Source organism: Antechinus flavipes, chromosome 1 (genome assembly GCF_016432865.1).
Source record: "Antechinus flavipes isolate AdamAnt ecotype Samford, QLD, Australia chromosome 1, AdamAnt_v2, whole genome shotgun sequence".
Taxonomy (NCBI): Eukaryota; Metazoa; Chordata; class Mammalia; order Dasyuromorphia; family Dasyuridae; genus Antechinus; species Antechinus flavipes.
Genome location: NC_067398.1, coordinates 664,317,904 through 664,462,082, shown reverse-complemented (window position 1 = coordinate 664,462,082; position 144,179 = coordinate 664,317,904). Strand labels below are relative to the sequence as shown.

The 144,179-nt window shown below is 37.0% G+C and overlaps 3 protein-coding genes, 1 long non-coding RNA gene and 1 pseudogene across 5 annotated transcripts; 1 reads left to right on the top strand and 4 right to left on the bottom strand.

Annotated features, from left to right (window-relative positions):
• Positions 1-12,373: 12,373 nt before the first annotated feature.
• On the bottom strand, positions 12,374-22,292 carry LOC127548192 (putative gustatory receptor clone PTE03; annotated as a pseudogene).
• Positions 22,293-45,341: 23,049 nt separating this feature from the next.
• Positions 45,342-48,939, bottom strand: LOC127541907 (olfactory receptor 7C1-like). Of its 2 annotated transcripts, XM_051967274.1 has the most exons (2): positions 48,028-48,939; positions 45,342-45,371 (listed from the first exon to the last, which is right to left on the bottom strand). In XM_051967274.1, the coding sequence occupies exons 1-2, from the start codon at positions 48,937-48,939 to the stop codon at positions 45,342-45,344; spliced, it is 942 nt and encodes a 313-aa protein (XP_051823234.1). The 2 variants fall into 2 exon arrangements, with proteins under 2 accessions (XP_051823234.1, XP_051823323.1); XM_051967363.1 differs by lacking the exon at positions 45,342-45,371 and having other exon boundaries at positions 48,001-48,939.
• A 24,147-nt stretch (positions 48,940-73,086) lies between these two features.
• LOC127541842 (olfactory receptor 7C1-like) lies at positions 73,087-74,585 on the bottom strand. Its single transcript, XM_051967158.1, has 2 exons — positions 73,678-74,585; positions 73,087-73,114 (listed from the first exon to the last, which is right to left on the bottom strand). The coding sequence occupies exons 1-2, from the start codon at positions 74,583-74,585 to the stop codon at positions 73,087-73,089; spliced, it is 936 nt and encodes a 311-aa protein (XP_051823118.1).
• A 23,888-nt stretch (positions 74,586-98,473) lies between these two features.
• On the bottom strand, positions 98,474-99,574 carry LOC127541794 (uncharacterized). The gene is made up of 2 exons (XR_007948478.1): positions 99,526-99,574; positions 98,474-98,534 (listed from the first exon to the last, which is right to left on the bottom strand). It is a non-coding gene; the product is annotated as an uncharacterized LOC127541794 (long non-coding RNA).
• Positions 99,575-114,617: 15,043 nt separating this feature from the next.
• Positions 114,618-123,818, top strand: BST2 (bone marrow stromal cell antigen 2). Its single transcript, XM_051972004.1, has 5 exons — positions 114,618-115,212; positions 116,281-116,356; positions 117,298-117,358; positions 119,487-119,597; positions 120,432-123,818. The coding sequence occupies exons 1-4, from the start codon at positions 114,994-114,996 to the stop codon at positions 119,581-119,583; spliced, it is 453 nt and encodes a 150-aa protein (XP_051827964.1). The 5' UTR covers positions 114,618-114,993; the 3' UTR covers positions 119,584-119,597; positions 120,432-123,818.
• Positions 123,819-144,179: the final 20,361 nt, after the last annotated feature.

Here is a 144,179-nt window from a genome sequence, read left to right as displayed (position 1 = left end):
GACTCTGGTACTTGTGCTTTTTCTTTGCTACTTGTAGTATTTTCTTTCTTTTACCTCAGAGCCCTGAATTTTGACTCCAGTGTTACAAGAAGTTTTCACTTTGAGGTATCTTTCTAAAAGTGACTAGTGTATTCTTTCTGTGTTTTATATTGCCCTATGTTTCTAAGAGGTTTAGGAAGTTTTCAGGTATAATTTCTTGAAATAGAGTATCTAGATCTGTTTTAATCATGATTTTCAGATAGCCTGATAATTCTTATTTCTCCTTGACCTTTTTTGTAGATTAGTTTTTGTTGATATAATATCTATTTTTAACAACTTCATCTTCTTGGTTTTCTTCTAATATCTCTAGTCTTCTTACTGAGTAACTCTTTTCTTTTTGACCCATTTTCATTTTGGGGGAAAAGCAGCCTTGTAAAGGGAAGAAAAGGCAATATAAGAATTGAGACTCTCAAGGTCTCTCTTAAGAACTTTAGAATTGATACGGTCTGGTAGACACTGGCACAACATCACCCAGCAGGGTGTAGTTTCATCAGAGAAATTGTGATGTTTTATGAGCACAGCAGAATTGAACTAGCTTGAAAGAAATGTAAGATGCCCAATTGTTCATAGGGGCTATTTGTGTCTGACCTGTGACCAGCCATAATCAGAAATACTCACTTGACTCTAACCAAGTATTGTCAATTTGGTCCGCTTAGAGAATGAAGGACAAAAATCAATTTTCAGTGCATTCAGTTCTTGCCTTAAGTTTTCCACTCTCAATTCTAATGTTTCCATGATCTTTTGTCATCCTATCTTTCTTGCTTTGTTTCTTCCTGATACACATGTAATTACTATATCCAATACATTTTTTTTTCCTACATGGACTTGTCATGTCACTATCTTAGCGTTTCACTCCTGGGTTTCTCCTAAATCAAGCTATCTCTTCTCAGTACTCAGAGTTTTCCTTCATTTCATCATCTCACCTGCCTCAAAATCTTGTGCTTCAGCCAATCTCTGCAAACAAATGATATGAGCAAGGCCAACCTGGTCCTGAGAAGAGTGACTTAAATTAGTTTTCTTCTTCAAGGGACTCCAGAGCTGCTCCAGTATTAGAATCTACCTGACACAGGCGACCTCTCCCTTTCTATGAATTCTTTCTGGTATCCTTCACACCTGCTGCTGAACTCAGAAGGCATTCCCATGCTGGGCTCCTAGCACAAGATTTGGGGACTATTCAGGCTAGAATTTGCCCAAGGTATTTGTCCCACATCTGGGATCAGGTAGGTTCCTAGGAACCTATTGTATACCACCTGGAATTCTCCATGAGCTGAATTCCGGAAGTAATGGATTTCAGCCTTCAGGGGAGATTCAGCTGATATAGATAGTAACTGATGAGGACCTGTGAAAGCAGAGAAGTAGGTGAAGGTGATATGGTGGAGGTCAACTTGACAAGAAAATCTCTGGGTATAGAAAATGGGGAACAGCCAAAAATCAAGCAGATCTCTGAGGTTCTGGATGTGTGTAAATGACAGATTGGTGCCTTCAACAGAAAGTGGGTGTCTGTAGGAAAAGCAGGTTTAAGAGGAAATATTTCTGATGGGCTGTTCTGTTTATGACCTAAGTTTGCATTGGAAATATTAGGCAGGAAGCTGGTGATGTGAAAGTGGAGCTCAGGAAAAAGAACATGACTGTATATAAACATTTTGGAGTCACACACGGGCTCCCAAGACTAAAAAGTTCTTCAAAGGACAAATAATTCCCACCTCAGGAAAAATGTAATGTAATATGTAAAATGTAATTTGCCTGAGATTTACGCTACATAACCACTAGGTGGCAGTGGCACAAAAAGTAGTCTGAGCTGTCCTGAACTTGAGCAGGAACAATTTAGTCTCTCCTCCCTTCAAAGAGGAGCTTTCTTTCCATCTATTTACTCCTCTGTCCCTTTCATGGGGTGAAGATTCAACGCAACTAATTCCCCTTCACATATGTGGCTTTCCTTAAAGCTTAAGGAATGCTTAAAAAATGCTTTTAAATGCTTTAAAAAATTAATGCTTAAATTAATTATACTTAAAAAATGCTTTAAAAAATTAAAATAAAAAAAAAAACCTGCCCTGCTGCCCTCTCATGTTTAACCATTTCAAAGTCCCAGACATGCTTCTGACTATGAAAAAAACACCACCATTTTCCAGTTGCCATATAATCTTGGAAAATCCCTCCACACCTGCTTTGTGCCTCTCGTTTGTGAGTTCTTCCTAGAACCTCCATTCTGAGGAAAGTCATAGATTAACCATTCTTCATTTCTGATTCTCTGGACTTGGCCAAAACACACCTGTGGGGCTACCTTTTCCCACTCTTTTCAGATTCCTTTTACATATTATTTTCCTTCATTAAAATGTAAACTCAGACAGGACCAAGCAATTTTTGCTTCTATTTGTATTCTCAGAACTTAGTATATAGTAAGTACTTAAGAAATATTTGTTGACATTTTATTGACTCAAATCTCAAGAGACTGTTCCCAAAAAAATCTGAAGTCTAATTATGACTCAAACCCCAGCCAGCCAGTTTGAACTAGCAACTCCATATGCAAATGGATTTGGTGACTTTATTTTTAAATCTTCTATATTTTATATTTGTTTCCAATTTAGGTCCATTTTCCCTCCTTCCCTACACTCACTGCTTGAATTCAAGTAAGCAGAATGGGCACAGTTTGTATAGCTATTGGTTTTTATTGAGGAAACTCCCTTCACCAACTAGGTCAATACCTTCTCTGCCACTAGAGTACTGGGAGGTTGTGATTCCTTGCTCATAGCCACACAGTCAGGATGCTTTAAAGGCTAGCCTTAAACCAAGCTCTTGCAGACTTTGAGATAAGCTCCCTATTCTCACACACACACACACACACACACACACACACACACACACACACACACACCCCTTTGTTATAAAGGATGAATTTCTGGGAAGGGGAGGTAGAATATAAGGAGAAAAGTTGTTGATGTGAAGATAAAGTTTATTAATAAAATCAGCTTTTAAAAAGAATTTGAGATTTCCTTTCTTCGGCAAACTGCCAAATGCAAAAGATGTTGAAAATATTTATCAGATTTTTGACTCAATGTGTGAAAAGGTAGTAGTGATTACTAATCCCAGTAAAAGAAAAGCTTTCAGAGTACAGACAACTGGAATTATGACCGACGAGTTCTTTCAATTTGGTACTTAAAGTTCTCCAATTTAGAATTTCAAGTAATTACATTTATCCTTCTATTGTGTAATGTGGAAGGTGACATTATATATAAAATAATTTGTCAGAGGTTAAGGAGATTTCTGTAAATTTGTCTGAGTCAAAAGTCAGAATCCTCTTTTCCAGGAAAAGGGTAGCTTTGCTAATGTCATTATAGATACAACTCTATAGTTCTGAATTTGGTACAAGTTAAAATGATAGGGAAATTAGGCATTGATGAAATTGTAAATGGAATGATTCATTATGGCTTACACTTAAATATGGCTCTGTGGCATTTTGCATATACTCTGAATTTCATGTGTGACATAGTATGGGAGCAGGGTGCTAGATACACACATGGTACTGTTGCCAGAAGTCTCTCCATCCATGCACATAGCTCCTTACCTTACTTTCTGTCTTTATAGAGAACAGCAAGCTGCCAATCAAATCTAAGACTTATTAGTTTACCAGATATGGAAATACATTATAAAATTTGGCCACCAGATGGTGTTCTGACTTCATGTGAGTCAACTGATCCCTCCTACCATTCCATTTTCTACTATCAGTGATGGCTGCATATAAATTTAAGGGTATAGCTAAATCCCCATTTCCATATTTGGAAATTTTCCTTCTTATTCACATTCCCTTATTTAAAGAATTTCATAATTTAATATTACACACCCCAAAAGAATGTAAGATCCTTCAGGGGGGTAATTATGCTTTTCTGTCCCCAAGATTTAGCATAATCTCTTGTATATACTTAAGTTTAATAAATGCTTCTGGATGGATTTCCTAAATCTATGTAGTTTTGTTCTGTTTATACTTGCTCATTTATAGTATCATTTCATGCATAGAAAAAGAAAAAGAAAAAAAAGCACCAGGGAAAGGATTTCAATCCCCATTGAGCAAATAAAGAAATTGAGGCTCAGGAACTTTAACTTTTTCAAGAACAAATAATTAATGTGACTAGGGGACTGATGATTGGAACCCAGATCTTCTAATCATGTACAGAGCTTAAAAAAAAAAAAAAAAAAAAAGCAGATGTTCTGATGAAGAAAGGAATGTAAGACCTGGATGTGACATTATAGAAACTCCAGGAATCAAGACAAAAGAATTTTATTCCCTATGTTTGAAATCCAAAATTTCTGCCTGCTGGGTATTTTGGTCAGTTAGTAAAATCATATTCCTAGATCTAAGAGTTACATTCCTTCATTGAGAGGAAGCTATTCTGCTCATTTCTCTCCTCAGGACATCCTTTATGTCCTAATTCCCAAGTTATATAGATGCAAGGGTTTAGCATGGAGTGACTACAGTATGTATTACTGAGGCAACTAAATGTTTCTAGGAATAAGTAGATGAGGGCCTTAGATGTGCTTCAAGCCTTGACCATAGAATAATGAACACAGAGGTGTGACTCACAAGTGGAAAATGCTTTTTATTTTCTCCCAGGTGATGGTACTAATAATAGAACTCATCAGAATATAAGAGTAAATGATAGCTGAGAGAAAGAAAATACCAATCTGGATGATCCCAGAATACATCAAGGTAGTGTTGAGGAGTTTTTCAAAATAGGAGAGTTTAATAATTCAAGGGAGATCTCAGAAGAAGTAAGGGATTTTTCTAGTAAATTTGCTTATTTTAATACATATTGCTTTATGAATCATGTTGGGAAAGAAAAATCAGAGCAAAAGGGAATAACTATGAGAGAGATTTAAAAAAAAAAAAGTGAACATAGCATGTGTTGATTTACATTCAATCTCAGAAGTAAGGGATTTTATGGTCTATGCAGGACAATTGCATCACCACTGGACTATGAAAGAGAGAATGCAGAATACTGATGGTCAAAGAAAACAGAAAACAGCAGGCTACAGAACTGAAGGTGCATGATGGTCACATAGAGTAGGAGGGGACAAATGGCCACAAAGTGGTCATAAGCCATCACAGTGAGGAACAAATTGTCCATGCAAGCAAAAACAGAAAAGAAATGCATATGAAACAGATAGCCACAGCAGGGGATGGCCTTGTAATGTTTTAGGATGTTTTCCAGCATTTTAGAACTGTTGTAGATACCAGAGAGAAATCCACCAAGGAATGAATGAAAAGTGAATTAATTAAGACACTATTCCAGGCTTACCACTATCTAGTGCATCCCTACTTTGTCCCTTTTAAAAAATTAAGAACGTAAGCCTTGGAAAAATTAAGTGACTTGGTGGTGAGTGCCACAGATATACTAAATATATTTTTCTGAGCACATGAAAGAAAAAATACATCTAAGCCACAGTCCTGAGTAGGAATGGGACACCCATAAATCTGGACACTAGGGATCAAAGTTCAATGATAGGAATATGTATGTATTGGTAGAGATCTGAAATAACTCAACCCCATGAAGCTATATTTTTACTCAGATTTCCTAGAGCTATGTCTTTGGAGAAAACTCAACATACTGAATAATTAAGTCTAGCAAGAAGTAAGACTCCCTTGCTGAGTTTTAAAGACAACACTGATCTGCAATGGGTATGACTGAAATAATAATACTATAAAGATCATTTCATCTACTTGGTGTGAGGGATGTAGAAGCCCCTTATCCAGAATGATTACTCAGAGATCACTCAGTAGAAGGCAGAAAAGTTGTTTATCAAAACCTCTGGAGCATGAGCCATCCCATTGCGAGATAAGAAAGAGAAAGCTCGTGGTAGGAGGGCTAAAGAAGTAGTAAAGATACATAGCTTTTATATAAGAGATTACATCACAAGTAAGAGAGCACTGAGAAGGGGAGGGAGAGACAGCTAATTGGTTGCTATTTGGAGAGATTGAATAGAAGATTTCTGTTTCCCCAAAACCTCATGATTTCTAGGAAATAGAAAATCAGGCCTTCAGGCTTAATCAAGAAGATGGTGGTCCAGCTAATAGACTAAATATCGATGAATGTCAAATACTGATAAATGTCATAAGCTCAGGTTAAATAAATATGTTTATAGCTGGTCAAGGCTCAAGTAAATATGAGCCTGCACATATACAGGTCATAGGGGAAACACAGAAATAATAAAAATAAAATACAGAAAAAGAATTCATACATTCCTGTAAGTTCTTCACCTTATCTCTCTCTATTCCACACATTGGGTTTGTTTTGTTTTGTTTTGTTTTGTTTGGCTAATTTAGCACTATGGTCAACAATATGCCCTCCTTTTCTTGTAGAATCCTAGAATCTTCAGTTGACAGATAGGGATTGTCTAATTCAATCTCTACCTTAATCCTTTCTACGATATCTTAGAGGACAGACATACAACCCCTGCTCTAAAACATCTACTGAAAAGAAATCTACTGCTACATTCCCTTATATCAAGCTGAAATCTGCCATTGCAACTTGGTACCCATCACTCATATTTCTATCCTTTAAAAAACCAATAGGTTTTATCTGTTCTTCATAAAAGTCCTCTTTGGATTCAATTCAATTCAACAAATGTAACCTACAGGTATTGTTTGAGATGCTGAGATATGAAAACAAAAAATGAAAAAGTCTCTACTTCAAGCAGCTTAAATTCTACTAAAAAGAAACAACATTTATAACATTTAAGTAAAACACAAAATAGTTTCCAGGGGTACTAAGGAATTGTAAGAACTAAGAAAGGCTTCCCATGAGAGGCAGTGCTTGAGTTGAACCTTGAAGAATCTAGAAGTTCCAGGAAGCTGAGATGAAACAGAAAATATTCCAGGTACAAGGAACAGTTATAAAAAGGCACAGGGTGGAGATCGAACATTAGATCCAGAATTCACAATTATGACAGTTTGGATGGATTGTAAAGATCTGAACAAGGAATAAAAGGAAATAAACTTGGAAATAGAAGCTAGAATTCATCATGTGGAAGAACATTGCTTGCCCTCAACAGGCTTGGCTGAATTATTGCAATATATGACTAGAATTCATTTACTGAAAGAGCGTGGCAGTTATGGCATTTGACTCATGGACATAGAAAATTGTTGGACTTCAAAACCCTCAGAAATCATTGGATTCTCTGAGACATGATAAGATTATTGTAGGACTTGAAAACCCTCAGGAATCTTTGGATTCTTTAAGAAATGATGACTGTTATAGGACCTCAAAATCTGCTGGAATCATTGGATTCCCTAACACATAAAAAGACTTTTGCAGGACTTCAAAAACTTGGAGGGATCATTAGATTCCCTGATATGTGAAGCGATGGACAATAGATTGGTTTTGGACTATCTCTTGGCTGCTGAAGAAGGCGTATGTGTGACTGCTGTTTACATACTCTCCTTTTAGGACTTCTGGTAATCTTTTACAACACCATGTTGATTTATATTGTTTGTTATATCATTACTTTCATGCACAATTCATGTTTGTTACACCACATTAAGCCTGCACTGACTGTGGGGAGAGTCATCACTAATAGCCTCTGCGTTGTTGCTGTGTGCTTGTGTAATACTTGCCATGCTGATGGGTTTGTGCATACCTGTTTCTAATAAGACCCTTCAGCCCAGAAACCCGCTAGCAACCCCCACTTCCCTTTGGTGCTTTTCATCTCCCTTCCTGAGATATCAGAGAGGGTGTCATCATCTCCTTTTTAGTGCTTTCATCTCCCTTCCTGAGAAGTCAGGGGGGTCGTGATCACCTCCTTTTCGGTGCTTTCACCTCCTTTCCTGAGAAGTCAGGGGGGTCATGATCACCTCCTTTTCAGTGCTTTCACCTCCTTTTCTGAGAAGTCAGGGAGGGCGTGATCACCTCCCCTTGGGGGCTCTGACCTCCCTGAGGAGTCAGGGATGGCATGACCACCTAAAACAAAAGAAAGCGGAAGCCAAATGTGATGACCATGTATTTAAAATCAGCCAGAATCAGGAATTCGGGTTAAGGGAAAAATCTTCAATCTTTATTCTTTTTGAGGTGAAGGGGGATTGCAATAGCAATATGGGCAGCTGCGACAGGAAGCCAGCCAGCAGAGGTGAAGGGGTATCGGAGATGAAGAGGGGTCACGATAGCCATGCGAGCAGCTGTGACAAGACACCAGCCAGCAGTCTCTCTTTCCACTTCCTTTTCCACTCCCCTGCCTCCACCCACCAAAATTGTCATTTCCTATACAACACATCAGGACTTACACAAAGAGTGGGTAGGGGCCATTCTTTCTCCAAGCATAAATATTAATAGGGTATGGTCCAATTACTATTTAGCCTCATGTGCTTGGGACCTCAGTGCATCAACTCAAGCCTCAGCCCATTACAATTTACCCATAGGTTTAACTTTTCTATCTACTGGATTTGAAAATTGCATTGAAATTTAGGAATTTCCATTTAATTTTATCTGACTAAATCAGATCAAAAACTTGTTAGGTCTATGGCTAAGAAGGCAGTTCTTGACAAAGAAGGAATTTTTGATCACAAAATTTAAAGGAAGTAATTGTGATTATAACACTGAAAAAATCATGAACAAAACCAACAAAATAGTGAAACTATTGAATGGGGAAAATAATTTCTAAATGACCCTGATGAGTGTCTGATGGTCAATATAGATAGGCAAAGAATACAGATATATGAGAAACGTAACTTCTGTAAATAGGATAATGGTAGTCCCACTTTATTCTGCCTTAGTCAGACTTCAAATGGAATGTCATGTTCAGTTGTGGGTGTCATGGTTTGAAAAGGACACTGATAAACTGGAGAGTGTCTGAGCCCTATGACCAGAATAATTAATGATCTTGAGTCCTTGGCATATAAAAATAAATCAAAAGAAATAGATACATTTGGACTACAGAAGATAAGACTGGGTACGTAGCCGGGAGGGCGGGGAGGGGCAAATATATTCCAGTATAAAATGTGTATATGTTTAAGAGGAACAAGATTTCCTAGGATGTCTTCTCTTTTTTTTCTAGATCAGCTCTCTTAGTGAAATCATCAGTTCTCATAGGCTCACTTACCATTTCTGCCAATGATTCCCAGATCTATAGACCCAGCCCTGATCTCTCTCCTGACTTACAGTCTTACATCACTGTCTTTTGGACATCTCAAATTAAATGCAACATAGGCATCCCAAACTCAATATATCCAAGTCAGAACTTATGGTTTTTCTCTCAAAATTCTCTTATCTTCTGAACTTTCCTGTTACTGCCAATGTACCACTACTCTCCCAGCCATCCATGTTCTTAACATTATTTTCATACTTTGTTCCTCAATCTTATCTGTCCCTGATCTGTTGTCAATTTCTGTCATATTACTCTTCTAATTTTTTCCTTCTCTCCTCTGATACAGTCACCACTCTTGCACATACCTCATGTCCTCTTGTCTGGACTATTGCAATACTGCAACAATCTCCCTGCCTCCATTCACTCTCTTCCTATTCCAGTCTATCCTTCATTCAATTGCCAAAATGATTTTCCTAAAGAACTATATCTCACAGGACTATTGTGGAGGATCAGATCAATTAATATATATAAAGTGTTTCACAAATCTTAAAGTTATGCCTAAAATTCATTTTCTCCTCATTTCCAATTTTTAGAATCCTTAGATTATTTCAAGACAGATTTCATGTGATACCTCCCACAGGAAACTTTTCTTCATTCCCCCAGTTCTTTGTTCATTCTTCCTCCACAACTTACTATATATTTAGCCATTCACTTAAAGATAGAACGCATAAAGACAGGGATTCATTGATTCACCACCCCAATTTTTTTTGCTTTTGTTATATTTTACTTTTATTTATTTTATTCTGAATTTAAGAAATAAAACAAATATTTCCATAACATAATAGAATAGGAAAAAAAAATACTGTATATGAAACTGTAAACCTTTTATCTATAATCTGCAATTCCTTTTAAATATATAATAAAGTTATTGTGTAACTTTCTCTTTTTTTCCTTTTTTCTTCCTTCTCCTCTCCCTGCCATGGAGATGGCTACTATTAGACACAAATACATACAAACAGACATACACATACACACAAAGATATATACATGTACATGCATATACATATAGATGAAATCATTCTATACATACTTCTATTTATCATTTTTTTGCAGAGCAATCTGGAATTGTGCCTAACTTAACTTGTTAAGAAAGAACACTTCTTGATTTAATATATCAGTCAGAATTGTGAAGAAGATCCTGTATACCTCCTTAAATCAAGATGTTTGATCAAGAACTTTATCATGTTCTGAGAAAACTGGATAAAATTAGGAGCTATCTCAGAACAAGAAAGATTCTTAGGGTCTAATAGCTGAAAGGAAGGATATGGATATCTAGAGCTGAGCCAGAAAGAATTGGCAGCATAGAAAACAGTTTTTAAAAGGAGAAAAATAACTTAGTCCTGAACTGGGACAAAGGAGAGAAGAGAGAACAAGAAGAGCTATCTGTTCTACAGCAAACTTAGCTTTGCCCTTTTATTTGAGTGGAGCAAGTTCCAAGGAAAGGTTTGATTTTCCCCCTATTGCTCATCTATTAATAGACATTTCAATAAACTCTGCCCTTCCTTTGCATATAGGTTTCTGATAATCTGAATTTTAGATCAATCACAAGGAAGTCAAATGTCAGAGATAAATATAAATGTAAAGTAAAGTAAAATTCCAAGCTTCTGCCTCAATATTGGAAATTTTCCTAATTGGGGGCTTGGTGCAGTTATGATTTTACTCCTCAGTTGTTTTATCATTCAGTCATTTTTCAGGTGTTTCTGACTTGTTATGATCCCATTGGGAGTTTTCTTAGAAAAGATATTGGAGGGGTTTGCCATTTATTTCTCCAGTTCATTTTACAGATGAGAAAACTGAGGTAGGTAGCTTTAAGTGACTTGGCCAGGGTCACACAACTACTTAGTATCTGATGATGGATTTGAGCTTAGGAAGATGAGCCTTCCTGACTCCAGGTCCAGTAACCTATTTACTACACCACCCAGACTGATTAACATAAACTCCTTAAAGCAGCAGGAAATCATATGGATGTGAAGAGCTATCATATTACTCCAAGTTCTAAAATAAGCTAATTATTACTATAACTGGATGTAATAACTAAGCTCCTTAAGGGAAGGTTATGTCTTTGTATTCCCTGGATTTACCACAGTATCTTTCATATTGAGAGAAATTATTTTCTACCATATTACTAGCCAATTATTTGGGATCCAGGCATTTCTTTTTTATTAATTCATTCAAGTTCCAGCCCCCATAGGTCAGTCAGCCAGTCTCTGAAGAACAAGACTGATAGATTAACCTAATGATCTAGGTTTCTATTCCATGAAGAAACCTTACTTCTATTTAGAGTGTAAACAGAATCTCTAAATGAATTCCAGCCCTAAAACATTGAGTTGATGGCTTTGTACTACCCCTTCCTCTATTGGAGTTTATGTAGGAGAAAACTAACCAGAGTAATCTGGGTCCCCAAAGATGGATTCCTCTGTTCAGATTTTTGGACTTCACTGAGTCCTATGATAAAGCTATGTTCTCAGCAGGAAAAGCTGAAAACTTTTAGCCCACCTACTCATTTAAATGCCTACCCCTCATTATTGTTTGCCAATCAGGATTGATTTTCATATGTCAGGGGTATCCCCTTTTCCAAAAATATATTAAGGCTTCAAGTCTCTTCATGTTTTGTCTTTGGCTTTTGAGAGACACAATTGATCATCAATTTATTGATTACTAGCTAGATTAATACATCAATTATTAATTATCCAGAAACTCTATCTCTTGAAATTTTTTAGTCATCATTTTTGTAGAAACTTAATAAATGACTTTAGTTGGATTTCCTACATTTTTGCAACATTTACAGATTACAAAGCATTTGCACATATGCCATGTCAGTTGAGCCACAGAGGAAAACACATATCCCTATTTTGCAAATAAAGAAATCAAGAAATCAAAATTGCAAATAAATAAAGAATCAGATAATATAATGTCCAAAGGTCTAGAAATCTAGGGACTAAAACTCAAGGTCTTACGATTTCATATTCAAAGCTCCGCTGTAAACAGCAGATCTTTGCATGAACCCAAACCTAGTATGTAAAACTATCAATGTCATGGCTGCACCAGGATGGACTATGTCATCTCGGGTCAAAAAAAGAAGAGACAGCCAAGAGGATGTCACCTGGAGGAGTCCTGAGCTTCATGTTTAGAAACTGAAATTTATGATTGCTAGACTTTGGGACACGGTTACCAATGCCATATACTCAAGCTTAACCATGCGTAGTCACTGAGAGAAATCCATTCTGCTCACGAGTTTTCTCAGGGAATCTTTTATATCCTTGTTCCTCAGACTATAAATGAAGGGATTCAACATGAGGGTGACCACAGCATACATTGCTCTAGCAATTAGCTCTTCCAAGCAGATTGTGTAACTGAGGGACTCAAATATACTCCAATAACTAAATCCAATAACTCTAATAACAGATATATTCCAATAACAGAGGTGAGATCTACAGGTAGAAAATGCTTTATATCTTGCCCCACTAGATGGGATCCTCAATATGAAAGAATAGGTCTGGATATAAGAGAAAAGGATCCCTGTGAAGGGAAGACCACACCAAAATATTATTGATGAGCATGTCAGTACAAGAGAGAATGAAAATTCAAGTAAAATCACAGTAAAAGCAAAATTTCACTTTCTGTACAGAACAACAGCCTCCTCACTAATAGACTATGGAGAACTACATTTAGAAAATCGATAGTCTAGGAAAATAAAACCAATAGGCTACAGAACTGTGGGCTCATGATGGTCACATAATTCAGTGGGTGACAAATGGCCACAAAACAATCATAGCTCAACATGGTGAGGAGTGAGGTGTCTGAACAATCTAAAACCATGAGAACATTTGGGTGAGGCAGCCAGCATAGGAAATGGTTCTACTGTATGGCATGAGGCTCACCAGCATTTTTAGGACCAAAGTAGTACTAGAGATCCATCAAAGACAGGTGGGAAACATGGGAGTGTGTAGGGGAGAGCCAGAAGTAATGGTCACCATGATGAGAAAGCTCCCACCCACAGTGACCAAATACATGCCCAGGACCAGCTCAAAGTGGTGCAGCTGATGTTCTGGCTTCTCAGAAAATCCTAGAAGAATTTAGAAACATATGTTTGGTTTGCTGGTCATTTTTCTGCTAGGAAAAAGATGGAATAAAAGTATTAAATGAAAGCTTAATATCTTGACTTATATAGGGAGGAACATCCAGGACTCAGACTCAGAAGATCTGGATTTGAATTGTCCTTTTACCACATTCTCCTTGTATGATAATCATAATCACAATAATGATAACTAACATTTATGTAGAACTTACTATGTACCAGGAATTGTGCTAAACACTTCATAATTATTTCATTTGATCCTCACAATACCCCTGGAAAGTAGGAGCTATTAGAAATGAGGAAACAGGATCACACAGCTAGTAAAATGTCTGTGGCCAGATCTGAACTCATCTTCCTGACTTTTAAGCTTGGAACTCTATTTACCTCATCATTTAGTGGTCCCTACCAAGATTCAATTATCCAAACATTTGTTGCAACTAACTCTCCTCCTCCCTTTTCCTCCCTTTCTCTCTCTTCTCTCTCCCTTCTTCCTTCCTCTTTCTCCCACTTCACACACACACAAACACACACACACACTCAGAACACCTTAAGACTACTTTATTTTTCTTAATAATAATTACACTTCAAAAGAACTAAGAAAAGAAAATTCCAGTCTCACTAAAGGGATGAGGTAGTTGATGGGATAAAAAGAATGATGACACTTCCTCCTATAATTTATGATAAAGTCAATCAGCTAACAAGCATTGGTGAAGGACCTACTATGTGCTGGGCATTCAAGACTAAATTTTGAGAAAGTAAATTTCAAAGAGTTCAAAGAAAGGATAGATAGCACTTCATGGAATAAAATCCAATAGTGTGGGAGTTCTTAACCTTATTTCCTGTGGTCACAGATCACGTTAGTATCCAACATGATGACTTATATAGGGAGGAACATCTAGGACTTAGACTCAGAAGATCTGGATTTGAATTTCACTTTTACCACCTTCTCCTTGTATAATATTAATGATAACTAACATTTATATAGCACTTATCATGTACCAGGTACTATGCTAAACATTTCATAGTTTCATTTAATCCTCACAATACCCTGGAAAGTAGGAGCTGTTATTATTCCCATTTTACAAATGAGGAAAGAGGATCACACAGCTAATAAAGTGTCTGAGACCAGATCTGAACTCATCTTCCTGACTTTATACCTGGAACTCTATTCACCTCATCACTTAGTGGCCCCCACCAGGATTTAATCTAAGAATAAGAAGGTTTTTTTAATTCATGAAATTAAACATAGGATTACTAAGGAAACTAATTCTCTTGAAATAGTTATCAATTTTTTTAAAAAGACAAATTCAAAGGTCACCCCCCAGGTAAAGAATCTCTGCCATAGAGGAAGTCAGCATAGAAGAAATGAGAATATGGTCTGGAATGAAATTCAAGATAAAAAAAAATTAGAAATAATTCCAACGATGTGGAAATATATTTAGAAGAATTGCATGTTTAGCCTATATTGGATTACTGACTATCTAGGAGAGAGGGTTGGGGAGGAGGGAAGGAGAAAAATTTAGAACATAAGGTTTTACAAGGATGAATACTGAAAACTATGTTTGCATGTATTTTGAAAATAAAAAGTTATTTTAAAAATGGAAATAATTCAAATAAGGTCTCTGAAGAGACCAATGCACAGCATCAGTAGAGAAGACTAGATAAAGAAGTATCTAAAATTGGGCCCAATAACTTAGTGTTCCATCAATCTGAGAAAATATAAATTATTTGGGTTTGGAATGCACCCTGTTTGACACAAATTACTATAAAAAACTGAAAAATTGTTTGGAAGAATTTAACTTTAGAACTAGACCAATGTTATCGATAGAGCTGTCACCTACAATTTCAAAGGAAATAACACTGATTCAAATATCTCATATATACCATAACAAGCTCTGAATGAATATTAAAGGCCAAATCAAAAAAAAAAAGGAATCATCAGAAATTTTTCAGGACTGTGGCTAAGGAGATTGTTCTCAATCAAAGAAGGAATTTTTAATTGCAAAATTTAAAGGAGGTAATTGATAGTCTAGGAAAGGAATTGGATTCATCGGATAAACTGAAAAGGAAGTAACCGTTGACCAATGCTCATCTATGCTGTCTGCTTCCGGTGGGTCACTGAACTTCCTGAAGCTTAGCCCTAGGGTCTGACCTTTTCTGCCCTACAATCCTCTGAGAATAGGGATCATGTGACTTCCTGAAACATAGGCCTAGGGCCTGACCCAATCCATCTCATAGACTTTTTAACAAATCTTCCTGCTCCCATTCACTCCCTCCTCTTTATTTCATACTTTTGAAGATTTCTCACACCAATCTCGATATGTTTCTTCCACCAGGACATCCTTGTTACCTAGGCCTTCAGGTTCTTTCCTTTCTTCAATATTAACTATCATTCACTCTCTACCATTTAGAACCAACACCTGCTGGCCAATGGAAGCTTTCAGGAAAGAAACCAAGAATTAATCTTGGTTCTTGAACTATTCTAGTGATTTAGTTAAGAAATCTTGATTTTAATTTAAATTTAAATTTAAATCTTGCCCAGTCAAGGGCAAACAGAAAGCAGCACGGGCTGCTGAATCTGCAAGCTATTTCCTTTGACCTGAAATAAATTCCCCTTCCTCTACAAAACATAACAGAAACCTTTCTAAGTCTATGGACAGCTTGCAGTAATTGTTCCCCTACATACTCAGTGGGGAAATGTTTGGTTGTTAAAGATCCCCTTTCTTTCCATATATCCCCCATGAGCACACAAACTATGAAAGGTATATTTGAAGTCAGTATAGATATTCACTCTCATTTATTTCTCCAATTCTAAAGCTCTGATGAGGAAAAAAATGCTCCAAACCTGGAAGGGAGTTAGAATCTCCAATGACTGGCCTAGAGTAAGTTTAGGGACTTCCTCAATTAAAAGGGCTGTGGAAGCCACTTCTCTGAGGCCTTGGGAGGGTCATCCCAAGACACTAAGTTTTTTTGAGAAGTAATCAAGGAGCCTGAGATCAGGTCTCTGGGGCTTAGTCAAGACCTCTAGGACCTGGCTCCACCTTTCATCAACACACAGCGTAAAAGGCTTTAAATAAGGCTAAGATGGGGGAGAAGACCTGATCAGGGAGTAATAAGATTGCTGTTTCCTCTCCACAGTGAGCAAAAGGGAGGTGGGAGGTGATAGACAAAGTAGGCCTTCTGACAAAGAAACTGCTCCAGGAAGCAAGAGAGTTAAAGGTTTTATGGCAACAGCCAGAGAAGCCTCCAGGGCTGGACTGCAGATCAAGATATAATCTACATGCTTATATTATGCCTCATGTCTTCTGCTGACCACTTGCTCTGATTACAGAAATTTGCTATAAAAGGGAAAAGCAGGGACATGATCATAATATAATATAATCAGTCAAAACTGATTCTTTAGGGCCTTAATCCGAGAGCCCATACATGACAGGATAAAGCATCCTTAGTTCTGTTTGGTAACCAATCATGTAATAACAATTCCACTTCATAGCCAGACTCAGGAATAATCAGGTGGGAAACAAAGGAACAGAACTGGGAAACTGAGTCATAAGGATCCCAGCTTAAGCAGAGGCTATCTTCCCAGCTCTTACTCAGATAAGACATACACCTGTTCAAGAAGGCATTCCTCCAAGTAACTTATGGCATTATTCCCAAATGGTGGGTTACTAACTTAATGATTCATCAGCCAATCATATCCAAATATATCCAATATTAGTTACAATACCAAGAGATTTCATTTCAATACCAAGTTTCACTAATCAGAGGCTTCAGGTCTATATAAAAACAAAAATCTTACAAACCAGCATACATAGCCTATCAAATGCACCTGCAGGACAGTCAAAATGAGTACAGGGATATCAGATTAAAATTCTGTTCTGGGTACTTCAAGAAATCTATGGATCATATTTGTTATCATACTCATTAAGCAAGGAGATTATACACTTAAATAAATAATAAATAATTTGCTGAAGAGAGAAGGAGACCTTGGTAGAAATAATCATTTTCATAAAACTTGTAGTTCTAACAAATCTCTTAAAAGTGTTTTGCATTGTTAAGCAGTGGAATTTTTGATACAGCATCAAAAATGATTTTACCTTAAAGCAGCCATAAACTTGAAAAATAAAAAGATTCAGTTATTAATGATAGAAGCAATTAATTGGTGGGAGGGAGTGGTAAACTCCAGTGTGTGGGTTTGTTTTCTCACTCCTAAGGAGCAGCCATCCTCAATTAGGGAAAAGATGGATAAAGTTTTCACCTTCTCCTTTCCCTTCCCCCATGCCACGTAGTATCTCCCCTAACTCCACCATGCTTCTCAAGCCCATTTCTTAGAGCTAACTCTTTTAGTGTGTTAAGTCCCTTTCAGGATTTAGCCTGCCAGCTAAGGGCATATCCCAACATCATGGGGTTTTTCCTTTCTCCTGGAAAATGGCAAGTTCCTTCCACTAAAGAATTTGCCTTTCTTTCCACCCTGTTCCTCTATACGCCCTCACATCTCTTGTTTCTCTTACTCTCTCTGCTTTTTTCTAACTTTTTAACTCTCTAACAACCTATCAAATCAATAATCTTTAACAATTTTAGGTTTCAATAACCCCCATCTAATTATCAATTTCACTATTTTCACAAGTGATACCCAGATAAACATAACAACCCATCACAAAAATGGATAGGAATCTCATGTAATTTACAGTTGTTTCCAATTTTAACACACACACCAATTAAAATGTTATTTGAAAAATCAACACTTTAGCTTGTGATATAACTAGATGTTCCATTTAAACTTTCAGTTGTTTTTGCAAATCAGTCTTTCTTATTCCTTGTTTTTAGAATCATCTCATTTTTTAAACTTTAAGATTCACAATGTAGCTAATATTCAAATGTTTGGACCAAATTTCATAAAGCTTATACACATGTCCAGAAAAGCTGACAAAATTTTAAAGCACAGCTCATAATTTTTACAAATTACCCAATACACATTTTAGAAAGCAACATACTTCATCTAATTAGGGGATACAAATATGTGACATCTTAAGGTAAGTTACCAGAACTTTGTTTTAATAACTTTTTTAAAACTTAGAATTGAATCAAATACAGATTTAAATTTTCAGTACTAACATTTCAATATTTGAACACAAATTTCTAAGATCTTCTGCTTAAAGTAAACAAAGTCACAATTCTAGCACATATATTTAATAATGATCATCTCATATAATTGTAATAGTAAGAGATTCATCATATAAAACTTACAACTCATCTTAATATCTAAGAAGGTAGCCTTACGCTCAACATTCCTGATATAAAAACCAATCATTAGAAGTTGTTCCTACTTCACAAAGTTGTAGATTACTAGTAAACTCATTCCTTCATTGGGACCTACGTAATTCAAACAAGTTATTCCTCAGGGATGACAATCTTACAAAATTGTTTTAAGAAACTTAACAAATTTACAATTTAAGAGAAATTCCAGAAAAAGACTCCACTTCACTTCCTGTCTGTTTACTTTCTTTGATTAACATCAGCTTTTTTCTCTTTTATCATACTCCAATTCAGAGCTGTATATTCTCAGGTCTTCAGACTTTTAAAGTACAAACTTGATCCAAATAACATTTTTTATTTCCAGATACAAACTTTTAGTTACAATCCAAATCACAATTTTACAATCTTAGAAAGAAACCATTACCTTTTGATTGTTTTTGCCAATCCACACAAATCTTTTTCTCTTTCCTCTGTGAATCAGAAAAGGCCAACAGACTGGACTGTTTGCTGTCATGTTTTAAAAGCAATCAAATCTGTTTTTCCCAAAATTCCCAAACTCTTAAATCTTCTATTAATAGTCAGTGCAAAGAGATTAAAATTTTCATAAAACTGCTTTCACTATCATAGTTCAGATAACTGAACTGATTAAGCAAATTTTCTTTCTCTTCCTCCCATTCCTCCTTCCATATTTCCCTTTCCTCTGTGCATTCTCCTCATGGAGGCCTTAATTTAATTGACTTTGCTTCCAGACTACTTTACACACATACAGAATTCATCTCTCAACACTGACATTGTATGTTGATCACATCTAAAAACACATAAAGTTATCAAATATGAAGCAATTAAATCCAATAAAGTTAATACTCAAATAGCATTTGTTTTATGTTAAGCACTTTTGAAATCTTGAAATAACCAATTGCCAAACTCTCCAATCATTGCTCTCAAAAATTAGCTAACTTTATTTCTGTAGCCCTCAGGTTGGGATCCACAGGAAAAAGTCAGACTTTTTTCCTCTAAGATAGGAGGGTGTTAAGAAATCTTTCCCAGTGTTCTAACTGCAACATAGAAGTTTTTCTTTTTGCTGCTGCATTTTAAATCTTTCCAGGTAACAAAATCTAGCTTATGCAACAAACAAGACACAGACATTCTGCACAAAGACATAGATGAAAATTATATGAGAGAGAACCATCCTTTCCACACAGAAAACAGCAATAGCTCAACAAGTATACTATTTGGTGATATTTTAGATTTTTGTTGCAAAGATTTGGGTCTGGACTGTTCCTTCCCTTTACCCCCGGGGAGAGCAGCTCCAGCTTCACAGCTTGAGAACTTGTAATATATAGTGCTGACTTATAGACTTGGATCCCCAACCCTGGAGGAGTCTCCCCCATTCATCAGACATCCAGAGCTTCCCTGTTCTGTGCCATTTATCAGGACTTCTTTCTGGCCTACTGGGAGACATCCCTTACTTTGGATCACCAAGCCTTGATGATCCCAGGGTCCCCTTCAGCCTAAGGGCAGCCCAAGGGCCCAGACAATGCTCTTACCTGGGGATTATGCACTCACAAGTTACCTGGCTGTCCTCTCTGCCCTCAGGTTCCTTCCTAGACTTTACTTCTGCTTTCTTTTTTTATTGAGTGCCTCTCCTTAGGCACACACTTCACAGAGAGGGAGGCTGAGAATCTGATCTCAAGGATAGGTAGAGAAAACCCAACCTGGCATCTGCCTTGCATCAGAACTCCAGCCATATCTGTGAGAGTCATATCACAGAATGAGCCCTCATAAACTGTGTGGGACAGGTGCTAAACCCCCTTACCCAAATTGACTACCCAGAGCCTCTCAGCTCCAATCTCCCAGCATGATTTGTGGCCCTTGGACCCAGAAGCAGGGAATCAATTATACAGCAAAAGAATTGGGTTCATTGGATGGACTGAAAAGGAAGTCTTGCTTCCAGGTGATTTATAAAAAGCAGAAATTAACATTCCTGTGGGTCATAGTAGCTATTAGTTTTGCTTTCTGTCTTTTTATAAGGTAACTTTTATTAAGGAGAAAGGGAGTTTAAATTGTAGAGTAGAGTTCAATCAAAAAATACCTTTCAATCTATCCATTAGTTTCATCTGAATGCATCCATCAGTCTAAAATAAGAGAGTCCAAAAGATATTCTGAGGCCTCCTTGGTCCATGTTCTACTCCCATTGAGGTGTTTCCTATGTTGACCTATATTCACCTACTCTAACATTTGAGTTTTATATAAACCCTCTGACCATGTGTTCTGGAGTCTGGTCCCTGCCCAGAAATCCTATTTTTGATCCTAGTCTCACCAACTTCCTAAAAGGTCTGTCCCAGGCATCTTCCCTGTTTTTTTGTTTTTTGTTTTTGCTGCCCCTAGAAGAATCCTCAATTTCCTAAAAGTCCAAAACTATATCCCTTTTCCCAGTTTCTTCTTTTATTTGAATTTTTTATTTCAAGTTCTCTCCCTTCCTATACTCGCTTCCCTACCCATTGAGAAGGCAAGAAATTTGGTATCCCTTATCCATTTGAAGTCATGCAAAATACAGTTCCACTTTAACCATGTCCCAGCTTCTTTATTTCTCCCTTCTTTCTGGTCATTCAGGTTCACCACCTCTAAGCCATCATTGATTCTTCACTCTCCCTCACTCCTCTTCATCCAATAGCTGCCAACGTCTCTTTATTCTATTTCCATGATATTTCTAACATCATTCCCTTGTCTCCCTTCATAAGACCATCTCCTAGATGATAGTCCTTATCATTTCTCCTGGATCATTAAATAATCTCCTAATCAGTCTTCCTGCCTCTTGTCTCTCTAGCCTTTCAATCATATCAATATTCTTAAAATCCACATCTGACCATGTCTTCAAAAGCTTCCGTGATTCCCCATTCTCTTTAGGCTAAATTTGGCATTTAAATCCCTTCACAATCTGGTTCCAGACTCACTGGAGCCAGACTCACTTCATATTACTAGCCTTTATGCATTTTCCATTCTAGACAAACGGCCTAACTAGCTATTTCCATGTGTTATATATCATTTCCCAGCTCTCTGCATTTGCATAGGCTATCCCCCATTTCAGAATGCTTGAAATTCATGTATCTACTTAATGGAAAACTTAGCTTCCTTCCTTCAAAGCACAGTTTAGTTACCATAGTTTAAATACTGCCTCTTATATATTTTTCCTGAGTGCTCCCTCCCATTCTGTAATTATTTCTCCTACCCCTCAATAAAATCTAATACAAACACAGGGACTGGTTTAATTTTTCTATTTGTATCCTTGTCTCCACCTCCTTCATCTAAAATCTCACTTTCTACAGGAAGCCTTCCCTGATTCCCCTTTCATGCTGGCAATTTCCTTCTGCTGATTATATCCAATTTATCCTGTATATGGCTTGTTTGTACATAACTGATTTCCTCCATTAGATTGTGATCCCTTTATGAGTAGGAATTGACTTTTGCCTATGTATTCCCTGTTTCTAGTACACAGAAGGCACTTAATAAGTGTTGTTGATCTTGTCATATTTTATTTGTGCTTTTTTGTGATCTCATTGATTTGGGGAACTCTTAATAAAGAAACTCCCTCCAACTGCTCTGCAAATTACTCACTTAGAGAGTTTCCTAAAGCACTGAAATGTTATGAGTCTTTCCCAGCCAGGGTGAACTTAATGACACAGACACTAAAAAATGTATTCTCTGTTCCAAGTCAAACTGACCTGTAGCTGTTTCCCGTATGTAACATTACATCTGCTACGACTGTGTCTTTGCTCAGGTGGTCTACCATGTACCAAATGCACTCCTTACTCACCTCTCCTCCTTAGAATTCCCAGATCCTCAAAAAGTATAACTCAGTTACTCTCTCCCATATAAAGCTTTCTGGATTCAGCCAACAAACCTTCCTTTCCAAGGTATTTTTAGATCTTCTTTGCTTTTAAAAGTATATAATTATTTACATATCATCTCTACTCGTTTACATATAGTGTCCCCTCTCCCCCAGTAGACTATCAGCTTCTCGAGATCAGAGAGCATTTCATTTTTGTCTCTGTAGAGTACTTAGCACATAGTAAGTGCTTTATAAATATTTGTTGAATTGGAGTTCATTTAATCCTGATAGAAATATGTGAAAGGATTGTCTTAATTATACTGGAAAGGCTCAGTGTAGAAAAAATGACTTGTCTATGGTATCACAGTCAGTCAATAGTAGGGCTGTGGCTTTAAACTTTAGGGTTTTTTACTTTTAGGTTGATTTATCTTCATTACCCTGTCCTAGAATGGCTGCATTGAACTGATTCTGGGTTCTCAGATAGATTAAGATCTCAGTCAGATTGAGCTGGGCTTTGGGCTAGATTGGGCTGTGACATGAGTTATGAGATACACAGAATATAAACATGCTTCAACTACGGAATAGGTAGTTGTTTTCTTTCCTTACCCAGAAAAGGGGATTCTAAGCAAATTTTTTTAAAATCACAGAATGATTTAGAACAGAAAGCAGTAACCAATTTTAACTAGTACATTCAGTTTAGAAATTAATACTCAAATTTAAGTGGGATTTCTACAAAGTTTCTTTATGAATTTCATTTTTTTTTTTTACCCACACTGAGCATAGTCCAATTAATTGCAAGTGGACTTTTTCTTTCCATTGTGGTCTCTCTCTGCTATATTCTTTCATTATTGGTCTATTTCTGTGGATGTTGAAGCTGTAACTACTCCAGTAGTCACTATATTGCGTGTTGAATGACCAGGAAGGGGAAAATTGTCAGCTGCCTCTCAAGATCTCCCAAAGTCCAGTGCCAAAGGAAAAAAGACACAAACAGGAGATGGCCCTATCCCAGGCACAAACTTGCCTAGAAGGTCATGAGCTAAAGGCTTAGAGCTGGAGGGAAGGAAGTACATGCCCCACCCAACCCTCCAGACAGTTCAGAGTCAGGTCTTAGAGAAAACACATAAAGGAGCTCAAAACAGTCAGTCAACAAGCATTTATTAAGTGCTTACTATGTGCCAGGCACTGTACTAAGTGCTGGAAATACAAATGTAGAAAATACACCACTCCAGACCATTCTCCACTCAGTTGTTATATTGATTTTCCTAAAGAGAAGGTCTGATCATGTCATTTCCCTCCTCAATAAGTACCAGTGGTTCCCTAGCACCAATAGCATCAAACAAAAATCCTGTTTGGTATTTAGAGCCCTTGGATTCCTTCTACCTTTCCAATCCTTAGCATAATATCTAGCACATAGTAGGTGCTTAATAAATGCTTGTTGACTTAATTTGACACAATAGTTTGACCAATAATCAATGTTAGTCAACCAGCATCTGCTAATTGCTCATTATGTGCCAGGCACGGTGCTAAGTGATGAAGATATAAAGAAAGTAAGCAATCATTCTTCCCCTCAAGGAACATACATCTTGATGAGGAGAAAAATATAAAAATAACCAAATACATAGAAGACATTTACAGAGCCAATGAAGGTATTTGAAAGGGGACGGACGGCATTAGCAGCTGAGTGGACCAGAAAAGAAACCTTATAAATGGTGATATTTAAACTGAGTTTTGAAAAAGGCAGAGAAAAGTCAAACTGGCTTTTAAGTTTATTTAAGTTTAAGTCTAGAAGTAATAGGGACAATATTCCCATTAATGATCAAAAAAATCCTCTTGCTTCTTTAGAGATACCATTTAGAGAGAGAGAGAGAGAGAGAGAGAGAGAGAGAGAGAGAGGAACTACAAAGAAGGCAAGCCCAGATTTCAAAAAGAGGAACAAAAAACAAACCACTTTAGTAGCAGTGTCAAGTCCAAGTCTTGTGCTGTTCCTTATCATAGCTTTTGACTCTTTGCTGTTGTTTCCTACAGCACCAAGAGTCATGTGTGAAATCCTCCTTTCCTCAAGAAGAATATTGCTCCAAAAATTCCCTTTTTTTAGTCCCACTTCTTACACTTGAAGTTGCAGGGTAATCTCTGTGACTTGTGTTTCCCAGGAAATTGAGGTAAAAATGGGGCAGAAGAAAGGATATAGAGTCAGGGAATTCTGCCTTTGATGCTTACTTCCTCCCTAGACTTGGACAAGCCACCTGAGGCAAACTTCAGTTACTTCATAGTTAAAATCAGTGAGTTGAAGTGCCTCTCTAAGGTTTCTTTCATCTTTGTAACTGTGAACTTAAGCTCCCTCTTCTACATAGAATTTGAAAATGATTCTTCCAGAGAAATAACCAATAAATAGAAGCATGTATTAAAAAATTTTACATATATACATATATTTTACAAATGTTTGTATATATATATATACATATATATATATATATACCCATAAATACATGTGTGTGTGTATGTGTAATAATAGCTATCTCAAGAAGAGAAAAAAGGGAAAAAAGAAAAAAAAAAGAAATTTATATGATAATTTTATTATATATTTAAAAGGAATAGTAAGTTGTACATAATAGATTTACAGTTCCAAGTGCAATCATCTTTTTTTATTTTACTATGTGTTTGTTTTATACCACAAATTTAAAAATATTAAAAAAAAAAAGATGATTCTGAATAGGAAATTCCCTTTCTCTGGCCTCAAGAAGATTAAATTCTTACATTCTCAATCACTGCCCAAGAAATCCCCATTTCTTGGCCAGATTGTGAGATTATTGAATTATTCAAAGTAGGAAATAATCCCTCTCCTTTCTAAACAGGAGGCCAGAATCCAGGAACAACATTGTCCAGGAAATTCCCTTTTGATTTATATAAATAAATATAATATACTTTGTTGTGAATCTATTCAAAGCTACAACTAAGAGCTTCCTGTGCTCTCAGTATCTCTCCAGATAAAAAGTAGAAAGTGAAATTAAGAGGCCAATAAAAATTGTCATCTCCTTCTCAAAATCCCACATTCCCAACAGTCCTAGTCAACAACTTTTTTTGTGATAACCCCAGTGATAACTGAGACTTTTATCAGATGTTTTTCTTGTCCAATTATTCTATAGGAAGATGATCATCAAATCCCACCAAAAAAAAAAAAAAAAAAAAAAAAAGCTAGCTGATACAGTAGCTAAAGCATCAAGAAGATCTGAGTAACTATGTAATCCTAGGCAAGTTGTTTAAGACAAGATGCGTTTATTATGTGCCAGAAACTGTGCTAAAGGCTGGGAATAGAAATACAAACAGAAAGAAAGACAGTCTCTGATTTTAAGGGGGATTATACACTCATGGGGAAAGGCTACACATAAAAGAAGGCTAAAATGAAAGAAGGAAGAAAAGAGGAAAGGGATACCCATATTGGGATAGGGTAGAGAAAATCTGGAGAGCTACAAGTACAGGCTGAAGAGGAATGAAGGAGCTAGCCTGAGTATCCCCATTAAAATGGAGATTCTAGGAGGAACCAGCCAATTAAAGGAAGAGATGACAGCAGATGAGAGAAGTCCAATATGAGAAATTCAGGGGTAAAATGATCTGCCAGGGTGATTCTAAGGAAATCTAAGAAAGTCAGGCAGCAAGGTTAGAACCCCAGACCAGGAACCAGAAAGACCTGAATTCAATAGACCCCAGATACTTACTAGATATACATTTCATTTCAACCGTTGTTTACCTCAGTTTCCTCATCTGTAAAATGGAAATAATCATGCCATCTACCACACAAGGCTGTTGTGAGTTTTAAATGAGGTAGTAATTGTAAACTACTTATCAAGGTGCCCAGCCCGTAGTAAATGCTATATAGGAGTTAGCTATTAGTCAAGAGGGCAGCTGCCAACTGCTCCAATTTCCCTATCTGTAAAATGGGGATGATAATATATTTACCTCACAGGGTTGTTGTGAGGGATAAATGAGATAACACATATACAGTGCTTTGTAAATCTTGAAGAATGTGTAAATGTTAGCTATTATTTTTATTGGAAATGATTTTTACAAGTTCACCCCCTCCCTATAAGTTCATCAAGTTGATCAGAGAAATTTCTTGATTAACATTCCTTGGACTAGTAAAAGAGAGTTTATCAAATAATTCAATAAAATCTGCCTATGAAGATGTGAACTAAGGCTAGGCTGAGGGGTACTGGGATATTTGCCCTCTCCCTCTCCACTCAGGCCTCTTTTAGCTCTGGGTCCAGCACACAGGGACACAAGACCAGTCCAAAGAGAGTGTGGTTTTTAAACAAAGGAGGCAGACCTTTTTTCTTTAAACTTATTGGCTCTTCACATCCCATCTCAGAGTCATGAGGAAAAATTACTTAAAGCTTACGTTTGAATCAAGGATCTCCTAAAAAGGACTAGAGAATAAAGCAAGCTTTCTTATCTGCTAAGGATAGAGCTAGTAAGAGAGAGAAAAAAGTCCTGAAATGTTGAGGTCTGTGGGGTCACAAAGAGTCAAACATGACTTTAAAAAATAATGATAATATTTTATTTTTCTTCAATTGCAAGCTAAAACTTTTTAACATTTTTTAAAGTTTTTATTTATAAATTTTCTCTTTCCCTCTCTTCCCTCCTTCCCTAAAACAGTAAGCAATTAGATTACATATGCAATCACTTGAAGCATTTCCATATTGGTCTTTTTATATAAGAAAACTAAATTAAAAAAAAAAAAACATGAATGAATGAATGAAAGTAAAAAATAATATGCTTCAATATGTATTTTAAAAATCAGTTCTTTCTCTGGAGGCAGATAGGATGCCTCATAATTAGTCTTCTGGGATTGTCTTGAATTATTGTATTGCTGAGAATAACTAAATTATTCATAGTTTTTCATCATACAAGATTGCTGTTACTGATGACTTTGCTCAGAACTCACTCACTTAACTCCAATTCACTTGCAAGTCATTGATCTGCCAACAATAGGTACTAACCCAAGCCTTACCTGATCATTGTCTGAGGTTCAAAATACATAGCATTTGCTATATATTCATTTATAAATATTAGTAAATAGCAGTTGCTTCTATTTTGGCCAAAAACCCTGAGAATCTTTCCCTCCCAGACTCTTTTTTTGACTAAGTAAAAGAGCATTTTCTGCCTCATCTGTTACCTACTCTAAATCACTAAATGGAAATTGCCTCAGTCAAACTGAGGCCTGGGAAAGACCTTAGCTTTAAGTCTCCCACTGCATCCAGGGCCATCTGGCCCAAGATAAAAATCTTGATCTATATCTTACCACTGGATTAGATGGCTCCAGCACAAAAAGTGAAGCCATGACTTTGTACAATCCTCTCTCACTTAAATACAGTTTACTTTTATCTTCCCAATGTCACAGTTCTCTTTGAGAATAAAGGACAAACAACAATTAATGATACTACATACAACTTCTCCTGGTTCTGCTAACTTCTCTTAGAATGAGTACTGTAAGTTTTTCTAAATTATTCCTAAATCATCCTCCTATCATTTCTTATAGCATAATAATATTCTATCACAATTGATGTGTTTTGAGGACCAACATGATGTAGATACCAGATGATGGAAAGCACCAAAAGCTAAGGTTCAGTTGTGTGAGGAATGATCACAATGGCCATTCTCTTTAGCAAAAGATAGATTTATTTAGGAGACAGACTTTACAGACAGAACAAAGGGATACAATAGACATCAGGAATGGCAAATATGAAATAGAATGGGAGAGCATATGAAAGACTAGTTCCCCAATTCACAATTACCCAGTAGAAAGGGAGCATTACATGAGGTTGGAACATGCCCTTAGCTGGCAGGCTAAATCCTGAAAGGAACTTAGCACCCTAAAAGAGTTAGTGTTAGGAGGAGAAGTGGAGTTGGGAAGCAAAGCAGAGTTAGGAGAGATATCACATGCCATAGGGGAAAGGGAAAGACACCATAAGGCAGAGAGCCATGGCAGACTGATCCAAAGGAGGGTAGCAGCCATGGGATGGCCCAAATGTAGATTTTATAGGGGAAATTTAACCTCAAGGACATGACTGGGATTTATTACAGGGCATAACAGGGTGAAACTGCTCAAGACGTCTATAAAAGGTGGGTCTCAGAGGTTTGACATAAGTTGTATTTCAAACTGGAAGACCTTCCTAGAGAGTGGAATGATGGAGCTAAACTGATCTCTATCAGTGCTTTCTCTGTGCTTGCCTCAGGGACCAATTCTTTAGTTTCAGTTCAACAAATTATTCAGGACTTCTTAAAAAATCATATACCACAGCTTGTTTAGCCATTTCCAATTGTTGGGGATCCCTTTGATTTCCCATTCTTTGCCTCTACAAAAAAGAGTTCTTTTAAATATTTTTATACAAATAGCTCCTTTTCTCTTTTTTTTTTTTCCTTTTTGGTGTCTTTGGAATAACCTAGCAGTGGTATTGCTGGATCAAAGGGTATGCACAATTTCACAGTCCTTAAGGAGTACAGTTCCAAGTAGCTCTCCAGAACAGCTGGATCAGTTCACAGTTCTACCAACAATATATCAGTGAAGAGCAAAACATGACTGAACCGGCCAATTCTTTATTTCCTCCACAGTAAAATAATGTTTAGCTCAAGAGTTCCACACATTAACAAGAGAATTACTACAAGAACCCATTGACTGGGGAATGGTGTCACATCTGGAAATGACTATAATCTAAAAACAAAAGACAGCAAAAAAGTTTTAAATAACAAAAGGAAGAAAAAAAAAGTTCAGTGTTTCTTTATAGCTATATCTGATCTCTACTTCACAGAAAGCATTTACCATAAATCTGCAAGATAGATTCTTACATAAAATTGTATGACAACAGTATCATTAAGGACTATGCTATTACAGCATTACAAAAGCAAGATAGACTTATAAAGAGCACTTAAAAAAAGGTGGTAATAGCACCAACATAGTAATAAAGATAGCTCACACTTATATAAGCCTTTAAGGTCTGCAAAGTAATTTCCTCATAGACTTGTGAGGGATGTAGTATAATCACCATTTCCCCCAATTTTGTATTTGTAAGAGGAGGTAATCAGGGCTCACTTACATCTTCTAGAATGGAGTACTTCCATTCTAAGGGCTGGACCTCTGTTCTCTAACTCTCTGGGAAGAGAACTGTCTTCCAGTTTATCTCTAAAAGGATTTATACTTTCAAGTGATCCAATGATCTCTTACTGATTCAACCTAACTATGGGCTGTTGGAGATGACTGGCAATGAAGCCAGGGAGTTTAAATAATAGAGGGAAGAGAAAAACTTCTGCTTTGGATAAGCAATGCCAGTTCTCCCTGTAGATTTCAGTTTGATGATGGTCTGTTGGATAGAGAAAAAAGCAGCTAGAATGACTATATATAAATGACAGTAAATAAATGTGTTCTCCTAGGACCAAATTATAAGTCTCTGGCTGCCTCTTCTGCTTCCACGATTCATATCCTCAATGAACATACATGTCTCATTTTTCTCCCGGCTCTATTCCTGTGATTCATTAGTTTCTTCTGGAGTCTCCATTTTAGGGAAATTGCCTAGGTCAGTTATGTCTGCTCCTTCTTCATTATTTCATTCTTCTCTGAGCTCTCTGTTCCTGACTTTCCAAGGTTCTTCCTCCCCTCACCCTTATTAAGGACCTTTCTCTTTTCAAGTCTTTTGTTTTCAGCTTCCTTTTATAGAATCTTCTTCCATTAGACTACAAATTCTTTGAGTGCAAGGACTACTTTTAGTTTTGCTTGTATTTGTATACACAGCTCTAAGTATAGTTCCTAGCCTTTCAGAAGTATTTAATAAATGCTTTTTGACAAGCTGACTTGAATTTGAAATATCCTACAAATACATAGGAGACCAGCTAATTAAAATATTGAAATAAAAGGTTTTTCTGAAATGTATATGATATGTAAGTGGGTGCTAGATCTCCAGTGAATTCCAAACATTGATCAGACCTTTCACAGGTCCATATCATTACCGTTATTTTCCTTGTGTCATAGGCAATTAGGTGGTATAGTAATTAGCACTTGGATCTAAATCAGGAAAGTAGTTCAAATCCTACCTCATGCATTTAGTAGCTATTTTACCTTAGGCAAATCATTTGACCATTCTCTGTCTCCGTTGCTCCATCTGCAAAATGAGGATAATAATAGCTCCTACTTTCCAGAGTTGTTGTGAGGACAAAATGAGATAATTGTAAAGTACCTGCCAAACCTTAAAGTGTTATATAAATTCTATCATTATTGTTATTGTTGTTGTCGTGATCTCAAATGATATAGTCAGTCAATCATCAAAAAGCAATTAGGAAGTACTTATTCTATACCAGGCACTATGCTAAGCACTGGAGATACCAAAAGAAAAAGAAAAAGTCAAAAATGGTTTTTCCCTCCAAGGATCTCATTTTCTACAGAGACAGATTACATATAACCAGGTAGGAACATATAAGGTAAATACAGAGTAAATTTAAAAATTGTTATGTCATTTGAAAGTACAAGTGCTTTGGAGCTAAGCAAGAAGTTATGTCTCTCCCCAGACAATCAAAATACAACAGGCCCAGACACAGAGGAAATACTCCATTCTAGAAGATGAGAGAAGATTCTGATCACCCTCTCTTACAAACATAAAATGGAAATGATGCTGTTCTAGTGGCAGTATAGAGAGTTGTGGGAATCCTCTTTTGGTTGGAGGCACAAGTCCTTCGTGAAAGAATTCACGAACCCGAAATATTAATGACAAAAAGGAAGGTTTATTTTTCACTAAGAGACTCTCTCTTAGTGGACAAATCTCTTGAAGAGTTTTGCAAAGAATGAGTGAACAGAAACCTATTTTATGAGCAGATCTTAGAGGCAGTTTGAACTGATTATCAGATCAGGATCTCCCAATTGAATGAAAATCACTTTGAAGGCTTTTTCAGCCTAAATGGGGGATCCAGTTTCAATGGGGGATGATTTCCAATTGAATGATATTGATCTGGAAAATATGCCTCTTCCTAGACTCTCTGGAGATTGGGAGACCCCAGTCTCTCTTCTTTTGCAGATCAAAGGGGGCATAGTTTCAGCAATTATTTTATACAATTTTTACAGAGTTCACCCATGCCAGAAAGATGAGCCCAATGTATGTTCATATTGTATTTAATTTATTCTTTAACATACTTACCATGTATTGGTCAACCTGCCATTGGGGAGAGGGGATGGGGGGGGGGGGGGAAGGAGGGGAAAAATTGGAACAAAAGGTTTGACAATTGTTAATGCTGTAAAATTACCCATGCATATAACTTGCAAATAAAAAGCTATAATAAAAAAAGAAAGATGAGTCCAGACCTGACACTCTTTCCCCTGTGCCATTAGCTGCCCCTTCAGGATGGGCTATATGTATTTAAATAGCAGATATATATATAGAGAGAGATATCTATATCTATATAAATATAGATATAGATATCTATATATATATAATTAATCCTGAATTATAAGTGTAAGCTTTCAAACTCTTAATTTGCTTGAAGGCTGAGATTACATATTTTTTCCCAAATCCCAACAAATTTTTTGTTTTTCTCAGCACTCTCTCCTTTCCCCATCTTGAACCTTTTAGGAACAAAGGTGAGAATGAATAATTATTTTCCCTTATTTTTCTTTTCTGTCCTTTTCTTCATAAGACTTCTCTGATTTGAATTTTCCCTTTTTTTTATTCCCCCATCTTAGATTACTTTCCTACATTACAAAAGACTTTCTCAAAGAGGATTCATAGAGGCAAGTTTTTACTAAATACCCATGACTATGAACTATTGGAGAAGACTGGCAATAAAGCCAACAAGAACCAAGTAGGTTAAATAATAGAGAGAAGAGAAGAGCTTCTGCTTTGGAACTAATAATGTGGCATTGGAAGGTGATTTGTCCAGCACAAATTAAGCGCTTAATAAATGCTTATTGATTAATTAGTTCTAGAAGGGACCTTAGAATCATTTTGTCTAACCTCCTCATTTTACAGATAAGAAACCAAGGTTAAGAGAGAATTCCAAAGGTCATGCTGGTAATAAGTAGTAGAATAAGAGATGTGAACTGTCTTCATTATTCCTAATTCCTTACTGCAGAATGCTAAATATTAGGCTGACTGAAAAGTATATATTCTATGGGTAGTTACTTATTTTCCCATTTCCCAGTTGACTACTAAAGAGAATAATCACTTTCAAGTTAGGTAAATATAGTTTTCTTTTATCAAGGACATAACTGAGAATTTTTCATAATAAATATATATACATACATATATGATATACATGTGTATATATATGTGTGTGTATGCTCACATAAAAACAAAAGCCATTCCTCAATAGTGTTCACAGAATATAAGGAATTTTTCATAAGTAAAATTGCAAACTGTTTACAATTCTATGAAAGAATTCTAAAAATCACTAATAAGAAAAATACAAATTAACTCCCATAGGTTTCACCTCACAAAATGGCTAAGATGACTGAAAATAGAATAATCAATATTGGAAGGGTTTTAGAAAGACAGGACTGCCTTTGGTGAAGCTATGGACTGCACAATCATTCTGGAAAGCAATATGGAATCAAATATTTAGAGGAGCACTTTTTCTAATAGCAAAAAAACTGAAAATAGATACCTATAGACTGGAAAATGGATAAACAAATAGTAGTATATCAACACAAAAGATCATTAATGCTTTGTAAAAATGATAAAGATGATTAATACAGAGAACCAAGGAAAGTGTCACAAGAACTGATGCAAAGTGAAATAAATAGAAAAAAATATGTACAATATCAATATATTACATTATAAACAAAATTGTTTGTTTTAACGCTATGATTTTCTCTGTTACTTTGGTCAAGAATTCCCTAGTTATATTAATAAAAATATAGTTAACTTTTCTTGCTTCTCTAATTTATTTAGAATATGACTTTTAATATTTGAATTGTGTATCCATTTGGGGCTTATTATCGTATATGGTATGAAATATTAATCTAAACCTAATTTCTACAGCAGTTTTTGTTGAATGATAAATCTTTATATCAGAAATTAATATTCTTGGTCTTATTGAACATTGTTATTATGTTCAATTGCTTCTGGATCTTGTGTCCCCAATTTCTTTTATTGATCATTTTTTGTATTTTTTAAACTACACCAAATGCTTTTAGTAATAATTGTCTTATAATATAGTCTGAAATTTGGCACTTTAGGCCTCCCTCCTTTTCAATATTTTTCATTCTCTGCCTTGAGATCCTTGACATTTTGTTCTTCCAGAAGAATTTTGTTATTATTTTGTCTAGTTTCATAAATATGTCTTAAAAATTTGGCTTAACACTAAATCCACAAATTAATGTAGGTTGTATTGATTGGAAAATTAATTAGGTAGTATTTTATTATATTACTATGATCCATCCATTAGTAATTGATTCCTCTCTAATCATTTATTTCTTTCTTCATGTTATGTAATAAGTTTTAACTTTTTTTTCAATGTTCCTCTTCTTTATTCATCAGTTCTTTTTACTTCTTCTTAGGGGAGCTCTGACTTCGGTTCTTCTTTCCATTTTTCTCTTCTTTTGCCCTTGGATCACATATTCACCACATAAGTAAGAGTTCTTAATAGGTGCACTTTTCTCTTCATTCCACACTGTGCTCAAAAGGATAAAAATTCTTAACTAAACAAATGTGGGAGAAACAAACATTACTTTGTTTTGTCTAATTCTGTTGGACACATGTTTTTTATTATTATTATAAGCAACTTCAGAAAGAGTTGTTGAACTGACAGAATTTTTTTTTGTTTGACATTCAGACATCTCTAATGACAAACAATTTCCAAATGGGAGATAAAACATAAAATTAAGATAAAAAATCAAATGCAGTTGGATGATCATGAATAGCTAATAACTATGAAGAATCTGACAGGGAAAGAATACATAATTCTCAAATATGGCTTTATAAGATGTTACAGTTATGGGAACTAGACAGTTTAACTATTCTGGTTCCTAAAATTTTATGATTCTTCCCTATGATTTTTGGGTTGCTTCCCTGGCTTTCTTCAAGACTCATCTCAAATCTTACCTTTTCCAAAAGATTTTTCTTGGTTTTATCACATCTTCCCAACAAGTTTCAACCATACCTACAAATTTAATCTTACCTCTTTGCCCATCTAGAATTTCTAGTTCATCTTGCTTTATATATAAGAAACATGGGGCACAAGGAAAAATAAAAATGGGAGGGTAGAAGGAATTCACTATTTCAATCATAAGTCTAACATAGGTCAGTAGTGTTGGGAGGATGGAGTTAATTGTCTAGTGCTTAATCCTATAGCCCTGCTCTTTTCTCTCTTCTGGGAAAGGAAAGAGATATTTTCCTTCCCAAGTCTCATTTATATTCTCTCTAGGTGATGATTTAAGGTGTGATCATTTTTTTTTTTATCATCTCTGGTCTTTCCTTTCTGTTCCCTCCACCTCTTTTCTAGCCATACTACATTATTAACTCATTCTTAACCCTAAGGGCTTTATAATGGCCTTAGATTTACTTGATCCCTTTCTCTGATAATGGATTGGATTGATACTGATCTGATATCAAACAATGGACAGCTACATGGTAAATGGATGGAGTGTTGTGCTTGGAATTAGAAAGACCTAAATTCAAATTTGACCTTAGATATTTACTAGCTGTGTGATCTCGATAAATCATTTAACTCTGTTTACTTCAATTTCCTCATCTATAAAATAAGCTGGAGAGGAAATAGCAAACCATTCCACTATTTTTGCCAAGAAAACCCCTAATGGGATCACAAAGAATTAGGCAGGACTAAAAAAAATAATTGAGCAATTACAAATATCAGATAAAAAAAATTATTAATACAATCACATTAAGCCAAGGGCTCTCAATTAGGGAAATTCTTAACATTTAGACAGAGATTTAATTCTCTGCCAGACTTTAAATTTAAATTTTAAAAAAATTGCTTTGTAATTTTTCTCTGAAAAAGTTTTGTGCAGTAGAGGAAAGTGATCCAAAAAGGAGAATAGAATGGGGGAAACTGAAGTTTTAAAAAAAAAAAAAAAACTTATGAAGAAAAGAACAGAGTAGAAGGATAAGGAAAAATAAGGGAAAGTAATTTTTCTTTCCCTCTCCCTATTTTTTTAAGGAAGCCAAGATGGAGGAGGGGAAGAGAGAGAGGGGATATTGAGAAAAACAAAATTAAATTTAAATTTTTAACTCATTCTTGGCTTCTTTTTATTTGAAGTAAAATAAGAACACAGGAAATCTTTAGATTTTTAAAAATGTAAGCAGAATATATTACAATCCTTAAAACTATGTAGATATTCATGGGACAGGGAAACTGAGGGGAAAAAAGATTTTTTTAGGACCTTCCTTCAGTCCTGGAAGAGGTGAATACATCTGGCAGCTTCAGTCCAGGATCTCTGTTTCAAAATGACAACAGGGACATTGACAACCCATCTCAATCCAATCTTCTCAATTATAACTCGGCTCTCCTTTCAATTTCTTTTTTCCCCCTTTTGCTCCCATGCCATTATTTCTTGCTGTTTCTTTTCCTGAATTCCAAGTCAGGGGTGGGGTCTGGCTCCACCAAATGCTAGTTCCCACTCCATCTTCTCAGTTACTTTCTTAAAACACCCAGGTATGACTCAAGTCTGCCTTCCAGCTCAGAGATGGCTATAGTCCAAATCATCCTCAGGGCTGAAAGAAAATACTTGTCCTTGCAAACTACAAAACCCAAGATTCCAGTCTGTTTTCAAACCCCTATTACAAAAGGCTAAAAGCAAAAAATTTAGTTGTGTTTTGGACTGGCTTGTTTTGAGTATGATGTATAATGGATAGAAAAAAAAATTGCTCTGTAATTTTTCTCTGAAAAAGTCTTGTGTAGTAAAGGAAAATGATCCAAAAAGGAAAATAGAATGGGGGAAACAGAAATTAATAAAAAAAAAAAAAGCTTATGAAGAAAAGGATAGAGAAGATGAATATGAAAAAGAATGGAAAGTTATTTTTCTTTAAAACTCTATTTTTTTAAGGAAGCTAAGATAGAAGAGGAAAGGAGAGAGTATTGAGAAAAACAAAATTAAATTGACATAGATATGATACTTTCATGCATGACACATCTGTATATGGGTTTGCTATTTATATTGAGCCAGACTTGGAGAGACAACCAGAAGACACAGTGAGTAGAACACCAGTCCTGGAATCAGGAAGTCTTATCTCTAAGTATCTTATCTCAGACACTTAGAAGTTATGTGATCTAGTCAAATCATTTAATCCTGTTTGCTTCAGTTTCTTCACCTGTAAAGTGAGCTGGAAAAGGAAAAGGAAAAGTATTTTTACCAAGAAAACCCCAAATGGAATCACAAAGAGTCAGACATGACTGAAAAAAACAAGAAAAAACCTGTATAGGAAAGATTTGGGGAGGCAACTAAACAATGGATGAACATTAACTTGATTCTCAAGGTGTCCACACGCACATATTTGAAAAAGGGCTTTGTGCATGCAAGATATAGAACCCAACAAAGAGAAAAGTTAAAAAAGAGAGAGAGAGAGAGAGAGAGAGAGAGAGAGAGAGAGAGAGAGAGAGAGAGAGAGAGAGAGAGAGAGAGAGAACAAAGACCAGCAGGACTTATTTCAAACAAGAAGTGAGACTATAGAAACATGGAGAGAAGACAACTACTATGGCAATCACAATTGATTACAAGGAATCCAGAGCAAGGACAGGATATGCAGGAAGACAAGAGAACAGCTGCTTAAAATTAAAATTAAGTTAGGAAGGCTTGTCACAGGTTTTGGACTGATTCTGGGGTCCTTCCCATCTCCTAGCAAAGTCATTTATTGATATGTTGCTTTCAATTTGGATTTTATTTATCCATCTATGAGAAACTAATGCTGGTGTCCACAAGGTCTAGGGTCAGCTGTTCTTCCTTATTTTGTATCTAGATATTTGGTTTGCCCAATTCTAAATTCAAAAAACTATGTTCAGTTCAAATTCAAAGAAATTTGACCTTCATATTTCCAACTGTCTAAAGCTCATAAAATATTTCTTCAATGAAGTGACTAAACCAACATGCTTCTTTCCAATGCACACTTGGAGTCAAAAGCCTGATTTCTTTCTTAAATGTAAATGTCTTTCTTACTCCATTAAAGCCTGGGACTTTTGTCATCTTACAATATTATGTTTAGGGAATATGAATTCTGAACAGATTGCCAGATTTGTACAGTCCATGTCAGTCTATATACTTTGCCAAGTAAGTTATGATTTTAAATTGTCACCAAGTTCATACATTTCATCTTTTTAGGATAAAGAACATAAACTCTCTTTTATCTTCTCTTTATTTGTAAGTTTTAGATATAATACATATACATAGCTTAGTGTTTCTGTTTCCTAATGAGGTTTTATGGTAAACTAAAGTAATTTAAGAAATCTGTCTTTATTAAGAAGGGGGTTTGCAAATCTTAAAAGCACCATTCAAAATATAGTTAATATTTTATCAGAAAATAAGAGATTTTCAAAACCACTAATCAGTCATTTTATATTTTACCTGGCTCAGTATTATCTAACTTAATACTAATCTTAGATCAGCTTTCTTTTTAATAGCTGGCTTCTGATGCAGAAGCTTCATTTTCTACTAGTCCCTTCTTGTTACCATCATAAATAAAACTAAAAGCTCCAGTGGATGCTGCCTTTGCTGTGTTTGTAGACCACTGGACCTTTGGAATTCACAAAGTTCAAAGAAAGGAAACCCAAAAGAGAAGCAGTCCAGTTCTAGCGTTAGACTTGCCAAGATAATACAGATACAAAGCTCCAGGCTTCCCAAGGCCAAGTGCAGCCTGACTTGGGATGCAGCTCAAAACAGTCCACACTCTTAGACAGAGGGACAAGGCAGTCCCTTTCATACATCCACTGAGTCACCAGACCCTCTGGCTCAGCAGCCATTAAGAAACCCTTCCTTATATTTCTGAGTGATGATTCATATTCAGTCAGAAATAGTTACACACACATATATTTTCACAGGGTCCTAAAACCAGGAATGGTTCCAGAGCATTCTTCATGAGGAAAAAGATCCTCACTTACTTTAACTTAACATATAACTCTGTTGGCCAGCAGAAATGTTAAGCTCTATGTGTATTTTGTCTGCTGCTTATAAATAAAGAGCAGGAAAGGGAAACTGTGGAGACCAAGCCAAAATGGTAGAGTGAAGGTAAGGACTCACCTGAGCTCTCCTTCAAAGTTCTCCAAATGCCTTTAAATAATGACTCTAAACAAATTTAAGAGTATCAAAAACCACAAAAAAGATCGAGTGAAACAATTTTCCAGCTGAAGACAATTTCAGAAATCAACAGGAAAGATCTGTTCCACCAAGGTGGGACTAGCAAACCAGAAGTCACTGAATAGGTGGCAGCAGCAAGAACAAAACAGTCCAATTGGACCTTAAAGAACGATTTTGATATTCTGAACCATTCTTCCAAAGGTGTTGTCACTGAAAATAGCATCCTTTGCTTCTACATCCAATAGTCCACTGATATATGTGTCTTTTGTCTTTCATAAACATTATTCTTATTCATTGTGCTTGAATATTTTTTTATTGACTGGGGGGAGGTGAGGATTTACAATTAGAAGTTACTGAAGTTATTTCTCATAAAAAATCACTACTTGTTTAGACTAATGTTCATTTTTGAATCTGCCTTCACAACTGATTCTTCTCTCTGCTCACACAACCACCACTCTACTTCAGACACGTAATACCATTTTCCTGGATTATTGTAACAGCCTCCTAATTGGCCTTTTTGCCTTAGGTCTCCCCCTTCCCTACTCCTGCACTGCTGGACAAAGGAATTTTTATTTAAGTACAAATTTAACCAGGTAATTCTTCTGTTTAAACAACTCTAATGGTTTCCTATTGTCTCTAAAATAAAAATACAAATGCTTCTGTTTAGCTTTTAAAGATCAAAATAATCTGACTCCAAGGTATCTTTCCAGCCTTCTTAGACAATATTTACCCTCTAGCACTTTGTGATCCAGAAAAACTGGCCTTCAGTCTATTCCTTGCCAATAGCATTTCATTTCTCACCTCCATAGCTTTGCACTGGTCCTTCCACATGCTTAGAATTCTTCCTCCTCATTTCTAACAAAATCCTTTTTTTCCCTTTAAAACAAAACTTAAGCACCATCTTCTGCATGAAGACTATCTTGATTCCCTCCAATTAATGCTCTCACCTAAATTACTTTATGTTTAACAATTTTATACATTTGGATTTTTTAACTTTATATTTGTACTCTATATATTTTATGTATATTTATTTGTCTCCCACACTTGAATGTAAGCTCTTAGCAAGCAGAAATTATTTCATTCTTTTATTTTCTATTCCTAGCACCTAGAAAAATGCTTAGCACAAAATGTTTAATAAATAATTATTGATCAGGTTGTTTGATGAACAATTATTTTCATATGTCTTTCAATTAAATTTTTCCATATATTCTATATATCCATATATTCAATGAAGATGAAAATTCTCTATATGTTTACAGAAATCTACATTCCTATTTTTAAAGGAAAAAATGCTGGATAGCATTTACTTAGACTTACTATTATCAATACTAAAAGAGCTCAAATTTTCAAGGTTCCAAAGGTTTAGTGTAGTGTTCTCTATTTTGGTTTCCTTGGGGTTCTCTGGGAGCAGCCTTCATTTCAGTTCAGAGTAATCACCACAAGTGTAGGCAGGTGTTAAAGTCCAAATTCTTTATTGTCTCCTTCAAAGTCCTATCTCCTTCACTTGGGGCCCAGCTAGTTTTCTTATAGTCCAGATCCTTTATTATCTCCTTCCTGGAGTTGGGCAGCTTTCTGGAGAGCCTTTCAGTCTGGCCTTGGAATTAGTGGGAAAAGTGAAGGAGTCCAGGCCAGCCACCAGGAAGATCAAAAATCGATTGAATTTCTCCCCTTGGTTCTGAGAGCTTAAGCTCCTGTCACCAGTCCTTTGCCTTCTCTCCTAATCTCTGAATCTACCTAGCTGAAGCTCCTAGTTTATATGCTCTATACGGAGTATACACCAATCATTATGTCACTTGGAACCCATTATTTGTTATAGGATTAAATCAATCATACTGAACCATGCTAAATTAGATAACTATTGTCTCTATCAATTTCTCTTAGTACCTTATAAGCATCCTTTATTTCAAGTTCAGAGTTCTGGCCCATAACAGTTTAGCCTTGCAGTTTTTCTCATCTCAGAGGACACAAGTTTTATAAAATGTTGTCTCAATTCTTTCATTTGCCTCTTGTGGATGAACTAGTTGTCGCTATTGTTATTCTTCCTGCTTTGAAAGTGTCTCAGTGACATCCAAGGTACTGAATATAGCTTTTTCCTTCTTTCCTATTCAGCATAGTATTCTTTTGATTAAATACACTCTATTTGCTTCCTGAAATCTTTAAAAATCTTGCTAATTCTTATGTAATTCTTATGACTAGTTCCTCAAGAACATGTCAAATCGAGTACCTTTCAATGTATTGGGATAATGTATGAGTAACTTATCACTGGATAAAATCATAGGATAGTTATACCTGTGAGGTAACCAGGGCTCAAAGAAATTATACTTACTCAAGATCATACAGCTTCAAACCTAAATCTTCTTATTCCCAGTCCAACACCCTTGCCAATATGCTACCATTTCATGGATGCTATTTAAAGGATTTCAGCATCATGAAGGAAGCCACAGGAGGGAACCATGAATGCTTCTAACTCTAAAATACTAAAAGGGTGCAATTTTGAAAGAAGGAGAAAGAAACAAAAACAATAAAAATAATAATGGTAAAATTAATAATAATATAGGCATAGAGATAGAGTGAGAAGAGGGGGTGAGAGAAGACCCAAAATCCTATGTCCAAAATGCGACCGAGGCTTCCAGTGGGCCTCAGAATGTAGATTGACTCAGGGAAATGAGAGGCAGGGCCCAGCTCCAAGATATCATACAAAAGACAGGTGGGGCATGATGGCAGCTGAGGTTACACCCAGAGAGTCTTTAGAAGTTCAAGACTCTGATGTGATCAATCAGCAGAGAAGCAATCAGATGGGAGAAAGGGATTACAATTGGGGAGAATATAGGCTTTTTAACCCTACAGAAGGGCAGTGTCCAGTGTAAGCAGCTTCTATATAATCTCCAGGTGATGTGGAGGGAAAGTGGTAAATAGAAGGGACTAGATAGGTTAACTGCTTGGGAGAAAAGGTTTGCTTGTATTTCTACAAGCTGGAGATGGAGAAGGAATCAGATGGGTGCCAACGATCCATATTCGCCTTGTCCATTGGAGAGAGACAGAAAAAGAGAGAAACATAGAAACAAAGGAGAAGACCTAAGACACTAAAATAGCATGGCTGATAATGAGAGACTGTTACAGAACTTCAGAACTAGGAGAAATCATTGGATTTCCTAAGATGAAAAATTGATGATAAGACTGATGCAGAACTTCAAAACCAGCAGAAATCATTGGATTCCCTACACACAGAAAGTAATGGACAATAGATTTCTTTTGGACTATTTCTAGGACTTATGGACATTTATAATTCCTCATATTGATTCATGTTATTTGTTATATCACTACTAGCCTGTGTTACTATGTGCTTATGTAATTTATGTAATTATGTGTAATACCTCCCATGTTGATGACCTGTGAGACCCTTCAGAAACCTGCTTATCTGATTTGATTTCCCATTTCCCTTTGGTGTTTTCTCTCCCTTCCTGAGACATCAGGGAGGGCGTAATCACCTTCTTTTATGGTGTTTTAACCCCTTTTTTGAGGAGTCAGGCAAGGTGTGATCACCTCCTTTTTTGGGGTTCTCACCTCCTTGAGAAGTCAAGGAGAGTGACCATCTTATATTCTAAAACAAAAGAAAGCAGGAGATGTTATGGACCAGAATTCTAAACTTGAAGGATTCTTACAAGGTGCTAACTCAGTGGAATTGATAAAGACAATGGTTGTCTAGTTTAGCATGGTGATTAATAGTTCTCTAGTTCAGTATGATTGATTTAATTTTACAACAAATAATGGTTTACTAGAGATATAATGATTGGTTTATACTCAGTGTAGAGCATATAAGCTGGGACTCAGAAAGCCCTTAGAGGCAGAGCTAGAGAAGACAAGTGGACAAAAGGCTGGAGGCTAGAGATTCATCCCATCTCACAGTACCTTTGTAGCAAGCTCTCCTCCTTATTTTCTCCACAAAAACCAAGACTCTGAAAAGCCTTTAAGAAAACCAGCTGAGCCCCAAGTGAAGGAGATAGGACTTTAAAGAGATAATAAAGGATTTGGATTTTAACCCCTGGCTACTCATGTGATGATTACTGAAGTGAAACAAAGGCTGCTCCCAGAGACCCCAAGAAAACCAAATCAAAGAACATTACAACCTTACATTTGTAAGCACTACCACTATCTTTCTACAGTGGAAGTAGCAAAGTATTCCTGAAGGTTACAAGTTGTTTCGAGTCTCACAAAACTTGAAAGGCTTGAGAATGGATTTGGAGATGGTTTGTCGTTTTAAGGACCAGTTTAATTAAGAACAAAGAGATTCATCTAGGAATGAATAGTAGGACAGCTAACAGGTGACAACTATTTTTAATCTCCTATCCTTCATGAATTATCTACTAAATTATGAAAAGGTTCAGAGCAAAGATGATGGAGGAAACCTCCCAGATATCAAAATTTCAATCAAATTTTTCTCATTTCCTTCCTAACAGAATTCAATCAATCAACCAACACAAAAGCATTAAGCATTTACTTTGTGCCATGTACTATGTTGAGCAGTGACAATACAAAAGAAGGTAAAAAGAATCTCTGTCTTTAAGGAGCTCACAGCCTAATGGGGGAGATAATATATACATAACTGATGTATATAAAATATATACAGAGAAGAAGTAAATCTCAGAGGGAAGACATTATCAGCTAGAGGATTCAAGGACCATCTTTTAGAGAAAATGGGATTTTAGCTGAGTCTGTAAGCAATCTAGGGAAACTAAGAGAAAGAGGTAAGAAAGGGGAAATATTGCAGGCATAAGGACAGTGCAAAGCCGTAGAAAGAGTAAATGATGGTCAGACTAGCTGAATTGTAGAGTATTCTCAGATGAATAAAATTGAAGTAGACTGAAAAGGTTAGAAGGAACCATATTGTGAAAGACTTTACATGCCAAACAGAACTTTAAATTTGAGTTTGGGAGGTCATATGGGGTTACTAGAGTTACTGAGTAGGAATATTTCATGGACAAATGTACACTTAGGAAAACCACTTTGGCCAATTAGAGAAGGGTGAATTGGAATGTGGAGAGATTTGATGGTGGGAAACTTATTGCCATTGTCCACAGATAATGAAGTTCTGAACTGGGATTGTGGTTATGTGAGTAAAGGGAAATGACAGGAATTAGGATTATCTATATGAAGTGAATGCAAGTAAGGATAGATGTGCTTGTGATAATAACAGAGAAGTTCAGAAGAGAGGAGGATTTGAGGAAAAGATAATAGATTCTGTTTTAGATGTATTAGTTTTGAGATGAATATAAGATATCCAATTTGAGATGTCCAAAAGATAGTTGACAATATGGCACTGGGCTCAATTGAAAGATTAGAGCTAGATATATATTTGGGGAAAATCTTAATAGAGATGATAATTAATAATAATAATAATAACTTAATAGAGATTATAACATAGGAGCTGATGAGATCACCAAGTGTAAAATTTTCAAGAGAGAAACAAAAAGAACCCGGAACAGAGGCTTGGGGGACACCTACAGCGTCCCCCAAGTGAGCATGTCATGGATGAAAGAAATTGGAAAAAAAAAAAAAAGGAGATTGAGTAGGTATTCATAAATTGGAGGGGATCCAAGAGATGGCATCATGAAAACCTGAAAAGGAAAGAATATCCAGAAGGAGATAGTGAAGAACATGTCAAGTTCTACAGAAATATATCAAGAAGAATGAGGACTGAGAACAGACAAAAATATTTGTCAATTAAGAGATCATTGATAACTTTGAAGGGAGAAATTTTAATCCAATGATGAGATCAGAGTCATAATGCCTTCAATTGCTTTAGAAGCAAATGAAAGGAGAGGAAGTACCCAGTGTAGATGACTAGTTAAGAGGAAAGCTATGGAATGATAACTAGCAGAGATGGTAGCATAATCAAGTGAGGACTTTTTAAGGATTGAGGAGACATGAATGTGTTTATAAACAAGAAAGGAGCCAGTAAATAGGAAGGAAACAAACATTTATTAGTCACCTACTGTGTTCCATACACTATTCTCAGTGCTTTACAAATATTACCTCATCATTTGATACTCATAACAATCCAAGGAAATAAGTACTATTATTATCCCCATCTTACAGTTGAGGAAATTAAGGAAGACAGAGGTTATGTTTTTTGCCCACGGGTCATACAGCTAGTTAAGTGTCTTTAACTGGATTTGAACTCAAATCTTCCTGACTCCAGATTTAGTGCTTTAGCCAGCTGCCTTTTGAGGGATTGGAAGAGATTAAGGATTACAAGGGAAGATTGAGAACAATCTGTTGAAGAAAATGGAATAGAATGAGATCAAAGTGAATCTATTTGGTAAAGTTTGCCTTGGCACTTTGTTCAAAACAGGAGAGAAGGAAGAGATAGTAGAAGAATATGGCTGATTCATAAGAGATAAGAAGGGGGAAAGAGTTTCAATTTTTTGTTATACTATGAGACACAGTCTTCCACTGAGAGGATGGAGAAGGAGGAACTGCAGAAGTCTCATGGAGAAATTTTTAAAATTGGAATAGCCAGTATAGTGAGTGGGAAGGCGAGTGCAGTAGAATGCAAAGACTACGTAACATATGCAAGATACATTTGCAGTGGATAAGTGCAAAGATACCACCCACAGATTGGCCAGGGCCTCATTAAGTCCATCTCTTAAGGCACAGAAGAAATGGGATCAGATCTTGTGCAAGAAAGGACCAAGCTTTCCATCCTTTCCAAAATGGAACTCATTGTACTACACTCACACCCTGAATCTGACTCTTCTACAAACCTTTCTTTTACTATTGAGGTCACTACCATCCTGCCAGTCTCGCTGTTTTACAACTTTAATGTCATCTTCAATTCTTCTTAGTCTTTATCTCCATACCAAATTATTTGCCAGTCTGGTCTTTTCTACATCCACAATATACCTTATGCTAGTTCCCTTCTTTTACAGTCTCCCTTCTTATTCAGACTCTCATCGTCTCTCACCTTATACAATTTAATAATCTTTAATTCCTCTTCTACTTTCTCCCCCTTTTCTAATCCATCTTCATTGAAGAGGCAAAAAAGAGACTTCCTAAAGCACAAATCTTACCCTAAAGATTCTTTCTAAGTATAAATCTATGAATCTATGAGGATGTCACATCCATGCTCAAAAAGTTTCAGTGACTCCCTCCTGCTATTAGGATCAAATTCAAATTCCCCAGTTTAGTATATAATGCCCTTCAGAATATGATTCCTGTCTGCCTTTCCAGACTTATTTCACTGTATTCTCCTCAGAGAACTCAGAGAACTCCTCAGAGAATGTTGCAGACTAACATATCTGTTTACTGCCATCTGAATTCAGCATTCATCTCCTTGCCACTATGTCTTTGCTCAGGTTATTCCTTTACATCTGCCCCCAAAACTTACTTGTTATCTCCACGTCATAGAATGCTTAATTTTTTTCAAGGCTGAGTTTATGAGTTTTCTACCTCTAAGAGAAAGTATTTTCTCATTCTTCAAACTTTTAATGTTTCCTTGCTCCTCTACTCATCTACTAGTTATCTATATAAATATTACCTCCTCTCAGAGAATATAAGCTTCTTGAGAACATAAATTATTTTTGGTTTTGTATTTATAGCTGTAAGACTTAATATAATATTATGTTCATAATAGGAATATAATGAGTATATAAGTATAGCACTTACAAAGCACTATAATTTAATAATTATTTAAAAATGAGACTTATGACTTCATAGGTGTAGTAAACTCATAGAAAAGATTTTCTGTGAATTTGAATCAATATAATCTTATAGACTTATGTGAGATATTGAGGTTAAGAGACTTGCCCAAGATGATATCATTAGTAAGTATGCTCAGATTCTCCCTTTCTGGTCAATTATATTGATTATGTATCAGTTGCTAATCTAACCACTGCTGGCTAGTGATTGGATTAATGTTATGTGAGTCTTCTGATTGATTACAGAGTCAGGAGAGTTGATGACTCAAGAGGTGATAAGTAAGAACTGAGTTCCCATATAAATTGATCAATACACACCTCTCTTGATCCTTTTGGCTCATTTCCTTCTTTCTGACAAGTAAGGCAAGATTTGTTTGGACTGCCAGTTGAGAGGGGGCAGAGGCTGCTTTATCTCCCACCTAGCAACCATGTGTCCAAGAACACACATCATCTCCATTTGTTGGTTTGCCACTTATTTTAAATGAACAAATATCTAGACATAGACAGGGTTCCATTTTTGTGACTCTTGAAAGGTCAGAATATCCATCAGAAAAATAGCAGCTATTGGTAGTCAGATGAAACACTTGTAGACAGAGTTAGAAAGATACTCACCTAAGGTGCGGGGGAACTTCAGGGATTGCCCCACCTGATGGAGAGCAATGCTAATTAGGGACACTAGAAAGGCAATAATCTTTGGAACACGAGACCCACATCTACAGAGAATTTCATGAGGGTTCCACAAAAGGAGAAAAGGATTTCCTGGGCCAAGAATTTGAAGGTAAACCTAAGTCCCATATATCCTTTATATATGTGCTTAACTTTAACTTATTTTAAGTTTGAATCCCCTCTCCCCAGTGACCTTGTGCACAATGTCCCTCATCCTGATTGGGGGGGGGGGGGTGGATATTTTTGTAACTTTTGCCCTCATTATATGTTCTCAGCAAATATCTGAAAGCTAATAGAGTTCTAATAAATAATTAATATTAGAGAGCACACCCTGGGGGGCTCATGAATATAAGGCTTAAAAATCACAACCCCTAGAGCTAGCCCTAGAATTCTGAGAGGAACATGGAAATGTAACTAGCCAGTACCAGTGAGAGTTGGGGGAGACAGTCAATAAGCATATAGAAAAAGGTAGGACATAAACCCAATCTCCTAATTGCAAAGCCAGCTTCATATCAATTACACTTACTCCCTCTTATAACATTTGATATACAAGAGAAAGATATTGTGAGGGACTACAAACCTCATTTCAAAAAGAAAATAAAGCTCAGAAAGATTAACTGACTCCTGAAAGGACAGTTTACGAGTGGTATACTAAGCATTAGAAGTCTCATCTTATGGATTTGCACCCAAAGCTCTTCAATAAGATAGTATCATTCTAATAAGTTGCAGAACCAGAATTTAATGTCAAAAATTTCCAGAATTGAGGGCATGTATTAGGTCTCTCTCTGAGGAAGGGGTGGGAAAGAATAAGGAAAAAAGGTTGTAGAGGAGAGAGAAAAAAGGGAAGGAGGGAGGAAAGAAGGGGAAGAGACAGAGAGACAAAGACAGACAGAGACAGACAGAAACAGAGACAGAGCGAGCATAAACCTGGAGAGCTCTGGGCATCATATTTGGAATCCAAGATTTTTAATAACTGGGTACTTGATCACAACTAATCATAACACATTCCCAGCTCCACAGCTACTCCCCATTACTGAGAGGAGGTTGGTCTGCTAACGAGTCTCCTTAAGGCAACCTTTATGTCCTTATTTCTCAAACTATAGATGAAAGGATTCAACATGGGAGTGATCACAGCATACATCACTGAGGTGATTGAATTCTTCCAGGAAGAGTGGGCAGTTGAGGAGCTCAAATACACTCCAAAAACTGTGCCATAAAATAATGAAACAACACATAGGTGCGATCCACAAGTGGAAAAGGCTTTATACTTTCCTCCAGGTGATGGGACTCTCAGTATGGAAGAACAAATCTTAGTATAAGAGAAAAGGATCCCTGTGAGAGGGACAACACCCAGCAAGCTGGTTGCAAAATACATCAAAATGTTATTAATGAAGGTGTCAGAACAAGACAATTTCAGAACTTGAGAAAGATCACAGAAGAAATGTGGGATGTCATGGTCTTTGCAGAAGGAGAGTCGTGTTGCCATTATGCTGTGAAGGAGGGAAATTAGAAGACTTACAGTCCAAGACAACAGAACCAGCAGACTACAGAGTTGTGGGTTCATGATGGATACATAGTGCAGAGGGTGACATATGGCCACAAAGCGGTCATAGGCCATGATGGTAAGGAGCAAATTGTCCATACAAGTAAAAACCATGAAGAAGTACATCTGGGCAAGGCAGCCAGCATAGGGAATGGCCTTTCTGTGAATCAGGATGTTTCCCAGCAACTTAGGGACAGTAGTGGATACCAAACATAAATCCACAAAGGACAGGTTGGAAAGGAAGAAGTACATGGGAGTGTGAAGATGGGAGTCAGAGACAATGGCCAACATAATAAGAAGATTTCCAACTATAGTGACCATGTATATGCCCAAAAACAAGCCAAAGAGGGGCATTTCTTGCTCTAGCTTCTCAGAAAATCCAAGAAGAAGGAATTCTGAGTCATGAGTTTGGTTCACTGCTTCCATGTGAATGATAGGTCTGCAGGGGAAAAAAATGGAAGAATAGAAAATGGAAATTGTTCACAATATAAAGAGACTGTAAGACAGGGACTTTAAGACTTCAATTTTGATTACAAGTCTATCATTAACTACATTGTGATCTTGAGCAAGTTACCTAAAAATAAAGGCACTGGATAAGATGGTGCTCATCTTGTGTCCCTTCAAGTTCTCACAGTCTATGAATTCCACTAGCCACATTTATAATGTGGTATCATATAATGTAGGCAATATCTGTGAAATTACAAAAACTGCTAAGAAATGTACTCTGTGGCCAAAGCTTAGTGTATCCAATTTCCAGAGCCATCCATAGAGAGGACAGAAATATGGCAGAAAAATAGGACGGTCCTTTTTATAGTGGAAAAAAATTTTAGGATTAAGGCACAAGAAGCAAGTAAAGCAGGGATTCTTAACTTTACTTACTGAGTAATGTACCTACTTACTTGGCAATCTGGTGAAGCCTATGGACCTTTTCTCAGAATAATTTTTAAAAACAATTGAAAATGCTGAATTTCAGTTAGAAATTCAGAAAATAAAGATGTAGTTTTTCTCACCCAAGTTCACACAACTCATGAAATCTTTCTAAAATTACCCTCCAATCTTGTAAGGAAACAATGGATCTAGCTTAATAATTCCTGAAAGAAAGAGTCATTTAAAGCATGATCCATTATTATAATAGAAGCATGGTAACAATTCATTATCAAAATGGGTAAAATAAGACTAGAAGTTAGAAAAAGAACAAAATCATGAAATCAAAGTTAACTCTGCTTCGGTCTTAAATCTAGAGAGTAAAACAATGCTACTACAGTCTAAGGTTTATAAAAAAGCCCAATAATGCAGACATAAGACAGTTTGCCTTAAACAATGAATTCATTATTCAGGCATTTTCAGAAGGTTATCAAATCAAAAATACTATGCATTAGGCACAGCCCTAGATGGAATGATTATCAATGTATAGAAATTATAGAGGCAAATTTTGGCTCTGATTCAGACAGAAATTTCTAGCAAATATATCTGTTCATTAAATGAATAAAGTTCTTAAGCAAGTCATGAGTTCCTAGTCACTGAAGGCCTTCAAGCAGAGGCTAAATGGGCATTTGTCAAGGGTACTACTTGTCTGTTATCTTTTACTCTTCCTTTCCAATAATAATAATAACAATTTGCAAAGTCATTTTAAAATATTATCTCATTTGATCCTCACAGCTCTAAGAGGCAGATACTATTATTATCTCCATTTTACAGATGAGGAAACTGAGATAGAAGTTAAATGACTTTTCTAAGGTCACATAACTAATATGTATCTGAGATCACATTTGAACTAGCTATTGTAGGGAGTTCTAAATGAACTGATACATAATAAAATATGAAAAAGAGAGTAATATTTACACAATGACTAAAACAATGTAGAGAAACAGATTCTCTCAAGGGAATTTAAAAGCTGAGTAATGGAAAAAATCAGTGAGAAAGGTCCAGTAAAAGAGAGATGAAGTCTTCCTCCTCTCTCTATACAGAGAGATAGAGGATAGCTGTGTCTCGGTATTATATCCATGTCAGATAACAGCCTCTATATTTGAAGCTTTTATTTAATTTTTCTTCTTTGTCAGATAGGAGGTTCCTTCTTGATCTAGGATGGGAAATATCCTTGCCCAGTTCCCCTGAATCTTAATGATTTTTTTTCTCTGAGATTACTCCTAAATTACAAATGTATGTACAATTTTTGGTATGATGCCACTCTCCCTGCCCAACTCCAACCATTAGATAGTGAGCTTCTGGAGGGCAGGAACTACTTTTTCCCCCTTTCTTTATTTTTCTTTGGGCACTTAGTACAATGTCCAGCACTTTTGTTTGTTGTAGAATCTTCCTGACTCCAGGCCATGCACCCTATCCATCCAATGAACCACCTAGTTGCCCTGTCCAGCATATAAATAGGCATTGAATAAACTCTAGTTAACTGACTAAAATGACCTTGATGAGCCATTCTCCAATTGATAAATGGTCAAAGGATATGAACAGACAATTCTCAGATGAAGAAATTAAAACTATTTATAGCCATATGAAAATATGCTCCAAATCATTATTAATCAGAAAAATGCAAATTAAGACAACTCTGAGATACCACTACACACCTATCAGATTGGCTAGAATGACAGGGAAAGATAATGCAGAATGTTGGAGGGGATGTGGGAAAACAGGGACACTGATGCATTGTTGGTGGAATTATGAACACATCCAGCCATTCTGGAGAGCAATCTGGAACTATGCTCAAAAAGTTATCAAACTGTGCATACCCTTTGATCCAGCAGTGTTTCTACTGGGCTTATAACCCAAAGAGATACTAAAGAAGGGAAAGGGACCTGTATGTGCCAAAATGTTTGTGGCAGCCCTGTTTGTAGTAGCTAGAAGCTGGAAAATGAATGGATGCCCATTAACTGGAGAATGGCTGGGTAAATTGTGGTATATGAATGTTATGGAGTATTATTGTTCTGTAAGGAATGACCAGCAGGATGAATACAGAGAGGACTGGCGAGACTTACATGAACTGATGCTGAGTGAAATGAGCAGAACCAGGAGATCATTATATACCTCAACAACGATACTGTTTGAGGATGTATTCTGATGGAAGTGGATCTCTTCGATAAAGAGATCTAATTCAGTTTCAATTGATCAAGGATGGACAAAAGCAGCTACACCCAAAGAAAGAACACTGGGAAATGAATATAAACTGCTTGCATGTTTGTTTTTCTTCCCAGGTATTTATACCTTCTGAATCCAATTCTCCCTGTGCAACAAGAGAACTGTTCGGTTCTGCACACACATATTGTATCTAGGATATACTGTGACCTATTTAACATGTATAGGAGTGCTTGCCATCTGGGGGAGGGGTGGAGGGAGGAAGAGGAAAAATTGAAACAGAAGTGAATGCAAGGGATAATGCTGTCAAAAATTACCCTGGCATGGGAACTGTCAATAAAAAGTTATTTAAAAATAAAATAAATAAATAAAATTACCTTGATGTAAAGATAAAAGGCATCAATAAAATGTATTTTTAAATGTTTAGGAGTTGAAAAGACTTGAGTTTACAATCTCAGAACCAGAAGAGACCTTCCAGGAAAAAAAATAGTATCAGAGCTAGAAGAAATCTTAAGGATTGTTGTCTCTCCAAACCTCTCTTTTTACACCTATAGAAAATAGACCCCAAAGAAAGACTACAGTTTGCTCATCATCTCAAACAGTGAATCAGTGACAAAACCAAGAATAGAACCTTTGTTTTAGGATTATATATTTAGAGTATAAGCAGGAGTATGTTGGAGCCGGCTCAGATCAGTTTTCAAGAACCAATTGTTAAATTTTCATTGTGAGAAGTTAGAACTAGGAAATCATCAAAATTAAGAGCTTGACTTATCATTTTCTTGATTATCTATACTTAAGAAAGTGATGGAGAAAATGTTAATAATGCAAATGAAAACTTAAAGTGTGTTATTTGTGCACTTTTTCCCATAGAACCATTTTGTTAAATTAATCAGCATACCCCTGACTTTAAGACATTTAGCAGCTATTCATGTATTCCAATTCCCTGACTATATCTTTTGTACATGAAGAAATAGAGGTTGTGTGACTTTCCCAAGTTCATTAAACATAATATAAATTATATCTATTTTATTCTCAGTATTCTCCAGAGCACTAACTCTGAAGTTAGAAAATTTGGATCCAAATCCCGCCTCAAACATCAATTATTTGACCTTAAATAAATCACTTAATTTCTCTCAGCATTAGTTTTCTTATGTTTAATAATAATAATAACAATAATTAACAGTCACATAGCACTTTAAAGTTTGCAAAGTACTGAATGTATTATCATTTAATCCTCACAAGTTCAGAAGTAGTTGCTTTTATTATGCCCACTTTATAGATGAGAAAACTGAAACAGACAGAGTTTAGGTAACATGTCCAGAATCACATAGCTAGTTTCTGAGGCAAGATTGAACTCCAGCTTTGCCGCACTTACCTACTGTACTGCTTTCCAGATCTGGATCTGTAAGCCTATAATTTTAATACTGTTCATTTCCCATAGTCCCATTCTGTGCTTACCACTAAGATGAATAAACTAGGATAAACACACTAGAACACCAGTCACACTCTGTTGGCCCATCAAGGTCTTTTCTTGAACCTGTCCAACTAATATTTCTATTTTCTTCTATTAGAATTCCCAGTCTAATATACAGTACTAAAAGCTCCACATCCAAAAGGGACATTTTGGAAAATGAGATTCAGAGTGCTATTGAAAGCAGCAATCCTCTGACCCTTTAGAGAAGGTGGAATTCCTTCTCTAAACTACTTAAACATGCCCACCACCCAATTCTTGCCCTTCCTCTCATTCTAAGACCGCCTTATACCTTCTCCTTGCCATAATACCCAGAAAATCTCCCTCCCAATATATAGAACTCTGCCTTGTTTCACAGAAAATGACCTCTCTCTCTCTCTGTTTCCCTATCAACTTCTATTAGGGAGAGAAGTCTTCCTTCCACTTTCTACACTCATCTCCCCAGATTAAGCCCCATGAAAGTTTGTCCCTGTGGGCAATGTACCCGAAGGGTTTCTCACACCTCTGTCTTGTATAGCCCGATCCTCATGGGACACTCGTGGTTAGCTGAACTCTGCCTCTAGGTGTAGAGTCCATGGCATATTGTTCTGATTGGGCTCCAAGTTGGGGCAGTTGAGATTTGACTGGCCTGAGCTGTGATCTGGGCACCAGACAAAGCTTGACTGAAATGGGCTAAAGTCTACTGGACTGTGATCTCTGCTGTAAAAATAACAAGGATCATCTATATTTCTTTAGTGATTTACAGTCATAGAAAACTTCCACAAATCTTGTCTCAGCAGGAACTGACATAAAAATATAAGCAGAATAGGGCTTATGGTTGTCATTATTGGGTGGCTCATCTGATTCATCTGGGAAGGGCTAGCTATAATCCCAATCACCAGGCTGCTATGGGCGCACTTTCAGTCTAAGATCCAGAGAGAGAAAGTCATTTGACTGAGGTTCCAGAGCTACTCAGTGACAGTGTGAGATCTTTCTGTTGCCATTCACTAGCTCCCTAGGCTGGACTCTGGGCTCTGAGCTCTGGGCTGCAATCTAGGCTCAGGCTAAGTCATGATCTGACCTGTACCTTTCTTGGCAACATATTCTTGAATTTCTGAGGAAGAATAGACTGCTCTCATTCCCTCCCCTCATTTTTCTATCTCCTTTACCCAGTCACTTATGGGGCATCAAAGGGGAACCAGGTTTGTTCTGGCTTATTGACAAGGACAAGTAAGGCAGTAGCTCTAATAGCCTCAGGCATAGTGACTGGTGTCTTTGGAAGGCATAAGTGGACTCTCTCTTTACCTGAAACAGATGATTTGTGTACCTAAGCAGTGGAGGGAATAGGAGAAATATTTACAGTTTCTGGAGCCTACAGGCCAAATACCCTCAGCTCCTCATTAGAAAGAGGAAAAAAAGAAATATAAATTATCTTTCCTTTCCCTAAGCAACTTAGTTCCCTGTGGAACAAGAAACCCTGGCAGAAAACTTCCTAATGCTGAGAGCTGTCCAACAATGAAATGTTGTTTCATGGGGGATGACTTCTTTGGCTTGTTGAAGAGGGTATTCATAATTTGTTGAGGGGTTATTCTAGATGACCTTTGAATAGAGACAGGGCAAAGAAAAAGGACTGATAGAGGGAAAAAGTAAAAAATAAAAATAAAAAAAAAAAACAAAAGGTGTTGTCAAAGGAATGAAAAGGGGACAGATGAAGGAATTCCTTGATTGTAGGAAAAATGAGGGAGTATGTTCAGATTGGAGGAGCAAAAATAGAGGGCAAGAAAAGTGCAGAAGATTTGGAAGAAAAGTCTCTTCTGGAAGCCATAGGAAAAACTAAAGCTGGAAATATAGAGCTTTCTACAAAGATTTCTGTTAGCCTTTAAATTCAGTACTTGTCAAAGAAGCAGGAAAAAGCATATAAAACTAGAAATATCTTTGGACATTGAGAACTATAAGTATCTTTCCAAAAAGCAGTGAGGAACTCAGAGAAAATGTTTCTATCGATGCCCTGTGCAGTGTGGCCCATAATGAAATTTACTCATTGTCCTAAAGGCTAAGATGAGACATCCTGAATTTTTCACATTGTGCAATTAAACTGCATTTTACTAATAGAAGTAAATGAGAAAGGCAATAACCTGCCTCAGCTCTCCCCTAAAACCTTCTGAATACCTTTAAATAATGCCATAAAACAATTCCTGGACTGACAAACACACATAAGGACAGGAAGAAATAATTTTCCAGCTATAGACAATTTAGGAGGTCAGCAGAAAAGGTGTCACTGAGATGAGAGTGGAGCACAATACAGCACAGGTTGCCCCAGGACAGATCAGGACCCAGCAACCAGAAATAGGTCTGAATCTGCGATGGCAGCAGTTGCTCTCAGCCCACAGATGGTAAGAGGATTGAACAACTGATCAGAAGGAGATTACAGGGGTTTCTTTGCTGGCACTAGACTCTATTGTTTTTCACATATTCTTTTTAAAATTTGTTTTATTTTTAAAAACAGAAGAAAAAAAGGAAAACATAAAAGGAATACAAAACAAAATGAAACAAAACAAAAGAGACCAGTGACATGTGCCCAGCAGAACATCAGGGAGGATTCAAAATATATAATAACAAATTACCAAATTAAGAATTATAGAAAAAATATATATTCATGAGTGTCCCGCTTTTCTTTACTTCCTTGTAAATTATTCTTTTGTCCTAGGGTATGCATATTTTTTTACTTTATTTTTCCCCCTTTCATCCTTACCACTACCCCCAAGCAGGGTATAGTTAAGAAAGGAGATACTTATATGTACATACATAGATATATACATACACATACACAAACACACATACACATCCCCACACATACACAAACACATCTTTTCTATCCCTGCTGAATCTGTTTTAACTCTGTTTCTAACTTGCCTTTCTATTACTTAAAGTCCCCCCTAGCTACAGATACCTCCCTTGTCTTCTTCCCAAAGCCTTTGCTTCTCCCTCCATCCATCCCTCTCCCTTATTTCTATATAGAGTTTGGAGGGTGCTATACCCTTGATTATATTTATGTAGTGTTGCCTATTTAATCCATTCCCCAATATGAACAGATTTTCAGAACTATAAGTCCTCCTCCCCCCTTTAATGACTCTGTATCTATTCTTGCTCTGCACCTCATTCATATAACATAATTACTAGTTTTAAGTTAACTCTGCTCCAATTTTTTTTTAAATGCTCTGTTATTGATGTCAATCTTAAACATATGGCATTTATTTCCCTTGTCAAAAATCAAACAATTTGTCCATGTTGAGTTCCTTGAAATCGAACTTTGATATTGACTCTTATATGTTAATTTTTGTATTAAGATTGGGTTTAGTTGATAGAAAGTCCTAAAAATATCCAAGTTCATTTAATGTCCATTTTTTCTTATTCAATATTATAGATAATTTTGTAGGGTATGAGATTTTTGGCTACTAGCCTAGTTCTTTTGATTGCTGGTATGTGTGATTCCAGGACCTGCAGTCTTTTATTGTGGCTGCTAAGTCCTGTACAGTTCTAATTGTAGCTCCAGCATGTTTGAATTGTTTTTTCCTTGTTTCTTGCAAAAAGTTTTCTTTGATCTGAGGTTTTTGAAATTTGGCAATCATGTTCCTATGTGTTTTCCACAAAGGATTTCTTTGAGGGGTAATCAAGGGTTTTTTGCTATTTTTACTTTCCCCTCATGTTCTATCACTCCAAGACAATTTTCTTGGTGCATTATTTCGTACATTATTGTATGAAGACGAATTTTTGGTCACAACTTTCAGGCAGTCTAATTATTCTTACATTTTCTCTCCTTGACCCATTCTCCAGATCTGTTGTTTCTCTTATAAGATGTTTCACATTCCGTTCAATTTTTTTCATGCATTATAAATCTGTTTTGTTATTTCTTGGTCTTTCATAGCTTCACTGACTTTCTCTTGCCCAATTCTAATTTTCAAAGAGCTTTTTTTTTTTTACTTTGATATCTCTTTTTCGAGCTGGTTAACTTTTTTTCATAATCTTGTTTTTCTTGGATTTTTTTTAGTTTTTCCTCAATGTTTCTCATTTGATTTTTATATTATTTTTTTGAGTTCTTCTATAAATTCCCTCTGGGTAGGGAGCCATTTCATGTTGTTCTTGGGGTAGAAGCTTTTTTATTTCAGTTTTTTTTTTCCTGAAGATGAACCTCAGTCTTCCCTATTCCCATAGTATGTTTTAATGGTTGGATCCTTTTTTTTTTTTTTTGCTGGTTCATTTTTTTAATAAGAAGTATTAATGAATATGTATACATATATTGTATTTAACAAATACTTTATTTAACAAGTATTGGTCCACCTGCCATCTGGGGGAGGGGGTGGGGGGAAGGAGGGGAAAAATTGGAACAAAAGGTTTTGCAATTGTCAAAGCTGAAAAATTACCCATATATATCTTGTAAATAAAAAGCTATAATAAAAAAAAAAGTATTTGTGTGGGGCAGCTAGATGGCTCAGTGTATAGCGCACCAGCCCTGAGGTCAGGAGGACCTGAGTTTGTATATGGTCTCGGACACAACACTTCCTGGCTAATTCCTTGACCTAATTGCCTTGGGGGGAAAAAAGTAGTATTAGTGTAAGCATCTCTAATTCAGGGGTAGAGGGGTTCATGCCTCTGGTATCATCTAGCTTTCCTCTCTGACCTGGGACCCCAAACCAAGATCCCCATTCCCCAGCAAGTGCCAGTCAGCAGCATCCCTGCTCCCATGTCTCTGTACTCAAGGATGTGTGGGTTCCTTTTCACACAGGGCTATCTCTGCAGCACAGCTGAGCCCAGTGTTCCCAATCAGCCCAGATTCCTTCAGTGTTCCAGGACTCAGACCCTGACTTCACAAAAAGTCTGGGAGGTGAAAGTCTCTGTGGTTCCTGCTGAGACTCCAGCTCACCCCAGGGCTCCCCATTTGATTTTTCTATGGAGATAATCCAGAGGTGTTCGCACTTCATTTAGAATAATCCCCAGCCCAGGATCTCTTTGGATCTTCTTGGGTTATATCCAGAGAACCCCTGTTCTGCCCCAAGTCTTCTTGATTTGTCATCAGTCTGTGCACCTGAGGTGCAAATTTGGTCAATTTATGGGGGAAACATGGAAAGCTTGAAATTTAGCAACCTATTCCTCCATCTTCCTAGAATCCTCCCTGTAGCATATCTAATTTAGAAAATGATTTGGATATACTTTAATCACAAATCATGAAAAAAAAAACTTGGAGACATACATACATATATGCTCACATACATGCAAATATTAAAGGTAATATAATTTTTTTAAAAAACAGGCAAACTGGTAAAGGAAGTACAAAAAGCCAGTGAGGAGAAAAATGCCTTAAAAAACAGAACTAGGGTAGCTAGGTGGTACAGAGGATAGAGCACCAGCCCTGAAATCAGGAGGACCTGAGTTCAAATTTGATCTCAGACACTTAACACTTCCTAGCTGTGTGGACAAGTCACTTAACTGCAATTGCCTCAGCAAAATAAATAAATAAAAATAAAAAATAAAAACCAGGAGTGGCCAAATAGAAAAAGAGATTAAAAAGTTCACCACTGTGACTACTGACTTTATGAAAAATCAAGAAATAATGAAAAAAAAGAATGAAAAAATAGAAGACAATGTGAAATATCTCACTGAAAACATAACCAACCAACCTGGAAAATAGATTCAGGAGAGACAATTTAAAAATTATTGAACTACCTGATTGCCATGATCAAAAAAAAATGAGCCTATGCATCATCTTTCAAGGAATTGTCAAGAAAAATTGCCCTGGTATTCTAGAAATAGAGAATAAAGTAGAAATGGAAGAAATATACCAATGTACCTCCTCAAAAATTTCCCAAAATGAAAACTTCCAGAAATATTATAGTCAAATTTCAGAGCACCCAAATCAAGGAGAAAATATTGCAAGCAAAGAGAAGTTTTATGGAATCATAGGTTAGATAACACAAGATTTAGCAATTTCTACATTAAAGAATAAGAGGGCTTGGAAAATAATATTCCAGATGTCAAAGGAGCTAAAATTACAACCAAAAATCACCTACCCAGCAAATGTGAGTATACTCCTTCATGGGGAAGAAAATGGATAGTAAATGAAGTAAAGGACTTTCAAACATGTCTGATTAAAAGACCAGAGCTAAACAGAAAATCTGACTTCCAAATATAAGATTCTAGAGAAGCATAAAAAGGTGAACAGGAAAGAGAAGTCATAAGGGCTTAATAGGGTTAAACTATTTACATTTCTTTACAGAAAGATGATACTTGTAATTCGTAATAACTTTCTTATTGTTAGAGAAATTAGAAGGAGTATATAGAGACATCTATAGAGACATAATATATATAAACATAGAGTATATATAGACATATATATGTAGTATATATAGACAAAAATAGTGAATACAGGTATGAGTTGAATATGAAGGGATAATATCTAAAAAAAAATAAAATTAAGGACTGAGACAGGAATGTACTAGAAGAAAGGGAAAGATAGAATGGGATGAATTATCTCATATAAAAGAGGCAAGAAAAAACTTACTGGGGGAGAAATGAGGGAGGAAGAAAATTTAAAATTCAAAGTTTTAAATATTATTTTTACATGTAATTGAAGAAAAATAAAATACTCAAAAGAAGAAGAAGAAGAATTTGGTAGGAAAATTTGGCTGTTATGGTAAATGAGGGAGCAAAAAGAAGAGTCCTTCATACAATAGGAAGATATTAATGAGCCAGAAGGTGCTTTATAGAATAAACATCGAATTTCAGCACTAAGACAAAGAATATCCAAGCTTAAAGAAATCCTAGAATAGAGAATGTCAGAAGTGGAGTTAAACCAGGAAAGCCTTCAAAATGTCAAACTGATAAATTTGTATATTAGCCTCAAGGCAATAGGAACATTTTCAAGATTCTTGAGCAAGGGAATGATTCAATTAATCCTATGCTTTAAGAAGATTGTTGTGGCAATAGTGTGGATAGACTGGAGAAGAGAAAGGTGAAAGTAAGGCATCCAGTTAGATTGTTGAAATAGAAAATGAAATTTGATTAAGTTCTAAATTTTTATGGTAACCATTTAAGTGGAAAGAAGAAAATGGATTCTAGAATGCTATGAGGCTAGAACTGATAAGACTTTGTACTAATTACATTTGAGTGTTAAGAGTAGTCAAAAATTTAATAAATAAAGTTCTGAGGTTGTAAATATATGTGACCTGGTAGAACCCTCAAAACAACAAGAGAATCTAAAAGATAGGCGGGTTGAGGGGAAATATAAAGAATTCTGTGTTTGACATTTTGAGATTGAGATGCTTCTGGGATATCTGGGTGTAAGTGAAAGTGGTAATGTAAAAATAAAGCTCAGATTGTATACTGAGGTTAAATATGAAGATATAGGAGCCATCTGCATGAGCAAAACGAGTAAGTTATTCTTGGTGATCTTTTAAGATTCATCCAACTCAAAATCCTACAATCCTATCACAAACACATACACACATACATAAACACAGACATACACATATAAAGATATACAAACATACAGGTTTTAGATCTAGAAAGAAAATCATAAAACATTCACTTGCTACTATAGCAAGAAGCTTTTGAAAAATGGTTTAGTATGCCTACATGTATGCACATCCATGTGTGTAACATACACCATTGCCCCCTAAGAGAATAACTTTAGGAATTGCATTCTCCCTTTTATCCTCATATTCCCATTTCTTCCTAACTTCATCACTATATCTCTTTTGCAGAAGATGTGGAAAAAATTTCATTAACTTAAAAAGTTATAAAATATAGGAGTGGCTTTAACTTCCTTCCTTTGAAGGCAGCATGCTACATTGGAAAGAGTTCTGGAATTTGACTTAAAAGATCTAGCTTTAATTTATAGTCCTGCTCTACCAATGGGTTGTTTTGAATAAGTTGTGTTACTTAATTTATTTGGGTCTCAATTTTCTCATTTATAAAATGAGCCAGTTGGACTAGAAATCATTTCTAAGATCTTTGATCATCCTAGCCAAGAGATCAAAGCCAAAACCCTCAACAACAGAGGAAGTCTCACTAAGACTATTCCTTCAAGTTCCTGCAGCCAATGTCATGCAGTGGAAGGAAAGTTCTTGTCTTTCCCAAAGTCCCCAGCTTACCTCTTCATCTCCTGGCAGAAAGAAACTGATCTGTCCTCTGTCCTTAGATTCTCAGGGAAAAAAATAGGAAAATTAATACTAGAGAATCGTATTGCTCCTGAGGTAGCCACTAGAAAATATAGCTTGATACTAGCCTGATCCTACTTACAGTAAGCTCCAGGCTACAGGCTAGAATACAATCACAATGGTAATATGTTCTACTCAATATCAGAGAAAACTCTGAGAAGGAAGAAGCTGGCTATGATTCCCAAAGAACTGATAACCACTTTCCTCCAATTATGACCCTTTGTGATTGGCAGCTGCTTGCTTCTGTTCCAGAGGTGTGTTATACAAATGTACCTATCAGCATAACTCTTGAGCCCCCATTTCTACCCCCAGGAAAACTCCCTTAATCTGTGGTATTTCACTGAGTTCACATGAGTCACATGAACCAAGTGTAAATGAATTGGCCAAGAAAGCAACCAGAAAAGCACACTGAGCTTACTTACAAGTAGAGAAAAAATCAACAAAAAGGAAAAAAAATACAATATATTTAAACACTTCTCTGTGACTGCTTCCTAAAGCTTCTCCCAGTTCCAGACTACCTACAACTAGTTCCCTATTAATGCTCTAAACCCTAGTAATTTTAGGAAAGATACAATTTACTTGTTCTAGGCTCACTGAGCCAAATAGGAGTTCAAATAATAATAATTATTATTATTAACAATAATAACAAAATAAATAATATAATGAATAAATAACAAAATACATGGTGATAAGTAATTAAAAATGATAATAAAATTCCAATTCTCCTCACAATTGCTCAAAGGTTCACAATCAAGTTAGTGAAGGAGTTCAGAAAGACTATCCTCTTCCTCATAGTATAGGGACATGGACCAGGAAGGATGGAAACCCCTAGAATAAAAAGAAGCTTTTCCAGCAACTTGTCTTTGTGCCAGCATCTCTGCCCAGAACATGCCAACAACCAGGTCATTCCTCCCTGCTTACCTCTTATACTAGCTCCTGCCCTGAAACATTGCAGTCTCATTGGAGGAATTTAGTGCATGAGCTGAAATGGTCCCATTCTGACTCAATTACCATCTTTAATCTTTTTCTGTGTTTTTGAGGAAAAAAAAAAAAAAAAACAATGTATCTGCCTCCTTGGCAGCCATATCTGTGCCATCTCTATCCTAATTAACTTTCTGAGAATGTAGGATTATAGATTTAGTGCTAGAATAATGAAGATTCTATATACCATTTATTTTAACTCCCTCGTTTTTGCAGATGTGGAAACTGAGGTTTAAAGAGGTAAAGTGATATGTCCAAGATCATATTGGTACTAAATGCAAAGCTGGGGTTTGAACATGGCTCTGCTCTATTCCCATTGCTCTTTCTAGTAGGTTACATTGCCTCTTCAAGTCTTTTCACAGAGAATTGGTTTCATGGGCACAACCACATTTAGTGATGTGGTGCAGCCTTAAGAAGGATACAGCAATAATCCTAAAGCCACCTGGCTTTGGGACCAATATCATTGGAAATGATGCATTTCTTCCCTAAAGCTATCCTGTCCCCAGTTTACATATTACCAGGTTGCTGAGCCCACAAATATTGTTGGCTGTCAGATAATATAGCCTGTCGGTCAGGAATAATAGGGTGTCTGAGACTGATGTAATAGGGTTCTTAAAATTGGCACAAGTGAAGAACAAACACCTCCGAAAGGTTCCCTGTGAGCTCTGCTTAGGGAATTATGGGGACTGCACCTGTGCACAAAATCAGAATCAGACCACTCTTCAACTCCACCTCTAGGTCATAACACTAGCATATCAGTGACATGAAACACCTGTTTTCTCTAATTTTTCCCTATAAATTTATCTTCCTGCTCCTGGTTCTCTGCTAACTTCTTTTGGAATTTAGCCAGCTTTAATTATAATAAACTTTTTTCCTTGACTTAGAGATGGGTCTGAGCCTGCAAATCCTTTGAGATCTCTCATGATGCCAGTCTGGAACTCTAACCTTTTTGGGTCACCCTTGAGCCTCAACAAGAGAATTCATGAACGGACATTCGACTTGAATTTGACATCACTAATTGCCCCTATGTGCAATTTTTAGGATACAGTTCTGAATGGGAAACGTTTGATATTTCTTCAAAAATGGAAATTATAAATTAACCAAGCTATAGGGTAGAATCCCTGCATTCCCCTTTCTAAGAAGCAATTCCTGAGAAGGGAGGGACCAGGACAATTCTGGGAATGTATAGAACAAACTGACCTGGCTCTTATCTACCTAGTCAATATGTTGAAAACACATATCTCTGGGTCAGCTAAAGATATGTCTTTGTCCAAATCTTAAACTTATGTGTTGTTTCCTGTTTCCTACTGATCTAATATCTGTTTTTCCAATCAGCACTGATTGTTTTAATGATTGATGCTTTCTAATATTGTTTTCACACTTAGAATGTAAGGTCACATTCTTAGCTAATGAGGATGAGCCACCAAGAAGGGGGAGAGAAGTTAACTTTGCATCAGGGAATATATATATTGCCCCTGCTGCCTGTGCTCAGTACCTCACTTTCATCCCTTATGTGGTCGGGGTGATGCCCATTTCTCATGAGAAATGAGGAAACCTTTTCCTTTGCACCTTGAGAGATCTCTGAAATTTATTGGGTGAGTTATGTACCACACAGTTCCAACTCAAGGTTCTTTTGACATTGGGAAAACAGAAGCAATAGGTAGTTTTTATGTGCACCCTTTCCTTATAGATGAAGTTCTCAAAATAATTATCACAAATAAAAAGTATTATCTGGGTTCACATCTACCCAAAAACCCTAGTTCATGAACTTTTACCAACATATTTAATTTTTCTTCCCTCAACTAGAACAAAAGCATTTAAGAAAAAAAGCTTTGTAAACAAAGTAATGGAACAATCCCTCCATAAACCTTAGGCACACTGTCCTACAAATATATGTGTGTACTTCATCAGTAGAAAGAATGGGTACACATGCGGATCGTAAATGAGAGTCACATGTGTGGGGAATTCATGTGGCTATCATAAAAATGTAGGGTGAAGTCTGAGTGAATGGCATTCAAGTAATACCAGAAGGGGTTAGAATGATTCATTACTAAATGCAGCATAGGAGGGTGTAAACAGGTGCAGTCAGAGCCAAAAATCCTTTACATTTCTTTGACCCAATTGTCCTCCAAGGCAGCATGCTGTGAGGAGTGATCCTAACCAACAATGACCCTCAGGCTGAAGGCCAGAGCCAAGTAAGACAGGTTTACATATGGTTTTCAGACAAAGGGCCTGCTGTGACAGCTGACACATCATGAGTGCGGAAATGGGGTCAGGAAACATCCACCAATAGAAAAAGGAGGGATTCTAAAAATTAAGCAGAGAGTAGAATTATAACTATTCTTTGACAACAGGCTTGCTAGAAAGTTTCAGCAGCCTACTTTAACTACAACTTTAGCAACTTTAACTTTAAGCATACCATAGCTGTATAACTCCTAAAAGAGTAGGGTCAGAGACTCCTCTGGCTATTTGATGGCATTTTGGAGCAGCCCATAGCACCAGTGTGGCAAGAACACCAATTTTATTGTATGGCTCTTGGAGGGTTCCTGCTAAGTATGGTATCTTCTCTGAGAACACTTTCATTACTCCTAATTGTAAGTGTGGGTCATCTAGTCTCTAAGAGACATAACTATGGTAATTTTACATGGTTTTCTGGTAGCTGAACAATACTTCTTTCTACCAGGTTCTGGTCTTTATCTCTCCAAGAACACCTGACACCCATGTCATCTCCCCTCATCTAAGGCAAAGGGGTCAAATACTCAGCCTACAAATCACAATGCAGCCCAAACTAGATTAAAACAAAATTGGGAAATATTTTAGAAGTAAAAATACAATATATCATAGGTAATGATAATATTTGATTTTCTGAGTCAATATGCAGCCCACAGGAATCCTCACACACAGTTTAGTGACCTCGCTCCCCTTTCGACTTGAATTTGACATCACTAATCTATGGTCTAATGACTAGAAAATGTCACCTAATTGTGACTCTCCTAAGGACTATCTAAGCAATAAAATATGATTCCCTAATTTAATTCAGAATCTTGTTTTATTGCTTGGATCTTCTTTCTTATTCTATATGGGACGGCAGGAAAGAAAGTGGAACTAAGCAACTGAATTGTGTCTTTCCCAAGGTACCTTGGTCCAGAGAATGAATGTAAATTGGTTATCTATATTATCTCTCCAATATAGACTGGTATGAAGCTCTATGGCTTCAGCAATAGCCCCATCCTGCTAAGGAAAGTAGATACAATTCCCCTAAGCTAGGATTAAATCATTTTGTAACTCCTTTGTCTGAGCCAGAGTTCATAATCCTTTGTTTCAGACATCTATCTGATTAAGGACTAGAAATTTTCAAGATTCAGTCTGTTAGCACAGAAATGAAATATAATCAGAACCAATGAGCTAATGACTTCAAGTTGATTGTCCTCCATTTATTTACTCCAGATCTCTGCTTTTATTAATAACAAAAAGCAGTTATACTGCTACATTTTAGCCATTGGGGGAAAAAAATCTATATATTTACAACACTGGACTCTGTCTTTCTCAGGCAAGAAAAGAATAGGAAAAGAGCAACCCTGTCCCTGACTTTACTTAACTGAGTGATCCAGAGCAAGCCTAATTAGGCTTGGCCTGTCATGCCTGAATGAATAAATTGGAATGAGCCTAAGAAAGCCTTCCTAGCAATACTATATGGTCATGTCTAAATGAGCAAGAACAAGTAATCCAGGCAAGACTCAGAAAAGCTGTCTAAGTGAGCTTATATGTGAACCTTTCCAAGAAAATCAGCCTGAATATGTGAGATTATCTAGGTCTGGTCATCTCTGCCCAAGGGGACAGAGAGATAAAGTTTTAGGCTCCAAAATGATGGGCAGACATGGAATCTTGAACTGTGTAGAATAAGCCAAGTAAGTGAGCTTGCAAATAGGAACTCTGAGGAGTAAAAAGTTGTGGAACTCACTGCCCAGAATAATATATTTAGTTGAAAATATCAAAACTCTTCTGCATTCCACCAAAAGAAGAGAAAGAAAGGAGGAAGGGGAAAAAGAAATAATAAAAGGAAAATGATTGGAAAAAACACCCTGAAAAGTAGAGAAATTATAACTATAATTACCATCTTCAAAACAACATACTTAGCCTTTGCTTTCTGGCCTTGCATCATCAATTTGACACACCAGAAGTTGACCAAGAATTCAAATTTAGCAATCGTTCATCACTGTAGACACAACATTGTAGATACAACACATTTGAATGCCCTGATGTTTTTTCCCATTCCTCTACAGAAAAAAAAAATAGTACATTTTAAATTATGTTAATAATTTCCACAACATAAAATACCAAAAAGATAAAATTCCATCATTCCACTAGTAGATAGCTAGAATGAAAGGCATACCCAAAAGAAGTTAAAATTGGATAATACATGTATTAAAGGAATTAAAGATATGTTTTAACACAATTTTTTGAAAATAGTAAGAGATGAAGGGGTAATTAGAAAAACTGCAAAACTATATACAAGGAGAAAACACGTGTATAAAATCAAAATCCAATAGAATAGTCAAGCAAAATAATAAAAGAACATCAAGCAAATAGCAATCATTAACAAAAACAAAACTGAAGAACAAACCCAGGGAATAATAGAGCTCACAAATCACTTAAAAGATTTGGAAAATTAAGTAAGAAGTACAAACATTATATTACCTGAGGTACCAGAAAATATGAAAATTCTAAAAATCTATATACTGTATTCTTACTTAATTGGAAAAAATTTTCCACAATTTACATTATCAGGAAACATTCTGTAATATGATACTTAAAAGAACACCCAAAAGGAAAGATCACTAAATCATAAAATTATAAAACCTAAGAATTATGGGGGAAAAAATCCATATATCAAGGGAGAAAAAATAGCATTTAAAGAAATGCAAAATATGCTAATATCACAATTTTTAAAAACAATAAATAGCAGACCTGGGTATGGAACTAGGTCATTGAATATTGCAGAAGAGCCCTTTGGACAAATGTTTGTGTCATACTATGTTTCAGGAGTTATAAGATCACTATCTACAATAGTTACCTCCTATCTGACCACTGAGTGTACACAGATCTTTCGCTCTGTCCACAGAGCTCAGAATTGAATTTGTTAGGAAGGCTGCCTCACTCTGTGAGAGCCTTAAATTGGGTCTAGAGCTCCGTAGTGTGGGTTTTTTACCAAAAAGACAAGGTCTGAGACACAAAGAGAAACATCTTTCTAGAGATCTTTCTATAATCTGAAATCCAAAAGAACAAAAGAAACTCCTGTGAGAGAGCAAAGGATGAAGTTCTCAGAAAGCTAGAAGCCATTCTAGGAGGAGATACCTAGCACCTGAGAATTGGCTAAAGTTTCAGAGGCCAATTGCGCTAAGGAAAGAACAAATATTGCATTTTCCAATCATTGTACTAAGGTGATGAAGATACTGGAGAAGCTCTTGAGTGGTTGTTTTGGGACCTTCGTTTTCTTTTTTTTCTTTTTTGCTGAGGTAATTGGGGTTAAGTGACTTGCCTAGGGTCATACAGCTAGGAAGTGTTAAGTGTCTAATGTCAGGTCCTCCTGACTTCAGGACTAGTGTTGATCGCAACATCTATCTGCCACTGCTCTTTCATTTTCAAATTGCATGAGCTGGATTTAGGTGACTGAGAATTGCAAAAGTCATCAGCCTCACTCTCTTCCAGAGTTTCCACTGACATCCAGTAGCAAGACAAAAGTCAGTAAAATTGATGGTGGCCCAGGAGGCAGTAAATGACCTTAGTGTCTTTAATGTCTGACCAAGTTCTAAACCTCCATAGCATCTGCTTCAGTTGTCTCCACAGCCATTAGAATAAAGTGTTCTCATCCACCGTTCCATCAGGGAAAGTTTCACATGCTTGGGGTAGACATCTCTCTAATACATTGATGGGTTTGAGACCTCAACCTAGTTTAATCCTTCTGCCGAGACAATTTACTAGGTGTGGCCATTGTACATGCTGTAGAAATAAATATTTATCAAGAATCTACTATGTGCCTACTATGTTAGACACTAGAAATTAAAAGACAGTGATGAAATAATACTTACATTCAATCAGGTTATGTTCTGTCATGGAAAAAAAACATTTTAATACATACACACATAAAAATACATACATATATACATTTTGTATATCAAATACAATGTATTTCTATACATATACATTTTGTACACAAAGTAAATGAGGCAATTTGAAAGAAGATGGCATTAGCAGGTAGAGAGATCAGGAAAGTTTTCGTGTAAAAATTGGCATTTGAATGTGACATTTTAAGGGAGTAGGGAGAGGCAGAGATTCTAAGAAATAAAGGTGAGAAAAGAGAGTGTTAGAGTGTTCCAGATCTGAGTACAAATACACCAGGAGTGCTATATTTGAGAAACAACAAAGTCAGTCTAATGGGATTGTACAGTATGAGAAGCAGATCAATACATCACAAGATTGGAAATACAGTGTGGGATTAGATTATGAAGGGTTTAAAAATGAAACAGTAGAATTTTTCTAAAAGTAATAGGGAGCTATTAAAGCTTGCTGAGTAGGGTAGAAACAAGGACAGATTTGTGCTTTAGAAAAAATCTCTTTAATAGTTCTTTGAAAGATAGATTAGCAAGAGAAGAGACTTGAGAAAGGGAAATCAATTAAGAGACTATTGCAATAGAAAAATTAAAAGGTACTAAAGACCTGAACTAAGGTAGTGGCTATGGGAGTAGAGAGAATAAGATAAATGCAAGAGATCTTGTGTATATTGAAATGGCAAGCTCTGGTGTATGTATGGATGGGATGAGGGAGCATTGAGGAGTTAAAAATGGCACAAAGTTTTGAAACCTTGGTGACTGAAAGGAAAAAGGAAGTTCAGAAGTTTTGGGAGGAAAAGGTTAAGTTTTGATTTAGACAGGTTGAGTTTGAGATGACTCCATCTCAATTTTGATATGCAATCTGAGATGTCTAAAAGATAATTGGCAATGCAGGACTGAGGGGGAAGCTAGATGTCATAATGGATAGAGTGCTGAACCTGGATTCAAGAAGACTCATCTTTCTGTCTGAGTTCAGATCTGGCCTCAGACAATTACTCTGTCCAGTGACTCTGTGCGAATCACTTAATCTTGTTTGCCTCAGTTTCCTCATCTGTAAAATGAGCTGGAGAAGAAAGTGACAAACCATTCCAGTATCTCTTGCAAGAACCAAATGGGGCCACAAAGAATCAGATATAATTAAGAATGACTTAACAACAACAATATGGGACTAGATCAAGAGAAAGTACAAGGTTCTACATTGCAATGATCTTTGAATCCATTTGATCTGATAAGATCTCTAATTAAGATAGGTTAGAACAAAAAGAAAAGAGGACTTAAGATCAATCCTTGGGGAAATTCACATTTGGTAGTTATAATGTGAATGATGAACCAGAAAAGGAAGCAGAGAGAGAGCAGGTGGATAGGTAAAAAAGCAGGGTAACAAAAACCCAGAGAAAATATCCAGGATCTAACCGTGATAAACATTGCATAATGCTACAGAAATGTCGAGAAGGATGAGAACTAAGAAAAAAATAAAAGAATTGGAGATTAAGAGATCATTAATGATGTTAGAAAGAGTGATTTCAGATAAGTGGTGAGACTGGAAGGCAAATTGCAAAGAGTTCAGAAATGAGTGAGGGGAGAAGTGGAAGCAATGGATATAGAGATGTTTTTCTAGTGGTTTTATCATGAAAGAAGAAAAGAAGATATAGATGGAGATAAATGAGAAAGAAGGTTCTAGTGAAGATTTTTTCAAAAGGAAATTTAGGCAGGTTTACATATAACATAAATCAGGGAAGAATAAAAGGATTGTCTTGCATCAATAAGGGCCCAAGTGAGGATAAATAACAATTTTGTAGTGGAAGTAGTGAATTTAATTGTGTGATTTCTTCCAGCTCTGTTCAATAGCAAATGAGGAAAAAATGGAGGAGGCAGGAAATGGAGGTAGTACAGGCGTGAGTTTGGGATAGGTATAAGTGTCAAACAGTAATGGAATAAGGAGTTGCAAAGAGGAGGGCAGTATAAACTGATAAACTATAGGTTCAAGATTAGGAAGAGATAAAAGCTAAGTTAAAGCAATATGAAAGACTGAGAAGATATTAAAATGTGGAAATATTCATGGTTCCCAGTGAGACAAAGGCATTGGGAGAGATAGAATAATAGGAAATTATGATCTAATAAAGGAATTTGAGAGTTTTTGATATTAGAAACAGAACACTTGTGAGTGATCACAAAATCAAAAGGATGACCGTCTTATGTGTAGTTTATGTGTAGAGGGAGTCACTATCCTTAAATGTAGTTTAGGTGAAATGGGAGGGAGTCATGGGAGTTGATGAGATTGAAAAATTGGGAAATTAGGGTATTTAAAGAGACATCATTGTGCATATTGATACTCCCCTAAGATAAGGACAGGAATTAGGATAGAAAGGAAGATTGTGAACCAGGAATAAGGAAGTGTTGCCCCCTCCATACCCTGCTCTGTTCAGACTGTATCTGAACTATTGTGAAATCCTGTCTTCGAAAGGATATGGATGAGGAGATCAAGGTACCAAGAAAGAAAATAAACAGAGTGAAGATGTTCAGTTTCATATCATATGAGGACTATTATGAGATTATTAAACCTGAAGGAGAAAAATGATAAAGGGGTCAGTTATTGTCAAGTATTTAAATGACTGTGTACATTTCCTGGAATCTAGAAGGTTTCCCTATTGTTAATGGTAAATGAGCACAATTCACAGAAAGTCAGTAACCACCACTATTGTCTTTTCTGCTTCTAGCACTCCTTGATCGCTGAGCAAAAAGCACACATGAGCCACAGTGTAATTTCTTGGACTACAAACAGTTCCCTTCCCCTCTGTGAATTATGACCCCTCTTCTTCAAGAAAGAAATCCATAGCGATTGCTGAGTTCCAAGTTTTCAGTGAGCATTCTTACTTTAACTTCTCTGTGTCATTTTCTTCTGCCCTTCAACATTCTGACACAATTCCAAACCTCCTCCTACTTTTTACTTCTTTTTTTTAAAAATGAAGAATTTATTCATTAACATCATCAAAAAGCATTATTAAGCACCTATTACATGCCACAGATTGTTCTAAGTGTTAGGGACAAAATAGTCCCAGACTTCAAAGAACTCACATAGGAAACTCACATGTAGGAAACTTTAGGAGAGACTTATTACCCATTTAATAAAATGAAAAACTCTTTACTTTAGCAATGAATCCCCTCATAGTCAGACCCCAACGTACCTTTCTAGACATTTCATTTTTATATTCCTTCAAGTACTTTGTATTCCAGGCAAATAGGTCTATTGACTTTTTTGATATTGATGAAGGGAAGTCTAGTTTTGGGGGTTCCCCTTAGTAGGGGAACCAATTGATAAGGTCTAGATTTAGGGAACCAAAATGAGATTAGGGTTTCTGCTGGTCAGGGAGTTAAATGATAAGGCCTAGTGGCAGGTTCAGGGTCCAGGAAATCTCTCCAAATGCAGAGATTTGATTCTCCTGTACCCCCTTGGGATTCAGCACAAAGGTAGGGAGTTTTGGGGAACCCCCTTCTGGTGGCACAGGGATTTTCTTTAAAGAAATTTACAAACCCCAAAACCTAGATTGATAAAAGAGGTTTATTATAGGGATTGGGAAGTAAGGGTAGAAATCCTGACAGAGAGGCATAAAGTCTCGTTACGGAAATAGGTAAGGATAAAAAGAGGGTAGCACTGGAAAAGGATATTATTCCAGTGGGCAGAGACCTCCTTGGCATAGCATGGCATGTTTAGAACCTCTGCAAAGAGAGGATTTTAGATTGACTCTTTTATAATAGGAGCTTTGGCTACAAGCTGAAGAGAGTAGTGGGTGGAGTCCCAAGTTGGCTCATCTACAAACTGGGTTTCTGTTTGAGCTGGAATTTGAATAGAATTGAATGAGTTTCTTTAATTCAATAAGGTTGGAATTCTTTTGCTCAGGACTGAATTAGCCCCACTTAGATAACAGAATGAAACTGTTTGTCTTGTTTCCCTAGGATGGGGTCACTCACTGAGGTTAAGTTGAAGATTTTCTCCTTCAAGTAGTTTTAGAGTTTTGTGGTCCCTTCTTCAATATCAGCATTCTAGCTCCCATTTCAGTAGCTGTGCCCCATGTTCAAAATACATTTCTCCTCATCTGGAGCCTTTATAAAACTTTCCTTTTTTCAAAACTCAACTCTTGCTCTATTTTTCACTAAAAGTTTTTCTTTATCTCCCTCTTTCTTAATGTTCTCTCTTGTAGAGGGCCAGGAGATAAGACTCCTGGTTTTGAATCTTAGAGTAACTTGGCACACCAAAACTCTCTTATTGAAATAGCAGAAACTGCTTGTCAAAATAATAAATTAATAATCTAGCGACTGAAGCAAAATGCAAACACTAGTCTTTGGATTAAAGGCATCTTTGAATTTAGGACAGGAAAAAGAGCCCACAGTAGAGACTAAAGGTATTTGGGAGAAAGATACTTGAGACAATGGTATGATAAACTTTACCCTGATATGTATCTCAATTATTTGCATCTCTAATTAACCAAGATCCAGGACTTAATCATTTACATTTCAGTAGATCTTGTTTGTAAGAGGAAACTATAGGAACTTCAAAGAGTACTTTGTATCAAATCTATGAGTATTTGAGGTATATATATTTGTCTCTCTGATCAATAACTTTGAAGAGTCCATAATCGAGACTTTCTCTGCCTGGCCCTGTTAAAGTCACACCCTTCTTCTCACTACAGGAACTGGACTCCAATAATCTTTGTGTCTCAGAATATTCATTTATTTATTTTAGTAAATATAGTATCCTGCCCCTATAAAATATAAATTCTTTGAAAACAAAGACTATTTTTAATTTTTTTCTTTGTATCCTCAGAAATTAAGAAATCCTTGAACATAATTGCCTATATTCCTACACACAACATCAAACATTTTCATAAGCACTATTAACATTTTATGCAGAGAAGCAAAATTTTTTAAAAGCTTTGATGGAAGTATGATAATTCTCACTTCAACAGATAAAGTGAATTTCTGAAAGCTTGTGATTTGCCAGGACTAAACATATTAGACCAATAAATAACAAAAATCCAGACCATGAGATTTTATAAACAGAGGTCTTCAGTAAAAATACATTAGGTTCTGATGAAGCAAGATGAATAAAGCCAGAAGTCAGTGCCATTGATGTGACAGGAAATAGAGATCAGGAAGAAGAAGATTAATTATCTACAATTAAAAAGATGAAAGTCAGCCAGAAGAATATGACTCCAGGGAGTCCTGAACCTCATATTTAGAATCCAAAATTGCTCCCAGTTACCAAATCCATATCCCTAGGTTCAGGGTTATGGCCCATCATTGAGAGGAGGTTGATCTGCTAATGAATTTCTTCAAGGCATCTTTTATGTCTTTGTTCCTCAGGCTATAAATGAAGGGATTCAGCATGGGGGTTACCACAGCATACATCACTGAAGCAACCATGCTTTTCCAGGAGGTGTGGGTAGCTGATGTCATGTATACTCCAAAAACTGTGCCATAAAATAATGAAACAACACAGAGGTGAGACCCACAGGTTAAAAAGGCTTTATGCTTCCCCTCAGCAGATGGGACTTTCAAAATAGAAGAACAGATCTGTGTATAAGAAGTAATAATCCCTGTGAGAGGGACAATACCCAGGAGGCTAGTTGTAAAATAAACCAAAATATTATTGATGAAGGTATCAGAACAAGAGAGCTTCAGAAGCTGAGTAAGATCACAGAAGAAGTATGGGATTTCATGGTCTTTACAGAAGGAGAGATGCGTTGTCATGAGACTGTGAAGGAGAGAAGTTAAAAGACTAAGAACACAGGAGATCAGAACCAGTAGACCACAAAGTTGTGGCTTCATGATGGCTACATAGCGCAGAGGGTGACAAATGGCCACAAAGCGATCATAAGCCATCACAGCAAGAAGGAAATTGTCCATACAAGCAAAGACTGAGAAGAAATACATCTGAGTGAAGCAGCCAACATAGGAAATGGCTTTACTGTGTGTCAGGATGTTAACCAGCATCTTGGGGACGGTGGTGGACACAAGACAAAGATCCACCAAGGACAGATTAGAAATAAAGAAGTACATGGGGGTGTGGAGGTGGGAGTCCAAGCCAATGGCTATCATAAGAAACAGATTTCCAAACAAAGTAACTATGTACATGCTCAGGAACAACCCAAAGAGAGGCAGCTGTTGCTCTGACTTTTCGGAAAATCCCAGGAGGAAGAATTCAGAAACACACGTTTGGTTTCCTGGTCCCATATAGTTAATATGTCTGCCAAGAAAGAGATGACAAAAGAATGTGAAATAGGAAATACATTCTTCACATAGAGGAAAAATCCAGAACATGAATTAGGAAGCCTCTGAATTGGGGTCCCAGTTCTACCATTTACTATACAATCTTGGGGATATCATGTCCCCTCTCTCAGTTTCAGTTTCCTCAACTGCTGAAGAAAAAGGACTAGTGATCCCTTCTGATCATATGTTACTCCTCTTTATCTGTGACAGGCAGGTCTAATAGGTAGAGCACTGAGCTTGGAATCAAAAAAAACCTGCTGTAAAATCCCAAATCTGAACTTACTGCCTTTGAGACTTAGTTTTGAGTCAATTAATCTAGTTAAGATTCAGGTTTCTACATTTGTAAAATGAGGAGTTTGTATTAGATGACCTTCTTACACCCTTTCCAGCTCTATGACCAAGATCCAAGAATCACATATTTTATCTGTCGCCTTATATGGAATGTTCTTTTTATTATTTTTAGTAACTGGTTGTGATCTAGTTTACATGCCCTTGATTTTAAAGCTTAATTTTTTTAATGTGCTTCTAACACTAGGTCTGGGATCCTGAGAAAACCAATTAATTTCTAAATGCTGCACGAAACTTATTAAGATGGTAAGTATAAAAAAGGTGCCATTGCTATCTCTTCTCTTAAATGGACAAATAGATGACAGATGGATGGATAAATAGACACATGAAATTCCTTATGTAATTCCTGTCCCAAAGTCCATTTGTATGGAGCCATCTCCTTTTTGGTAGAGATGAATGTCCTGCCATATGTGAAAAACAGAGTGGAATTGACAAGAGAACTTCAACCTTCTTTGAGTTTTCTTCAAGCTTTACTCTATTACTCTGGGCATTTCTGGCTTCCAGCTTTGAAAGGTTCAAGCCAATCTCATTTCACATTGCTGAAGAAAAAGACTCTGGAAAGAAATAAGAGAATTAGAAGTCTCTATCATGTCTTCACAGAGTTTTTCCCTTCAGTATCCTGAAGTGAAGTTGGTCCAAACCATCTTCTTTCTCAAAAGTGGAACCTAAAAGTACCCAGAATAACCTGAAGTCTAAAGAGAACTCAAAGACTAATGCTCTTTCACTCTCTCCAATTAGGTGCCTCTTATGTGGAACAGACCATTTATCTCCACCAATATGAAAATGGTCCCATACCAATGGGTTTCACAACTGGGGTTGCATATGTAAATAGAATCTATTTAGCTGCCAAAGGAAACCCTGAGAGTCAATTAGTACCTCTCTGCCACAGCTTGACAGAACAATAAAAAATGTCTTTGAGAAACAAAAAATTAAAATTCAGAATAGTTTACTTCTATTGTAACTCTTGGTGCTCAAGACTAATATCTTGTTAAAGCCAGTACCATTCTTATCCAAATCCCTAACATCATCAGAAGCTGAGGTCTTTTAAAATATCTAATAATTTTATAGAGCTGGAAAAAAATGATGACAAAATTCATCTAAAAAAAAAGTCAGGAATATCAAAGAAATCAAATCAATGCGGGGTTGGGCCGGGGGGGGGGGGGGGGGGGGGGGGGGGGTGGTAAAGGAAGGTGAAATAGCAAGACCAGATCTCAAAGTGGTACAAAGATTACAAAGTAGTATTCATGAAAACAATGTGGTACTAATAAAGAAATAGAGTGGTGAATCGGTGGAATAGATTAGATACATCCATACATAGTAGTAAATAACCATAGTAATTAGTGTTTGATAAACCTTTTGATAAAGATCCATGCTTTAGGGAAAAGAATTCACTATTTGATAAATATACATACATACACACACACACACACATGCACACACACACACACACACACACACACACACATATATATAGGAAAACTTGAAAATAGTTCAGCAGCCATGAGGTATAGACCAACATCTCACACTGTATACCAAGAATAAGGTCAGCTGGGGTACATGATTTAGAAATAAAAGATGATATCAAAAGTAAATTAAGGAAGCATGGAATACTTTACCTATCAGATCTATGGGTAGGAAAGAAATCATGACAGAATAATAGATAGAGAATATTATGGTATATAAAATGGATAAATTGGATTACATTAAATTTTAAAGAGTTTGCACAAACATAACTAATGCAGCCAAGATTCAAAGAAAGCACAAAACTGGTGGGGGATGGAATTTTACAGCAAGTTTCTCTGATAAAGATTTCATTTCTCAAATATAGATAGAATTGAGTCTAATTTGTAATGATTCAAGTCATTCCCCAATTGATATATGATCAAAGAATATGAACAGACAGTTTTCAGAAGAAATCAAAGTTATTTATAGTTATACAAAAAAATGTTCCAAGTGACTATTGCAAATTAAAATAACTCTGAGATACCTCACACCTAACAAATTGGCTAAGATGAGAGGAAAAGATAATAATAAATGTTAGAAGGGATGTGGAAAAACTGGGAGACTAATGCATTGTTGGTGGAGTTGTGAACTGATCTAGCCATTCTGGACAGCAATTTGGAACTGTACCTTAAGGGCTATAAAACTATGCTTATCCTTTTACCCCGTAATACCACTATTTGATCTGTATCTTAAAGAAAAAAAAAAAAAAAAAAAAAAGGAAAAGGTCCTATAGGTACAAAAATATTTTTAGCCACTCTCTTTGTGATGGCAACAAATTTGGAAATTAAAGAGATACTCATCAATTGGGGAATGGCTGAACAAGTTGTAGTATATAATTGTGATGAAATACTATTGTGTAATAGAATAATTATAAGCAGGTTGGTTTCAGAAAAATTTGGAAAGATTTATGTAAACTGAGCTAAGAGATCATTGTACAGAGTGACACCAATGTTGTGAAATGATCAATTGTGAATGACTTGCCTATTCTCAGCAATACAGTGATTCAAAACAATTCCTAAGAACTTAAGATAAAACAGTGCTATATACCTCTAGAGAAAGAACAAGTAGAATCTGAATAGAGATCAAAACACATTTTTTTCTGCTTTCATTCTTCTTCTTGTTGGGTTGAAGTTTTTTTTGGTCTGTGTTCTCTTTTGCAACACAGCTAATGTGGAATTATGTTTTGCTTTACTGCATATATATCATCTACATCAAAACTTGCCTTTCTGGGAGGAAGGGAGGTTTGGAATTTGAAACTCAAAAATTATTTTTTGAAATAATACAATTTTTTTTACATGAAATTGATTTGTAAAATAATCTCTAAGAGAGAATTTTGGAATTAAGTGAGATTTCAGATCTAAAGTTCCTGTAGAGTTCCTACGTCTTCCAGATGATTACAGCCCAGGTAGATTCATGAGTTTTGAACATTTGTCTGTACTTTTTGGTCCATTCAATCCAGCAGTCCTTAGAACTAAGTAAAATAAATGATTCATTTCTCAGAATTTGTGATTTTAAAGTGTCTGATCAATCAATTAGTCAATAAATATTTATTAAGTATCTACATGGGCCAAGTAAAGGATTTTATATTTAACTTTAGAGATGATAGGAAGTCACTAGAATTTATTAAATGGGGAAGGGGTAAGGGTGACATGGTCATGCCTGTGCTTTACATAAATTTACAGAAAAAGGAAAAAATCATGGCATTTTAGGATTGCACTAATAGAAGCATATCTTCCAAGGACAAAGTGGTGATAATCTTTCTATATTCTTTCCAGGTCAGAACATGTCTTCAATATTGAGCCAGTTCTGACTACCATTTTAAAAGAACCTTGATAAGTTGAAAAATGATCAGAGGAATACAATTACTGGGTTGGTAAAATTTCTTGAGTTCATGGCATAGAAGGACTAATTATGAGAATTTAGGATGTTTAACATGAAGAACTGAAGACTAAGTATTGGTAAGGCTTTTGGAGAGAAGGATAAGAAAGGGCAGAATGGGAAATCCTGGATAGACTTTGTAGAAAAGCTTGATGTAAGGAAAAACTCTCAATTAGAACTATCCATATATAAAATGGCAATTTACAGAGCTATTTGGTTTTTCCACACTAAAAGTCTTTAAACAGAAGATAAATGACCACTTATTGGATATATTTGGACCAGACAAATGTTGGTATGCCAGAAGAGTGATTATCATTGCAAGAATTGCCAAAGATGTGCCAAACAAAATAAAACGACCAAATAAGAGAGAAAGGTGGTTCAAAGAGAATATGGTAGAAGGGTCTTTGACAGAGGTACTTAAGTTTTTCCTTTTCCAGACCCCTTTGGCAGCCTAGTGAAATTTATAAACCCCTCATCAAATAGCATTTTTAAATAATTAAAGGAAATGTTCAATTCAATTAGACATTACTTGGGGAGTGGATCAATGGCTTGACATTTTTCCAACCCATGTACACAGACTACCTAAAATCCATCTTATTTCAGGTTTTTAAGAGTGGGGAAAGGTAGAGGGATACTGAGGAGAGACAGCAAAGGGAGGAACTTTATCTCCATATAATAGTCACAGATCACAGAGATTGGAGAGTCTAGAGGTGGGAGGGCAGACCAAATAGATGTGTGTACTATAGCTGAGAAGGAATACGAGTTGTTAGAATCAATTAAATGTAAGTGTTTATAGAAGTAGCCAGATCTAATGTTTCAGTTAGAATGATGGTGACATTGAAACTGGTCACTTGAAACATGCTTAATAGAGAAAACTTTGGATAGGGAGTCAAAAGTTCCCATTTTATTATTGATTTCACCTTGACAAATTACTTCATCATTTTGTCTCTGTTGACTTAAAGAAGACCCTTACCAGCTCTGACTATTTTCTATTTTAAAGTCCCATATGTTAAAACTATGGACAGAGGCATCAGGCTGTTATGAACTGTGAGCTCTGTTAGCACTGTAGCAAGCGGACATCTCTGAGCACTGGAAGCTAGACTGTATTATGATACAATTATAGTGATTATCAAAGACAGGGAATTGAAGATTTAAGGAGGAAAGGGACAGCAAATTTTATTGAGTGTCAACTGGAAGGATTTGACCTCTAACCTGTGTGTGTGGCCTGAGCCAAACAAAGCAGGCTAGAGACAAGAGAATCAGGAATCAAACAAGTTTAATTTCAAAGTGAGGGAAATGGCTTGCAAGCAAGGACATAACATGCCAGAACCCTACTCCTATTAGGATGCTTTTATGTGGAGAGATCTCAGTACTTATACCAATGGCTGTGCAGTGAGCTGTAGCCCTTACCATGAAGAATAACAGCAGCAATATGAAAAGTTTGCTTCATAGCAGGTCTTCATGATCAGAAACAATTCTGTGATTTGACTGTGGTTGAGATCATCCAAAGGATGAGCACAAAAAATCATTACTATGACAAGCTCAGGATACAACTGGCTTGTTTGACTTTAGCTCCAGAAAACAGAGTGTCTCTTAATATCTTGACATAATACAGAATAGCCATGATTGTCAAAAAGTAGAGCAGGTTCAGGAGCTTTCAGAGAGTATGGCTACAATGGCAAATCCTTGGAAAATCTCACTGATTTGCATGTATCTCTGTATATTTACACACACACACACACACACACACACACACACACACACATACCAGATCCCCGGGAAAGTATTCAAGTGAGCTTGATGAATGTTTTCCTTTCCCCTGCCCTTAAATTTAGTGACTTCAATATACATGTTGATGTTTCCCCAGTTCTCCAGTATCCCAGCTCATCAACCTGCTTGATTTTCACATCCTACTCTTTTACACTCAGCTACACAAACAGATAATCACATGCTGGCTCTCACCAATGCTCCCAAGTGCTCCAATTACATATCAAAAACTCTAAACTTCCCTCTCTCATCAGTTTCCTATTCTTCCATCTCTTGATGTGCCTCAGTCTTTTTAAGCACATTCTTCAACCTCACTGTGACTGTGACCTCCTGCACTCACTCCTAGGCTCCTACTCTCTCTTTACTTTCCTCCTTGTCCAGTCTTGAAACCATAGTTAACTATGCCTGATCTTTTACGCTCAAATCCTTTTCTTCATTGTCCCATCACCATTAATGTCCTGCCAAACCTCAACTCTGGTAATCTTCACCACAGATAATACCTTTATGTTCATGTGTTGCTCTTTGGAGAAAGTCACACAGTGACTCTCCATCTTTTAAGATCTTCCTCAATTGTCTTTCACATGAATTGCTTTCCTAATCAGGTCTCATACTGTAATCCCATTTTTTTTTTCATTCTTGACTACCACCACCACCACAAAGGGCTTTAATGTAGTTTCAGACTAATCTTCTTTTCCATCTTGGAAATAGATAATGCCAGTGACTAAATGAAACCCTGAAGAGTCACTAGTTCACCCCATGTCCATATTTTATGCCATCAAATCACTTGGTAGCAACATTTAAAGGAGCATGTACATTGTAGGACTTTAGAAATAGACATTGATTTTGATGCATTGATTTGTATATGTCTTTTACAAAGGTAAAATAGAAATGGAAGAATAAGAAAGAAAAGTGGAATTAAGTGAGACAAAATGGGAAGGATAATATAAAAGAATAGAAACTCAAAACTAGATGATACTGTAGGACTGTTCTGTTCAATTTCACCTACAGACAAGATCCCCTATGACATTTCCAACAAATTTCCACACAAAAGCATCCCACTAGGAGCAGGGTTCTGGCATGGTATGTCCTTGCTTGCAAGCCATTTCCCTCACTTGTTTGAATCCTGATTCTCTTGACTCTAGCCTGCTTTGTTCAGCTCAGGCCACACACAGGTTAGCAGTCAAGTCCTTCCATTTGACACTCAATAAGCTTTTGGCCTTTATACCTCAATAACAGGGAAATCATACCTGATAAGGCAGTTCATTCAGAAGTTTGTAAATTGTTCAAATTGAAAGGGATATCAGAAATCATTTAGTCTAACTTTCAGCTAAAGTATAAAGGCAGAGGAAAGTGAATAGACTGAAGGAGCAAAGGGAAAGAGGAGGAAAAGAACCAAGAAAGATGATGGAGAAAAACTGGAGGAGTGATCAATGCAATGAAATTGCCCTTATTAAAGATAACAAAATTTGGTAGCTCCATAGGGTATGCTAAAGACTTATAATTCATATGATGATTGAAAATAGAGTATCTCTCTAGTAGAATATAAGTTCCCTGAAGATAGGAACCAGTTTTTGTTTTGCTTTGTAAAGACATCCCTAGCAAGTAATAGATGTTTAATAAAGGCTGCTGAGTTAGATTGAATTGAATTGGTACTTAGTCCCTAAAGATAACTTGAAGATCAGATTGAAGAAACTGTCACAGTTCTGTACAGCAGAGATTTCTGAGGGAGGCATCCATGGTCAGCATAGAAAGATCTATACAGGGGCCTAAGACTCTGCCATTAAAGAAGGTATGAGTGATCCCTCATTCTAACTGGGCTCCAGTTTTGGACAGCTGAGATTTGATTAGTCTAAAAATCTAATCCAGGGTTTGGACTAAAACTGGCCAAAATGATCTAGGTCATACAGAACTCTGATTTCTACTATGATAATCTCACCAATTTCTATTTTTGTGACTATATATGGTTAAAAGCTTTCACAAACATGGTCTTACTTAAAGCCAACAAAACACTGTAAAGCAGAAAAGGCCAATTGCTCTTGCAATTGAGTGACTCCTCTATCTAGTTCCTTAGTGAAATCCCTTTAAATTCCAGCAACATATTCCATTGATAGAGCAGATATCATTCTCATTTATGACATAGTCCCAGAGAGAAGACGCAATTTATCTAAAGTTCTACAGCTAATCAGAGGTAAGATTTGGACCTGGCTCTGAGTCAAAAACCCTTCCCATTATATTACACTACCCTCCTACCTAACACTGTAATGGGGTGCATGAAGTGCAACTCCTAGGAGAAATATAGTAGTACTCCGGAGGTCTGACCTTAGAAGAGCTATTATTCTAACAGTTTGTCAATAATCCTGATCTTAGAAATACTATAGTATAGTTCTACAAATATTACTGTCAGATAAGCAATCTGTTAGTCAGTGATAACAAAGTTCCTGAGACAATAGTGAATAGATCACCTCTCAAACCTACCTGTAAGCCATAAAACTAGTAAAGAAGTAACATAAAGCTCTTAGTATCTCTAACTTTTCCTATAAATTTATCTTCTTGCTTCTGTTCTTTGCTAAATTCTTTTGGAACTTAATCTGCTTTAATTGGCATTACAGTTATAATGAACTTTGTTCCTTGACTTGGAGATGGGTTCAAGCCTGCAAATCCTTTGAGATACCTCACAACACTGATTTGCAACTCCAACCTTTTGGGGTGTCCTTTGAACCTCAACCCTGAGTACTCCTGGGTAGAGCTGGGCTCAGTTTTAGGGTCTAAAATTTCAATGAGACTCAGGAGTAGAACCGATTGAGCTGGACTCTGGGCTGGGTTGGGCTATAATTTTGTCAGAATGATCTCCCTGAATTTCTGAGAAAGAATAGGCTCCATTTTCTTTCCCTTGTTTCTCCTCTTCTCATTTTCTACCTCTTCCCCAGTAGCACTTACATCACAGAAAGGACTCGTTTAGCTGACTCTTTTTCTTTCTTAAATCATTGGCAGGAAAAACAAAGAAGGCAGCAGCAGTCACCCCAAAGAAAGGTGGGACAATGACCTCAGACATGGTAATTATTATCTCTGGGAGGCAGCAGTAGGCTCCTCTCTTTTCTGGCCTGAAACAGGTGATTTGAGAGCCTGGGCAGGGAGAGGAAAAGGAGAAATATTTACATTTTCAGGACCTTAGAGGCTGAATACCCTCAGCTCCTCATTAGAAAAGTCAAAAAATTGTCTTTCTGGTCCCTGAGCAGCTCAGCTCCCTGTGAGGCAGAAACTCTTGACAGAAAACTTCCTAACAATGAGAGTTGTTCAACAATGGAGTCATAGATTTGAATATATGACATATATTCAAATCCTTGAGACCTTCAAACAGACAACAATTTGTCTGGATTGTTGTAAATAGAACCCATGACTTGTATAAAAGATCCTCTCTAGACTCTAAATCTATGAATGTATTTCCTTGGAAGATAGTAAGTTCCCCTTCACTGGAGGTCACCAAGCAGAGACCAAATGTCTATTTGTCAGATAGAGAAAGGTTTCTACCTAAGGAATGGAGTCAGAATAAATGATCTCCTAGGTCCATTCCAGATTTAATGAATATAGAAATGGGCTGCCCCATAGTAGTGAAATGAGATCTTCAAGCTAAAGCTCGATGAAGACTTTTAATGATAAAAACAAAGAATTTTTAATGAGAACCTGAATTTAAATTTTGCTTAGGCTATATAAATTCTCTGGACCTCAGTTTCCTAATTTGGACTAGAAGATCTTTAAATTCTTTTATGATACTAAATACTATAATGCCTTTTGGAAGGTCTAGCTCAGGTCTGAGTTGGATTACATGATCTTTGGGTTTCTTTCCATATCTATCTATGAAAATCAACTTCCTATTTTGGGATACCAACTCTAAAGAGGAAGATATCCCTTGATATATTTCTTTCAACTTCTTGCTGAGTGGCAATTCTTCTATACCTTCTTGGGCCTAAGATTTGGATTGCAAATATTCTATGAGCAGATACCATTATTTTTTGAACCTCATTTCCCTCCAAAGGATAAATGGAAATCAATCCCCGTGCCCAAGAACTTCATTTAGAGAAATGAAGATATATTCATTCCATGTGTACTCCCTACCTCATGGTAGCTAAGTAGTTGGGATAATCCAGATCTTAAACTATATTCTATATTCTTGAGCAATGTACATAAAGAAGCATACTGAGAGTATATTCTGTCCCTCTTTTCACAAAAGGGGCTATATCCCAGGGAAATGGAGATCTGGTGTCATCAATCATATCATAATGATATAGAGGCCTCCATATATGTCAAAATATTTTTAAGCAACTTTTGTCTAGGAGCAAAGAATTCAGTAAGCCAATTAGCATTTATTAAATGTCTACTCAATATTCATTAACTTAATAAAAAACTATTATGTTTGAAGTGTCACTGTTAGCCATTAGGAATACAAAACATGTTTAAAAAACCAGTACCTTCTTTTTAAGAACTTACAGATTAATGGTGGAAATAGCATGCAAATGATGATGTACAAAAAAAAGATGTATACAGAATAAATTAGAGGTAGTTTCAAAAAGGAAAATAATAAGGTTAAGGAGTAGAGACTTCGTACAGAAAGTGGAATTTTAGCTGAAACTTGAAGGAAACCATAGAAGTCAAAGGGCAGAGATGAGAAGGGGAAAAATTCCAAGCAGAGGGGATATCCAGAGGAAATGCTCAATCAGAAGATGTATTGTCATGTTCAAAAAAGGCATTAAAAATGAAGTAAATGCTTATCAATTGGGAGAGAAACAAATTTTGATAAATGAATATTGATGGAATGTTGCTGTGCTATAAGGAACAACAAAAAAAAAACCTCATGAATACAGAGAAACATAGAAAGACTTGCATAAACTGATGCAAATTGAAAGCAACAAAGACAAGAAAATAATGTATATAATGACTAACAACAATGTAAATGGAAAGAACTGCCATCACAAAACAATTTAAACTGCATGTTGCAAAACTACAAAGAACAAGCATGACCCTCAAAGAAGAGATAGAGAAAAGGAAGGGATAAGGAAGAGAATAACCATTTATATAGTACCTATTGTGTGCCAGACACTATGTTAGTGCTCTTTACAAATATTATCTCATTTGATTCTTACAACCACTGCAAAGATAGGTGCTATTATTGCCCCATTTTACAACTGAGAAAACTGAAGTAAGCAGAGGTTAAGTGATGTCACGTTTCAAAACTAGTATTTGATATTGGATTTGAACTCAGGTCATCCTGATTCCAACCCCAATATTCTACTGCACTATCATCTGTCATTAAGAGAAGAAACAATAATCAATAAACAAACATTTATAAAGCACCTATTAATTTACAGGCACTGTGCTAAGTTTAAGATCTGGATTATCCCAACTATTTAGCTACCATGAGGTAGGGAGTACACATGGAATACTGCATATATTTTCAGATTTTTTTCTCTCCACATATTAATCAATGTTGCTGGTCTTTTTTTTTCTCTTTTTCATTTTTTTCTTTTAAGATATTATTTGTTATATGGGATGGCTCATTGGGGAAAAGAGGGAAATGAATACAGAATGAAATGTCAGCAATGTAAAACAAAAAAATTTCAATAACATTATTTAAAAAGAAAAAAAGGAAATGTATTGGTCTGGTCTCCATACCTCTATATTAAAACAAGTGTGGAAAGGAGGGAAGGTCTGGTGAAAATATGCGAGTGATACTTTATGTTTCAATGAATCTGTAATCTCATCAATGTGAATTCTTCCAATGGCACAGATCTGACCTATCAATACCTTTACAAAATGTGTGATTTTTATCCTTGACCATTCATAATTCTCCAAAATATTTATCCAAAACAGGATTTCTCTACATCCTTTTTAGCACATTTTTGGTACCAAGGTCACATTGAAGCAGTTCATTTTTTATCTGTTGATCTCACCACGTAGCTTGATATTCTTTTAGTGTACCAACCTTCTATGATTTTCATCATCTGACCAGAATGACTCACATCCCCTGGAGAGTCCCATAGTTGGTCTTCTCTAAATGAAAAAAAAGGGTTGTAGTTTACATGCCAGCAACTTCTGACAGATTATAACACATGTGTGTTGCTATAAAGTACTAAAATAAGGGAAAATTGGAAGGGTGGATTGTTTTGCAAAATAGGATTTAACAGCTACAGTTCTAAAGAGTTCAAAGAAATACAAGTTCACGTTAAGGAAGAGCAGCTAATACATAATAACTTGATCACTGATAATAAGTAGCAGATGATAAGTAGGATGATTCAAGTCCCCAAACTCATTTCATATAAGCACTGGTTGAAGAAAATTGACATTTTCAGTGTGGGGAAAAGAAAACTCAAAGGAGGCAGAGAGATATTTAACAAAGAAAGGGAAGAGATTTGGCATGTTATCTAAACTGTCAGATCCTATCACTGTGTCTGATGGTTTGGTTTAATTTATTATTATTATTACAAAGGAATGCTCTCTACTTATTATGAAGAGGGCTGCCCAAGAGCTATCTGGGAAATAACTCTTGCAAAAATAAAATCCATCTACAAAACATTATTTAAACAAAAAAAAATACTAGTATGCTATCTAAGTTCCGCTCTCCACAAAGTGTTCACTAAAATTCTGCAAAAGAAAATTTTTTCTATAAAGTTACTATCAATATTAAGATAACTGTAATTGCCAAATTAGGTACAAATGGTACTTTAAATTCCCAAATTACAAAAGGAAGATGCATTTCTCCCTGCAGCTGGCACTGCCATTTTCACAAGAGAAAAAGGCAGTAACAATCACAATCATAATAATGCCAATAATAACAACATTAAGAGTAGTAATAGTATGCCTTGAACCTGGAAAACCCCATTTTCTTTCTCCATATCTCTCTCTGCCCAATAGACTATCTGAAATCTCCTATCTGGTAACCATTTATATCATCACTGCTCTTTCTCTGGAACCTTCTGTATCTTCACCTTTTCTGTCTGGAAGATTACAATCTAGAAATCTGCAGGTTCCAAGCCAATTGCTAATCCCTTACTTATGACCTCAGAGCCTGGAAATCAAAAAGACCCACCTGAAGAAGACTCCACACCTTCCTATAAAGCAGCTTTACTGCCCTGTTACCCCCTTAAACCAGAGCTGAGCTAATTAAGCTGCCCAAAAGTATGAACCCAGAATCCTGAAATCCCCATGGACTCCTATCTGCTCTCATGAAAACCATCATTCCAAAGTCTCCTTGGTAACAGCCCTGACTGGGTCCCTTATTTGCTATACTTTGAGTATATTGATTACAGCACCAAGTCATAGGTCTGGGAGCTGGCCATATTGTTCAAATGCCGAATATACGCTTGCCAAAAAAAAATATTTTATGGAGAACTCACATAGGACAAGTACTCACAGGGTGATCAGAAAAAGCAATATAAGGACAAGAGAAAAGATATCTCTTAAGAACTTTAGAATCAATTTATGACATGGGAGACACTGGCACAGGATCAACCAGCATGGTGTGCTCTCATCAGAGGTGCTATGCTCTAAGAGCAAAGCAGAATTGAATTAGCTCAAAAGAAGCACGAGATGCACAAAATTAGAGAAGCTATCCCAAATGTTCATAGGGACTATTTGTGCCCTGTCTCTGGCAGAATATACTCCAAGCTTGTACTGGTCTGATCAGTTGAAGCTGCAGTCCACAATGCAACTCAATTCTGACATAGTGATTTTGTTTTGGTCTTCTTCAAGAACAAAGGACAACAACCAACCAACAATGTATACTGAGAATATTTATACTACTATGGACTAATTGGACTATACATTAATATTTCAGAGCTAAAGAAAAAAATACCAAGTAAAGTACCATGGGTAAATAGTTGTGTAACCAAAAAGGTACATCAGGGTATTCTTTTCAAACATCTGGGTTAGATTTTATAGAAATTCAACAAAGAAGGAAAAGAGAGGGCACTCTAGGAATGGGGGAAAATGAAGAAAGACATGGAGGCAGGAGAGCATGAGTTATAGAGTAGAATTAAAATCCAGTTTGATTGGAGCAGAGCATTTGCTCTTTCTACCACAACACAAATAAAGCCTTGTCAAATAGAAAGGTTTATCTAGAATAAGAGTTATTAACCTAGGTGCACCAAGAGGTTCATGGCTAGATTTCAAGGAGTCCATGAACTTGGATAGAGATTAAAAAATGACTAACCATTTATTAAAATTTGTCATTTCCTTCTATTATGAATGTAGGCAACAGACCACAATATTATTAAGCTTCACCAGACTGCCAAAAAGATTCATAATGCAAAGGAAAAAAAAGGTAAGAATTGCTGGCTTTGAGAATGTGCTCCTGGCCTCCTGAAGTAGATACTAGGAATGACCACCTCCAATTTCATCTATGGTTAATGAGCTCCCCATCACTGGAACTCTGCAAACACAGGCAGGATGACCCTCATTGGGTGGTTGTAAAGAAATTTTTTGGTATAGATAGATCCCTTCCCACACAAATTCTAAAGTAGAGATAGTACTCATGCTTCTGACTTAAAGATCTCATGCAGAAAACTTTTTGTAAATCTTTAAACCACAAAGAAATAGAAAGTGACATTTTCTAGTATAGCACCCCATTTGGGACTACTAGAATAATATTAGAAAGACAGAGTAGGGGAGCCATTGACAGCTCTTCTAATATTTAAGTTTGTTAGCAAATTGGTAATCATTATGTAAAAAAAACTATTTTTCAATTTAATATGCAAAATATACCCATGTAAATGATGCATTTTTGCAGTTCTAAACTAACAAAATGGCATGAGACCAGGAAATGGCACTAAAAATGTTATAGTCATTTCAGTTATCCCTAAAATTTCTTTTCATATTCCTAAAATTTCTTTCCATTGTCACAAACCCAAGAAAAAAATCTTTGAAGAACACGCTATTTTCTCATAACTTCAAAATTATAAGAAATTTTGCATTTATGCTTTTTTCACAGTCTCTGACAAAAATAAACCTCTTCTTCTAACTCTGCAAAGAAAAAGAATTGTTTGTCCAACTATTTTGCTTTTTCTTCACATTGGTACAGTCACTAACAGAGACTTTGCCACCTCTTCACTCCCTATTTTTAAAAAGTTCATGCCTTTTGGTTCTTTTATCACATTTTCAAATATTTCCATGCTTAACAGTGGGATCACTGAGTCAAAGAGTACAGAGTGTTTAATGTAATTCCAAGTTGTTATCCAGAATGGTTGGGCCAGTTCCTAGTTCCACCAACAGGGCATCTATGAACCTGTCTTTCAAACACTGTTTCAATCCTTTGTCACCTTCACCAATTTGCTGGGTGTGAGACAAAACATCAGAATGTTTGATTTGTATTTCTCTCATTATTAATGATTGGAGGAAGCTTTCACATGTTTTTAATAGTCTGTAGTATTTTGAAGAAATGCTTATTCATATCCTTTGAGTATGTATCTGTGGGCTGGCATTCTTCCAGATTTATTTCTCCTGTCTGGTCTTGAAATTCTTCATTTTTGTTATTGATAACAATAATTATAAATGTATATTACATAAGGAAATGATGCAGCATTACTATTGTGCAGCATTACTATAAACTTTTTTTTAAATTGCACCTACTGAATACTTAATAAGAATAACCTGATAGCTAGAATTATATATCAGAAGTTCACTTTTTTCATAAAATAACAGATGACAAATCCCTTTACTACAAATAAAGACCTCAAAATATCTTTGAGAATTTAACAACAGCAAAATACTGTACTAGAATGAGATTGCTATCTCTAACTCAATAGTTACCCACAATTGCTCTGATATAATATGGATCCATAAAAACCTGACCACCAGAGAGCCATAGTGTATAGAATACTGAGTCTGAAGTCAGAAAACACAGAGTTCGAAACTCTGACATTTACTAGCTGTGCTTCCCTCAGTAAGTCATTTAAACTGCCTGCCTTAGTTTTCTCATCTGTAAAATGAGGATAATAATGACACTTACTTCCCAAGATTGTTATGAGCATCAAATGAAATATTTGTAAAGCACTTTTGCAAGCCTTAAAGTATTATGCAAATGTTGTTCAATAATTCAGTCACGTCTGACCATTATTCACCATTATCTCTCAAAGTCTGTCCAAGTTTGTTATTTCCATGATCCTATCTATTCTTCTTATCCTCTCTTATCTGATTCTCCTTCTGCCTCCAATCTTTCCTAACATCAGGGTCTTTTCATTGAGTCCCATCTTTTCATTAGGTAACCAAAATATTTAAGCTCCAGTTTCAATATTTATTGTCAGTGAATAGACTGAATTAATTTAAGTATACACTTATTTGATCTCCTTGCCATCCAAGGACTCTCAAAAGCCTTCTGCAGCATCACAATTCGAAAGCGTCGATTCTGTAGTACTCAGCTTTCCTTATAATCCAGCCCTCCCAGCTCCACATTGCTAATGGAAAATTCACAAATTTTTCCACATTAGTTATATAGAGCTTTATTCTTTCAGCCTTTCCCCAAGAAACTCCCTTGTAAATAAATGACCTCAAAAAGTAGCAACTTTGAACTTCTCTTATATAGATCTGCTTTTGCCCATGCCCTGTCCTTTTCTCCTCTACCCACTCAATTCTCAAGTTGGTACCAGGTTGTAGAATACTAGAATAACTTTAAGTTTACCCTCTGGATCCCAGGTTGCTTTTTGAGAGAGGAAGAGTCCAATAAACCAGTGCTTTAGGGAAATGATACAGATCCAATTTGATGGGATGGGGAGAGGCTGAACAAAGATAAAATGGGAAAACCTCCAACTAACTGAATTATTTTTCTTTTGCATTTTCTTGCTATGTATAGATGCAAGGAATAGCAAAAATTGTACAGAAGGATTTCCCAGGGCACTAAACTAAATTGCCCTTAAGGTAGTTAGGTAGCACAGTGAATAAAATACCAGACATGGAGTAATAAAGATCTGATGTCAGACACTTACTAGTTACAAGTGATCCTGAGGAAGTCACTGCCTCAGTTTCTTCTTCTGTAAAATGATTTGGAGAAGGAAATGGCAATCCATCCCTGTATCTCTGCCAAGAAAACCCCAAATGGGGTCATGAAGAGTAGGACATGAATGAAAACAACTAAACACAGATGAGAGTGAAAATTCAAGAATTACATTCTAACTTTCACCTTCGTTGTTGTTGTCTGTTTGCTTTTGGGAATCTCCAGTGATCACCCAACTAGATGATCTATCCCCTGGAGAACCATCACCTAGCCCATCTGTCAGCCCAGTGCAGAATCAATTAGATTGTCTCCTTCTTTTTTCCTGAAACTTTGAAAACAAAAAGCCCAAGAATAATTCCATAAAAAGACATTCAGGTGCAACTGGGAAACAGCATGAACTTGACTTAGTAAGCAGAGACTTCAGACCTTCCTTACCAAGAGTAGCAGGGTACCATCAATAAAGAATCTTAAAGCCACTATGTTCATTTGGGTTTCATTGCTGCAAACCATTCAAAGAAGATGAGATTCACACTATTCCCAGGAGCAGCCTCATAGCTCTAGATTTCTAATTCTATACTTAATTTAGTTCTACTCTGTAAGAATATTTCACTTAAATTCAGTGTGAATAATCTTTTGGGTCAAAGAACTTTAGAAAGAAGATTAGAATATCTATAAGAAGCATAATATTTTCATCTTTTTATTGTTTGTTTGCTTGGCTTTTTTCTTGTATTTTTTTCTCTTTTGATCTGACTTTTCTTGTGCAATATGGTGAATATGGAAATGTATTTAAAAGAATCGCACATGTTTAACCTATATCAGAGGTTATTTTGGGGGAGAAAAGAAGGGAGGGAGAAAAATTTGGAACACAAGGTTTTGCAGAAATGAATGTTGAAAACTCTCTGCACATATTTGGAAAAATAAAGTTCTATTTAAAAAAGAATATCTATGGGTTTTATCAAATAAAAATTATTATACTGCCTTTTACATTTTAGATAATAATGACAAGAAAACAGAGGGTTTTTATTATTATTATTATTATGCTAACATTTTTCTAATTACAAGTATTTCTAGCTTAGAGGAGAAATGTCCAATCTGGCATTGTCCTCTCCATAGTCTGGGACATGTCTATATCCCAAGACAATTTGAGGTACCATTTAAATATTCTTAAATTAACATTCTTGAATAAAGAAAAGACCGCAACATGTTAAAAAATACAGTTTGGGGTAAACATTCTGGAACAATAATCATTTAATCTTTTACTAAAACTATTGAATTATTGAATTCCCTCCTGGACCACTTCCTTCGAGAACTGAAAAGCCTTCATCCCTATGATGCTTTACTCCTGTTCGAGCTGTCCTCCAAACTCCCTGGACTTTCTCTGCCAGGTCAGAAAACCTGTTCCCCCTAAAAGTTCACTCTGACCCCATAGACTCTTCCTCTGATTGCTCAGTTTCTCCTAAACCATTCACTTTAAGGAATGTATTGTTCATTTTTTTACTCCTCTCTGCTCCACTCCTAACTCCCTGGACTCTCTCCAACATGGATCACATGTGAGTCCCTCCTTCCTCAGTACCCCCATCCCACCATTCAGTTTTTTTTGATGTGTTGCCTTTCCCCATTAGAATGTAGGTTCTACGAGGGCAAGTGTCATCTTTCTTTTTGTTGATACTTGTATTCTCAGAATTTAGACTAATGATCGGCATACAGTAAGTGATTAATAAATGCTTATTGACTTATATGGAAGCAAATAGATGGCTCTATAAATGGAGTCAGAAAAACCCGAGTTAAAATTTAGCCTCAGACAGTTAGCAGCTGTGTGACACCAGGCAAACCACTTGACCTCTGTTTGCCTCCAGAAGGAAATGGCAAACCACTTTGGTGTTTTTGCCAAGAAAACCCCATGTACACTGGCATGCTATGGTGCACAAGCTCACAAAGAGTCTGGACAGACTGAGCAACAGCAACATTGGACTGGTGGACTTAATCTTTTCTGAGTGAAGAAAAGGATATTTCCCTTAGCTGAGTCACAGCCCCAAGGCCATGTCCTTAACTCACTGTCTTGTTGTTCAGTTGTTTCAGTTGTATGCAACTCTCCATTCCCCCATTTAGATTTTTCTTGGCAAAAGATCTGTAGTAGTTTGCCTTTTTTTTCCTCCAGTTCGTTTTATGATGAGGAAACTGAGATAAATAGGATTAAATGAGGACACATTTGAATTCAGGTCTTCCAAACTCTGCGACCAGTGGTCTATCTGTGCCATCTGAGACTTACTTTTATTCTAAGTGTAATTTCCACCCCTACTACATATTCCCAAGAACTTCATTCATTGCCCTTTACCTTCTACACACTTTCCTAAGGGGAAGAGTAACAAAAAGTATATTTTCAGTTGAATTAAGAAGGAAATTTTTAATATGCTTCCACAGATGGAAGCTACAACAAGTTAGTTGTGAATTTTTGTTGGGAATATATTCACACCCATTGGCTAGACAAAAACCTGGGCTGAGGCACTAAGAAAGAAAAGGCATCTGCCTGCGTGGTTAGGGCATCTGTGATATTATTTGAGCTAGTATCTCAGTGCTTAAAGCACCATCTGAAAGGTTGTGTACATATAGCACCCCAAGATCTCTCTCAAAAGACAAAAGGTTTTTCTACAACATAAGGAAGGTATATTTGTGCCTGGGAGTTCATCCCCTAAATGAGAGTAATTGTTTTCCTATTACCATTGATGACAAAATATATTGTAGTGGGTATGACCAAGGAGAAATGTTCCCAGGACTTCATTTCCTATAATGTTTAACATTGTTAAGTTAAGAAGAAATTCTTAGACTACATTTCCTAAAAAGCTTCATGAATGGTGATATTATCAGGCAAGGACTCTGAATAATGATAAGTATAATTTTTAAACTGAGCTCTATGAATTTGGGGTTTTTTATATTTTTAATATTTGACAATTATTTTAAAGTAATTGATTTCCTTTGTAATTGGTTAAATATGTTTAATTTTTGATAATTATTTTGATAAATATTTGATAATTATAATGAAAATAATTGGTCTCATTTATAATACTATGTAGTTTGTTTCATATATTTAAAAAGAGAAAGGATCCATAGGTTTCCCTAGTTTTCTAAATTGTACAGCTAATTAGTGCGATGAAAGTCAAGCCTGGAGTCAGAAAGACTCATTTTCCTGAGTTCATATCTGGCCTCAACACTTTACTAGCTGTGTGAACTTAAACCTATTTGCCTTAGTTTCCTCATTTGTAAAATGAGAAGGAAATGGCAAAATATTCCAGAAAATGTGATTGTTGACTTGCTTTGATTTGACTTTTTAATTAGCAGGGTTATACAAATGGAGCTTGTCAACTGGACCAGAACCAGCCTCTAAACTGTAAATGGCAAGAGCCAAACAGAGCAGGTTAGAGACAGGAGAGTCATGGATCAAACAGAAGTGAGACAAAAAGCTTTCAAGCAAAGACACTTCCCCTAAGTGGAGGTCAGAAGTAGTGTGGGGAGATCTCAGTACATATACCTATGGACATAGTGAGTTGTGGTCCTGACAATGAGGGGTAACAGCAACAATGAGACAAATTTGATTTATAGCAGGGCTTGATAACCAGAACAGAGTTCTGCAGGTCCAAGCTCAGAGACCACCTGATGCTGATGGGAAACATTTCTGGGTTTTTGCTTTGGCTGAGATCATCCAAAGTGCAAAGGATTGTTATTATGACAAGCTCAAAACACAGCATGCTTGCTGGGCTTTAGCTCTGGGATATGAGATGTTTCCTAATATCTTGGCCAGCCCATGCAGGGAGAGGTTCTGCCATTCTTTATACAGACAGAAATTGATTCTATTACTTTATTTCCTCTTATTTTCATGTTTCCTGTTTCATATCAAGTTACTTGCTTTAAAAAATATCTCCAGAGTGTCAAGTGAGCTTCTACTGTACTTTAAAATCTCCAGTTGCAGGACTCCAAAATGCTCTTGGTCAACAGCCTTCAGAACCCAAGTAGAGCCACACAATCTAATGAGTCACATTGCCTTTAAGATGCTAAATGAGATGCCTTCCAGCCTGATCATTGTCACCCCTCATTCCCCAGCCTTGGCTCAGACTCATGTCATCACCCACCAAAAGCTCTGAAGGCCACAGGGAAAGAAGGTATGACTAAGCTCTTGGAAGTCACTGGTCTACAGATGGGACATATGGACAAGCTGCTCAACAATCACTATGAAAAGAAGTCCTGCATATTAAGACTACATCTCTTCCCTGAGTTCCCAGTTCTCAATGGTGTCTCAACGCTGCTTTCTGAAGCCTTATTCTACTTCATCGGACCTTGAACTCTTACCATCCTCCTTTCTGAACCCTCTTGTTTCTATAAGCCCCCAATACCCTCACTATTACTTATGCCCTTTACTGAACCTTCATTTCAGTAAAACTTTATCCCCTCCCTGAATGCCCATTCTTTCATCCCTACCCATTGTCAACTATTTCACTCAGGCTGCTCAGAAAACTAAAACAATAATCAGAGAGAAACCCAGGAGCAAAGAGTAGGTCTGAGGTACAGGGAGTGCTGAACTTGTGTCTCTTGGCTTCTTCTTCTTTGCTTTGGAAGAAAGAGGGAAAGGGGAAGAATAGAAAAAAGATAATTCAGAAGGGTCTAAGGAACTAGCCACTGATGATTTTATCCCACAGCACAGGGAAAGATTCTTCCACTATACTAATCACCATAAGCATAAGGCCCCATGGCCACTAAGAAAAAATCCCACCATAATAGTTCCAATTCCCCATCTTGAGCTCCAGCTATAGAAAGAACAGTCAAGACAATTCAATAATGCTATAATGGGTGCCTTCATTTTTGCTCTTACTCCCTTCTTAACGCTATGCAGTCTGGTTTCCAACTTCATCATTCAACTGAAATTGCTCTCTCCAAAATTACTAGTGATTTCTCAATTTTCAAATCTTAATCTTCATTCTTCTTGACTTCACTATTAGGCTTTGAAAGTCCTTCAAAACCAATTCCTTTCTGCCTTTCTAATATATTTATACCTCTCTCCCTTCTACTTATACTTTTTACCCGGTGACCCAGGCTTCTTTGCCATTTCTTAGACAAGATTCTGCATCTCTGGACACTGTGCAATTTCACTGACTGTCCCCCATGCTTAGAAGACTCTTCCCCCTCATCTCTCTGTCCTGGCTCCCCTTTATTTCTTCAAGTCTCACCTCAAGTTCCACCCTTTTCAAAAAACCTTTTCTGTATTCCTTAAACTTTTGTGCCTTCCCTCTGAAATTATCTTCAATTATTTATTTTTTATATCTCTAATCATATTTGTCAATAGTTATTTTCATGTTGTCTGCCTAATGAAACTGCAAATTCCTTGACAGCAGGGACCGGGGGGTTGGGTTTTGGGGGAGAGGGACAAGAAATCGTGTCAAGCTGCCTTTCTTTTTCTCCCTAGCACTTAACAGATTAATTGGCTCTTAGTAGGTATTAAATAAATGTTAGTTGATCTATTGACTGCTATACCAATCATTCTGCTGCCAATTGATGCTAATTAATAGTTCTTTGTGTGACCTTATGGACCAAAGGAGGAGAGCTATGAATTGATGATGTCAAACACAAACAGAAACATCCCTCTGGGTTGCATGTTGACTTAGAAAATCAAAATAAATTAATATCTGTGCTGTATTTTTCTTTTGTTAAATATTTCTCAATCACATTTTAGTCTGCTTCAGGCACTCGGGAGTTTTGCTGGCTGCATGCTGCCCATGAGCAATGAGTGGGATACTTTTGAGCAGACAACCCAAAAGAGGGGGAAAATACCCCTTCCCCCCCCTGTGTTTCTTACTGTCAGTATAGCCTGTGCTTTACTAGGCTAAGAGCTTTATTAGAACTTTATTAGATTTGTCTTTCTTTAATCCCAGGAACTCTCCTAGTTATGAGATTTTTGAAGTCAAGGGACACTCCAATGTTTCCTGAAGGTGAAGAGGTTGATGTTGGAAAGCCTGACATGATCCATGGAGAAGAGCGGGGCATTGAGAGGGGAAATGGTTAGGAGCCTCAGAATATAGACTTTCTGAGCTAAGAAGGTCATTAAAACAGAGACCATAAGAACTGAAGGAGAACTCAGCACAGAAAATATGGGAATAATCTCAGAACAACCTCAGAAAATATGGGAGGAAATTCTAGAATCTGGTAGTGTAGAAATGGTACTATACCCAAAGGCAGCATTATCTGCGTTTAATATATGATTGTGTAACTTAACTGTTTATTGGATGCGAGGCAAGTCTGGGTTTCAGTTTTCTCATCAGTAGAATAAGGGATTTGAAATAAAAGCTCTTTCAGGTCTTCTTCAAGATTAAACTTAAAATTAAATATTTCAACATAAATGTTAGAGGGAAAGGGATTTTAGAACCTAAAATGGTATCTAAGGGTCCACTACGTGGCTCAGTGAATAGAGAGCACTATACCTTGAATCAGGAAAACCTGAGTTTAAATACAGCTTCACATGTTTGCTAGCTATCTGATGTCTGGGCAAATAAGAAACTTAAAGAATATATGAGGTGGGGTGACAGGGGACTTTAGAACTCAGCCCTCCAAATTAAAACACGGAATGTATTGTGGAAGAAATAGAAGAGAAAATAAAATAAAACCTCAAATGACAAACCAGAAGGAAAATTAGGGGTCATCTAACCTAATAGCTTCATGTTATAGAGCAAAACTTCTTAAACTGTGGGTCATGACCCTATGTGGAGTCACATAACTGAATGTTGGGGGGGGGGGGTCACAAAACTATAATTTGTATCAGTAAATCTGTAAAATTTTTATGCCTATTTTATATACCTAATACATGGAGTTACATTAAAATTTCTCAGGCAAAAGGGGTTGAGTGGGAAAAGTTTAAGAAGGGAACAGAGTCAGGGGAAGAGAAGTACACGGGCCTGTCCAGACAGGTCAGTGACAGACCCAGGATCTATTTCATGAAAAACTCCAGAAGCCCCAAATCTGTACTGATCACCTTGAGGGCTGGACTTCCTTTCTGACAGCCGGTCTCTGTTCTACGGATCACACAGGTAGGGCTCTGGTTTGGGACAGAAGGACATGGGAGGGGAGAGGGGCTGTCCTAGATTTACACATTGGTTATGATCCAGCCACAGATGAGAAAATTGACTCACACATGTCTCCCTTAAAGCAGGACTGGAGGGTTCTTGGCATCTGCCTCTAGAAAAAAAATACATCGCTAGAAGATGGGATGACCCTGAACCTAGAAGTCACCCAACCCAAGAAAAATTCAAGAGTGCTGGGTCCCTGATGCCATGGAGTCTCAGGGGAAGTTATTAGGCACAGCAGGACCCAGGCCCTCCCCAGGAAGCCTAGTACAGACCTCTCCAGCTGCAGGGCTGCCTCTGCATTCCTAAGTTTCTCAGCCAAGTCCTGGTTCTCTCCTGGTCCAAGAACAAAGGAGGAGGGGAAGTTAATGGTAAGGAGAAACTCCTTCCCTCTTGTCCTCCTCCCCACCAATTTGGTGCCTTGGGAAAAACCTCCCAAGCCTCTTAGGCCTTCAAACTTTCTTCCCCAGAGGCTGAATTTCCTCCATTTGAGACACTAACATCCAGAAGGCTCTTAGGAATAATCACTGGGACAGAGGGTCCTAGAGAAAAGCATTAAGATCCCTTTGTGACTGCCCATGATGCTCAGAGAAGGGAAGGAAACACGGAATCTTACTGAGGGTCTGCAGGGCACCCTAGGGCTCATTAGGGACAATTCCCTCATTTGACAGATGAGAAAATTGAGGCTGAGAAGTCAAGTGACTGACCCAGAGTCCTGCAGTTCTTAGGGAGAGTCCACAGAGACACCTGGTCTTCCTAGGAAGTCACAGGTTATAGTGGGGGGCAAGCTTAGGATCAGAGAGTCTAAACTGAGCCTAGTTACATCATTCCTGGGCCACCTAACCTGTCTGGCCCCTGCTAATTCATGAGCAAAATGAGGAGATTGGAGCAGACCAGGGGTTCCAGCCTTGATTGTGACCTGGCCCTGCTGAAAGCCTGGGGCTCCTTCTCACAATGAGGTGTTTAAATGCATAAAATACTACACACAAGATTTCAAAGGAAACCAATGGCACTAAAATACAGTTATCCAAATATGAAGAATAAATAAACTCATGGGTCCTAGGTTCAGAACCTCTGGAGTGGTTGTTGTCCAAGGTTCCCTTGCAGCCATGGGCATCATACTCTCAGGCCAGTGCCCTGAATATGTGCTAGGGCCCTGGGGAGGTGTTACCAATCTTGCTGGACAGTCTGGGACTGGGAGTGAGGGTGGGAGTCAGTAGGTGCTTCCCTGCCTCTCTACCTCCCAGATTCAATTCCTGAAGCCCCTTCCCCGAATCGGGGGAAATGGGAGCCTCTCCAGCTCCTCCCCACATACACAGCTCCCTACCCTTCAGCTCCTGCAACTGACTCAGCATCAAATTTCTCTGGGATGTCAGCTCCTCCAGGTCCTTCTTCAGGTCATTCTAAGGGGAGGGAAAAGGTGTGTGAATGGATGAGGCCCAGGAGAGATCTTCATCTGCCCTTACCTCTGCCTCATCCTGGCTTCCAGTTCCAAAACATCTCTGAAAGTCAATTGGGAGGGGATGGGGGGGGGAGGGGAAGGGAAGGAGGCAGAGAGGAAGTTTTATAGGTGCATAACCTGAAATGTTCCAGAAAAGTGGAGGAGGGCTCAGGGAGACAGGGAGCCTGGGAAGGGGAAATTAGGAATATGTGGGGACATAGGGAGGCAAAGCATCCGGGACCCAGATAAGGGCTAGAGGAGGGAAGATAGTGAGATAAGGAAAAGGATGGACTGGTGACAAGACCAAAGTCACAGAATGGCAGACAGATGGGGAGGAGAAAGATTCAAGGAGGAGGAAGCTAGGAAGAAAGAGAGAAATAGAGAAGAAAGAGCAGAGGAGGAACAGAGATAAGAAGGGGAGATGGAGAGGTCAGGAAGTGGGAGAGGGGGAAGAGAGATGAGGGAAATAATGAAGGAATTCAGAGAGGGGAGACATAGGATAAGGAGAAAGAGAGCCAGAGAATATATAGGGAACTGGAAAAGAGGGAGGCAGGACTTTGGGGGAGAAATCAGCAGATTCATACCGAGAAACCTGTAACCTAAGATTCTGGGCTGTATGCCCAGGCCCTCCCCCAGTGAGGCCCTCTCCCTGATAACCTCCTCTTAAGGCCCTTTCTACCATAGGGCTCCTAAATCTACTTCACTCCCAGCTGCTGCCCTACCATTGAGATTCCATCTCCAAGAAGCTTCTCTGTCTCTTTCTCAATTCATTTATGAAGACCACCAGAATAATGGTCAGAGATATGACCCCCAGTTTATGACCTCTGCTATTCCCCATGCTGCTCTGTCCCTCCACCTAGTAGGAAATATAATCCTCCTAAATTCACCAGCACTAGTTTCAAACTAACTGATTTGGGCGTATTAGCATATGTCCCCTTTCTAAGCAAGGACAGAAGAAATGTCACTGGCCACTGGTCAATACAAGTTTGTTGGGAGATTTTGTAATCTGTTTACAGGACTATATTGATGTTTGAGTACCTGGGATCAAAGACCAAGTGATAGAATCATTTAATCATAACTGGATCCAGCATGGAAGGGACTGTGGTCAGGGCTGAGCAGAAGTCTTGGCTATACCCCATCCCCTTTCTGTAGAAATTAGATAGGGAGAGGGACTGAACCTATGATCTCAATAGAAGTGGGAATTCCCAATGAGAAAATTTCCCCTACTCACACTTTTATTCCCCTTATATATTTTTTCTGGGTTTTTTTTTCTTTTGCTGAGGCAATTGGGATTAAGTGACTTGCCTAGAGTCACACAGCCAGGAAGTGTTAAGTGTCTGAGGTCAAATTTGAACTCAGGTCCTTTCAGAGAATTGTCCAAGGTACTAAGAGGTTAAAGTAATTTACCAATATACCAAGAGTCATTCCCAGACTCATTTATTTATCTATTTAGATATTTGGGGATTCAACTAAAGAGGAGATTCTTTGCCTCAATTGCTATCTAATTTTAATCACTAAATGGGTGTTTCTTCAGTGAAACTGAGTCCTATTGAAGACCTTAGCTGGAAAAGGCCAAGATCTCCTACTTCATCCAAAACCATCTCCAGTCGTTTTGATGTACTGGATCCACTGGATCCAGATGACTCTGGTGGGAAAAATGAGGTACGTGATCTTGTCCACCCCTCACTCACTGAAATCCAATTCACTTGCATGCCATGGCTTCACATCCCCGATGGCATGACCCTTTTCAAGAACAAAGAACAAACAGCAACAACCAAATTGGTATATGAGAAGCCTCCAAGGCCAATTCCATATTCACAACAATGGGATTTGATCCCAGAGCAAGAAGGAGAGAAGGAATAATGTTCAACAAAACTGAAAAAATAAATTGGACCAAGATGTATAGGGCTAAACTTGAGTTTATATTTTATTTTAAAGGCAAAAGAAAGCATCTAGGGTTAGAGACATCATTCAGTCAGATGGAAACTTGAAGAAATTATTTTGGTGGTAGGGTGTAGGATGGACTGGAATGAAGAGAGATGTGAAACCAGGAAATCAGGATGTCACAAAAGTCTAAGCAAGAGATGATGAGGGTCTGAACTCAGATGATAGACATATTGAGTAGAGAAGAAGTCAGATATGAGAGATGCTAATGAAGGTAGCAAAGGCAAAATTGGATTATGTGAGAGTGAAGGAGAGTAAGGAGTCATGATAATGCCACAGTTATGAAACTAAGAGACTGAAAAACTAGTGACATCTTCAACAAAATAATGTGGGAGGAACACTGATGAATTGTTGATATAGTAGTGAACTGATTCAACCAATCTAGAGAACAATTTGGAAGTATGTCTAAAGGGCTATAAAATCACACATATTCTTTGATCAAATAAAATACCATTATTAGGCGTATATAGTAAAGAGATAAAGAAAAAGGAAAAAGAACTATATTTATATCAGCTTCTTTTGTGGTGACAAAGAATTGGAAATTAAAGAGGTACTGATCAATTGGGGAATAACTGAACAAGATGTGGCATATGAGTATGAGGGAGTATTATTATGCTGTAAGAAATGCTAAGGGGTCTAAAGCTATATTATAAAGTGGAAATCATCAAAATCACTTGTTACTGGCTAAGAGAGTGATGAATCATTTAATGAATAGTTGAATACTTAAGTACACAAGATATGGTAATCAATAACTATCGTAATCTACTATTTGATAAAAACAAAGACTCCAAATTCTGGGATAAGAAAGTACTATTTAACAAAAAACTGCTGGGAAAACTGGAAAATAATATGGCAGAAAACAGGCATAGACCAACATTTCATACCTTATATCAAAATAAAGTCAAAATAGGTACATGATTTGGATATAAAGGATGATAACCATAAGCAAATTAGGAAAGCAAGGAATAGTTTACTTTAGTTTACTTTAGATCTATGGAGAAGGTAAAAATTTATAACCAAAAAAGATATAGAGAATATTTTCAAATACAAAATGGATAACTTTGCTTACACTAAAATAAAAAAGCTTTGTGCAAACAAAACCAATGCAAGCAAGATTAGAAGAAAAGCAGAAAGCTGGGAAACAATTCTACAACCCGTATTTCTAACAAAGGCCTCATTTCTCTAATATATGGAAAACTGAGTCAAATTTATAAGAATATATCATTTCCCTAAACTGACAAATGGTCAAAAAACATGAGCAGGCAGTTTTTGGAAGAAATTAAAACAATTTATAGTTATATGCAAAATTTCTCTAAGTCTCTATTGATTAGAGAAATGCAAATTAAAATAATTCTGAAGTTCTACCTCATGTCTATCAGACTAGCTAATATAACAGAAAAGGAAAATGATAAATGTTGAAGAAAATGTGGAAAATTGGGACACTAATGCATTGTTGGTAAAATTGTGGACTTATCCAGTCATTCTGGAGAGTAGTTTGGAGCTATGCCCAAAAGGCTATAGAACTGTGCATACCCTTTGATCCAACCATACCAACTGCTAGATCTGTATCCTACAGAGATCATTTTAAAAAGGAAAAGGATCCATATGTACAAAAATATTTATAGCAACTCTTTTTGTGGTAATAAAGAATTGGAAATTAAAGGGATACTCATTAGTTGGGGAATGGTTGAGCAAGTATGTATGTAAAGGAATACTACTGTGCTATAAGAAATGATGAACAAATGGATTTCAGAAAAACCTGTAAAGCCTTACATGAACTGATGCTGAGTAAAGTAAACAGAACAAGGAGAACATGGTATACAGTTACAGCAACACTGTATGAGTATTAAATATGATAGACTTGGCTCTTTTCAGCAATGCAATGATCTAGGATAACTGCAAAAGATTCATGACAGAGAAGTCTTCTACCTGAATGCAGATAAAATCATATTATTTTCACTTTCTGATGGATTTTTTTTTTGTTTTTTTCTTTCTTGTGCTTTTTCCCTTTTTTCTGATGCATTTTTCACAATATGACTAATGTGGAAATATGTTTAATACAATTGTACATGTATAATCCATATCAACTTTGTTGCTCTCATAGGGAGTGGGGATGAGAGGGAGAGCAAAAAAAAAAAAATTGGAACTCAAAATATTATGAAATTTAATGTTGAGGGTAGCTAAGTGGCACAGTAGATAAAGCACCAGCCCTGAACTCAGGAGGACCAGAGTTCAAATCTTATCTCAGACACTTAACACTTCCTGGCTGTGCAACCCTGGACAATTCATTTAACCCCAATTGCCTCAGAAAAAAAGCAAAAAAAAAAAAAAAATTAATGTTGAAAATGATCTTTATATATAATTGAAAAAACAAAATATCATTAAGTGGAGGGAGAAAATTAACAAGGGGGAGATTTCAGAAAAAAAACAGCAAAATCTATATGAACTAAAAAAAAAAAAAAAAGTAAGTGAGAAGAACCAGGATATTATGATGCACAATAATATCAATCATGTAATGATGATTACTGTGAAGGACTTGACTAAACTGATTAATATAAAGATTCAAGACAATCCTAAAGGACTCATAATTTTTAAAAAATGTTATCCACCTCCAGAGAAAAAACTGATAAACTATGAGTGCAGCAAGCAGAACCAGAAAAACATGGTGATGAGGTCTAGATTTGGGGCACCCAAATGAAAATGAGGTTTAGTGGCAAGTTCAGGATAAGAGAGTCAAATAGAGGTCCCCTGCAACTCCTTTGGATTCAGTTCAAGGATAGGGAGTTAAATGAGATTTACTGGTGGTGCAAGAGTCCCCTGTAAAGGAATTTACAGACCTGAAAACCTAGATTGATTAAAAAAAAAAAGTTTATTATGGGGTTTGGAAGTAAGGTTGAAGTCTAGTTAGTAAAAGGTGAAATTAGAGATAATGTAATCCCGGAGAAACTGAGCAAGATAGAGATTAGAGAACAATTTAATAAATTACTTAATGGAGAGATTTACTGGGACCAAATGGATCCATGGTTTGGTCCCAGGACTGAATGAGACTATTGTCTCAAAGAATCCAGCAGTGAATGTCAGATACATGATTCTTTTATAGGGTAGAAAGAACAATGACATAATGGGGGAGGTATCTGGATAGGGATGACCTAATGGGGAGAGGCACCTAGGATGACATTATGGGAAGTACTGGAGAGGCTCCTGATATTCTAATGATGTTTAAAATGGATAAAGACCTTTATCCCATAAAACATTATGAGGGAATGATTATAGCCTAAGGTCTAAGATATAAGGCCTTTATCTTAACATTAAGAGGGAATGGTTATAACCTGAGGCAGAGTAATTGAATAGGACAATTAGGGAAACTGGGTCAGGACATTAAAAGAGAACTGTGGCATAGCAACAAGAGGGCACTGGAAACAGTGTTCCAGTGGTCAGAGATCTCTGGCATGCCAGGCGTAAAGTTGGCATGTTTGGAACCTCTGCAAAGAAAGGACTCCAGCTTGGCTCTTTTATAATGAGAGATTTAACTAAAGGGACCTGTGGGTAGAGTACCAAGTTGGTTTCATTGAGGGCTAGAATTTTCTTGGTGGGGGTTGGGAAACCTGAGTAGATCATTAGAATGGGGGCTGGGACAGCCCAACTTGGCTCAGATCCTTTGTAAATCAAAGGTCCTAGCTTCTTGAATTGGTAAGGCATCAGCTAGGAGAGATTGGGAATCAGAAAGGAATAAATTAATCTGAAAGAACTAGGTTTCTTAAAGGGGTCACAATCCACATCAATGATATACAGCAACAATTTTATATGATGATCAACTGCGATAGACTTGGTTCTTCTCAACAATTCAGTGATACAAGGCAATCCCAATAAACTTTGGGTGGAAAATACCATCCGCATCCAGAGAGAGAATGCTGAGGCTGAATGTGGATCAATGAATAATACCATTTTCACCTTTTGTTTTTCTTGTGGTTTTTCCCTTTTGTTCCGATTTTTCTCTCCCAACCTGTCACATAAAAATATGTAAAAAAAATGAATGTACATGTATAACCTAAAAATAAAAATAACTCATAATGTATCCAAATCAGCTTCATTGAGAAGCTCCAAAAGAATAGAAGAGACAAATGGTGGTAAATTTTGTCAAGAGAAGAATAACAATAGGATAAGAGGGCAAAGGATTCAAGGGGAAAAGACAATGGAATTGAAATGGCTGGCTATTGGCTTGAATTTAGAGGATAAAAGGGAAGTTGGAACATGAATAGTGGCTTGAGAAATTACAATGATATGGAGAGATTATGGATCACAATGAGGGCAAAGAGTAAGTGTATAATGGGTGAAACATAACAAAAGAGGAAATGATATTAAGTTCTGGTCAAATAGGGGAATGTCTGACTTTCTAATTAGGGAAGTGAAACACATATGGGTAATGGGGAAATCTAGTGTGTGATCACACACTATATATATACATTCCTTATATATTCCTAAAATGAAGTGAAGGAATAAATCCTTGGATTTAGGGAGGTACAGGAAATGGGAGTGTGAGGAGTTTAAAGAATTATCTGCAATGGATATTAAAATCCCCTAGTATAAGAATGGGAGTAGGGGAGGAGATGAATTCTGAAAAATAAAGGAAAATCATACCAGGGCTGGTATACTTCAATCTTCATAATTTTAATAGGGTGGAAAATTTTAAATGAGAGGCCAGAACAAAATTTACTATGTACCAAGTATATATATATTAAAAAAAAAAAAATGTATGTAGACATCAAACAGAAATATATGAGACCTAAAACCACATCCTGAAATGTGTGCTCAGTTCTCAAAAAAACCCACAAACTATAAATAGCTATATAAAAGAATGTCTTAGATCATTATTAAGAGAAATGTACATCAAAACACACACATCTTCATTTCTCACACAGTTAATTTGATAAAGATGGCAAAGCGCTGGAAAAGTCAGTGTTGGAGAGGCTAGAGAACATCAGGCACACTGTACAACCAATCCCAAAACCATTGGAGTCACACAATTAAAGTGATCTAAATGTCTATGCCCTTTACCTCAGAGATTCCACAGCTAGGCAATTACCCCAAGGAGGTCCATAACAAAAAGAAAGGCTTTATATAAACCAAAATATGAATGACAGCACTTTTATGGTAGTAAAGAACTTGGAGGGGGATGGAGGGAAGAAAAGAAGAAGCAGATCCCCATTGGTTAAGAAGTGGCTGAGCATAGTAAATGTGGTACATGAGTGTAACAATGATACTATGCCATATGAAATAGCAAATAGATAAAGATAGAGAAACGAAAAAACTTAGATACATTGATGCAAAGTGAAGTAAACAGAGTCTAGAAAACAATAAATATAGTGGTATATACAGAAATGTATTAAATGTTCACTATGTACAAAGTACTCTAAACCAGGAGATATTCAAAATCAATAGGGAGCCAATGGAATTTATTGAAAGGGGAAATGCAGGGAAGAAAGGTGTGACAGAGTTGGCCCTGTACTTTAGGAAAATCACTTTGACAGCGAAAAGGAAAATGGACTGGAGTACATAGAGACTTAAGACAAGTTGGCTCACTAGCAGACTATTATAATTGTCCAGGCATGAGATGATAAAGGCCAACACCAGAGTGGTTATAATGTCAGAGGAGATAAGGGTTCATCTTCAAGAGATATTAAAATGTAAAATCAACAGACTCTGGCAATAGAGAATAGAGGAAATCTGAAACAATAAAAAATCCAGGATAATTCTTAGTTATGAACCTGAAAGAATAGGAAGCTGGTGTTGTGCTTTGTGATGTATGAAAAGTACAAGAGACATAATTTTGTGGTAATTAATAATCATTTTTATTAATCATGGACAGCAGATAATTAATCAAATGATGGCCCATTTGGCTTTTTCTCATAAACCAGAGCTTCTTAAATTTTTTCAATTCATGACCCCTTTTCACCCAAGACATTTTTATGTGACCCCAGGTATATAGGTATATAAAATAGGTAAACAAATCATATAGTTCTTGATAATAAATCATGAAGAAATTTATTTTAAAACAATTCTTTGCCATATACATAATTTTGCCATTTATTAAAGATGAAAACAAATTTGCATGCTAATGAGATGGATGTGCTTGTTTATTTTTACATTAAAAATTTTTATAGAAATAATTAAATCTTGGTGGAATGTTTGATACTGCAGGGTGCAGAATATTCAGAAATATTTTTCTTTTGCCAAATTTTTCATGACCACATTCAGTTATGGAATACCACAAAAGATTATGACCCACAGTTTAAGAAGTTTTTGTAAACCAAAGATGAATAATGGAAGCCACCCTTATACACCCTTAGAAGAGTGGGTATATTGTTATTGATCGGTAGAAATCAACTCTGAATGGCTAACAATTAATGAGATAATTAATATTATAATGAGAAGTGGGCATATTTTAATAAGGGATTGGGTATATGACTGATCATGTCATTCATGGACATATCCATCTCAAGCCAGATTATTCCAGAAGGATGTATTCAAAGAATAATGAACAATGATGGGGTGAGAATTCCACCATAGATAAGATGGTCTTTGTAAGATCTGGTTGTGTGGGAAAGAAGCATGTATGGAGAAGTTTGGGGCAATCTCATATATCAGCAATGTCCTTCACAAGAAATTCTGGGTCTACCCAATATTAAATGTTTGCTAATATAAAAGAAAAATAATCCTTTATCTTACCTCTACAGTAAAAGGGAGGGCTTTAAGGGATCTCCCTTGAAGATCTTAGGGCCAGAGAGCACTATGGGAGAAAACGCATAATCCCTCTCTCTCATATCCCACAATTCCTCTCTCTCATATATAAGAAACAGACAGAGGCTCTCAGAGGGAGATTCATAACATTTTCCACTTGGCTGGCTGGTGGCAGAAGAGAGTTCAGCTGAATTACATTGGAGAGGAGCACGCTGGGTCAGACATAGAGCACTCTGGGAGATTGAGAGCCAGAAGCCCTCTCTCTGAGGCAAGAAAGATTCATTACAACTTTTACCTTGGTGCTGGCTGGAGGCAAAGACAAAAGCAAAGGACAAAGCTGCAAGAGCTCCTTGGAGGCAAGACAGATTCAACTTGGTGCTGGCTCTGGACGCTGAAGAAAGCAGAGGCAGAAACAAAGGACAAAGCTGCAAGAGCTCTTAGAACCAAGCAGAGAGATAGGCCTAAGCTAACCGGGCTATATTGGAGGCAATAAAAGATCTGAACTTTTATCACCTGGCTGCGTTTTGGGTGACAACTAAGGCTGCCTCCAGAAAACCTCCCCTGAGAAACTTGCTTTCTCCCAGAGAGAACGATCTTATGTTATATTAAAGAAGAAAAAGATTACCACAATGAACCTAGTTTTATACATGTCAAAGTTAAGATGTATAGTGGACATTCAGTTTGAAATGTCTAAAAGAAGATTGTAAATGTGAGGTTGGAGATCAGCAGAGAGATTGGAGCAGAAAAGGTAGATTTGAAAATCATCAAAATAAATATGGTAATTAAATCTATGGGAGCTGATGTGTGAAGTAAAAAGAAAAGGGCCCAGAACAGTAGTGGTAAAATAGATAGGGGAAGAATCAGAAGAAAGTGGTGTCCTAAAAACCTAAGGAGAAGAGATAGGGAAAAGTGTAGTAACTGAAAAAAAATTTTTTTTTACATTTTCTTCTTTTGCTGACCAGGCCACAGGAAAAAATCTACTATCACTTACAAACAGTTAATACAAGACAAACACAGAGAAGCATTTGCCAACTAAGGTTTTTTTGGGGAGGAAGGAGAGAGTTTAATCTCCCACTGCAAAGTTTTTAGTCAAAAACTAGTGCTCACAATTTTTTTAAAGTCTGTCTCTGTCTCAAAACTTAATTTGCACAATAATCAAGCTCTCATTTTTTTCTTCTGGAGACTTCCCCACCAGAGTGAAGGATAACTTCAGCTGGCTACTTCCCCAACAACATGGAGGCTTACCTATTTCCTTAGAGGGGCCATATTTTTCTCCCACTGAAGTGAAAGCTTATCTTAGATCAGATGGATTCAAGATCAAGAAGGAATCTGACCTTCCAGCCAACATCCCCTCTAAACTCCTGCCTGGCTCATCAATTGTCATAATTAAAATTAAGATAAATTGAAGCACAAAGTATTGAGCACATTCAATTTATTGGTAATGCTAGCAATTTCCAATGAAAAGACTCTCTCAACTCTTCAGCAAGCCCTAAAACATCAAATGAAGGCAGACAGATCATTTTCATAGATAGATCAACAGCATCATAGATAGGAAAAATAATATGATTGGTTACGAAGTTTTCAGCATCACAGGCATGGAGAACAATATGATTGACCAGAAATTAGTAATATGGACCCAACAATAATCTGTCCTTCCATCTTGTCACTATAGGAAACTCATTAGTGGTATCTATATATATGGCTAGTTAGCATCATAGCAAATTTAGCACACACCAAATTTTCTTAAAGCACAATATTGCAGAGATTATAGACCAGAATCCCTGACATCCACCTGCATTTTTCAAGAATATGGATTTTTTGTTTTTTTTAATAGCTTTTTATTTACAAGTTATATGCATAGGTAATTTTACAGCATTGACAATTGCCAAGCCTTTTGTAAGAATATGGATTTTTTGACATTAGAAAAGAACAGTGATTAGCAAGAAAACTGAACTTCTAAAGTTATTTAACTCAGAAACAAAGAAATATGACTTAGGTAGCATACAAAATATTGACAATAATACAGAAATAGAGAGTATCCATTTGATTTCTCAGGAGAAGGTGAACAAAAATGTCAAAGGCTGAGGAGAAGTAGAAGAGATGAGCATAGAGGAAAAGCCGTGGGATCTGGAAAATAAGAGATCATTGATAACTTTGGAGAGAACAGTTTTGGTGGAATGAAAGGGTCATGAGTTAGATTGTAAGAAGTTAAGAAGGAAGTAAAAGGAGAAAAAGTAGAAACATTGTAAATGACCTTTTCTAAGAGTTTGTCTACAAATTGTAAAAGAGTCATCAAGTCATAGCAGAAATGGAAGGATCAAGTGAAGGTGTTGTTTTTTTGTTTTGTTTTGTTTTTTGTTTTTCAGAATGAGGGAGATGTGGGCATGTATGTAGACAGTAGGGAATGACCCAAAAGAGAGGGAGAGATTGAAAATAAGTGATAAGAGTAGTGATGATGGATGTAGGGAAGACAATCCTGTTGGAAGAGATCAGATGAAATAGGAATGCTAGGACAGGTAAAGGAGTTAGCCTCAGTTAAAAAAAAAAAAAAAAGCAGTTCAAGATTATCTCACTATATGAAATAGGGATAAAGGAAGATATAGTAGCAGAAGGCATCAGGAAGGATGAAGCTCAAAGTGAATGATCTCAATTTTTTCTGTACAATATGAGATAAAACTCTTGATTCTAAGAGTGGCAGGAAGGGAAGCTTGAGGAGGGATAAAATTTGGAAGAGCTGTGGTGAGAACTGGAATAATAAGTTGATAGGCAAATATAGTAAAATCGCCTAGTAGCGATGAAGGCCCATGAGACTGAATAATATAAATTTGTAGTTGACTCAGTCACAAAAGTTGTGTGATTTTCTCAAGCTTCATTCATTAGCAACATGTGTAGGAGTGAAGACATGCAATATTGGGAGTGACTCAAGGTTGACATTTGGTAGGACATGATTAATGATATGATAAGGAGGCCAAGGATTTGAGAATAGCATGGAGTTGAATTGGTTCACCAAAGTGCTAAATTGGGGAGAAATGGACTCAGAGGGCATTGAGGGGTCAAGAGATTGGAGGTCACAGTATAGACAAAGAACAGGATTTTATAAAGGAAGAGAGGAAGAAATGAAAAGTTTTGGTTAAGAGGATTTCAAAATTCTTTAACATGAATGTTGTACATTTGTCACTAATCACGAGAGCAAGGTATGACCATCTTTGTGTGTGACTGAGGTGAGATAGAGGAATGTCTCATGAGAAGTAAGTAAATTGAGAAATTCACAAGTTAGGGTGTTTGGAGAAGAGTCAATATGTATGCTAAAGCCCCTTAATATGAGGGCAGGAGTTGGGAAGGAGAGAAAAATTGTCAGTTAAATACTGAACTAATTGAGAAAGGAAGAGGAGGGATCTGGAGGTCTGCAACAACTGCCAGGAGTTTGATTTGGCAGAAGATAAAAATTTTATGCATGTCAAAGGAGATGTTACTAAGTGATAGGATAAGATATTCTAGGAGCTGCAATGGAAACCAAGGAGTATTCCAACTCCCCTAATTATACAATTTTTGTGACATCTCACCTTAATCCACCCCCACCCACATGATAGTAATTGTACTATTATTATTCACTGGTTGAGAAAATATGTTGTTGTATAAACGAACATGGAGAACATTTCCAGCATTGTGCTTTATATCTCTATCTTCTAGGGGCCAAGAGAGATACTCTCTAGGAGAAATTTCTTGGACCACGTTTCCCTAAAGAAACTGCAAGTTGGAGTAGAGACAGAGAGGCAATCTACATCAATCTAAAGATAAAATACAGTGATGGAAGGGAAATGAAATGGGGTCCTATCACTAAAAATAGTTAGTGTCCCTGTGCCTCTGTCTAGCAGGCTTTAAGAAGTACCTGATCCTGAAGCCCCCTCTCTCTGTTTAGGTTCTCACCCCAAGATGTACTCCCTATCTCTTACAAGTTGACCTGCCCTCTAAATTAATAAAAATGCCATTTTGACTCTAGAAGTCTTGAGGATAGTAACCTAAATGACAACCTTATGATGTCTAGAGGCAAGTAAGTGATTCAGTAGAATGCTGGAACCAAAAAGAAAATATGAGTTCATGCTCAAAAAGTTATCAAACTGTGCATACCCTCTGACTCAGCAGTGTTTCTACTGGGCTTATATCCCAAAGAGATACTAAAGAAGGGAAAGGGACCTGTATGTGCAAGAATGTTTGTGGCAGCCCTCTTTGTAATGGCCAGAAACTGGAAACTGAGTGGATGAGTGTCAGTTGGAGAATGGCTGGATATGTTAACATATATGAATGTTATGGAATATTCTTGTTCTGTAAGAAGTGACCAGCAGGATGACTTCAGAGAGGCCTACAGAGACTTAACATGAACTGATGCTAAGTGAAATGAGCAGAACCAGGAGATCATTGTACATGGCAACGACAAGATTATACAATGATCAATTCAGATGGACATGGCTCTCCTCAACAGTGAGGTGATTCAAACCAGTTCTAATTGTTCAGTGATGAAGAGAGCCATCTACATCCAAAGAAAGAACCGTGGGAACTGAGTGTGGACCACAACATAGCATTCTCACTCTTTCTGTTGTTGTTTGCTTGCATTTTGTTTTCTTTTTCAGTTTTTTTCCTCTTGATCCGATTTTTCTTGCAGCAAGATAACTGTATAAATATGTATACATATATTGGATATAACATATATTTTAACACATTTAACATTGGATTGGACTACCTGCCATCTAGGGGAGGGATGGAGGGAAGGAAGGAATAATTTGGAATACAAGGTTTTGCAAGGGTCAGTGTTGAAAAATTACCCATGCATATGCTTTGTAAATAAAAAGCTTTAATTAAAAAAAAAAGAAAAGAAAATGAGTTCAAATCTCACCCCAGTCAACTTAACTGTAAAATGGAGAAAATAATTGTATCTACCTCACATAGTTTTTATTAGGATAAAATATCTGTAAATCACTTTGTAAACTTAAAAACATTATATAAGAGCTAGCTATTATGATCCCATAAGCATCATAGATGGTAAAACTAAAATTTCTGTATAGCCGAGAGACTTCTGAGTCCCTATACCTATATACGTGTGGAGAAAGATCTAAGAGAAGAGAGATGCAGAGTTCAAAAAAGATAAGGCAAAAGGGACAAGCCCCAAACTTTGGAATGGCTAACAGAAGTTCCCAAAACCACAGGTATGAAGGGGAAGCTGGCTCCATAGCATGCACCTTAATTTCCAGTGCCTGCACCCAAGAAAATTATCATTTTTTCCCTCATTGAGCTGAGATTTTGTCTCATTAAAGGTTCAAAGAGACATTTTGTTACTATTGTTCAATTGTGGCTAAGTCTTCATGACCCCATTTGGGATTTTCCTAACAAAAATATTAGACTCGTTTGCCATTTCCTTCTTGGCTCATGTTACAGATGAGGAAACTGAGGCTAAATAGGATCAAATGACTTGCCACAGATTACACTGTTGGTAAAAGTCTGAGACAAGATTTGAATTCAACTTCCTGACTCCAGGCCTGGCACTCTATCCAATTGAACCATCTAGCTGCCCCAATCCTAATCTGTATACCTTCCTCAATTTCTATTTTATAACTTCATTGGACAATTATGCTTGCTTGCTATTCAGGATTATCTTTTTTGCAACAAATATTTGGTGAGAGGGAGCTAGCTGGACCAGAGTAAGTTAATTGTTACCCTCTCCCAGGAAACCAGGTAAAAAAGGTCAAATTTATTCTGAAGCCCTAAAAGAGCATTATAACGGTAGAAAACAAATAACTTACGGACGTAGATATAGTTCTAGCCATTACCCCCTTGAAAGATAAGAGAATGCAAGAACAAAACACTAGCCATAGTCCTCTTCCTGTTTTGCTGAAAGATGAAAATTAATCTCTGTTGCACATCTAGAATCAAACACTTGTTATTATATCTCTCTAAATAAACACCTGCCCAGGTCGTTGTGATCCTGGTTAAACTCATTACACAAAAAGAACACAATACAAGCTGTCTCACTGACGGATTCATTCTAACACCGACAAATCTTGGCTCTCAGCTCTAAGCACCTGATGCTAGGAAAACAAGTCCCTAGGTGAGCAATTTTGGAAGATTTCCATGCTCTGACAGATTGAGGGGCTTGGAGCTTCCCCTTGAGGACCCAGGCTAAGGCTGCATGCAAGTGAGTAAAATCCTGCTCTCCAGTAGCTCCTTCTTCCGGTGACCCTTCACTAGCTCTGGCTCCAGACCAGATTTAGGCTCTGCCCCCAGCATTGGAGAGCAAGAGAGAAATGAAACTAAGCTTGCTTTTAGAAAACTGAAACCAGAAAGAGGCCAAGGGATTCTTCTTTCCATTCCAGCTTCATTTGAATGCTCTTGCTGGCCCAGCCCTCCCCAGGTAAAGACACTCCTTATTCACTTCACATATAGTGACTGCTTATTGGGGAAATGTCCATTTGCCTTTGGAGGAAGCAGCAAAGAAGTGGGACAGGACTAAATGCTTTGATTCTACCACTTCCTCTGTGACCCCAGACATAAAACTTGTCCAATAAGCAGATTGGTAAATCTCCAATTTGGGGCGGAGCGGAGAAGTGGGGATTTTTCTCCCTTCGTTGCAAGGAAAGGGCCCCTGATTCAGTCATTTTGAGAAGAAACATATGTCTCTGGATGGAGAAATACTGGAAAATACTTCTAGCCGTCCTGGCTATTCTGTTGTTTATCTTGCTGGTGCCCCTCGTGGTTTTCACCATCAGGGCCAACTCAGAAACCTGTCTGAAGGGCTTTGAGCTCCAGAACAAAAGCCAGCGCCTGGAGGAGAAGCTGAGGCAGAGCCAGGAAAGCCTTCGGGAATGGGAGACTCACTGGTGGAGCTGCAGCAATGTCTCGGTACTGGGGATATAAGTGGGGCTCTGGAGACCTAAGGTAAAGAGTGGGGTGAGAGGGACAGGGCCACAAGGGAGGAGGCTAGAAATCAGGAGTCATGGGGCAGGGCTGGGAGCAAGAGCAATAGACAGAGTGAATTTTAGAGTATAGGCTTGATGACATAAAACCTCTGCTTCTCCCCCAAAATCCTGCCTTACTGTGCCCCAGTTCCCCATGTCTTCTCTGGCTTTCTTTCCCCTTATCCCATATCCCTGAATTCCTTCACCATTTCTCTCATCTCTGTATATTGTCCTTTGCCCTCTCCCACTTCCTGATCTCTCCACCTCCCCTTCTTATCTCTGTTCCTCCTCTGCTCTTTCTTTTCTGTTTCTATCTCTTTCTTCCTAGCTTCCTCCTCTTCGAATCTTTCTCCTCCCCATCTGTCTGCCATCCTATAACTTTGGTCTTGTTGTCACTAGCCCACCGTTTTCCTTATCTCACCATCTTTCCTCCATTAGCTCTTGTCTGGGTCCTGGATGCTTTGCCTCCCTATCCATGTCTCCTCTCCCTAAATTCCTTCAATATTTCCTCATCTCTCTACATTCTCCTTCCCCCTCTCCCACTTTCTGACCTCTCCATCTCCCCTTCTTATCTCTGTTCCTCCTCTGCTCTTTCTTCTCTATTTCTCTCTTTCTTCCTAGCTTCCTCCTCCTTGAATCTTTCTCCTCCCCATCTGTCTGCCATTCTGTGACTTTGGTCTTGTCACCAGTTCATCCTTTTCCTTATCTCACTATCTTCCCTCCACTAGCCCTTGTCTGGGTCCCGGATGCTTTGCCTCCCTATGTCCCCATGTATTCCTAATTTCCCCTTCCCAGGCTCCCTGTCTCCCTGAGCCCCCCTCCACTTTTCTGGAACATTTCAGGTTATGCACCTATAAAACTTCCTCTCTGCCTCCTTTGCCCCTCTCCCCATCCCTTCCCAATTGACCTTCAGAGATGTTTTGGAACTGGAAGCCAGGATGAGGCAGAGGTAAGGGCAAATGAAGATCTCTCCTGGGCCTGATCCATTCACACACCTTTTCCGTCCCCTTAGAAAGACCTGAAGAAGGACCTGGAGGAGCTGACATCCCAGAGAAACTTGATGCTGAGTCAGTTGCAGGAGCTGAAGGGTAGGGAGCTGTGTATGTGGGGAGGAGCTGGAGAGGCTCCCATTTCCCCCGATTTGGGGAAGGGGCTTCAGGAATTGAATCTGGGAGGTAGAGAGGCAGGGAAGCACCTACTGACTCCCACCCTCACTCCCAGTCCCAGACTGCCCAGCAAGATTGGTAACACCGCCCCAGGGCCCTAGCACATATTCAGGGCACTGGCCTGAGAGTACGATGCCCATGGCTGCAAGGGAACCTTAGACAACAACCATTCCAGAGGTTCTGAACCTAGGGCCCATGAGTTTATTTATTCTTTGAAATCCTGTGTGTAGTATTTTATGCATTTAAACATATCATTGTGAGAAGGAGCCCCAGTCTTTCAGCAGGGCCAGGTCACAACAAAGGCTGGAACCCCTGGTCTGCTCCAATCTCCTCATTTTGCTCATGAATTAGCAGGGGCCAGACAGGTTAGGTGGCCCAGGAATGATGTAACCGGGCTCAGCTCAGACTCTTTGATCCTAAGTCTGTCCCCCACTATAACCTGTGACTTCCCAAGAAGACCAGGTGTCTCTGTGGACGCTCCCTAGGAGCTGGGTCAGTCACTTGACTTCTCAGCCTCAGTTTTCTCATCTGTCAAGTGAGGGAATTGCCCCTAATGAGCCCTAGGGTGCCCCACAGGCCCTCAGTAAGAGTCCGTGTTTCCTTCCCTTCTCTGAGCATCATGGGCAGTCACAAAGGGATCTTAATGCTTTTCTCTAGGACTCTCTGTCCCAGTGATTATTCCTAAGAGCCTTCTGGATGTTAGTGTCTTAAATGGAGGAAATTCAGCCTCTGGGGAAGAAAGTTTGAAGGCCTAAGAGGCTTGGGAGGTTTTTCCCAAGGCACCAAGTTGGTGGGGAGGAGGACAAGAGGGAAGGAGTTTCTCCTTATCATTAACTTCCCCTCCCTCTTCGTTCTTGGACCAGGAGAGAACCAGGACTTGGCTGAGAAACTTAGGAATGCAGAGGCAGCCCTGCAGCTGGAGAGGTCTGTACTAGGCTTCCTGGGGAGGGCCTGGGCCCTGCTGTGCCTGATAACTTCCCCTGAGACTCCATGGCATCAGGGACCCAGCACTCTTGAATTTTTCCTGGGTTGGGTGACTTCTAGGTTCAAGGTCATCCCATCTTCTAGGGACACATTTTTTTCCTAGAGGCAGATGCCCAGAACCCTCCAGCCCTGCTTTAGGGGAGATGTATGTGAGTCAATTTTCTCATCTGTGGCTGAATCAGAACCAAGGTATAAATCTAGGACAGCCCCTCTCCCCTCCCATGTCCTTCTGTCCCAAACCAGAGCCCTACCTGTGTGATCCATAGAACAGAGACCAGATGTTGGAAAGGAAGTCCAGCCCTCAAGATGATCAGTACCAACTTGGGGCTTCTGGAGTTTCCCATGAAATAGATCCTGGGTCTGTCACTGACCTGTCTGGAAGTCCTGGCCCATATACTTTTCTTGCCCTGACTCTGTTCCCTTCTTAAACTTTTCCCACTCAACTCTTTTGCCTGTGTAATTTTTTATGCAACCCCATGTATTAGGTATATAAAATAGGCATACAAATTTACTGATTTTTACTGATTTACTGATACGAACCATAATTTTGTGACCCCCCCCAACATTCAGTTATATGACTCCACATGGGGTCATGACCCACAGTTTAAGAAATTTTGTTCTGTAACATGAAACTATTTGGTGAGATGTCCTTTTAGTTTCCTTCCAGCTGCACCATTTTAGGTTTTGCCTTTTTTTTCCCCTCTTCTCAGCTCTGCCACTTTTTGGGATCTACAATCTTTTCTTCCTCTGAGCTTCTATTATAGATTCTTTCCAGCTCTGCCATTGTATACTTTTTATTTTGAGAGAGGTTTGAAGGAGGAATGTGTTCTCTTCCAGCTCTGTCATTCTAATAGTCTAATCCCCTATACCCACCCTATTAGTCATGGTATCCTCTGACATCTTATGACTTAAATCATAGATATAATCAGAGGTCACCTAATCTCCCAATATTTTACAAATGAAAAAAAAAAAAAAAAAAAAAAAAAAAAAAACCTGAGTCCCAGAGAGGGTGTGGTATATTTTAGTAAGTGCTTAACAAATGCTTGTTTCTTTCCAAAGAGATTAAATGATTTAGCTATCACATAAACAGTAAATGGCAAAGTCAGGATTGAGAATAATTCCTGAATCCAAAATTTAGGCTTCTTTTGGATGCATGATGCTTTACTATGGTCTCTTTCAGTTCTGATGTATGCTATGGTCCCTCCTAGCAATTCTCACAATTCTAACATTCTATGTTTGGTGTTACAAGTCCCACTGGCATTTGCTACTGTCATTCTCAGCTCTGACATTCTGTGTACCAATGTCCTTTCAAAGACTGCTTGCTACATTCTAATATCCTTATTCCAGTATTCTGTGTTATAAAGGCTCATCACCAGTACTATTCAAGCATATTTCTGCTGTCCTCTGTTCTAACATCTTTTTCAGTTCAGACAATCTGTATTCAGAAGTCCCCCCATGTCCTAATCCCAGGCCCCACTCAGTGCCCAGCTATGACATTCTCAGATCTATATATCATAACAAACTTGCCAAAATCAACTTTTTCTCCTTCAAGAAATGTCTGAGTGCCATTTGCTTTCAGAGTCTTCTACTAGTGTTGAGTTAATTCTGGAATTAAAGAAATACAATTTCTGTTCTGATGAAACTCATAGCATAGTAATGTATATGCTAAACTGACAAAATAAGAAACATTTAGGGAAAAAGGAGATTTTTCTACTCTTTGGGGTTATCAATACCAAAGTTCTCTTCATTGGCATGCAAAGAATCATAAAGCATAGTATTAATTGACAACATGCTAATTACCATAATACCATTAGGGTGAGAAGTAGCATTGACCATCTCTGATCCATTAAGAACTCAAGATAAGGGACCTGGGAATGGTGTGGTAGAGATCTGAGGGGCCTCGGAGCCTTATTTTCAAGGTGATGATCATTCAGAAGATCTATACCATCATGTGGGAAGAGATCAGCAGTAGCTGGCCCCTAGACCCACTAGAGAAAGATCTCATTGTTCTGTAACTCTGACCATCCCTTTCTTATCCATCCCTCCAATCCCCACTTTTATCTTTCAGAGAAAAAAAGAACCCAGATAAGACAAATTCAGCGCTCCTCGGCCCTCAGATCTCCAAACTTCTGGTTTTAGGTCTGGTTATCACCTTGTTTCTCTGAACATCCTGAGCAAGGTAGGTGACATTGATGGATGAGGGACAGAAAGGGACTTAGTAAGGGAAATGGATAATGGATAAGTGGGATGGATGATGGATGGAGATGGATAAGTGGGTAACTAATGACTAAAGGATCCATGATAGATTAGCTAAGAAGGGAGAAAAGGTTTAAGGCATGAAGTCCTGGGACTCAGTGAAAGGTTCGGGGGTTCATTAAGGGAGGCAGAAAAGCAACAGAAAGAGGTTGGAAAGATACAGGGAATATAGGATTGTAGAAAGGCTAACCCTGGCAATGGTGAGAATCCCTGTGGATCATAATTTGGCATGTAACCCCATCTCAAGAAAAGTGACTTCCTTTGAGAGAATTGGTAATAATGAGGGAAATGGGGGCTTGAGGTAATGGAACTCAGTGAGGGAATGGGACTCAGTGAGACAAGATAGAAAGTGGGGTTAAAGGGTCCTAGAGGGTTTAGTTCAATGAAATGGTTGGGGGCTCAATGAGGAGGGTTAAGAACAGCAAGGAAGGTGAAGACTTATTGAGGGAATTGGAGTTGAGTGAGAGAATTGATATTGGAGTAACAAAGAGAAGGGAAGAAAAGAGAAGGATTCCTAAGCATATGAAAAGACTAGCCCTGGAAAAAGTGAGATTTCCTGGAGAGGAGAGTTTGGTACCCAAGTATCTCAATATTGGAAGGAAAGCCAGGTACACAAACAATCCTGAGAATACCAAGGCATGTATGTATGTGGGGGTGGGAATATAGAATAGACTTAGGGGACTCTGTCCTAGAGAGTGAGCAGAACTGGCCTGGGAGAGGACACTCTGCCCTGACTTCCTTCTGTCTTCTGTTCTAGGCACTTCCTAACTTCTTGGAGACTTCTAAGCTCTGGTTCCTGATATTATTTCCTGAAAGGACAAGCCATGAGGTTGATCAGGAACAAAAATTCTGGGTGGTCTCATGACATTTAAGACTGTTTTCTCTCACCACCTGGTTCTAAAGTTCCAGAGTGTGGAATGCTAGGATGAGAGGAGAGAAGTAGGGGGTGGGGGTGGGGAGCTCTCTGGAAAAGGAGAAGAAGAAGAGGGATGGCTTTGAGGGAGGGTGAAGGAAAGGGCTCTGATATGGAGCAGGCACTGGGAACAGGATGCTGGGTCCTCAGTAGGAGTAGGTAAGGGGAGGGGCTAGGGATTGAGATCTTTAAAATAAAAGATGACTACTGTTCAAATTTTCTGATCCTTTTTAGAAAATGGGGAAGAAAAGAGCTGAGAGGAAATGGGAGAGAGGGCAGGGTAAAGATTTAGCTTTCCTCAGACCTTTGTCCTTCCTTATCAAAGTACAGTCTCCTCTTGGGAGGTTTTGTGGTATCATAGAAAGAATGCTGAATTTAGACCTGAGTTCAGACCCTCTCTCTGATACTTACAAATACTTAATTTCTTTGGATTTCAGTTTCCTTGTCTGTAAAATGAGGAGATTCAACTAGGTTTTTCTTCAATTGTAGACATATGAATATATGATCTTGTGACCAAAGTCAGAGAGAATGGAGGAGTCAAAATGACAAAGAGAAGAAAAAAAGAAAAAAAGAAAAAAAAACAACCTTTTGTCAATATAACTCTTCCACACCAGCTTAGACAACCACCAGATTGAATTCCAATTGGGAAAGCTGTTTTTAAAAAATCACAATGTGTTATTTTTCCAGCCCATAGCAAGTTAGAGAGGTAGAAAGATTTATCTAAGGCAGGGGATGGCTATGAATGTGGGTTGGCAGTGAGGCTTAGGAGACAACATTTTGGAACCACGGGAAAGAAAGGGAGCCAAGACTCAGTACCAAAGCAGGAGACACCAGAGTAGAAAAACACAGGAAAAAAAGCAGGTAATATCTGAGCTACCACTGGGCATTGGGATGGCTGTCATTTGACATTTGTGTTGCCCATTACCTACTTCTGGATCACAGATCCAGGATGAAAAAAAAAAACAAAACACAAATGAGCTGGGCCCTCAAATCATAAGAAATATTTCTGCCTGCATAAACAAGTGGGAGTAACTCCCACACAGATCCCTCCTACCCAGTCCCACTAAGAAACACCTACTATGTGCAAGGAAGCACTGTGTTAAGGATACAAGTCCACAAAAAGTGAACAGAGCTTTGCTTTCTAGAAGTTTATATTTTACTAACTCTTCCCCTTCCCAATACCTTGGGAGAACATGGAAGGAACATTGTTCCTTCAGAACTCATAGCTCAGTGGCAAATGTTTGAGAGAAGCATAGCAGCATGATGCATAGAGGACTGATCTTGGAGTAAAAATTAGTCAGTCAACAAGTTGAACACAACAAGAAAACCAAAGTTCAAATCCAGTCTAACTGTGTAGGCTAAATTGTTTAATCTCTTTTTGCTTCAATTTCCTCATCTGAAAATAGAAATAATAAAGGTTGTGAGAATCAAATGGGATCACAAAGTGCTTAGTACAGTGCCTGAAATATAGTAAGTGTTATATAAATGTTAACTATTATTATTGTCATCATCATGTGCCGTACTAAGTGATAGGGATATGACGAGAAACAGTTCTTGTCCTCAAGGGCTATATATTCTAATAATAGATACAATATGTACTTATATACCAAACACCTATAAACTAAAATACAGAGTAACATTAGAGGGAATAATATTTATAAAGGACTTAGCACATTGTCTAGCATATAAAGGTACTAAGTAAATATGTGTTTTTTCTCCTCTTTCCCACCCACTGAAATGGAGATGATATTCTCGTTTGTGACTGGAGCAGATGCTAGCATGTCAATCTTAGGGACAGTGTCTGAAGTTTTCATCTTGTCTCTTTTTACCTTGAAACCGATAGGTATCTCTCTGTCAGTCAGCTGTCTGAGTGCTACCCCCTCCTCCCTACTCTTGAGTCTGTCAGTCAACTAGCATTTATGAAGCATCTCCTATGTTCCAGCCCTTTGTACTAAGTGCTGAGAATACAAACAAGACAGTTTTGGGGCTGGCCAAGAGCAGGGAATTTCTGCTAGGCTCCACCCAGTCCTCCTCCCTTCTTCTGCCCTCTTCTTGAGTCAGGATAGAAAAGAAGCTCTGGGGCTGCCCTAAACTAATGAAACACATCTGTCTAATTGTCACACAACAGAAGTGACAGAATGACTTGCTGAATCAGAGGCAGGAAGCAAACAGTTTTCAATTCCCTTTTTTTAGATTTGCCACCTGTTATAAGAATTCTTGGATTATTGACAACAAAATAGTGACTAATATGGTCAACTGAACTGTAACCTCTAACCTGTGGGTTTCTGTATCTGAACAAAGCAGGAGAGAGACAGAACAGTCAGAAAGCAAACAGAAGTCTAATTTGAAAATGAGGAAAAAAGGTTTGCAAATCCAAGTCTTCCAGAGAAGGAGAGCTTGTGGCTTGTAATGGGGATAGAGTTTTTAATCCTGCAAACCACAAAAAAACATAAACCAACAGCCATTCTTAGATCCTGAATAATCAATTCTTTTGTCAGGCCCACCGCAGGCAATTTGGGGACAATACAGATATGCAAAGCATGTGTGGGAACAGTCTCTAAGGTATTAGAATCATTGAGCCTTGTAATTATCACAAGTCATAAGGGTGGTTGACTTTCAATCATAACCAAAGTGTGGTTGGAACAGAAGTATAGACTCTGGTTTAATTCACTTAGCAGTTACAAATCCAGGAATTGTTCATTGTCAAGAGGTGATTAATCACTTTTTGGTGCAACAGAAAGTTGCTTTTGGATGCTTCTGGATCTCAGGTCCCTAGGAAATAGGGAAACTGTGATAATTGGATGGGGGGTTAGTTTTCACAGAGTTATGAATTTAAATCAGAAAAATGAAATTGAAACCTAAAAAATGAAGGTTAGGCTAACTAGGAACAAGAAAAGAAAACTAATGGAGGGGAAATGTAATGGGATGGGGACTTAGACTTGCAAATGGAGGGAAAAAATAATCTGAGGGGCACTTAGAATAAGAAACATTATGCAAAACATATTAGAGGTAGAGACTCACAAGTAGAAGGGAAGATGTAATTAAGAACTTATACTCATGTAGGAGAAAATGCAATAATGTAATCACTGGTGGGGATTCATACTCACATAAGGGGATGCTCATACACTCAGGATAGGCTGTAACCTCTATAGTACACAGTCAGTGGGGAAACAAGAGAGAGACTTGTGTTTCTGATTACCAGTAATAAAAAAATATGTCTATTGACTCTAAGTTTGCCTATTTCATAAGACACCCATTGTTGCAGTTGTGCAACAAAATGAACTTTTAACTTCATCCCTCTAAAGTCCAATGGAGTTTTTTTTCTCACAGCTCTAACAAATCTAAATAGTTATCAATTAATATGAAAATCATAAATTCCTTAAAGAACACCTGGTTCTGGTCAAAGCAATACATATTTCCAGAAAGTGAGTGCAAAGAATTGTTGATACACCAAGTTCAGGGCACAGCTTACTTGCTGGGTCTTAGTTCTGGAAAACAGACGTACTCCTAATATCTTATTCATTACTGCCTGAATCTGCTCCCTAGATGATCTAAACAATCATATTAAAACAGGAATCTAGTTTATATGTTCCATGAAATATAAAAGCCATACTATCTGCACATTCTGAATACAGTTAAGAAATAGAAGGAGCTTCTTCTATCACCTGTAAATGTCTTTGATAAATACCATTATCCTCCCTTCTCCCCATGAGGGGAAAGGAAAGAAGCTGTACTGCCCCTACTACTAGTTCTCCACTATTTTAATCATGCTTGCTGCCACTGGGTAATGAAGGCACTAATGTCTCTATCTCCCTCTTTTCATTCCAACCCTGTACAGCCTCCAAACACATTTCCTGAACTGGGAAGATAAACCTTAAAACAAACATTTTCTTAATGGATAATAAACAAAAACTGAAACTTTCAGAACTCTTAAGAAAACATCTAGATCCCTCACCTTCCCCATGGAATCACCAGCACCACCCCACTCTCTGTGTATAACCTTCTCCCCTTTTTTTTTCCTCTGAAATAGCAATGCTGTAGAATGAAATAGAGATAGAGCAAGTGTAAGCAGCAAACAGGAGCAAGATACTGACTTGGACAAGTAAGTGGCAATCAGTGATTTGCAGAAGCCTGGGAGGTCTATGAGCCAGGATGGCTGGTCAATTATAGAGAAAGTACCACTTTTCCTTTGAATTCATAAAGCTGAGATAGAAGGTGAGGGAAGAGAAGAAAACTGCTCTTTCCCCACTCTGTTTCAGAAACCTTGAAAGGGTCCATATAGAACCTTTCTCATTCACAACAAAGAATCTTTGTGGGGAGAAAGGCAGGAAAGAAAACGCACATATTTCTTTTGGATTTTATTCCATGTTATTCACAAGTGATCACCATACACTGTGTCAAAATGTATGAATGCCATGAGAAATGAGCTGTGGGAAAAGAATGATTTGTTAAAATTTCTTCTTTAAATCATACAAATGTAGTAGACTTCATATTTTATTATTTAAATCAATATTTCATTCCATCTCTAACAACAAATTAAAATCTTGCCAGCAAAGAATTAAACAAAGCTGTTTCTGAAACAAGTGGAAGTGAATTTACTGTATTAGGGGAAGGGACCCTAGGCTTGTCCAGCTTGTCAAGCAAAAATCTGAAACACAAAGTTTCTGAATATTAAAAATCAATTTATTAATTAGACCAACTAATAATCAATAAATAAGTGGTCAATGATTTATCTCAGTAGTCAAAAACAAAAAAGCAGTTATTTATTTCAGATCTTCTTAAATCTCCCTGTTCTGCAAATGGCAACTGTGATTGGTGGATATTTAATGAGGAGGTGGGCTAAGAGCTCAAAAGAGGAGGTCCATTGAGAAACAAGGCTTGGTCAAGAGTTTGACCCACCTCTAGCAAACTGAGCACTCCACCAGGTTCTCTCTGGTTTTATTTCTCCTTCATGAGTCAGAATCCCCCAAATTCTAGAAACAAGACCAAAGACATATAAATCTTTTTGAGTAGCATAGAACAGTTCAGTTTGGCCTCTGTTTTCAGAGTAAGCAAAACCCAGAATTCTGTTTGATTGGAATTCTTCTCAGACTAGTTGAGGGGCAGATACTTTAGGGGTTCAATGGATTATATTCCTCTGCTAAAATGAGAGAGCTCTCTTTTGAGTGAAGCTAAGAAGTGGAAGGGAGATTTAAATAAAAAAGAGAATATTACAGATTAATATTAAAAATAAAATATATAGCATTAAAATTCATTTTCCTCACATTCCTTCAGCCCTAATAAAAAGAAGGAAAACATACCTGGCAGATCTAGAATAGCTCATATAAATAATACTACTTGTTGTTCATCTCAGGTATTGTCTAGGAGGTCATTGAAACCCCCTAGTTCAGGAAAGAGGCTTTCTTGTGTGATTTCAATCATGTTCAGTTCTTTGTGATCTCATTTGGGATTTTCTGGAGTGGCTTGCCCTTTTCTTCTTCGATTCATTATATGATGAAGAAACCAAGATAAACAGAGTTACATGACTTGCCCAGTAATTGTCTGCTTCTTGATTGAACTTTGGTCTTTCTGACTTCAAACATGACATTCTGTTCACTGCACCACCTAGCTACTCCCCAGGAGAGATCTAAGACCATATAAATAGATCTGGAAATCATCCACAAAAGAATACAACTGAAATCCTGACATCTGATGCCATACATAAACTCCAGAAGAGTACATGATGGACATAAAAGATGATATAAAAACATCAGAAAACCAAAGAAGACATTATCTTTCAGCTATTGAAATAGGAAAAGATTTCATGACCAAAGAAGGAATAGAGAGGATCACAAAGGATAAAATAGACAAATTAAGAATTTTTTACAAAAACAAAACCAATGCAGTGGAAATTAGAAGGGAAACAAGTAATTGGGGGAAATCTTTTTGGTAAATTTCTCTTTAAAAATTCTCATTTCCAAGATATATGAAGAACTGATTCAAATTTTAAAAGATTAAGTGCCATTCTCCAATTGATAAATGATTAAAGTTATGAACAGTGATGACATTGGGGACCAGATGATGAGGTTCAGCACCAAATGATGGAATTGGTAACAATTCCTAGTTCTAATACAAAGTACAAGGCACATGTGAAGAAATCACAATGGCTTCTCTTTGCCAAAAGATACCTTTATTTGTGAGAAAAGGGTATGGACAAAATGAAAAGGTACATAGCTTTGGGAGAGCGTGTAGTTAGCAAGTGTGAGGAGAATGAGTTTGGTTAGCACAAATATTGTCAAAACAGGATGAAGGGAGGAGTGAAATAGCTTTTTAAGATATCACCAACCAATCACCATGTGAGTCAAGGAACTAGCTTAACAAGAAAATTCCTGACAAAAAGGTCTAAACCTAAAATGGCCCAAACCGGCTAAGGTCAATAACAGGGCACAAGCCTTTTGACATATGAAATCGGTAGATAAAAAGGATTGTTAATCCAATCAATTGTAACTTGGATTGTAAATCCAACCAATTATAATTCAGATTGTAAATCTGACTAATTGTAACTCTTACTGTAAATCCAACCAATTGCAACTAACTATGACTGCAAATCTGAACTATCTAAACCTTGAAGGGAGGGAAGTAAGGAACCAAACTAACAGTATAAAGCTTGCTCCCGCTTCTGTATTCAGTGGGTGTCTCACCCATGAGCATACCTACTTGTCATGAGAATTGCTGATAAAGGATTCTTCTCTCATTCTAAAAGCACTGGTTGTAACACTACTCCTGGACTAGCTTGCATCTGGAGAAGCAGTGGTCAGTGTCAACTTGTCCCAGTTTTACTTCCCAATCCTGCCAAGTTCCACAAGGTCTTCTGGTAACACAAAGAAAGGAGTTTTAACGATTAATAGTGGAGAAGCCGAATTCCCCAATGGAACGCACAATTAAACGAGGAGAAAGGGAATATGCCATGAGGTGAGGTTATGTCATTAACTGGCAGGTTAGATTCATAGAGGAGTTTAGTACCTTAAAAAAGCTAATTAACTATAACAAGGGAAAAGATACTATGAGGCATAAGGAAAAGGGTGAGAGGAAAGACACCTAGAGGAAGAACACCAATGTGGACTAATCCAAAAGGGGTTCAGCAAAAATGTCACATACCATGGAGAAATCTAACTGGGGATTTGACAGCATAACTTGGCTTTCTGATTGGATACAGTAAAGTAGGGTTGCCAAAACCTCCACAAGAATGGAATCATAAGGCTGAGCTGATTCCTATCAATGCCCTTCCTTGCTTGCCTCAGGGAGCATTATAATCTTATCAGTACTTCAGGCTTTCTCGGCCAGTCCCACCTGGTTAAATGCAAGGTATCAAAAAATATGAAAAAAATGCTCCAAATGTCTAATAGTTGAGGAAATATAACTCAAAACAACTGTAAGTTCCACTTCATATCTGTCCTATCAGATTGGCAAAGTTGGCTTAAAAGGAAAATGACAAATGTTTTAGGGATTAGGGGAGAACAGAAATGTGAGACAAATCAAAAGCCTGAGAAATAGAGTTTCTGGATAATTAATAATCAATGTATTAATGAGTCTAGTTAATAATCAATAAATCGATGCTGACAGCTTTCTCTCAATAACCAAAGACTCCCATTGGAGATACTGAATGCCTTAATATACTTTTAGATAAAACGGTACCTCTGAAAGGTGAAAATCAATCCTAATTGGTGAATAATTAATGAGGAGATAGACTATATATTAATGAGGAGGTAGACTAAAAATCTTCAGTTCCTCTTGATGAGAACATGGCCTGATCATGAGATTCAGTCTCCAGCAATCTGGACAGAGAAATCTATCTCCACCCAGACTACTCTGGTTAGTTTTCTCCTTCATGACCTTAGTTACCATAAATCCATAAAGGTTTTTAACAATTAAAAAGGGGGAGAACAAGTTCCCTAGCAGTAACCAAGAGGAAGACACCATCAAAGGGAAGATGCCATGAGGTGGGATCATGACATTGACTGGAAGGCTAAAATCTCAGAGAAATTTGCAAGGGAATTACAGTAGATCTTTTACATGAAAAATATTATCTTGGGGGGGGGGGGGGATGAGGGAGGAGAAGGGGAGGAGTTGACATTACAACTTGGTTTTCTGATTGGATATAGTAACTGTGGAATTATAATGGTTTTGGCAATGCAAAGTTAGCTAAGAAATCTACCAGAGATCTCCACCTGGGGTGGGGCTGTAATAAAGTCCACTTAAACAAAAGGCTTAATCAAAATCAAAAAGGTCCACATATAATCCTATCAGTGCTCCTCCTTGCTTGCCTCTGGTAGTAGCTAAGCTTTCAGGTTGTTTACAAAAAATTCAAGCTCTCAATGTCAGTGTTCATCTAGTTACCCAGGACTTCATCATATTTACAAGCAAGATAAATCCCCTGGAGATAAACTCAAAGGGAAGGAACTAGTACTAAGAAAGACCCTAAACAACACTAAAAGGTTACTAAATTTTGCTTACTCTTTGAGCCAGTAATACCACTAATCAGTTTATATCCCAACAAAATTAAAGAAACAAAAGACCCAGATATTCAGAACTATTCAGAAGTTCTTTTTGTGGTGGCAAAGAACTGGAAACTAAGAAGTGCCATCAATTAAGGAATTAGATGGGTAAATTATAGTATATTTTAAAATGGAATGCTATTGATGTAATATAGCAATGATTTTATGGTCCCCTAATTTTACGGGGGGCTTCTGTTCTAAATTTTCTGGCTTTGGTTTTGCCTTTGGAGTCTGTCTCAGGAAACTCTTATGCCCAATCTGTCTGATTCTGAATAGACCACTCCTCAATTCATTACTGACTGATAATCTGGTCAGTGATAACCAAATTCTGGGTCATAGAATTAGTATGTCAATGACAGAAAGCTAGATAAATGTCTCCTTGATTCTGTTTCTCTACTGAATTGTTTTGGAATTTAGTCTGCTGTAATTGGTATTACAATTACAATAAACTTTGCCCCTTGACAAGGAAATGGGTTCAAGTCTAAAAATTCTTTTGAGAGACCTCGCAACACTGCTCTGTAACCCCAGACTTTTGGGGTCCTCTTCCTAACCTCAACATTATTGTACCATAACAAATAAAGAAAGGGATGTTTTCAAAGAAATCAGAAAACACTTGGACATGCTGATACAGAGTGAAGTTATCAGGATCAAGGGGAAAAAATCTACAATAACAATAATATTGTAAGGATAAAAAACTTATAAAGACTTAAATACCTTCATCAATAGCCAACCACCATTCCAGAAGACCAATAATATAACATGCTACCTGACATAGGAGTGCTAGATTCAAGGTTCAGAATGAGACATACTACATATTTTTTGGACCTAATCAATGGAAAGGATTTGTTTTTCTTGATTCTACAAATTTGTTAATAAGGATTTTAGGTTGTAGTTTCTTTTTTCTATGAAGGAGGAGAGAAAGTGAAAATGAAAGAAAATAAATGTTTGTTCATTGAAGAAAACGAAATTAAATTCAAAGGAAAAAATTATTGAAGGAATAAGAGCTGATGGAATCACTAAATAAGAGGATAGAAAGAAAAGAGGAGACAACCCTGGACACAAACTTGAGGGATATCCAGAGTTAGTGGTTTTGACATGGATGAAAATCCAAAAAAGGAAACTGAAAAGGAATATTCAGACAAAAAGACAAGTTGCTTCTGAGGCAAGAGAGAAGAAGAGGGACTGGCATGGTGGAGGCAGGGACAACTTGAGCTTGCTATTCACTCTCCTGGTCCTGCTAGAAAATTACTAGCCAGAACACATGAATGGCAAACCTAGAAGAAGAGCACATGTAGAATATCACCTGGTGTTTACCTAAGACACTGCAGTCTAAGTTAATAGATGCTTATGCCCCTTGTCTGTGTGTGTGGATAAGAAAGGAAAAATGAAGTTAAAGTAGTCTAATGAATATTAGCTATATAACCATGGGTATTTCCCTTACCATCTCAAAGATCCTGAGTTACAGAAGAGTGTGATCTATATTGCTGGAGGTAGTTTCCATATGGTGGAATTTCTTATACTGGTCACTACAGTTCCCTGTAGTAGTGAAATCACAGGTTTTTCCCTGTTGCTCATTTTCTCAATCTATTTCTTGACTTTTAATTCTGTCCTAAAGTGGGGTTCTGCTTTCAGGGTGGAGAGCACATTATCCCTAGTTTCAGGGGTTTATGCAACTGTTTTCAGAGATACTTCTAAGGTCTTGCATGGTTTCAGTTCTTCCAAGGTGGTATGATCTAAGGAGAGATGTGCTCTGGAATGTGAACTCTTTCTGACCTGGAACTGTGATAGGTTCACTCTGCCTGCAAGCTCTGTAATACTCATCCTAACCTTGGGATCTGAGTATGGACAAAGCAACACAGTCCTGCCCACCATGGCATCAAAGAGACCCTGGTAATCTCCTGGACAGCTGTTACAATTCATGGGGTGAGAGCTCCAGAAGCAGCTGCTGCAACTGTTGATTCATTCTCTCCCAAGGTCAGCTTTTGGTTTGCTGGCACTGAGTGGTCTGCATTCCACTCTCATCTCAATGCAAAAAATGCTGCTTGGCTGTGGGCATTTGCAGGAAGGTGGAGCTCTTGGTTTGGGGTTCCAGGTCAAAGGAAAGAGTGAAGTATCAAGTCAGAGGCACCATACCCCACCCCATGATTAAAGGAGCTTACAGTAATACCTCTTATTTAAAAAAAAAAAATGAACTGGCAAAGAAGAAAGAATCCCAGCACTTAAAGATATTATGAGTACAGGAAAAAACAGGGTTCATCTTCAGAAGAGGACACTGAAGTTAAAAAAAAAAAAAAAAGCTTCTTGCCCCAAAGAGTAAAGTAAAATGGTTCCCTACTCAGAGAAAATTTTAAGAACTCAAAAAAGAATATAAAAATCAGATGAGAGACTTTGAGGAAAAACTAAAAAATAAATAAAGTAAAAACCATCCAAGAAAAACAAAAAGATTATGGGGGGGGAAAAGTTAACTAGCTAGAAAAGGAGAAAGAGTCTTAAAGATTAAAATAACTCTTCAAAAATTAGGATTGGGCAAGAGAAAGCCAGTGAAATTATGAGAAATCAAGAAATAAACAGAATTTTTAAAATGAAAAAAATAGAATAGAATGTGAAACATAAGAACAACAACAGAGAAAAAATCAAGAAGAGAAAATATAAGAATAATTGGACTAACTGAAAGTTGTGATAAAAAAAAAAAAAAAAAAAAAAAAAAAAAAAAAAAAAAAACGAATCTTGACACTCCAATGCAAGAAATAATCCACCAAGAAAATTGTCCTGGAGTGGCAGAACATGAGGGGAAATAGAAATAGAAAAATCATTTGATTACCTCCTCAAAGAGATCCTTTATGGAAAACACATAGGAATATTATTGCCAAATTTTGGAACCCCCAGATCAAAAAGAAAATTTTGCAAAAAACAAGAAAAAAATAATTCAAATACACTGGAACTATAATTAGAATTGTACAGGACTTAGTAGTAGCCACAATAAAAAAACACAGGTCCTGGAATCTACTGACAATCAAAAGAAATAGACATGAGGACAAAAGTATCAAAATCTGCAAAATTATCTATAATATTGAATGAAAAAATGGGGGATTTTCAATAAACTTGCATATTTTTAGGACTTTTTATCAACCAAATCCGAATTCAGTAGGAAATTTAATATGCAAGAGCTAATATCAAAGATCAATTTCAAGAAACTTAACAAGGACAAATTGTTTATGTTTTTTAATACAGGAAATGCAGGGGCAGCTAGGTGGCTCAGTGGATAGAGCACCAGCCCTGAAGTCAAGAGGATCTGAGTTCAAATTGATCTCAGACACTTAACACTTCCTAACTGAGTGACCCCTCAGCAATATATATACACCATATGTTTAAAACTGACTCAATAATAGGGCAACTCAAAAGAAAGACTGGGGCAGAGTTAAGATAAAAATAGTAATTATGTTATACAATGAGATGCAAAATAGACACAGATGGAAGAATAGACACACAGAGGCATTAGAGGGGGAGGAGAGCTCATAGTTCTGAAAACCTTTACTTTAGGGAATGGGTTAAATATGCAATACTACATATATACCATGAAGAGTATAGCACCCTCCAAAATCTATAAAGAAATAAGGGGGGAGGGATGGGCGGAGAGGGAAGCAAAGGGTGTGGGAAGAAGACAATGGAGAGATCCATGGATGGAGGTAAATTAAGTAATAGCAAGGAAGATTAAGGAGCAGAATGAAAGCAAAGAGTCAGCAGAAATAGGAAAGGTGTGTGTGTGTGTGTGTGTGTGTGTGTGTGTGTGTGTGTGTGTGTTTGTATTGGGGAGGGTGGGGTTGTATGTGTGTATTTGTATGTATATCTATATACATATATATAAATATATCCTTTCTTAATTACAGCCTGCTGGGAGAAAGTAGGAGAGATAAAAGGGGAAAAAAGAATAAAGTAAAAAAGGTGTGCAGCAGAGAAGAAAAGAACAATTTACAAGTAAGTGAAGAAAAAATGGACATATGAATATAATTTCTTCTACTAATAGGTATACTTTCTTGAACTGGTAATTGTTATATATTTTGAAACCTCCTGATGTTCTGTTGGGCACATGACAATGTTCTCTTTTTTGTTTTGTTTTGTTTTATTTTGTTTTGCATTCCTTTTCTGTTTTTCTCTTTTCTTATTCTGTTTTTTAAATGAATAATATATTTTTTAAAAAATTTAAATTTGAATAACTTAGTAAAGAAGGCATTAAAAAAAACTGAAAAAATAACATCTTAAAAAACAGAATAGATCAAATAGTAAAAGTTATAAAAATCCAATAAGGAAAAGAATGTCTTGAAAAGAAGAATTGGCTAAATGGAAAAATTATACAAAAATTCACTGAAGAAAAGAAGATTCTTTTCTTCAGAAAATAGAATTGGGGATAGTAGATAGAGCACCAGCCCTGAAGACAGGAGGACCTGAGTTCAAATTTTAACTCAGACACTTAACACTTCCTAGCTGTGTGACTCTGGCAAGTCACTTAACCCCAATTGCCTCAGCAAAAAAAAAGAAAAGAAAAGAAAAGAAAAAGAAAGAAATAGAAAGAAAGGAAGGAAGGAAGGAAGGAAGGAAGGAAGGAAGGAAGGAAGGAAGGAAGGAAGGAAGGAAGGAAGGAAGGAAGGAAGGAAGTTTACAATATTACAAGCATCCAGAAAGAAACAATTCGAGAATAATGAAGACATAAGATAACACAAGATTTATAAGCTCTATAGTAAAAACCTGGTGGACTTGGAATATAATATTTCAGAGCGCAAAGAAGCTAGGATTACAACCAAGAATCACTTACTCAGAAAATCTGAGTATAATCCTTCAGAGGGAAAAATGGATATTCACTGAAATAAAAGACTTTTAAACACTTTCCTGATGAGAAGACCAGAGCTGAATAGAAAATATGAATCTCAAATACAAGACTCAAGAGAAGCATAAAAAGATAAACAGGAAAGGTAAATCACAAGGGACTTAAATTTGAACTACTTACATTCCTACATGGGAAATTGATACTTGTAACTCATAAGAGCTTTCTCATTATTAGACAAACTTTCCCAAGTTCTATATAGAAACTTGGGAAAGTAAGAGGGGAAGGGGATAAGAAAAAATAGAGGGTGCTTCTTATAAAAGGGAGGGTGGATTGGGGAAGGCAATATTCAGAAACTTTTGAGGAGGGACAGGGTGAGAGGAGAGAGAGAGAAGAATAGAGGGGAAATAGGATAGTGAGAAATATCATTAGCATTCATACCTGTGAAAAAAAATTTGAAGCAAATTTCTCTGACAAAGACCTCATCTCTCAAATACATAGAGAAACTAGTCAAATTTATAAAAAATAAGAGCCATTCCCCAATTGACAAACGAACAAAAAATATGAACAGTTAGTATTCAGATGAAGTAATTAAAGCTATCTATAGCCATATGGAAAAAATGTTTTAAATCACTATTCATTGAATGTAAAATATTTGCATTTTTGTTTTTCTTCCTGGGTTATTTTTACCTTTTGAATCCAATTCTCCCTGTGCAACAAGAGAACTGTTCAGTTCTGCATACATATATTGTATCTAGGATATACTGCAACATATTTAACATATATAAGACTGCTTACCATCTAGGGGAGGGGGTGGAGGGAAGGAGGGGAAAAATTGGAACAGAAGTGAGTGCAAGGGATAATGTTGTAAAAAATTAACCTGGCATGGGTTCTGTCAATAAAAAGTTATTATAAAATAAATTTAAAAATAAAAATAAAAATAAAGCCTACTATTCACAGGGAAAAAAATCGCTATTCATTGGAAAAATGAAAATTAAAACTATACTAGGGTCCTCTCTCACAGCTATTAGATTGACTTAATAGGACAGAAAATGAGAATGATAAATGCTGGAGGAGATGTGGGAAAATTGAGACACTGATGCACCATTGGTGGAATTGTGACCTGATTCCACCATTATGTAGAGCAACTTGGAACTATGCCCAAATATTTTTAGCAGCTCTTTTCTTCTAGCAAAGAAGTGAAAATGGGGGGATACCCATCAACTAAGGAATGGCTGAACAAGTTGTGGTATATAATTGTGATGGAATACTATTGTAATATAAAAAATGATGAGCTAAATATTCTCAGAAAAACGTGGAGAGACTTACATAGACTGATGCAAAGTGAGATGTGAAGCACTAGAAGAACACAATAACAGCAAATTGTAAGATTATCAACTATTTATAACTTAGCTAGACTATGCAATTAAATTATCCAGACAATTGTGAAGGACTTATCATGAAAACTTCTATTCATCTCCAAAGAAAGAACTAATGAAATCTGAATATAGATCAAAGAATACTTTTTTAAAATTTCTTTATCTTTCTTAATTTTTTATGTTGACCCATTTTCTTTTACATTACGAATATGAAAATATGTTTTGCATGATTACGTATTTATAACCTAATCAAATTGCTCACCTTCTCAAAGAGGGAAGAGAGAATTTGGACCTTGATTTTAAAAATGAATATTGAAAGTTGTTTTCATATTTAATTGGGGAAAGATAAAATAATAATAATGGCAGTCAATGCCATATGCCTTAGGAAGATCTGCCAAAGTCTCTTGAGGCCGATTAGAAGCCTCTTATCTTAGTTCCAGGGCAATAAAGATTTCACCACAATTCCCATAATGGAAGATGCCATGATAATAACATTCCGGATATTTCCTCTTCTATCTAAGTATCCCATCTTTAGCAGTCAAAATCTCACTATTTGCTGTAACTGATAGTACTACATATGGATGATGTTAATTATTAGGCCAAAATTAGCACAAGCAGCAAAGAATCAATCCATATTTTATTGCATCTCAGCTTCACTCCTTCCACTTGTAGCCCTTTCAAGTTGAAGAATTTACCATCAGTATAATAGCTGACTTTGATTCCACGTTTATCCTTATTGAAGGCATTTGATAACATGGCTGAAAAGATCATGTTAAAAATCATGGGAGCAAGCACATGACTTTGTTTTACTGGGAAAGTTCAAGAACATTGTCCATAGTCCAGAACCAGGTAAGCCTGCCATCATGAAATTGATGTACTATACTGAGGAACTTCTCTTAGCAAATAAATTTTGATATAATTTTCCATAAGCCCTCACAACATCAAAGGCCTTGGTCAAATCTACAAATGTATATAGACCTCTGTTCTGCTCCTGGAATTTCTCCTGGAATTGTCGGGCAATAAACACTATATCAATTGTTCCTCAGGCACTTCTGAAGACATACTGACTCACAGGGAAATGACCTTTTTCCAGGTATGGGATCAGCCTTATTAAACAGAACTCTGGCAAGAATCTTGCCAGCAATGTCTAAATGAGACATCCTCCTACCCTGTAATTATTACAGGACAATCTATTCCCTTTACCTTTATAGAGACAGACAATGGAGGAATGTCTCCCTATCTCTCATCCTACCTGCAGCCCTATTTTTCTATACCTCCTTAGATCTATCATCAGCAATCAGAGTCATTGCTTAGTAGTACCACTACTTGGCAGTCAGAGATGCAGCTCTCAGAAAAATGTAGCCCAAAGAATTCCTCCCAATGATCATTGTTCTCAAGACCCAAACATAAAGGGGGAAAATGTCCTAGAAATATTTATTCTTTGTCAGACCTACTAGCATAAATTTTCTCAGTAAACGGATAATAATGCAATACTTATTATCAGGGAGGAGAAGAGAGAAACAGGTGCACCTTTCTTATGTAATGGGAAGACTGGCTTCTTAAAGCCCAATTTTTAGGAAGACTATGATGAATATCCCAAAGGAAAACTAGGAAGGGAGTGTTCATAGGGATCCATTCCTTTCTAACTCAGATGAGGCACCATTATTCTGGAAATTGTGCATTAACACTGAAAGATGATGAGAAAACTAATTAACTGTTGAGCCAGAAATGAATAAGCCAGAATGAATACAAAAGGCCTGAACAAATGGAAAAGCTGTCTCTTCCATACTCAATATGTGATTTGGCCAGGTCATTTAATTTTCCAGTGTCCTAGGAAGATTTCAAAGACTAAGTTGACAATATGAATTACTTCACTTAGGGTAAAGGAGGAGAAAGGATTGGAAAGGAAAGGAGATCCAAATGGGGAGATCCCTACACTGATGAAATCACAGGTTTACACTCCCCTTTCCTCATCCTCTTCCCCTCAACTCTGCTAAAACACATACATAGGGAATCGTTTTTCATCTGCATGGCTGAATGGTGAATGGGCTCAGTTAAAATGGAGATTAGTCAAAATATTAGAAATGTATTTAAGAATTTTTTAAATGCCTAATAATAAATAAGTTAACTGAAGATGTCTCAGAAGAATGAATATAATATAAAGTTTATATATTTAATTTTTTACAATAATTTTTATAATAATTGTCTTCACTAATAACAAGATAACATTAGGAAAACTGACAATGGAACATATTTCTTGAATCTAATTCAAACAAACAAATATTAGAGAAGAAAAGTAAATAATAGGACGACAGTTATTTTTAAATTTAGGTTTATCCCTGTTGCTCCTGATATCTAATGTGTTTAGCTGTTAAATTTTCAAGAGTTTTCTGATTCTGGAAGTTTCGAAGACAAAAATAAAATCACAATGAATTTTTTAAAAAGATGTCTCTTCCTTGGCAGCTTGGGATTCAATAAGAAAAAGATCCAACATGGACTTCTGATCTCCCTGTCTCTTTGTCGCTCTTTGTCTTTTTGTGTCTCTCAATCTATATCTCTCTATCTCTCCATCTTTCTCTGTATGTGTCTGTCTCTCTGTCTCTTCCCCCCACCCCATCACCCTTGTCTGTGAGTGAATGGTACTACTGTTTTTTTGTTTCTGTTGAGTTTATTCTTTACTGATCTTAGATGAGTGAGTAAGTAAATGTATCATTACATTATAATGTAATGAGATGGGGGATGAGATGGTAGCCATCACTGTAAGTTTGAGTTTATTCTCCCCATGAACCAAAGTGGTGAAGAAGAATGGGCTCCTGACAAAAAGCCTTTTATACTTTGTACTAAATATTCTTCTCAGTAAATATCCCTTTTAAAAGTTTATTATTATTCAGTCATTTTCGTCATGTTTGACTCTCTGTGACTTTTTGGGGGGTTTTCTTGTTAAAGATACTGCTCATTTTACAAATGAGGAGATGAAGGCAAACAGTGTTGTGACTTGTCCAGGATCATACAACTAGTTAAGTGTTTGAGGCAGGTAAAAGTTAATTAACATTAATTGGTAAGTTGATAGTGGAGCAATTCAATGGTCCAAATTGACAATGGGGGAAGATTAAACAGGCAAATGACTCTTAGAGGAACACTCCATATGAGAATTCATAATGGATAGTGAAACTACTACAATGCTTCAGAATTGCCCCCTAGAATTCTGCGGGGAGCAGTAGTAGCAGTGCTCAGGAGACCAACCCTACCAATTCCCATGGCAGTTGAGAGAGAAGACCCAAAGTCTTTACATGGGTACAAAGAAGTTTGCCAGACCTCAGGATGCTATGTCTGAGCTCACCATTACAAGTTTCTTCAAGCTGAGTTATCAGGTCAAGAAACTGCATGGTGTAAGCAGAACATCACAGCTCTGATGTAGGTCTAGTGTAGGACTTGTCTTTTTCCCTGCCATTTCTTGATCCAGGCTTCTATTTAGTCTATCAGTGTGAATATATTCATAATAATATTTCATAAATGATGTAAATTATTGATTAGCCTTCATCTATGTGTCTATCAGACCAGAACCAGTCTCTAACCTATGGATAACTAGAGCTGAACAAAGCAGGTTAGAGACAAGAGAATAAGAACAAAACTAGAAGCTCAATTCCTTTTTTTTAAATAAATTCCTTTTTTTTTATTTTCAAAATACATGCAAAGATAATTTCAACATTCACCCTTGCCAAACCTTGTGTTCCAAATTTTTTCTCCCTCATCCCCTCCCCTAGACAGCAAGTAATTCAATATAGGTTAAACATGTACAATTCTTCTATACATATTTCCACAATTATCATGCTGTCCAAAAAAAATTAGATCAAAAAGGAAAAAAATGAGAAAAAATAAAAAACAAGCAAACAACAAAAAAGGTAAAAATATTATGCTATAATCCACATTCAGTCTCACAGCTCTCTCTCTGGATGTGGATGGCTCTTTCCATCATAAGTCTATTGGACACATATTGGTCAACCTGTCATCTGAGGGAGGGGATAGAGGGAAGAAGGGGAAAAATTGGAACAAAAGGTTTGGCAATTGTCAATGCTGTAAAATTACCCATGCATATAACTTGTAAATAAAAAGCTATAATAAAAAAAAATAAGTCTATTGGAAATGCCTTGTAATCACCTTATTGTTGAAAAGAGCCACATCCATCAGAATTGGTCATCACATAATCTTGTTGTTATATACAATGTTCTCTTGGTTCTACTCACTTCACTCAGCATCAGTTCATGTAAATCTTTTCAGACCTCTCTGAAATCATCCTGCTGTCATTTCTTATAGAATAATAATATTCCACAACATTTATATACCACAAATAAGTTTAATTTCTAAGTAAGAAAAATAACTTACATACACAGGGAGTCCCATTGCTTATGAAAGGGACCTGAGGCAGTGTGGGGTGATCTCAATAGTTAACACCTATGGCAAGGAAGTGAGTTGTAGACCTGACAATGATGGGCAACAGCAACAATGAAACAAGCTTGATTTATAGTAGGGCTTGTGGAGTATAATATGATTAGTACAGTTCCTTGTCCAAACTCAGAGACCATCTGGTGCTAGTGTGAAACAGTTCTGAAATTTTCCTGTACCCGAGATTATCCAGAGAGTGAGCGCAAAGGATTGTTGTTTTGTCAAGCTCAGGGTACAGTCTGCTTGCTGGACCTTAACTCTGGAAAATAGGGTGTCTCCCAAAATTTTGATATTTCTACCTTTTGACCAAAAAGAAGAACCTCTACCCTTATAGCCTATAAAGGAGAGGCAGATAGATATAAGCCATGATGCCACAAAATATTGCCCAAATTTAGTTCTTAAGGGGACTCACATGGGAAGTTTGTCCAGGTATCATTCTAACCATTGTTTGCTTGCAAGCAGAAAACAAAGGGGAGCCAAGAATGTAGAGAGAGGAAATGCTCATACATGTTTGACTCAGGGCCTTGGTAGTTAGGCACATAACAAAAGGAAAGAGGACAGCATATTCAGCTAGCATCCAGAATTTTGGAACAGCTGTCTCATTAGGGTAATGGCTGCTTCTGGGTCTGTGCTAAATTTTTGCCATCCACTCAGGAATAGGGTTTTCTTCAGATGATCCAGAGTCCACACCCATGAGGGAGAAGTCAGAAGAATTTGGTAGGGGCCCTTAAAGAAAACTCCTTGTATCAATCCTTGAATTTGAGTTTCCGGGCAGCATAACATAAGCTATTAGTTAAGAGTCTCTAAACTGCACATAGAGATGATACAGTTTCTCAACCACACAGGGCTAGTTTCAAACAATGCAATAAAGTTTGTTTGTTTGCTTTTCACAATTCCTATAATTGTATAATCAGGTACATATCAAACTATTAGGAGATCTCACAATAGACTAATTCTGAGAAGAGAGATTTACACCTCACTAAGGTTACCAACATCTTGAAACAAAAGATCAAACATCAAAAAGATTGAAACAAAGCAATACAATGGTTATCAACAATATTAACCTACAGCAAGTTTCCTTGGATCTTAGTAACAATTTCTCAACCATCCATTTAATCAATACATTTTGAGTCTTAGAGGGCTCACATGTAGTTATCTGGTCCCTAAATAACTTTTCTTGGGCAATATGCTTTATTCTCAAGACAGCTCTAAAAAGGTTCTGCTCCTCTGGTTCCAAATCTAAATAATTCTCCTAGTAATATCATTTGAATTTGTCCAATTTTTAAAATCCAGAGAATTTCAGTTCACATGCTATTTGTTCTTTCTATCCTAACCTATATCCTGTACCTAATAAATCTTTTTTAAAATTTATGAGCTCCTTTTCTATTTCTTAGTCAGCATCATATAGTTTTGATAATTACTGCCTTATAATATAATTGATGATCTGATATTGCTAAACCTCCTTCTTTCACATTTCTTTTGCTACTCTTGACTTTTTCTTCTTCATTTTTATTACATTAGCCCTGCCTGCCATGAGCAATTTGTATTTCTATAGGTCCTGGGTTTGTTTTGGCAGTTGTACTACCAGGTATTTATACTATTTGGAGTTATTCTAAGTGGGCTATCTCTTCTTACAGGGTTTTTTTGATATATAGGAATATGGTGAGAGCAGATATCCTTGCTACACATCTGATCCCTATTACAAATAATGCTTGTAATAGAACTGAAATTTTTGTCAAAATGATTTTTAAATTGTTTTTACATATAATTGAGGGGGATACCATTAAAAAGTCAGATATGACTGAAAATATGACTGAACAACAAAAACAGCAACAAAGCCTACATCCCATTGAGATTCAAATCTCTTCTATGGCCCAGTTGATAAATGATCAAAAGATATGAACTATGGCCAAAAGGTTATAAAACCATGCATATCCTTTCATCTAATAATACCACTACTAGGCATGAATCCCAAAAGAGATTTTTTGAAAAAGAAAAGGACTTATATGTACAAAAATATTTATAGCATCTCTCTTCTCAGGACAAAAAAAAATTGAAAACTAAGGGGATATCCATCAACTGGGGAATGGCTGAATAAATTGTGATATGTGATTATGATAGAATGTTATCGTTCTATAAGAAATGATGAGAAGGATGCTCTCAGAAAAGCCTACAAAGTCCTCCATGAGCTCAAGCAAAGTGAAATGCACTGTGTACAAAGTAATAGCAAGTTGTAGATTGATCAGCATGAATGGCTTTCCTATTCTCAGTAATATAATGATCCACAACTATGCTGAAGGACTTATGCTGAAAAATCCTATTCATACCAGACAGAGAAAGAGCTGACTGTCTGAATATAAACTGATTCTTTCTCTCTCTCTCTCTCTCTCTCTCTCTCTCTCTCTCTCTCTCTCTCTCTCTCTCTCTCTCTCTCTCTCTTCCTTTCTCCCTCTCTCTCTCCCTCTTCCTTTCTCCCTCTCCCTCTCCTTCTCTCTCTCTCCCTCTCCCTCTCAAGACTTTTTTTTGGGGGGAAATCTATATTTTCTTTCACAACATGACTTTTATGGAAATGTTTAGCATAATTTCACATGTAATTTCTTAATGGGGGCTGAAGTGGGGATAAGGGAGAGAATCTGGAATTCAAAGTTTTAAAAACAAATGTAAAAAATTTATTTTAAATGTAACTGGGGAAAAAATAGTTTAAAAGAAAAAAAAAGAGATTGTCATCTCTTAACCATTTTCACCTGACCCCAAAGCATTATGCATTCATACATAAATGAGTAAAAAGTAGCAATTTAGAGTATAATGAGAGTATAAAACCAGAATTAAAAAAAAAAATCAGGGTTAGACAATTCCTAGGCGTAGTCTGAAATTGGAATTTCTTTGTACAGTTTGATACAGTGAGGAGACCAAAATTAACATGGTAACTTTAAAACCCTTGATTAGTGGTACTCAGTCACTCCTAGTAAGATCTGAAGTCTCCACTTCCCCCACCCAATCCCTGGTGTTCCCCAGTTGAACACAAATGCCTTTTTAGGAAAGCATCTCAAAATAAAGAAGGAAAGCATTTTACTATTACTTTGCATCAGGCTGTCTAGGGGAAATTCTATAAGGTGAACACCAGAGGTACTCAGTAAAATACTTCTGGCATCTCTACAAAACCCAATCATTCTTTGTTTTAAAATGAACCTTCATGATGTCAATTTTAGAAGATCTTTAAGCTTTAGACAACTGCTATTAAGTTCAGTCCCCAGGAGATTCATTCATATACTTTCTGCTTTTTTCTGAATATTACTCTGAATGCAAGAAAAATATAGAGTAAAAAAAATCCAGTTAAGTGGATATTACAACATTTTATCTGGTTTCCTAGTCTCTTCCTTAGCCAGTCTAGGCATTGCACCATCATTGGATTCATCTCCCTAAAGCACTGGCTCATCCAATTGTTCCCCTACTCAGATAGCTCCCTGGAGTCCAAAGGGTCAGCTCCAGAGTGATCCCAGGTCTCTAACCTGGGAGATCGAGTGGGCAAGGCAGGAATAAAAACTGATCCATGCAAAAGCGGCTCAAAGAGGCCATTCTGTGGGAGTCTGAGAACTGTAGTTCATTTTGTCACCAGAAGCCATAAGGACACCAACCGCAATGGGTTTGATGCTGAGACATGCAGGGTATATTTTGGGACCGTCTTTCTTCTTTAAGTAGTTACCAATTACATGTGCTAAGAATGCCCGTGGTTTTTCTGTATTCTCCACCTTTCTTATGTAATGGGGAAAAGAGACTATTAGAAAAAGTCTGGATGGAGTAGTAGAGAATATGGGATTGGGAGGCAGAAAGCCATGGGTTTATATCCTGTCTTAGACATTTACTAGCTGTGTGGATATGGGTAACCTTTCTTAGCCTTGGTTTCCTCAGCTATGAAAAACAGAAAGAATAATAACAATAGCTCTTATCTCACAGGATTATTGGGAGGATCAAAAAAAGTTATGAATATTTGTCCGTAAAATATTCACTAAGCATCCTCGAACATGTCAGGTATGGTGCTAAGTGCTGGGAATACAAACAAAAAAAAAAAAAGGGGGGGGGAACAAAAACCATTCCCTAAATTTAAGGAGCTCATAGTCTCATACAGAGGGTTTGACAAGCATAGTGTTATAAAAGTGTCACTTATTATTATCATTTTTTTTATCTCATCCTTCATCTTTTTATGTAGCTCAGATTAAAAGATGCTAAGATAAATCACTCTCCTAGTATTATTATTTATAATTATTGCTCTACATAGAATTGCATAGGAAGACAAAAATGAGTGTCTATCATAATTGAAGAATTTTGGAATGTGAGCTTGTCTTCTATAGACTCACTGAAATCTCCAATAGCAGACAAGATGATGGGGATGATATGCACTTCATTTTGTTCAGTTTGA

Coding starts and splice junctions, on each gene's coding strand:
- LOC127541907 (XM_051967274.1), bottom strand. CDS start 48,939: ATGGAAGCAGTGAACCAAACTCATGACTCAGAATTCCTTCTTCTTGGA. Junction 45,372..48,027: donor AGGTTGCCTTAAGGAGACTC/GTTAGCAGACCA, acceptor AGTAAAAGAAAG/GTTTGTAGAAGAGTCAGATT.
- LOC127541842 (XM_051967158.1), bottom strand. CDS start 74,585: ATGGGACCAGGAAACCAAACGTGTGTTTCTGAATTCTTCCTCCTGGGA. Junction 73,115..73,677: donor AAAGATGCCTTGAAGAAATT/CATTAGCAGATC, acceptor TATATTTTATAG/GGGCAGGATACTATATTTAC.
- BST2 (XM_051972004.1), top strand. CDS start 114,994: ATGGAGAAATACTGGAAAATACTTCTAGCCGTCCTGGCTATTCTGTTG. Junction 116,357..117,297: donor TCAGTTGCAGGAGCTGAAGG/GTAGGGAGCTGT, acceptor TTCTTGGACCAG/GAGAGAACCAGGACTTGGCT. Junction 117,359..119,486: donor GCAGCCCTGCAGCTGGAGAG/GTCTGTACTAGG, acceptor TTTATCTTTCAG/AGAAAAAAAGAACCCAGATA.